The sequence below is a fragment of the Hydra vulgaris genome, chromosome 13 (genome assembly GCF_038396675.1).
Source record: "Hydra vulgaris chromosome 13, alternate assembly HydraT2T_AEP".
NCBI classification, from domain to species: Eukaryota; Metazoa; Cnidaria; class Hydrozoa; order Anthoathecata; family Hydridae; genus Hydra; species Hydra vulgaris.
In genome coordinates this window covers 27,988,483-28,132,661 of record NC_088932.1, presented here as the reverse complement: position 1 = coordinate 28,132,661, position 144,179 = coordinate 27,988,483, and the positions used below count along the sequence as shown (strand labels likewise).

Genomic DNA, 144,179 nt, shown 5'->3' with positions numbered 1-144,179 from the left:
TATCTTTGCATAAAAAGTTACTGATCTTTTAATACTAGAAATAGTTGACGTTGATAAAATTAGTGACGAAATGATGATAACATATCAGATGACGGCAATGATACTTATAAATCTATGAGAAACTATAGACATAGAAGTTAATAATAATTAAAATAAAAAAATGACAATAAACCAAAAAGTTTTATCAGAAAATTGCAAAAAAATTTAGAAACTATACATAAAAAATTATTTTATGTACTTCTTCATTAAAAACTATTTATTTGACCTTTTAAAAAGCTGAAGGGAGGGAAGGAGGGAAGGACAAATAACCTCCCTCCTAAGTTTTTTTGAGGACCTTAAAAAAACTTAGGAGGGAGTAGCTTAGCGATAATTTATCGAAACTTTAAATCAAGCTTTGATAAATTATCGTAATTTTAGGCAGTATTTTGGAGCTTGCTCCTTCACCCCATTCCTTGGAAAAATTCTATGTGCTACAAAGTCAAATCTCTCTGAAACTAAAGGTCAAAATTAGTGATCTGGTTGATATTTGACCGGGGCCGGAGCCGGGTTTGTGACCGGGGCTGCATAAACATTTATACATCCTAAAATATCTTTTTTTATTCAGATTTCATGTTATATTTTGTATATATATGTATATTTAAACATCATTATGATCAACATGATCATCATAATCATCATTATCATAATCGTCATCATCATCATGATCGAAATTATCATGATCATTATCAACAGCATAAATTTTTAAACTTTTAAAAACACATGATGATCATTATCACCATCATCATCATCATCATCATCATCATCTGATTCATCATCATCATCATCATCATCATCATCATCATCATCATCATCATCATCATCATCATCATCATCATCGTCATCAGGCTTTAGCCATCCTCTTTTATGGTGTTTCTCTAATATAAACAACCTAGAGCATTTTTTATTCCTAACTAAAGCTTATTCATACAATATGTAAAGGACTATCTTCAAATTTCTACCACTACCATTTTCTAATGAAGCTGCTACCTCTCTACATGCTGATACCTAATTTACTTGAATGTTTTTTAACAAACGTTGTTCGGTTCAACGTTTTTTCTGATTTGTCTAAGATTATGCCTCCTTTCGGCAAATACTACGCTATATAAATACTAAAGTTTATACAAAAATAAAAGGATATTGCATGCCAGCATCTAAATAAATAGTGAAAAGATATGCTTATATCCATAATATACATGCACGAAATGCATCTTTGAAGCTTCTATTCCTTCTGGAATAAAAGTTTGGAAGCTTTTATTACTTTTCTTCAAGTTTAAGTCAAACCTCATTTTACTCCACATTTTTCAACATTAATTATTTTTTTCATCTTTGTTTCAAAGACATTTCTCTTAAGAACAAATATCTTTTATTATTATAAAATACCCTTAAAAAAAATTCTGTCTGATGTTAAGCTCTGTTATTCTCACTTTACTAAATCTTGTACCTTATCTCAGATATTAGGTTCTGGAGACTTTTGGTTAGTCTTCAACAGTGTCATTAACTAAAGTAAGTTTAACATTTAATCTCTTATTCATGAGTCTGTTCTTTTTACTTCACCACAGAATAAAGCAGAGCAATTTGCAAAGAAATCTTACTTTATTTTGATTCTTGAATATAATGGCTATACTCTTCCTGACAGTTAAACAGATTAACCGATTGTTAAGAATCGAAATCACTCTGGTTGCCAATGCTAAAGTTAATTCTCAATTAAATACTTCCACATTTTGTGCTACAGAAAAAATTTTCATCATAGTCTTGAAAAAAAGTTTTCCAGAACTCTCTTCAGTTTTTGCTAAACTTTTAAAAAGTGCTAAATAAGTGGTTCCAATTTTTCAAAACTCTAGAAAACTCTTTGACCTCTCCAACTATTCTACAATTAGTCTTCACTTTGTTATTAGTTTCTTTATATAAAGTTTTTGAGGTTATTAAATTATTTCTTTGCAGTAGTAAAGTTATTCTTGAAGGCCTACCCTCGTCTTTATTTCAAGTAACTTTAAGGGTACAAAAAGGTTCTATCATTGCTCCTGTATTGTTTCCTATCTACAATAACGGTCTTCATGAAATCTAAAGTGGCTCTATTAGCAGACGACTCAACTTTATACTTTTGTCTTGACAAAAAGTCTTCGCTATTTAATTGCTTAGAACAAGCAGCCGCTTTTAAATCTGATCTCTCTTCTGTAACAGTGGCTTATGGATTTAAATTCTCAACTTAAAACCCACAATTTTTGTTAGACAACAAAACTTCATTTATATACCGTAAAAATATATTGCAATATTGTTGGCATCCTATATTGATGAATAACAACCCTCTTACTCTCAGACAATGTCTTAAAGCAAATTGTAAATGTAACTAGACCTGCTTTATCTGCCAAGCTTGAGCCACTCTCCCATTGTTGTAAGGTTGCATTTCTTTCTTTTTTCTACAATTACAATCATGGTCAATGCTCAAACAAGCTATCATCTCTATAACGATAAACCAAAACTCATTCTTGCTGGGCTCTTTATTAAACAAGCTGCATCCTTTTACTGTATATGTCCCTTCATGCTATAAAAACTTTTATTAATCCAGTTTTTTACCTTGAACATCAAAAAAACCTTATAATTCTTATCCTTTACAACTAAAAACTTTTTAAGTCCTCATTTATACGTTTCCTAGTATTTTAACTTATTCTCTATTTTAAAGTAACTCATAACTTAATGGTGGTAGCTGGCAAGCTAGTTGGAAATAAATTTTAAAAATATATAAATGTATGCCAGTATTTAACAAAAAGTAAATGTAAGCATAAAGTTATAATATATTTAGTATTACAAATTTTTTTCTATCCCCTGCTAAATCTTATAATTTTGCCGGGGCCGGATTTGCAAAAAGTCTCATTTTTAGCCAGGGCCGGGGCCCCAATCACTTACTAATAAAAGTTCTACAAAAGTTCAGACATAAATATTTTAATAACCGTAATTTTTGAAAATAATAATTGCTTTGTGCTAATTTGGAGAAAACAATTTTTGCCACCCTTTTACAGAGCAGTAGCAATGGGTGGGCAAAAGGTGCGGTCGCTCAGGTCGGAAATATTTGCATAATTTCGAAACTATTTTTATATCTATTCATATATAATATAAATTATATGTATAGCATGCATTAGTTTGAACTTTGATTATATTACTTCATTACTTATATATAAATAATTATTGTATACACATAATTTTTACTTCTGCGTCACAATAAACATTTTTAGCTTCTGCATCAACGGAAACAAGTGAATAATGTCTATGTAAAATTACAAGACTTACTTACAAAACTAAAAAATTACAAGACTTACAAAAAAAAAAAAAAAAACATCTAGAAATTGGTTTAATGCACATATTTTGTAAAATGCAATCAACACAGTACTAATTGATGTTAAGTTCATAATACATTTATAAATATTATTAAGTTTTATACAGTTTATACACTTGACTAGATAAATTACGTCACATGTGGGGAAGGGATTTTGTGACGACTTGTACGGGACTTGCCATTAAAGAGATAACGATTCAAAAGATTGAAAGTTATAATATATCTGCTACAGCCTTATTTTGAACGATTCTGTCCTTCGATATAAAATACCATTTGAAAATATTTCATTAATGATTAAAAAAATACAAAATATCATTTAAAAATACTTCATTTAATGATTTAAAAAAAAAAGTCAAAGCTAGAAGAATCAAATCAGGGAGTAAGATGAAAGATAAAGCCTTGCAGAATTTTTACCAAACGTGCTCCCTATATGTCGAAGAAAATACAATATGTCCAATATGACAAATATGTAGAAGAAACAAATATCACAGGAAATAATAGTTTTCGATAGTGTTTTCGGAATTTACCTGAAGTTAGGTATAGATATTGAAAAGTGTGTTGAGTTTATATTGACAGACATGCCCGATAATAAAATCGATGACAACGTTGAACACGTTGAAATTTGTAAAAGATGGATGAAAATATTTAATCATTTCAAAAATTAAAAAACTCCACATGAAAATGTAGCTATTCTTTTTAAATTTGTGTTAAGCTGCCCTGGTACTAATGCAGGAGCCGATAAAGTTTTTCCAATAGATAATGGTTTCTGGGCCAATGAAACATCAAAGTTAAATATTGATACTTTAATAGCAATAATCACTGTAAAATTTAGTATGAAAGAAATCTTGCTCTGAAATTTCTAACATATTGTTAGAAAACGATATATTGACAAAAAATATTCGTTCCATCGAAAAATACTTATTTAACTAGATATTTGACTTGATTAAAATAAATGAAAACGCGATTACTTTTATTTATTTGTACAAAATAATTTATTCACGTTGTACTTGTGAAATTTTTTGTCCTTCTCTTCATGTAAAAAAAACGGTCACCTTAAAACAATAATAATAAAAATAGTAATAATAATAGTTATAATAATTCATTTATGTATGTAATCTCCGTATGGAACTTAATTTTCTCTATAATGCTTCTTTATAAACACATTTCTACTGAATAAAAAGAATTCAATGGTTTCTTTATTGTGTTGCTTTTTTTTTAACGCGCGTATAAAAGGAATTTTTATCGCTTGAATAATACAATAAAAATTCGACAGATTATTTAAACCAGTTGGGAATTCATGTTTTAAAATCAAATGTTATTCTGTTATATTGATATAGAAAAACCTTGTAAAAATAAATCTAAAATTTAAATGAATGTTCCAGGTAAACATTTCGAAAAACATGACAAAAATTAGTAATTAAAAATAGTTATCTTTTAATGTTATAAAGTTTATAAAAAGTTAAAAATTTATTAATTTCTATTATTCAGTATGGTTACTTGCGATCTTGGTGTGCTTAAGTTTAATACTGATTACTGTGTGTTTTGTTGTTGGTTTCAATGTGACAAAAAATTGGCTTCATATGCAAAAGTACGAACGCATCCGTTCCAAGAGATGTAAAAATCACGCCCATCTTAAAGCGACATCTTTTTTATGTGGGTACGAGAATACTTATAAATTAAATCCTCATCAAAATTTTTCGTTCCTTCCTATAACTTCTACAAACGTCATTCAAAAAGATAACTCCGTAAAATGGTTAGAGTCTAAGCAATCTACATCCACTACTTCCACTTTACATGCCAAAATCCCTCCTTTTAACAAATTTGAAAGAAAATTGCTTTTGAGTCACGCTGAAAGTTTCGATGAGCGTTCATTTCAAAGACTTCTTCACAAACAACATGTTTTAAGATCATCAGCGACTAACTTACGTCAAATAGAAAGTCCAAGTTCATATCGCAGTTTTGATGGAAGCTCTGATAGTAGAGGAAATAGTTTAACAGTAAAGCACAATGCATTAGTTGACTTTGATACTTCGGAACAAACAGAAACAGTTTATCTTAACAACGGTTATTTAACAGAAAGCGACGAAATTATCAAAAATGAACCACTTATAAGCTATGATCAAGACAGTTCTGCTGTATTTAAACCTATAGAAAGAGGATCTCTTACATTTCTACTTGAGTACGATTCAAAGTTAGCAGAACTTTTAATTACTGTTAAAAATGCAATAGACTTACCTTCTGCAAGTGGAAAAAATCGCGTAAATAGCTATGTTAACATATGCATTGTTCCTGAAGACTTTTTATGGAAAAGAACGGAAGTTGTACCCAACAATTGTTGTCCAATATACAATAAAACCTTTCAAATTACTGATGTTCTATATCATAAACTTCGAGAATATACGTTATGCTTCTATGTCATGGATGTTGACATAACCATGGGTGAAACAGTTGTTGGAAAGGTTTTATATCCTCTCTCCGATCTTAGAATGGAGCAGATTGTTGAAGTACAGAAAGAGCTTTCATTACCTTAATTGCTACAAGACGAATTAATTACTACAAGACGAATTACAAAGAAAATTAAAAATAATTACAAATAATTACAAATAGAACTTCAAATAATTACAAAGTTAGTAAAGAGATAAAGTAAAAATATTATGAAAAAATATTTTTTTTTAGGTGCGATCTATCAGTCAATAAAGTAGGGTTGTTAAATCTAGTCAAGTGTATAAATTGTATAAAACTTATTAATATTTATAAATGTATTATGAACTTAACTGTGGATAAAAGTGTTTAAAAATTTCAGTTTTTAGTTCAAAAATATCAAACAATTGTCACATCGTTTGTTTTTTTGTTTTTTTAAATATACTTTGACGTTTGAAAATAATGGCAATAACCAGATATATTTTGCAATTTTTTATATTGGCAACGGCAGTATTTCTAAAAGATCATGAGGATTTTATCATGAAGCCCATTACAATATATGGTCAATTTTTGATAAAAATACCTGTCTGTAGTGAAATAGTAATACACTTTTATACAAAAAATTGTAAAAAATTTTATTTTATATTAAGATAAATTGTTAAACGAAACAATATACAAAAAAAAAAAAAAAAAAGAAAGATTAAAAAATAAATTAAGATATTTTTAATTAAAAATATAATTTTTTGTAAGTTTCTGTTTGAATGAAGCAAATATGAGTTTGGTTGAAAAGTCTGAATTTAGTCAGGCTTTTTTGTTCCAGAGATATATACATTAAAAATGTATGTAATGCTCAAAATGTGAATAAATCATAAAATAGATACGCAGCATACACCACCCACCAAAAAAAGAAATCGACTGATATTTTTTGCATGATTTTAAAATTATTGGTGTTGTTGTCGATGCCAACTGGTTTTTCGCTAAAAAATCTTAAATCTTTCAAAACAAATGAAACAAAAAAAATGTGCCTCTTAAATCTTTCAAAACAAACGAAACAAAAAAAATGTGCATCTTAAATCTTTCAAAACAAATGAAACAAAAAAAATGTGCCTCTTAAATCTTTCAAAACAAGAGCTTTTCGTTACGCTCGTTTAGTAACTAAATTTTGAGAACGGTCTTTTGAAAAGCTGAATAAACTAATTTAATCCCAAAAAGTTCCCCAAAATTTTTTAGTCTTAATAGTCGGTATAATATCAGATTTCTTCTTTTTCTTAGTTAATTAGTTAATGTTTTTTTATTTCAGTTATTTTTTATTTTATTATTTATTTTCAATTATTTAATTAGTGTCAGTTATTTAATTCTTAAGTAAATCGCTCAAAGTATCTTAAAATTTGGATGATAAAGGTAAACTAGGTTCTAGATCATTGTATTTTTGTTCGGTTTCTTTATAATACTTATCATTTGCCATTTTTATGATATGCTTTAAAGGAGGACTGTAATTAAATCAAAGACATTATTATTAACCGATTTTTCCATTTATATTACACCTAAATATGTCTATCGCGCAGTTTAATGTCAGAAAATATAAAAATAACATGTGATTTTTATAAAGAAAAAATTATTAATCCATATTACTATCGTTACCAGAGTCAGACTTACTAATCGTAATATTTATTACTACAGCAACTACAATTTTTCTAAACATAATTTTTAAAATTTAATAAATTGTGGAACACGATACAAACATCGCGTAATAGACAGCCCACTCAATTTAAAACACAAGTTATTTGGTAATAAATTTCAATTTTAACAAACTCGGTTGGTAAAGAAATTATATCTCGGTAAACATGGTGGTACGTATCCTTTTTCTAACCTGTTTTTGTTGCCCCGTACCGAGGAAGCCGAATCTGAACAAAACAAGGATGATGTCGACTGTGGATATTTGTACCAATTTAATTGGTCTATGTTTTTTTTAAATTTCTTCTTTCCTCCAATGTTGTTTAAGCCCATTGCTTTTAGTTTTTTATTAAATAAAATCTTTTTAAGTTTTGAAACTAACTTTGCTCTTCTTCGCACTTTCTCTAACTCATCAATATCCCGTTGTAAATAAGACTTTCATGCAGGTATAGTGAATTCAAGAAGTGTTCTCACAAATACCGTATATAGTCATTTCACCGTTTCCCCATCAAAGTATGTAAATGTACGTTTAACTAGACCCAAAGTTCTTTGCGCTTTTCTTTTTTTTTTCCGTCGCTGAAGTCACTTGATCATGCTTTTTAAGGCCGGAGGAAATAATTACTCCTAAATCTCTTTCACTTACTGTTGTATATAATGTATGCTCTTCGCCGTCATGGGTCATACTATAACTCATTGGTTGATTCTTTTTACCTACATGCATCACTTTGCGCTTTTTAACGTTCAACTTGGTAATCCAGATATCCGTCCATTTGACAAATTCATTGATGTTATTCTACAAAAACTTTAATATTTTTTATAACTTTGATTAGTTTACTAGTCACCTGCATTTAATTTTCAATTCGAATTAACAAATGATGATAGATTGTTTATAAAAATCAAGAATAACAAAACCAAGCACAAAGCCCTAAGGCACACCACTAAAAATATCAAGCCAAGGTTCAACGACTCTAATCCTTTTACAGCTATCTGTTATTAGTAAATCGAGTGTGTTTGTAGGTTCATGGTCGGATATTCGAAATGTTGGTTCAAAAACACATTGTTTAATTTAGTTTTGGTTTAATTATTAATAAGTTTCACAATTTTGTTTCAGCTTTGTTTCACCATCATCGCATAGAAATGGAATTCTATACGTTTTTTTAGTGTTTTTGTGAGGCTGGATATTAATTTTGATAAATGATATGTTAGGCTATTCGGTAAACAGATTGATTAACTATTAGACAATTTAAGTGATGCGCCCCAAAACAAATTATTCGACGTACTCCCTGATGTATCTGCTGGTATACCATTTGAGACGCCTATTGATTAGGGATTGCGGTTTCCCGAACTTTTTCCATTCCCTGGATAGCGGGAATTATTTACATTGTCCCCGCAATCCCGGGAAAATCTTCATCAGGGAAAATATAAATAACTAAATACACTTTTCTATATTTTTAATTATTATTTGTAACTGTTTACGATTTTAAAGTGACTTCTGAGAAAAACCAGTGCATCGAGAAGGCTGTCTGTCAACCTAGTTCTATAGTTGGTAAAAAAAAAATCCAGTTGAACTAAACACCCTTTCGGCCTCTACACTGGAAAGACGAATAGTTAAAAGCGCATTATAAAGCATATCTAAGTTATGCGATCTTATATTAGTAGCTTCAAACAGATTGAATTCTTGATGCATAGTTGATTAATTGCACTTGACTTTAAAAACGTCTTTTCTTATATTAATAATATTAATTTTTATTAATAATACTATTTTTAAGTTTTCTATCGCTATCTTCTTCTTTTGCTATATTTTCAATTATGAGAAAAAGTCAACCAGTTATTTCAATCGCTAAATCTACCATAACTGCTTTAGATGATATGCTAAATAAGTCATCATCCATATCACTTTTTAAAGATTGTAGATTATCTAAAACTCTTAGTAAACCAACAAGATCTTTTTTTCTTCTTTGACATATTCTTTCAATTAAAGCATTTTTAAGATCTTTTGCTTGGTAGCAATCTTGAACATCAAGTTCTTTAACCATAAATTTTAATGTGTCGTCAGCTGTTAATAAAGTTGCTTCCATTTGCAAGTCATTTCAGAACCTAAGATGATAGGTTCCAGACTTTTTGCTAAATTTTCAATTATTGTAAGCTCATTATCAGACAACATTGGGTGTTCTAAACTGAAATCCACTAGAGATTTAAAAACTGCTTTTTTAACTTTAATAAATCTTTGAATCATGGTCAACATTGAATTCCAACGAGTTTTTATATCCAAAATTAGCACTAGCTCTTGTCCAAATTCATTTTTAGAATAACGCTTTAAAGAACCCATTTTTAAAGGAGATCTTTTAAAAGTTACAACTATTTTTCGAACTTTAACCAGAATTTATGAAGCTTAGGAACAAGATCAGGAGTTTGGTCACTAATTTCATTTTGTTGATCCTCCTCCTCATCATCATCATCGCCATCATCTTCAATATCTTTATCATTAGTACTTTGATTATAATTTTTAACGTTTTTTTTATAAATTACATCAACTACTGCTAAATGTATTGCATGTGCAAAACAAAGTTGATATTCAGAAGATGAAGTATTTCCTAATTTTTCCATAACAGAAGCACCATCAGTTGTTATGCAAACTACGTTATTTGTAAGATTTACATTAAACATGTTTAATTTTTTAATGAGTTGTTAAAGGCAATCATTTGAATTGTGCAATCCTAACATTCGTTCTAATCCAAGATTAATAAAGCCTTTATTAAAGTGAAAAATTATATTCATAAATCTTCTGCCATGCTTTGAATATTCATCTAAATCTATACTAAACTTGAAGTTTTTTCCTTTTATTTCGAGTATCTTTCTTTTTTTTTCTTCGACTATTTCCATATAATATTTATATGTAAGATTCATGATATCTGTTTTCAATTTAGATAGAGTGAAGCCTTTATCACGAAGCAACTCACGAATTTGATCCGATTCAGTTATTGCATTTATATGAAACCCATCAATAGCAGCAAAACAAGCCAATCGTTCTCCCAATGAAACTTTCTTTGTCATGGAATCGATTGTTAATTGAACACAACGTTTTTAATTTGATGGTTCTTCTTCTTTATTTAAAGTAATATTATGGATTTTTTCTAAATGCCTTTTTAATCCAACAGTGGAACCACCTTTGCATAGTAATATTTTTGGACAACGTTTGCATAGTGCCTCGTCTGCTTTTTTAAGATCAAAATAACTCCAAACTTTCTGAGTTTTAAGATTTAAGGACATTTTTTAAAAATTTCTAATGCGATGCGATAAATTTTAATATGTAAATAATATAAATAAGCAAAATTTCTTATGGTCCTGTAAACAAAAAAATTCTGACTTTCGTGGGAAAAGTAAAAATATGTGTACAAAAATCCCGGGATCCCGGGATTCCGGGAAATTGGAATAAAATTTTTCCCGGGAAGAATCTTTTTTTTTTGTTCTTTTTGTTCTTTACTACATGATTTAAAATACATACGTTTAAAATACCAATATAAAAAAGAAAAATTATACTTGAAAAAGTAAAGGATAAATATAAAAAACGCGGACACTCTAAGAAGACCGTAAGGTCTTGTCACAGAGAACCGCTGTTGAAACTTAGACATTTCTTTCGTTATAGTTTTAGTTGCTTGGTTAAAGGTGCTTGCAAAAAAACTAAAAAGCCTTCCAAACGACTCATGCGACTTCCAAACGACTCATGCGACATACATACATACATACACACATACATAAATACATACATACATACATACAAACATACATACATACATACATACATACATACATACATACATACATACATACATACATACATACATACATACATACATACATACATACATACATACATACATACATACATACATACATACATACATACATACATACATACATACATACATACATACATACATACATACATACATACATACATACATACATACAAACACACAAACACACAAACATACATACATGCATACATGCATACATGCATACATGCATACATACATACATACATACATACATACATACATACATACATACATACATACATACATACATACATACATACATACATACATACATACATACATACATACATACATACATACATACATACATACTCACATGAATACATACATACATATATACATTCATGCATAAACTCACGCATGCATACATATATACACATACATACAGTTATGTATATATATCCATATACACATAAACACACATATATGTAGAATCACTACTATTGATATATCAAAACCAATCAAGGCCTCATCTATCTGTCTTTTGGTGTATCATTCGATGTATAACTTGCTTTATCAATTATTAAACCATTTGAGTTTTTATTTGCTAATTTGACTCATCTGTGTTTTGGTGAACGATTTAATGGGACATTTGAATAAAGTTTTTTTGAATTAAGTGTTTTTGATTCATTTTCAACTTTTATTTTTAGATTTTAATATTGCTTTGAAAGTATTTTTGTATTGTTGTTATTTCAAATCCCATAATGATAGTCATTTATTTTCTTAATTTCTAGTTTTTGATGAGTCGATTTCTTTTTTCAATCATTTGTTTTTTGAATTTTCGTTGTTTCATTGTTAAATCAAACTTGACATAAATATTTCTGTAATTTTTCGTGTCTCTTAGTTTTTTCTTTGATTTAATTACTGCAAGACTGTCATTCTCATCTTGTAATTCAACTAAAATGGGACTTGGATGATTGAGACTTGAGTTACATTTAAATTGGTGTAATTTGGAAGTTCTTGATATATCGAAGCCAATACTATCTAAAGTCACTTCTATAATACGTTTGTCATTCTCTTGTTTTTCAGCTACTGTTTGTTTTTTTGATGTTTCTACACCAATGACTACGACATTTTGTTCAGTTTTTTTTTTATGTCCTCTTGTTTGATATTTACAGCAGTCATAACGTCCATCTCTGGTACATTTGGTCTGTTTTTTATCTTGATTAAATTGCTAAATGTTCTCGATGGATCATTTATTGCGTTTTTTAAGATCTTCAACTTTTTGTTTTAATTGCATTTAGTTTGTTGTTTAATTTGTCTTCAAGTTCCTCCATTCTGTCAGCTTGCTGCTTTTCCTGTTTATTTTCTTATAATTATATATACTTAGATATAGCTCATCTAACTGACTTTTGTCATCCTCCTCTAGATGGTTATCAATTATTGTAACCATTATATTTGCTTATATCTTTGCAAATTACACCAGTTTTATTTGAAATATATCTTTTTGTGAAACAAAAAATGACAAAATCAAGTACTAATCTGATGCAGCAAGCAACTCTATCCAAGCAATTTTATCCAATGGTAATGGAACCTTGATCATTAAATCAACCATTTCCAAAAGGACTTGATGGGTTAATCACTGCTATGTGTAATCTTTTATTAAACAAAATCTTCAAAATTCTCCTTTTTTATGTGTTAAACTAGTTAATGGTAACGTTCTAGCTAACCGTTCGGTGGTAACGTTTCCTATCAAAATTTACCAGATTTAAATAATCTCTAAGGTCATGAGTTAACTTTTTTATTTGTTCAGCCCCGTACAAGAAAGAAACTATCCAATATATTTATTGATTGATATTGTTTTATTTGTGTTCCTTTTTCTAATAATAATTCCGATTTTTAAAGATGTATAAATGTTAGAACTTAAAAGTACTACCCTTTATTTTCTTTTATTTATATATACTTAAAGTTATGAAACAAGAATTAAAATACTTGGCTTAAGCACTCTGGAAAAAAGACGTAAAAAAGGCGACTTAATTCAAATGTTCAAATTATTTTCAAAAATAAATAATATAGAACTAGATAGTAATATTTTGCGTCATATCAGCCGAACTAAATGGGCCACAATTTCAAAATCAGAAGAGAATTTGTTAAAAGCTGCAATCTTCGTCATCAATTCTTAATCAATAGAGTCTCATATCATCTTATCAACCAATAGAGTCTCGTATGACATTTAACTTATTCAAAATTCGCATTGATAAATATCTAGAGCTATATGATTTGTAATTTGTAATTTGACACTGAGATGGATTAATCTAGAAATTTATAGAGTTTGCTCATGAGTAAAATTTATCAAGCAAAATTTCTCACATTCATTAAAAGCTTGCAATAAATTGCTGGTGACTGCGAATCCTTAAGAAAACAACTTTCAGTTTTCTGAGTGTTGTTTTCTTATAAATCTGCCGTCAAACAGTGCCACAATAAATAGAAAATTAGTGCAATGATGCGTATAAGGCTAGAGCCTATTTCAAAAGACGGACCTCAAGTTCTGAGACCAGAATCATAACCTTTACTTAACAGCTACTAAACAGTAATGGTTACACCAATCATCCCGCTAAAAAATGAGGCGTTGATTTGATGTTAATTCAATGTTTTTTCGTCAACATTGATTCCATATTGATTTTTTGTCCAAAATGTTAGCCACTTATCAACGTTGATTTGGTGTTTAGAAAAAACGTTGATCGAATGTTGCTTTTTAACGTTTAATCAACAAACATTTTTTCTGGTGATTCAACACTGATTTTTATAATAGCCGACGGCATTATAAAATATATATATATTATGTATGTATATATGTATATATATATAAAATATTTGTATATAAAATTTATACATATTGCTCAAATCTTTATTTGTTTTGTAAAAAACTGGCTGTAAATAAAGGATTAAGCAAAAAATTTATTGATAGAGCAATTCAAAGCTAACTCAAAAAATTAATGAAAGAAAGTAGGCATTGCGTTAAATAAGAAAGTTTTTTATTGAATTTAACACAAAATTTACATTTTTAAACAATTTATTTAGCGTTTGCAGCATTGTTCATTTTTAAAACTTTTCGATTGAGTCGTGTTCCTGATTGGATTAAAAATTTCGAAATGCCTGAATAACATTCGCAAACTTTTGCATCATGATGCTGTCGTGGATTTCGCATCTAAATCAAAAATTCAAATCAAATTTGAAAAAAATCAAAATGCAGAAATTATAGCAAATAGTTACATAAATGACTGACTAGGATAAACAAAATATATTTCCTGTGAAAACAAAAAATCTAAAAAAAGCATAAAACCATTCTTACCCACTATCATGATATAGGGTGTATGTTTTAAAATTTATCTTCAATGAACCACCCGAGACATTAAAACAGGCCCCAGCATCCTCGCTCATCAACAACTTTCCAAAAGCAAAAGCCGATTTATATTACCTCCACAACGACTAAGAGAACTCATCTATTATTAAATAAAAAAATTACTTAAGGGTCAGAATACATATTATATTCATTCTATATGAATGAAATTATCTTAACTTCAATACATGGATTTTAAAAATTGACTCTTGAATCACTTTTCTTTTTTATCTATTTTTGCCATCCAACTCAATGCAACTTTTTCAAAATCTTTAAAAAAAAAATGTAGTAAAATAAATAATATTATTATTTACGTATAATATTTTGTAAAAAATTAACCATGAAAAACTACCTAAATGGAAAAAATAAATAAAACTTTGATTAACACATTGAAATGTACATTCTTAAAAAATTAATTTACCCTGGCAAGACAAATGTCTTTCTTTGCTATCCTCTTTATCCAAAACACCATTTTTAGAGCCATTTTCTACCTAGCTATAGATAAATTAGACAAAAATTAAACAGAACTTTGAAACATTATATAGTGATTTTTATTTAAACTTGTCAACAAACATATATTTATAAAATATTTGTCAACAAAATTATATTCTGTAACATAAAGTTCTGATTTCTATTAATTTTTTTACTGCACACAGATTTTAATTAGAACTAAAGCAACATTAGGACTTTTTTTTACCAATATATTTGAAGACAACATCATTTTCCCTTTAGATAGATTAGTTTCTTTCGAGAAGTCAATGTTATTTTCAGCAACTAAAAAGCTTGCTATTTCACAAAATGGGGAGTTAATATTGATTTAAAAACATCTATAATTCAGTAAAAAAATAAGCATGTTTATTTTAACAAACCATTATTTTACTTTTACAAAAATAGTTAACCTGCTATATTTGGAATCAGGTTAGATGTTCTTTAGCTATTTGAACTATCAAAATAGTATCTTCTGTATAGTTCTTCATCACCAACCACAATATCTTCATCACTTTCACAAAATGTCATTGCCGCCTTTCCTCCATTAATATAAACTTTACTTTTTAAACAAAAAAAGTGCATGATTTGTGTAATTCTTTATTGCAAAATTTTTTATTTGTTAAAAACTAACTTTAGTAAAATTTACTTTTGCTTTGTCCCTTTTTTCTCTTCGGTGTCAGTTTCAATATTTGAAGTATCTGCTGCTTTCTCTAAGTGTGACTGAGCTTCTTCATAAAAATCTAAACACAAATCTATGTACGTAAAATCATTTATCAATATCTAATGAAGATGTAATTGAAATGATTGCGGCAAAAGCAGGCCCTATGAGAATGGGGTGCATTTGGTGCACCGCATAAAAATTTTTTTGAACAGGTATCATCAAGCCTTTCTTCAAAAGTTCTTTTTTTTTTCAGAAAAATTGTTTTTAGGTTGGCTAATGAATTTACATAACAAACGTCTAAATAAGATGTTTCAAAACAATCAGGGAAAAACTTTCGAACTGAATGAGGATTTAAAACCTTGCATTTTACAAGATCTACCAAAACCTCTTCTACTAAAATAAAACCTTTGTCTTGAATAAAATAAACTCTGTCTCATAGATTTGATGTGATCATTTTATTTACCACTTGGGCAGAAATTTCTTTACCATTCCTTTCTCTAAGAAAAATATCCAACTTTTTTCTCTCATCTAGTTGATTCACTATTTGGGCAACAGTCTGATGTGATTTTCGCACCATTTTTTTAATTCAACCCAAAAAGTTTTCAAAAGGAAAAGCTGATAGATAATCAAGACTCTCCCCAAAGTTAACACAATTATCAGCTAAATGAATCATGCTATGAACATTGTATGTTACCAAGATCTCCCCATACAAAATTTGTACTTCTCTGACAAACCATATAAGCAGCTGTTTAGCAAATGCCACTAACAATTCATTTTTGGCCATTTTATTAGAAAGCAGTATGTGCATAGCAATTGAAAAAGAAATAAATAAGTCATAGTTTTATTTATTTTTCCTTTTTAAAACAACAGGTCCAGCATAAAGCAGAATAATCAAAACTCTGTTGCTTTCCACTTCTCAAGTTCATTTAAAGAGCGTGGTCTACGTTGAAATTTGGATGGTGTATAACTTCGTAAATTTATGAGTTCATTTGAAATACTGTCTTTAACAGATTGACTTATTCTAATACATCGCGGACCTTTACACCAGTTTATTAGAAGTTTTTTAACTACTCCAAGACATATAAGGTGCATATAGTCTAATGGGAATCCAGTTACCATTAGGAAATTTAACTGAACAAGTGGAGAAAGACTCTTAAGTTGGTGACCTTCTTTATAAAAAGCCATGTCAGTACAAAGTAAAGTAGTCGTTTCCAATAATCTTATCCATGTTTTTGTGTGCCAACTGCCATACATCTTTCACAGCTATGATAGCCACTATGCCCTATAATGCATTTAACAAATGCTCTTGCAGGCGCATCACAAACAAAAGCTTTAATAGTCACCAGCAGCTGTTTATACCCATTAGTTTGCAATTTTTTCATTTCAAGAATAAAATCTTCAAAGTAATCATCCAAATTGTTTGGTTTTCCCTGACCATGCCAAATTGCAACAGCATACGATCCTTTTCTGTTAATTGTAACTAATATAGGCCAAATGGAAGTCTTTTTACTATTGTACATAGGTGCACCATCAATACTTACAATTAGATCAAGTTTTCCTTATTTCCAACTGTTGATATATAATAATCAATTGCACTTTTAACTCCAAGATATATATAATCGCCTCCACTGACATATAAAACATTACCTTTTTGAAGAGATTTTTGTAATGCCTGCCAGCATTTCGGTATAGATGGAGTAAATTTATTTCAGTGAAATAAAAGTGCATTTAAAGCATCATCTTTTATACAGTATTTTAATGACCACTCATATAAAAAATATTTTGTTGAAGTTAGAGTATCAATACTACTGTATAAACTATTTTTAAATGCAATGTCGTCAACATCACAATAATTAGATTCAACTTTACTTAAACAAAATTTATTTTCTGGCGAAGTGATTGAAAACATCAATATATCACTGTGCACATCTTCAGAAACTTCAAAAATCTTTTGAATGTCTAAATCTAGATGAACGCAATTCCCTCTACCAATAATGTTGCACTCTTTAAGAAGATATTTTATTCTTTTTTCAGTATTTCGTTTTTCTTTCATAAATTCTCTCGTATATAGGCTTCTGTCATATTTAGGCATTATTATCTTTATTTTATTACATCACAAAAGAAAAAAAATAAAGACATTATTATTCTTATACAGAAAAAATCAATTTAAATTGCATTTTGTACTATATGATTTAAGTTTGCAGTCAGAATTTATCAGGCAAATACTTGCAGCCATTAATAATTTGCTATGATAATAATAATGTTATTATAATAAGCATTAAAAAGCCGAATTGCTGCTAAGTTATGATTTTTTCATGTTAAATTGTTAAAATATTTATATTAAGATGTTCTATTATCCTCAAATAGTTAAAGAACTACCCTAATTTCATTAGGATAATCTTTATTCAAGAACTGAAAAAATAATTACTTAATAAAATATATGTTTTTCAATAAAGTTTATATTCATTTCATACCGTAATACAATTAAAATTTGAACAAACGTTTTATTACAACCAAAAATAACAAAAAAATCCCAGCAGAAAATGCGCAGTTTGTAATTTAGTTTTCCCGAAACTTAGTTTTTCCCATCATGTCTGTCTTGAGAAAACGTTGATTTGAAATGAACTTTTTCCCGTGAAAAAGTAAACATGAAAATTAGCAGCCAACCGCGTTGCTATAATCTTCGAGAATTAAAAACAAAAAAAGTAAGATAAGTTTCGAAGAATTTTTCCGTTTTTGTAATTTTGTCATAAACATTACTTTTGTGGTTTTGCCATAAACATTAATTTTCCTATAATTATGTTTGTAATTATATCAAAGTTATTTATGCATAAATTTTGAATTGCTTACTATGATGCCAAATGGAAAGCATTACGACATTTATTTACCTACAATTGCAATTTTATGTCAGTTTTACTGCTTTTTTAAATTGTATAAATATCCGAATAATATGTTATCATATTAAACTTTTGAGTGACCTACCCGGATCCCGACATTGACTATTGAAAATTCGATTTAATAATAAACGATTTAAACGTCGATTTTTCAAGAATACAAAGTTATTCTACAAGCAAGAGCTTGGAAGCACATTTGATTGAAGAAGTGAGAAGGTTTCCGTGTCTATGGGATACTACGACTCGCTCATATAAAGAAATACCTTTAAAAATTGAAGCATGGAGGCAGATATCTGCTTTATTAAATGTAGAAGGTAGCTATTTATTTTTTCAAGTAAATTTTAACAACAATATGTAAAACAAAACTACATCTATGTTTATAACAATAAAAAACGCAATCAATGACAATTTATTATAGAACCAAAATAATAATTGTTCATTTTATTATTATCAAGCATTTACATAAATATTTGGAATACACAGACAAAAGAGACACAGCCAAAAGACAAAATTAGGAAATAATAGCAAAACAACTTGTGTAACAGTTATAAAACTAATATAACACTAAATAATTGAAACATACTCATAACATATCAAAACGATACAAATAACAATACTTTTTTTTATCTTGTAATAAGATAACATATTATTATAATATATATATATTTTTGATTAGAAAAAATTCTGACTTCAACATGGACAAAGCTAAGAGAAAATTTTCGTAGATGCTTAAACCGCCAAAAGAAGGCTACCATGTCTGGAGCTGGTGGAGATCAACTACCCTCATGTCAAATAAAATGAAAAGAAAAATGAAACCTGATCCATTACAAGCTGCTCTTGAAAAAGCTATAATGATTGATGTGGAGCAAAATAAACTGATGAAAACTAATGATAACGATCCGGATGAGCTATTCTGTAAAAGTTTAGTAAGTTCTTTTCAAAACCTTTCAAAAAAGAAAAACAAAATAGCAAAAATTAAAGTTATGGAAATCCTCCTTGAATTGGAAAGTGACAATGATTAAAAATGTAAAATCGAATTTTGAAATAAAATATATTTTATATCCAAAGAAATTAGATATTTTTACATTTAATATACAACTCAGGTAAACTATAAAATACTTCATATATATATATATATATATATATATATATATATATATATATATATATATATATATTTAGTGAATACTAAATAATTATTAATATATATTTCAATTAAATTACTTAAAGTTTCACGCAATAGCGATCATCAGATGTAACAACAACAAAAAATAACGACAAAAATTATATACAAAAAATGCTATGGAGTGTCCGCTTTGATGACATTAAAGTTTTTAATTAGAAATTTGTTTTCATGGCGGCATTTTGACGCAAGCTCGGTTCGTTTGTTAAGCAAATTTAATGGTGATGTGATAATGTGGTATTTTTCTGTCAAGCATAAATTGCAAAATTTACCACCAGGTTTGAATGGCTCCGCTTGATCGAGAATATTCCATTTTAATATAGGTTCGAAAGTATTATTCTTGCATTCCCACACAAATTTTGAAAGTTCAGTGGAGTTGGCCTTACTTTCATAAACAAAGGAGTTTTTATGTTTATACCATCTGTCTTTGAAGGTTTTCTCAGTAAGCCCAATGTAATAATATCCTTCTTCTTCTTGGTGAGTTTTTACGTTACAAATATAAATAAGATTTTTTGTAAGGCATTTTCCGTTGAGTGGGCATAAGGTGGTTTGTCGACAATTGCACAATTGATTGGCATTTTCATGAGATTTAAATAATATCTTTTTATAATGAGAAGTAATAATACTCTTGATGTTTGGAAGGCAGCTATAAGTAACCTTTAAGTTGTTTCGATTAAAAAGTTTGTGAAATTTGTGGCCTTTAGGGAAACATTTATCAAATGTACTCAAAAAGGTTTTGGCAACGTTTGTTCTGACGTTGAGCGAATAAGGTGGGTTAAACCAGATAATGTTTTTTTTTCGAGATTTTGTATTATATTTCTGGATATTTGGAGTGAAATTGATCTTATCTTTGAATTCACAAGAATTGAGAGCGTTATTATAAAATGGTGCGGCTCTATCAAAAGCTTCTTCGCTTGAAGATATAATACTAATGCGATTAGAGATCATTTTTGGTATCGATTTAATAATGCTTGGTGGATGATTGGAATTAATGTTTATGTACAAAGGATCATCTCCTGGTTTTTTATAAGGTCTAAAAAAGTTCTCAGAAAGATTAAATGTGATATCTAGAAAGTTTACGGTTTTTAAGTTTGGTCTGATAGTGATGTTTAGATTAAAATTGTCTTTAAAAATTTTTATTAGATTTTTCTTTATTTTTTCCGATTGAGGACCACTGATATTATAGAAGCAGCAAAGACCATCATCTCTATATAGACCGGTAGAATTAAGTCCATATTCTTAGGCAATAGTGTATAAGATATAGAGGCCAACTAGTTCGCATAATTCGGCTACGTCAAAACTACCCATGGTGACATCAAAGTTAGGGTCCGCCGACTTTTTAATCCACATTTATTTTCTGAAAAAAGTAAAGATTTCCTGGTGTGGTAAATAATTTTTAGTGATTTATCAGGAATTTTGGTGAACTGTTTTGCATGGTGATGAGTAGATCGTTACTTTTAAAGATACTTGTTATATGCTTTTTAATTTTTTCCATTTGCTGACCGTTTTTGTTTTTAAATACGGCAAGGCAGTCATCACGATATAATCCGAAATCTTCCTTATTATAATGCTGTGAAATTTGAAATAGTAAAAAAATTCCCACTAGCTCGCACACTTCAGCACCATCAAATGCCCCCATTGTGACATCGAACAATCCTCCAACTAAATAGCGGGACTTAAAGTTTCCACAATATGAAGAAGCTCTTAAAAAATCAGGTCATAACCCAGAGCTTATCTACCAACCACAACAAATCCAAGCACCAAAAAAACATCGCAAACGAAATATAATTTGGTACAACCCTCTGTACAGTGTAAATGTCCAAACAAAAATAGGTAACCGTTTTCTGGCTCTTATAGATTCTCATTTTCCATCAGGCCACAAGCTTCATAAAATATTTAATCGAAATTCTATCAAGATTAGTTACAGCTGCATGCCTAACCTGAAATCAATAATCAACTCACACAATCATAAAATATTGCACAACAACAAGCAAATAGAAACCAAGCAATGTAACTGTGTAAATAAATCAATTTGTCCATTAAACAAACAGTGTTTGCTCAACAATATTGTTTACCAAGCTACTATTAATAATGAAGGTAACAAAAAAGTATATTTTAGTATTAGTCACACATCATTTAAATTAAGATATGCTAATCATCTAAAAACCTTTGCTTAAGTTAAATACAGAAATGACACTGAACTTTCAAAGGAAGTATGGAGCTTGAAAGATCAAAACATTCAACCTATCTTAACGTGGAGAATAATTAAACGTTGCAGACCCTATAATCTTACAACAAAAATATGCCACCTCTGTCTCTATGAAAAATATGTAATTTTATCACATAGTGGAACAAATTTATTAAACAAAAAGAATGAAATTGTATCTCAGTGTCGACATTCAAAGAAATTCTTGCTCTCTTTATTTGACACAGGAGACTAGTAAACTATAACGGCTTCTTGTTTTGTTTTTATTCAGATTTGTTTATCACGTCTGTGATACGGTATTTAATTTTAAGTTTTTTTAAACGGTTTTTTGACGTTTTTTGTTTGTATTCACGGCTGATGATTGCCTTCGGGCATGAAACTTTAAGTCCCGCTATTTAGTTGTTTTTATTCATTTAATTACATAATATATATATATATATATATATATATATATATATATATATATATATATATATATATATATATATATATATATATTTAAACAACTTTAAAAAGTATTCTACACAATAGAGTGCTCAATGTTCTTAAAAGAACAGAGCAATTATATATTAGTAGAAAATCACTTAACTAAATTTTTTTCCATTTGACACTGTGTTTCATCAACAAAGATTCATCAGAAACGCCTTCTGAAAATGCATTGTAGATTTTTTTCATGTTTTTGTCAAAAAAAATTTTCAAGGTATTTTTAACAAAAAAATGATAACTATTTTTGAAATTTTTATAAAGTTTCGCTTCTTTTGAGACCCAACATGACATACTTTTGAAAAACTTTTTTTCCTTCTGTTTAGGGTCTTGTTGCAAGTTTCAGACTTGAGGTGGCCCCCCTAAATCTCATTCAATTTTGAAAAAATTTAACAGGGTGTTTTGTGAGAACCAATAGAAAGTTTTAAGAATAGGGACAGATCAATTTTTGAATGTATGGGGCGTTGGATGCACCCTAATATATATATATATATATATATATATATATATATATATATATATATATATATATATATATATATATATATATATATATATATATATATATATATATATATATATATATATATAGTATATATATATATATATATATATATATATATATATATATATATATATATATATATATGTATATATATATATATGTATATATATATATATATATATATATGTATATATATGTATATATATATATATATATATATGTATATATATATATATATATATATATATATATATATATATATATATATTTATATATGGCATAGCTTATAAGCTTATAAGTTAAAATTTATATAAATGTGTCATGTAAAGTATATGTTAAATGGCAAAGCTTATACATTCTCTTACTTTATTTTATATAATAGATTAAGAGATTAGATAAGCTATGCGATTTAACATATATTGCTTATATATTCATATATATATATATATATATATATATATATATATATATATATACATATATATATATATATATATATATATATATATATATATATATATATATATATGTGTGTGTATATATATATGTGTGTATATATATATGTGTGTATATATATATATATATTTATATATATATATGTATATATATATGTATATTTATATGTATATATATATATGTATATATATATATATATATATATATATATATATATATATATATATATATATATATATATATATATATATATAATTAGTAAAAAACACTTATCTAACTTTTATCTTCGACTTGTTGATCCAGCAATGGTGAAACTTGAAAGTTTCACCATTGCTGGATCATCAGGAAGAGTCATATACATATATATATATATATATATATATATATATATATATATATATATATATATATATATATGTATATATATATATATGTATATATATATATATATATATGTATATATCTATGTATATGTATATATATATATATATATATATATATTTATATATATATATATATATATATGTATGTATATATATATATATATATATATATATATATATATATATATATATATATATATATATATATATATATATATATATATATATATATATATATACTCTATGTATATATATGTGTGTGTGTTTGTGTGTGTGTGTGTGTGCATTATATAAAAAGGAAAGACAAGTTTATCCTTGATCATATGTATTTTGAGTACGGGAAACCATGTCATATTGCCATGGAACCTGACCTTGAGGAATTAAAGAAGTCTCGAAATAATTCTCTTACTGCTTTTGCATCACGAGAATAATTATTTGAGCCTAATTGTTTTTGTAAAGTTGTTATCCCTTGGTAATCTGAAACATTGCTTCGCCATTCTCCAGCTAGCAAACCAGAGGATGTTTCACAATCCACAAATCCTAAAGGGCAATATTGATTTAAAGGTTCAAACTGACGACCATGCATAAGGTAGTTATGCAGAGCAGTTGCAGCTTTAGTAACATTAATTACAGTTTTTTCGTTTGCAATAATTGGTTTGCGAAAAATTCTGCATCTTGCTGCCAGAATCCCAAAAGTATTTTCTATTATTCTACGAGCACGTGACAATCTATAATTATATATTCTTTTTTTTAAAGACAATATTTCCTTAGGATATAGTTTCATTAAATAGAGAGGAAATGCCTCATCTCCAATAAGAACGTAGGGCAGTTTTACATTTGAACCATTTGGTTTTTTAGGTTCTGGGATATGCAATAAGTTTGATTCAAAAGCAATTCCTATTTTACTATTTTTGAATACAACACTATCACTGTTTCTACCAGTATCACCAATGTCAATAAGTGTGAATTCATAGTTTACATTGCAAATAGCCATCAAAACAATTGAGTGAGATTTTTTGTAATTAAAGTAGAATGACCCTGATCTTGAAGGGGTTTGCATAACAATATGTTTCCCATCAATAGCCCCTATGCAATTGAAGAAGTTCCATTTCTTCTCAAACTCGTTTGCTATAGCTTTCCATTCATCTTCGCTTCTTGGATAGCTAATATATTCTTTAGCCAGCAAAATAGTCCATATAGCAATACAGGTTTCGTTTATTATTCTTCCGACGGAAGTCGGACTTATTCGAAACATACCAGCTAAATCTATTTGTGAAGTGCCTCCAAAAATGTATCTCAAAGTGACCTTTAATCTTTCACTAGCTCCAATTGTTTCACGTCTGAGAGAAGATTTTGTAATCGCTGGTGCAATTAAGCTTAACAAATGTTCATACTTTGTAGGTGTCATTCTAAAAAACTTAAAAAAGTATTCGTGATCAAAAAGCTGCATATCTGTTATAAATAAACTGAATGCTCCTTTTGTTTTTCTTCCTCTAAACAATTTTCTGACCCACATACTTTTTTTATACTTTTGCCTTCTTTTGATTTTTAAATAATACAGTAATAACAAATATAAAATTTTCCTGCTAAGAATCGATAACGCCGCCATTTTTATTATTTAACTATCATTATTTAAAAACGAAAGTTAAAGTGATACTTATAAGTGGAAATCAATAAATCCTAACCGTCCTGAACAGATACTGTTTTTTTCCCATCCTTTTCCCTTTCCCGTGATAAAACGGATGAGTGGAAACTCACCCTAATGTCAACGCAAAATCAACGTTGATCAACATCAAATCAACGCTTCATTTTTTAGAGGGATGGTGATAACCATCCAGAGATAATATAAACTAAATAATTAATAATTATAATTAATATAATAATTTTAATAATATTAAATAAATAATTTATTACATAATTTATAATTTACATAATGCTTACATAAATAATTTATACACATAATTTATACACATATTAGCTCATGAGATGCATAGTAGTATAAGTCACTTTTTTCAATATTTTGAGTTATTGCCACCAATGGTTAGCATTTTGTTTATTCTATTACATGGCAGAGTGGTATAAGTCTAATGATTTCAATAATGATGCTGAAACTGTTTTTTGTTATGCTCCTCACCAAACAGCTGTTTTTGTTTACAGCCATAGTGATATTTGTCAGACTTATACCAAACTAGATATGAGTGACTTATACCACTATGCATCTCAGGGGCTCATATATTATACACATAATTTATAATGTACATAATATTTACATAAATAATTTATACACGTTATTTGTATATTTTTTGACATTGACCGAAACGGCTTCTTTACGCGGAAAAAAATTTAACCATTATTGTCCGGTTATTGGGACCGTAAAAATATGGGAACTTTCGGGATTAAATCAGTTTATTCAGCTCTCAAAATACTGTTCTCAAAATTTAGCTGTTAATTTTGTATAACAATTTTTTTTCAATTATTGCAACAGACGCAACGCGGTAAAACAAGACTTAGGAAATTAAGACTTTAAAATCCTGGAAAATTAAACCTTTTGAGTTTAATTTACCAGGAATTTAGGGGTAAAAGGGTAAATAAAGACTCCAATAATCTCTTGAAATTAAAATCTTGGAATTTAATGGTCATAACGCTATTAAAATCTTGGAACTTAATGGTCATAACAAGTCATAATATCTCAGGGAGTTAAGACTTCTCTAGAAAACACAAAATAGCGAAACTTTGCAATGAGATATTATTTCAAATAGTTAATCAAGAATTTGCAAAACATTTAATAATTAGTTTATTATAGAAATGAATAATACAATTGAATGAAATAGAATGGTACCTCTTTTTTTTACATGTGTTGTTTTTCTTTAACGAAGATAAATAAAAGTATAAAGTATTTTTTATATTTTACATTTAACGCCAATACTTTACTTTATAAACATTTAAAATATAATTTCTAAAAAACTTAAGTAATTTTTTAAGAATATCGTTCTTAAAAAAATATTTAACGTTCCATAAAAGCGAAAAGTTTAACTTATAAAAGTAAAAAAAGCCATTACAAACAATTGCGAAATATATATATATATATAACATTGTGAAACAAGTAATTGAAAGTAAACGCTAAATCACATTAGACAAATGAAAACTTTTTATATTAAAACATAAAAAAGTTAGACTTGCTGCATGAAACATTTACGGGTTTTTCTAGTTGGAAAAGAATATAAGTGAGCGTCTGTCGAATAATAACCTAAGGCAACCACCATCGTGTAATATCTGAAGATGGTGGCCAAAAACTGAGAAAAATGTAGATTGCTTTTTCTGGCAGTTTAATATCGATTGGTTCAAGGCTACCAAGAGCTTTACAAATCAGCTTTTGTCTTGCGTCTATATGGTTATTGTTCAACAAACAATCTTTTCTTTCAAAAATTTTCCTATCTGTCTCTGTGAGCTCATGCAGCTAATTCTTGAGCCCTAAAGTATAGTTTCAGATTCCAATAGATTCGATCTATGATATACTAAGAATGTTTTCAAAATGTCAAGGTAAGCCAAGAGAACAGCTAATTTTTATCACCAATGCAAATAGATAAATGACTAGTAAGTCCACTGGATTTTCCATTAGTTTTTGCAAACATTCGCGTTCTTACTATATTTATATAGTATGATTCGAAAAATTCGAAAAATTTGCAAACTCTTTATTTGATGATGATTTCAGCTTGCTTTTTGCTTTTTAAAATTATTGGATTAAACTTAAAATTTTTTTGTATTCTTAAGAGTTAAAAGTTGTTTGTATTCTTAAGAGTCAAACCTGGAGCATATTATAAAGTTGCAACTTCTTTTTCAGAGATTTTTTTAAAAGTGTAAAAACCAAGTCATTTTTGTAAAAACTTCCGACACTTCCAATTAAATATTTTGTTGTTTTTCAATTACACTTTAACTTTAAATTATTTTTAGTTTAAAGCTAAAGTGTTATTGAAAAAAGCACATTCACTTTAATTTTCGTTTTCTACATATCTCGTTTTTGTTTTTTTTGCGCAGCTTTAATTTCAGCTGTTTCATCCGCGACTGTTACTCTGTTTTTGATCAAATCGTTGATGAAAAGATGACATCAAAAAGTTGGGATCGAATGACTGCTCTTCATTTCGTCTCCTTTGTGCTCTTTGTTTATTGCTTTCATCAATATCCAGCTTATGCTTCTCATCAGTTGTCAAAACTGAATCGTAGTTTTACAACAGCAAGAATGTAAAACTACGATCCAGTTTTGACAACTGATGAGAAGCATAAGCTGGATACAAAAGTATTTTGTAGAAGAATGCCGACTAACGCGATGAGCAAAAGAATACCCTCGACAATATGCGGCCACAAACTAGGATTATCATGCAAAATCTTTATTAAAAAGTTCTTTATTGCTCTGGTTTTTTTTCATACACTTTTTTACGTGAATGACTTCGATTTAATATTTAATGTATAGATTGAAATTTGTATGTAATACTTTTTAGAGTCCTAATTTACCGCTCCTATAATAGTTTACCGGAAAAATATGACTCAGAATTACGAATTCACCAGTGATTTTGGTTATAAACTCAGTGATTCTGAGTGAACCAGAATCGCTGAGTATGAACTCAGTGGTTCTGAGTGAACCAGATTCGCTAAGTTCGCCAGTATTATATATATAAACAAACATAACACTTAATTTATTATTTTTAACAGTTTCTTGTATCACTTTTTGTTGTTTTTCTCTTTCGTTTTGTGCGCCTCCTTTAAAGTTTTTTGATTATAAACGTAAATAATTCAATAGTAAAATATAAATGCTTCTTTAAATAATTATATGTACTTAACGTTTTTACTTAACTATTAGCGTTTAATCAAAAACTAATTAATAAAAAATAACAATTTGTTCCTTTAATTGATGTTAACACACTTTAAAAAAAAAATTAAAAATTATAATAAGTTTCAGTCAAACTTCTCTGAAGTTTGTTTTAATTGAGGAATTATTCAATTTCAGATAAAATTTTTCTATAAAATGCTTTTGAGTTCATAATGAAATAAATACTTATCGTCATACAATAAATTGTAGTCATTGATGAATGCAACCCTCTCATTGAGTCCTCTACTTGATGTCTTCTTGGATTATCATTCACTTCTGATTTTTCATGGAAAACATATATACAATTCATTACAAAGTTAGCATCTGTAAAGGTTGCTTCTCTTTATTGTGTTCACCATTCTCTTACTCCCAATTCTGTTCTCTATCCCCAACAAGTATCTTATTCATCTCTGTCCGTAATGCTGTTGCCATAATTAGGCTGGTTCTTCTAATGACGTTCTTTCTCTTTTAGACCAAAAGTCCAAAACGCAACGTAAACGTATTTGGACCTTCTTTATCTGCCTAATTTGAGCCACTCTTCCATCGTTTTAAGGTTTCATCTCTATTTATTATTTACAAAGACTATCATGGTCGCTGCACAAACGTCTCTAGTTCTATCAACTTAAAACAATTCTCATTTAATTTTTTATTCAGCAAAGACGCATTCTTTTACTGTAGCTGTCCCTTCATGCTCTAAAGACTTTATTTAGTTTTTTTCTTTGCACAATTAACAGATTTTACTTGTCAATTTTTTACTTAAATTTAATGTTACTTATTGAATTTGGTTTAAACTGGTTGAAGCTAGTTAAATTTAATGTTAGTGGTTGAAAAAATATCTGTTTGGGATCAAGCTCTAAATTAATGGTTCTAGTGACGAGAACTTTTTTTTATTCCGATTTAATTCCAGAGGTAAAAAGTATTCGCTACTTTGCGAACTGAGTTTTTTTTTCATTAACATTAGAAGAACTTTTAATTTTGAACTTTTCTATAGCTTAAAATTGTAAATCATTTTAATTCACTGACACAGAATTTATTTTTATGTCATTCAACTGTTAAATGACATTTTCATGCCCTGCAACTATTAGTGACATTTTTATGTCCTACAACTGTTAGTGACATTTTTATGTCCTGCAACTGTTAGATGATATTTTTTAGGATTAAGTTTTAGATAGTTGTACTTGAATCACTTTTCAATTAACATAATCTTATTCTCAAGTTTTTAAAGTCCAACATGTATGTCTATCTATTACAGGCATGCCCAACCCGTGACCCATGGGCTGAGTGCGGTCCATTTATAATCTTTTTGCGGCCCTATTAAAGTTCAACTTAATAAAGTTAATAAAGTTTTAGTCATTTTGACTATGTACAGTTAAAAATAGATTTTTTAAAAATATTTTTATATATTTTAGAAAGTTATAAGTTATATTTATTGTTATTGTGAATTTATTATTAATTGTAAAGGAATAATCAAGGTATTGTTTATTTAGAAAACTCAAGCTAACCAAGCGTTTAAAATTCTAACCTCCAAAATGTTTAATTTGATGTATAAAACAGTATATTTGTGTTGCAACTCAAATTATGCGTTTTTGTTGCTTTCAAAAGTATCAGCTCACATTTGTTAAGAAAACACAGGAAAAAGCATTTTATTTCCTTAAATCAACGGTCAAACTTTAGGAGATTTTGTTCGCTAGTCGCATCATTAGTTTATAATATCGTTTTTTTCATCGTGTAATTATCGTATTTATTTTTATTAGATACTTTATTTATTCATCTGGCTGAAAGAAATGTTAAAAAAAGAAAAGAAAACTTGAAGATGAAAATAGAAGAGTAAATAGGAAAATTCGTCCTTTTTGACAATGTATGTTTGATTTGTCGTCATACAATTACAATTTTAAAATTATACAACTTAAAAAGACACTGTGAAATTGACAAACTTATTGCAATCTTTGAAGAACAATTTAAAGTCTCAACAAAATATATTTTATAAACAAACTGCACAATCAAACAGCATTGTCAATGCCAGATTTCTAGTATCTTGAAAAATAATGCAATCAGAAAAGATATTAAAGATGCTAAGCAAGGGATATTAAATTGCGTGCAAAGTCGTCAAATAAATTGAAAAAATCTTGTCGGTATCGTAACAGATAGAGCCCCTTCAATTGTTGGAAAAAATGTTGGTACTTTTAAATTAATTTTCGATCACATAAAAACTTTGGGAACAATTTCAAATAATTTTGAAATATTTTTTACGTTGTTTTTTGCACCTCGAGAATCCTTGTGCATAAGTGAAAACAATTAATTGAAGCATCGTCAATTTCAAGAATATTTTACTCGAATCTGAATACGGCGATCTCATTTATTATATAAAATTCGGTGGTTAAGTCTGAGGAATTCGATTTTGAAAACTAAGAGAAAAAATTAATACTTTCATGAGCAATAATGATTATAATATAAGTTAACTTTCGGATGATTAATGGCTTCTAGATTTATGTTTTCAATAGATGTTTTTTTATTTTTATTTTTATTTTTTTTTGCCCCAAGAAGTTTCTGTGGTATTATCACAGAGCACCGCGGATAAACATTTGAAAAGACGTTCACGCATCCTTCCTTACCGATGTTATTCTTGCCCTGATTTAGCGTTGAACCACGGATCTCTAGCTTCTGATTTAGCGTTGAACCACGGATCTCTAGCTTCTGATTTAGCGTTGAACCACGGATCTTTAGCTTCTGATTTAGCGTTGAACCACGGATCTCTAGTTTCTGATTTAGCGTTGAACCACGGATCTCTAGCTTCTGATTTAGCGTTGAACCACGGATCTCTAGCTTCTGATTTAGCGTTGAACCACGGATCTCTAGCTTCTGATTTAGCGTTGAACCACGGATCTCTAGCTTCTGATTTAGCGTTGAACCACGGATCTCTAGCTTCTGATTTAGCGTTGAACCACGGATCTCTAGCTTCTGATTTAGCGTTGAACCACGGATCTCTAGCTTCTGATTTAGCGTTGAACCACGGATCTCTAGCTTCTGAGGCAAGCGCGCTAACCACTGCGCTATGGCTGCTCATAACTAAATCAGAAGTTACAAGATGAAAAAAAAAGTTGATTACTGATTGTTATCAAGATATAAATCCTTTGTAACAAAGATTCATCTTTATGAAAATTAATTACTGTAAAATAGTTTGAATCATTTCTCATTATTATTCTAATATTCTACTGAAATCGCAAAACTACTTAAAGAATTCAATACTAGATTCTCATACATCCAAAAGTCTGAGGAAATCTTTCAAATATTCTTTTAATGTAGAGGTGGAATCAGCACCTTCAAATTTAATGTAGAGGTGGAATCAACACCTTCAAATTTAAAAATAGCGCTAATAGAACTGCAATCAAACTTAGAGCTAAAATGCCCCTACGAAGGAAATAATATTGAGCATTATAAAAATATATCGCCGAAGATATATTTTTGATAATGCTATATTTAAATATATATTTTTGATAAAGATATATTTAAATAATTAAGATTTCTTAATTTAAGACGAATGGCAATGTGCATAATATCAGCATTTCGTACTACTTACTGCTACAAATCATTTTTTCCCAAATTAAACCAGGCAAAAGTGTCGCAGCAGGTTGCTTGATAAAAACATGACCAATCAGCTACGATTGTCAACTACATTGTTGATATTACCAAAATCTCTAATAAAGTTCAAAAACAAAACAAATTTTAAAATAATACATGTAGTAGTGCTTGTTAATAAACCACATTAATTTTAAAATAATACATGTGGTAGTGCTTGTAAATAAACCATATTTATAGTATAACTATAATAATATTTTAACCCTCATGATTAGGTAAGAGGTAAGGTGTTGGGTGTGATTATCAATACAGTATAGTTATCGTTTATTGTTGTAGTAGTTATAATATATGTAAAACATGAACAGTCGCATATGGCACTGTAAAAATGCATATTTTGAATACTGCACGATAATAAAAATATTTTGAATAACTTATTGTTTTATTTTTATATGTGCGCCCATCTCAGTTTAGTAAAATGTTTTTTAACCCACTAACCAATTTGGGTTCGACTTCCCTCATGTAATACAAAAAGAGTAATCATCTGCAAAATTACAAACTTGGCAACTTCTTAATAGGAAGAAAATATTGTAAACATATATGTTTACTAACTAAGAACTTTTTGGCTATTTAATGATTTAAATAGCCAAAAAGTTGCATAGCATTAGATCGTTTTTTAAAACAAATCAACATGTCTTTTTTATTTTGTTGGGTAAATGTTCTTTTTTGCCACATCATTATTATAAATGTTTCAAAAGTATTTTGAAAATACATCTTTAATGTGGTTCATTGCCATTACATGAAATTACAATGTTACTTTGAATTGAATCGAAATTAATTGATTTCATTTTTTTTAAAGATTTATCTCTTTTTTCTTTTATAGCAAAAGTTATTGATTTTGCAACTTTTATCATAAAAATACTTTTTTTTTTTATTTCTATTATGTTTTCAATTGTTTTAAGATTTTTTTTTAGTTTCTTTAGGTATATCATTTTCTTTAAAATTGTTACTAAACATTTAGAAGACTAAGAATGTGGAACTCATTTCTCACAAGTAAAATAAAAACAATTAACTCAATTCAACATTTTAAATGCGTGATAAACTTGATGTTACTTGATGTCAACATTGGTGAAACCATAAATATTAGGTTATTTTGGTTATAATGTAAAAACTTATATTGATAGTGACAAATAAATAAATATGTGCTTTATGAACTTACTCTATATTTTAAAAGATATTTTTCTTGAAGTTACAAAAAAACTACAGTTGCGCGGCTTTGTTTTATTTAATCAAGGAAGTTTTAAAAACAATTTGTTTTTAGTATTTCTTTTAGTGTCGGACCCACCACGAGTGGATCGACGAGCTTTTTTTTGTGGTTATTAAGGTGCTCCCAGAAGTCCTTACGGTCTCATCACAGAGCTCCGCGGAAGAGCATTTAACCGCGAAGGTCTCGCCAGGAAGGAAGCCTTAACCAAAAAAGAAACCAGGAAAGAATTCCATACCGATGTTGCATATTGAGCTAAAGCCTTGAGTCATTATTTTTAGTAGCAAAATACCCTGTTCATACTGACGAAAAACATGACGAACTGGCGGGTACCCAGGTACTCGTTGAAAAAATAATAATTTTTTTTATAAAAGTTGTTCTTATAAACAGGCAATAAAAATTATGCAAGAAAAGAGGCTGCGTGATAAAACCGTTAGGACTTCTGGGAGCACCTTAATAACCACAGAAGAAAAAAAAACAACATACAAACCCTCTCATCGACATTTAAAGGTCGCAAATGTAAAGATCTTTAATGCCTATGGAAGCCAATATCAGATTTTTTATAATATGAATAATAGAAAAATCTGAAATACGTTTCTCACCTGTTGCAAAATGAATGCAACGAAAAATATGCTTTTGAAAGTTAAAAAGTATATGCATAATGTACCAACCCATTATTTGATTTTTTTTTTTAGATTTCATTATTAGTTAAGATTATTATTGTTAAAGAGCTATCTAATAAATAGTTTTTTATATTCTAAGTGTTTAATATGTTTTATATGTTAACTTTAATTGAATTAATTCTAAATTTAGAGTTAAAAAGCAATTTAACAATGAGTTACTTTTATAAATCTCCTCAAGGTTAAAATACATTCCAGATATTGAATTGGGAAATGTCATTTTGTTCAAAAATACTAAAATTTGCAAAAGGTTTGAAAGACTATGCTTTTGCTTTTTAAGTGAGATTCACATTTATTTAGGATAATAGTTATAAAACTTTATTTGAACAATTATCGTGTAATACTAATTTCAAGAAAATTGCTACTGAAATCAACTTTTAAAACTGAAAATAGTTTTATATTTTATTTATTATTTTTTCTTAGAGTACCATTGAAGTTTTGGCAAAATACAATTCTTTTTTGGTCAACACATGATCACTTATGGTACAAAATGAAGGGAAGTCCCTCCTACCTATCTAAAACATTTGTGAAGAATTCATCTACTTTATAGCCACCAAAGCATTTACAAATAATATGACCATATCTAGAATAAAATGTTATAGATATATTTTTTATTTACTTCAAACATAATTTCTTAGTTTGCAAAATCAAGTTCGCAAAATATTTCTCAATCATTGTTGAGTTTATTCATGATATGTCGATTATCAACCAATTCTAATACATTCAGTGATACCTTTTACCATATAGAAAACCATTTAAGCGGTTATTTTCATTTCTATGCACACTTATGCTGCAGTTTCTGTGCTTGGAATCATTTTGAAAATTTGAGTGTGCATGTACTATCTTTTATATAGGCCACTCACCATTGAGCTTAACGGTGATTTAAAAAGCGAAAATAAAAGCTTTCAAACTTTTTGCAAATTTTAATATCTTTGAACAAAATAACATTTTTCAATTCAATATCTGGAATGTATTACAACCCTGAGGAGATTTATAAAAAGTAACTCATTAATTTTTAAATTGCTTTCTAACTCTATTTGGGATGACTTCAATTCAATTGAGGTACATATAAAACATATTAAACACTTAGAATCAGTGCTCGAAGTGAGGCGGGATGCCATCCCGTCACCTTTTTATAATTCTCTATATATAACAATGATTCGGCGGGATAGTATTTTTAATTTACAGAATACCATGCCGTTACTTTTTTTTGTCCACTTCAAGCACTGCTTAGAAAAACTATTTATTAGAGCACCACGGATGAGCATTTAATTGAAAGTTCACGCCTCCTTCGTTACCGATGTCGCAAAATTTTCCCAAAGGTGGGGTTTGAACCGAGGATCCTTTATTTCTAAGGGAAATTCGCTACTACTGCGCCAAGGCTGCTCAACTTAATAATGAACTCTAAAAAAACACCACGGCTTAATTAATAATGAACTCTAAAAAAAAAAAAAAATTAAATAATAGGTTGATATGCATAACCTTTTAACTTTCAAAGCATATTCTTCGTTTTATTCTTTTTTTTTTAATGAATGAAACTTTCTATTATTCAAATAAAAAATTGTTTTTCATAAATATTAAAGATCTTTGCATTTGCAACCTTAAAATGCCGATGAGAGGTTTTTTTTTGTTTTGTTTTTCCTGTGGCTATTAAGGTACTCCCAGAAGTCCAAACAATTTTATTACAGAATTCACGCCTCTTTCTTTACCAATATCGCTTATTGGGCTAGAGCCGGCGTCGAACTAGGATCTCTCGGTTCTGAGCCAGAACTCTAACCACAGCGCGTTTTTTAACCTGTTATAGGCCAGCGTCTGTTGCGTAAAACTATCTGCAACAGACGCTAGCCTATATATCGTTTGTATTAAGTTAATAGAAACAAATATATATTTGCGTATCATCTTAAAATTAGAGACACTTAAAAAAATATTTCTCCATATAACATGCTGATAGCCCATAATTTAACGTAATGTTTTAACTTTCTAAAATTGTAGACTATGATAATTTTTTTTTAAACTTTACACTTTTTGTTTTTAAACTTAACGCAACATTTTTACGTTTATACTGAGTTATACCATAAACTACTTTTTTTCAATTCTTTTTTATGCTTATTAAGGTGCTCCCAGAAGTCCTTACAATCTTATCACAGAGCACCGCGGAAGAATATCGAACTAGGAAGTTTACGTCTCCTTCCTTACCAACGTCGCTTGTTGGGCTAGAACCACGGACCTCTTGGTTCTTATTCAGTACTCTAATTACTGCGCCACGGCTGTATACTAATTTTAACAAATTTATCAAAATAGTAACTTTTTTTAACAAAATACTAATTTTTCAACATATTGAGATTTCGATCAACTGAATTTTTAACCTACTATATTTTTGATCGACTAAATATAGAAAGTTTCACTTCTTAGGGCACCTAAAATATTATGTTTTAGGTGCCCCAAGGGTGACTTAAAATTATCAAAAAAACAAACTACAATTTATAAATAGGGGTTCTATTGAAGCATTTAAAGATCAGAAAGAAAGTGTAATTAATAACTTTCTCAGTACACCATGTTAGATTATGATAGATCGAATATTTTCATACATAGACAAATTTTATCTTTATATATTTTGCTCTTTATAAATAAAATAAAATACAAATGGATTTCACATAGGAAAATTAGTAGACATTAACAAACAAATTTTCCGTTAGCATTCTCCATATTTGTATGCTTTACATTAGTTTCATAACTTAGGCCTCCAATATTCTATACATCTAATATTAATCAATATTCTATACAATATTTAATACATCTATTCAATTTTAAAGGCAATTCTAAAGTTGGATCGATCTGTTTTAAGAATGTGACAGAAAGGCGATAGTTAATATTTGTTGTGGAGTAAGTCAGTCAATCTAGTTACAAAACTCTCCACCATTACGCCATTAAGCAAAAATATGAAACTTACCAAAGAACTTTTTACAGATTTTTCAAATAGATTTTTTTTTCTCAAAAAAAAAAAGAAAAAAAGAATTGAGTGGAGTTCGAATTCCACTATTTGTTACGGACTTTAAGTTAGAATTCCTCTATGGGTTATGGACGTTAGTTTTCGGATTTTTAGGACTATTTTTGAGGAAAATTTCTTTTTGTCAATTATCAATAAAGTTTAAAAAAAATTATAAGGAAACTTTTATTTAATATGAAAGAAAAACTTTTATTCAATATTTGATATTCTGAATCAACAAAATACGGTTGCAACTAAATTTCACAAAAATAATTCAATCGTTTGGATTTGTCTTTATAACAGGTTGAGTCTTTAGTTGTAATTCCCATATCTAAAACAAATTTTTTTAAATTAGTAAAAATACACTTAAGATGCAAACATAATTTAATTTTACACTTTATATCATTATATTTTCTTTGACAAATTTTTTTAGTCACTTTATAGGTCAAGCTTATAAGTACGAACTTGTTAGTTATTCAGTGAATTCAAGTTCTTATATTAGAGAGGAAATACTTCGCAAATAAGTTGAAAAAAAAGTTAAAAAATTTCATTATTTTCAATAATATTGATAAAATTGTTTGTTAAAAAAATATAATGCATATAAAATAAAAAATGAAGAAACTAATACTAACAAAAAATTCATTGATAAAAAAACAACAAAAAAAAAACAGAATCCTTTAAATTTAATAAATAAAAGCAATGATAATTATGTACTGCTGCCTTACAAAACTCGCTTCTTATGAAAAAGGCTAAAAATTAAACACCGACCTAAAATACTCACGCTCCTTAAAGCTTCGCTCAACCAAGAGCTCAATCAATTCACAATAGTGTGTCAATACAAAAATTAATACGTTTAATAAACACTTGCGTATTAATAAAGAACTAATAGGTAAGCGTATGCCCAGACTATGCTCCTTGATTTTGTTCTCTCGATTGGGCTCAGTTTCTTCTTGTTTCTCTTTTTGTTTCAGATCATGCTATAGCTTCACTTAAACTTTTATCTCGTACTTTTTTCGCAACAAACTCACCACATCATATCTTACTACTACCTTAAACACATTTCTTACTACTACCTTAAAGCTAACTGGAATTCATTTTGTTTGACATTTATCATCTCTCTAGTAAAAATTGCGCCTTTTTTGTAATCTCCTAGATTCAGCGAACTTTTATTCCTACTCGTTGGTCTCGAGTTTTCCTTCATCCCAGGTAGAAAAAGAAATCATCAGGTTTTCTTAGCATTTTTATTATTGCATGAAATCTATGCAGAGTTTTGTTAAATTTTTAACTGTGTAACAATTGTGCAAAAGCCTAACATTCCTACACTTTCCTGATATCCCAGAGAAACAGGTTGAACCATTATTAAACATCCAAAAAATAATCATCCATATTTTGAAAATTTTAAAAACATTTAGCAAAGAATAAATCCGGAATTTAAATTCCTTATATTTGTCTAAATTTTTTCAATTTTTAGAAACAAATATTTTTGTAATATTTGATGCAGGTAATCTGCGGTGTTTGAACTGACCTGAGCAATAGAGAAAACAAATATACATATGCATAGATATATCAATATTTAAAATTAATAAATATAAATATATTATAAAAACAAATATATTGCAAAATCAAATATATAGCAAAATCAAATATATTGCAAAAACAAGTAAATTGCAAAAACAAACATTTTACAAAAAACAAATATATTGCAAAAATATATATTTAAATTTGTATTTACGGAAAACGATTTGGAAACCCGGAAAAACTAAAAATTAAAAAAAAAATAACCGGCATTCCGGATATATATCTGGAAAAAGATAATACATCCAAATCACTTCAGCTTCTATTGCTATGATTACTTTTTACTTAAACTTTTCAACAGCTTGTGCTTCTAACAACATTCCCGTAGTAAATATATACCATGATATAAACTGGAAATATGCAACGATGGATCAGCCATTTTTTAATTAAACAATTTGATTTCAATATGTAGTTACCAATTTTGTGTTTTTAGGTAAATTATTAAAATGTCTGTGCTGTATTTTAAAGGGATTCTTTTTACTTATAAAAAATTCAAGAGTGAAAAAATAACTTTGAAACCCATTTTTTATCTCTATCAAATTTCAATCTGTCCTTGTATGGAATACAAAAAAAATATTTGATATAGTCATACTTTAAGTAGTTCTTTCAATGAATTCTTCTATTGAGTTCTTCTATTGATCTCTTATAGGTTCAAAATGGCTAGACTGTTGCTAAACCTGCTCTTGTTGCCAAGCTTGAACTTTTGTGCCATTATTAAAAGACTGCACATCTTTCTTTTTTTCTACAAATCCTACCATCGTTGCTACCATCGAAAACTGGGTATTAAATTTTTGAACATATTATTATTTTGTTCATACTTTGAACAACTTCAAAGTATGAACAAAACATATTTTTATTGCTAAAGTTGTTATCTTAGGAAAATTCCGAAATTTCAAATGACCATGTCTAATGAACCGCAAAAGATTTTATGCTGAAATTTAATATAAACCAATCCATTAAGTTTCATCAAAATCAAAAAGAGGCAGTTCATGTTGGATCTCGGTCCACCTGAATAATATATATAACTGGATATATATATATATATATATATATATATATATATATATATATATATATATATATATATATATATACATATTATTAGACTGGAATCACGCGGTGCATAGATGCTTGGACTAACTTCTTGTAGACAAACTCAAAAACCTAAATTAACACCAACTATGGTTAAAAAACGCTTGAAATGGGCAAACAAATACAAAAAGTTTGGCAAGGATGACTGGAAAAAAGGAATTATAAAAATTATACCATAAAATCCATTACACTTCATGCATTTACTCACATATTTTGAAGTTTGATTCTATTATTTATTACTCTATGGGGTTTTTTCGGTTTGCTTTTCAACTTTACAAGTGGTTCCCCAATGACGAAGAATAAAATCTTTATGCACGATGGAGCCCCGCGCCACAAGACCAAGTCTGAAACTAGTTATTCAAAAGTTTAGTTATAGCAAGCAGGATAATTCTCTTGACCAGCCTAATACCCCTTCTTCATCTATTAGGCTGGTGCATATGTAAACCAGTGTTACATTGTTTCCTGAGGATAATGAATACTGGATCTTCTTGACTCTACTCATACCTTGGCTTCCTTGATAGTGGCTATGGACCTCTTCCTGTTATCTTCTAATAAGGGTACAGCTCTAAAACCCAGTATAATGGTTCTGAAGCTAGCTGATAGCGAGGTTTCTCTAATTCTGTGGCAGCTTTCAGAGAAACCATTTCCATCAACTGCTGTAAAATATCTAAGCAGTAACAGTACTCAGATATTTTAATATAACAATGTAATGGTGTTTCTGTTAGTACTTTTGGTATGCATTGCTGAGGTCACATAAGATGCCCCAGGCTAAGATTTTAGGTTAATTAGTAGGATTGAGGCAACTGCATTGTTCATTACTTAGGGTACCATGCTCTATATAAGTTTTTTCTTTAACTAAAGAAAAACCATGACCAAAGTACCCTAATATATTAAATTTAAAAAAACATAATAATAAAAACATAAAAAATATTTTAATATATCTAATACTCGTGGTCTTTGAAGAAACTTTTCCTCAGTTGAATTTTACCTCAATATTTACCAGACTTACTTGCTCTTTGTGAGAATAATTTGAATTTAGCTGTTTCTTCTTCCAATCTTAGCATTGATGGCTATTATCCTTTAATTTGCAAAGATCCAAATAGTCACATGCTTGGCTTGGGCATACAGTTACGCATCAATTCACCTAATTGTCAAAAAAAAAAAAAAAGGCTGGAATTCTCTGGCCACTCTTTTATGTGCTTCTGCTTCGGTCTTACTCAATCACCTCTCTTTATTCTTTATCATTCTCCCTCTTTTAAACACTGCACTTTTTAAGATATAATTTCTGACCAAATTGATTAAGCCCTTTCTCTTTACCCCTCAGTCAATACTGTTATAATTGGTAAATTTATATTTTGTTTGGTAACAGTTTTTGGTTTTATTTGGTTAACTTTGTTATTCATTTTCCTAACAACTTTAACCCCTTACCTTCACTCTTTTATTTGTGTCTTGTCTCTGAAACTAGTTTGCAATTTTTCCTTGTTCTCCTTTAGGTAGTTGCAATGAAATCAATAAATCTTTTATTTCGTATATCTTCTTTGGACTCTATCCTAGCACTATCTTTCGAACCCTATCATTGCACTATTTACTTACCCTAAAGCTGACTGGGATTCTTGTCCTGAATTTCTTTTTGACAGTCCTTAGGCTAACATCTTTTGTCTCTCTACTGATAAATGCACATCCTGAATAATCTTATGGTTTCCTGTAGGTATAGAAGCTTTAAGTCCTTCTCACCAGTTTTAAGTCAAACCTCATTCTGATGGTTTTCACCTTCTTGTGCAGCTGCTTTATCTAATCGTAATTAATTTTTTTATCTTTTCCACAAGAACAACTCTCTTGGAGAATCAATATCTTTTTATTATTGCAAGAAACTAATGTAAAAAAGTGCTGTTTGATGCTAATCTCTATTATTCCCAGTTTACTAAATTTCGCATCTCATCTCAGAAGTTAGGTTATAGACACTTTTGGAAATTCTCCAACAGTGTCATTAACAAAGGTAAGTTAAACATTCCATATCTAATTTATGGGTTAAGCTTAACACTCCATAACTAATTTGTTGAGTTAAGCCATAGTCTTCCTGCCATTCTAGTTTACCTATTGTTAGACATCCCAATCACTCCAGTTTCCGCTACTAAAGTCATTTCTCAATTAAACTCTTCTGCGACTTGTGATTCAGACAACACTCCTGTCATAGTCTACTGTCAAAAGCGTTCTTCAGAACTCTCTTCAATTCAACTCTCTTAACTATTAAACAAGTGCTTGACTGAATCTTATTTTTCTGTCTGTTGGAAATTACAACTGTGGTTGCAATTAAAATTTGGACAACATTCTAACCCTCTATCTATCCTCTGATTAATTTTCTCTCTTTTATTAGCAAGGTCTTTAAGTCTTTAATCAACAAGTTTCTAAAATCTTATCTCGAGTCTAATACTCTCTGACTATCAATACAGATTTTGATCTTCTCTTTAGACTTGCAGTTATTGCAATAACTAACTGTAAGATGTATCATGCATTCGATGGAAGCGGCAAGGCAAGAGCTATTGCTCTTGACACCTCAGAAACTTTCGAAAAAGTTTGGCATGCTGATCTTGTCCATATGCTTGCTTTATATGGTGTATCTGGAAAGTTTTTGAGATTATTAAGTCATTTCTTCTGACCACAGTATTAAAATCATCTTTGAAGGCCAACACTCTTCTTCATTTCCAGTAAAATCTAGGGTAACACATAGTTTTATTCTTGACTATGTATTGTTTCTCATCTATATTAATGAACTTCCTGACAATCTTACATCTAAAATGGCTCTATTTGCTGGCGACTTAACTTTATATTCCAGTCTTGAAATAAAGTCTTCTCTTTTTGATTGCTTAGAACAGTCAGCAGATCTTGAATCTGATCTTTCTTCTGTGACATCATGGGGCTTGCAGTGACTTGTAAACTTTAACTTCAACAAAACTTATTTATTTACTGCAAACAACTATCACAATATTGTTGATTTTACTTTATTGATGAATGGCAACTCTCTCACTACCACTACTTTACTTGTATTCCACACAGGGATAAATAAGAGAATTGTAGATATAAAGAATGGAATCAGGAGAAAAAAAATGGCTTGCGCACTATAGAGAATTATCCTTTGCAGATGCTAAATTTGAAATTATTTGTATATATAGTTTCCATGAGAGGTTAGTGGCAAATAATAATCAAAGATGTAAAGTAGTGGTAGTGAGAAGGTTGCCATTCATCATTAAAGGAATATCAACAATATTGTCATAGTTGTTTGCAGTAAATAACTGTTTTCATATTTGAAAAAAATTGTTTTCATATTTGGACTGGTACTTCTAATGATGCTTTTTCTTTTCTAGTCAAAAAAACAAATTGTTAATGTAGTTGGACCTACTCAATTTGCCAAGCTTGAGCTACTCTTCCATTATTGTAAAGTTGCATCTCTTTCTCTTTTCTACAAATAGTAATCATGGTTGCTGCATCAAACAAGCTATCATCTCTAGCTCCATCAACAAAACTCACTTTACCTTGAATCATCATTCAGCCAAGACGCTTCTATAAAAAAACTTTTATTTATCTAGTTTTTTTACATGCACATTTCTCTCCCATTTTCATGTTTTCCTGACTACAAGTTTACAACTTTACAAGTCTTCTGTTGTCTTGCTCTTTAACTCTATTATTTTTTTCTAGTAACTCCAAACGTAATAATGTTTGCTTGCAGCCTTGTTGGGAGTGAGTTAGTTGGAAGTCCTGTGAAAACTAGAAAGAACTTTTACACATCTAGCTAAGTTTGCAATTAATATAAATAATTCAATAAAAATCCATACCTATACCAGGTCAATAAATCACTGTGTATAACACAGTAACATTTGCAGCATTTAACTTTTAGTTTTAAAACTAACAATAACAATTACCTGAATATAACTTTCTGATAAAGTAATCATAGGTGGTAAAATATCTTTTACATGAAGATCTTGCAGCTCATACCACTCTTTATTGCCCTTTAACATAAACAAAATATTTTAACTCTTAAGTAAATTTTATTTTATCAATTTTTGTTAACTTTTATTTGATTTCTATAAGTTACATTTGATTTAAAAAAATATAACACTACTTCAATAAAGATGTCAATTCTGAAAAAAACTGATGACATTATCATGATGCAATATACAATGTACAATATACATGCAAGATGCCATCTTTACAATATAAAGCAAAAAAAAAAAAAAAAATTGATGGCAACTTTGCAATATAAAGCAAAATAAAAATAAATGATTTAAAATGAATTAACAAAATGCTTTAATAAATAACCACAACTTATGCAATTTTAATATTTGTTAACTTTGAAACCTTAAAAACTATAAACTTCGGGAAACAAATAAAAAATTAAAAAACCACATCTAGAGCAAAATTACCATCGAAAGCTTACAAGCTCCTCCTTTCATTTCAACTAAATTTGAGAATTTGAACTAGAATTTTTTCTTAGATAAAATATCTTCACAATGGCTAAGAAGCCTTACCTACCTCAGTCTGCAAAAAATTTTGATGAGACTACTGTTAAGAATCAATTTTCACCAATCATAAAGTACTATTGTTTATTTTTTAATTATTTTTAAATACTTAATAGTATTTACAACAGTCCTAACAACAGTTTCAGATAATTTAGTTTCACAATACTCACCTTCAATCAATAAATAATTATTTTAGATAAGTTATAAAAAATACACACTAAATAGTTTTCACTTTTTTTTTTTGGTGCATATTCAATGGATTTAAAAAAAAAATAATTATTTTTTGATATTTTAAAACATGAAGCCTAAGTGTATATATATATATATATATATATATATATATATATATATATATATATATATATATATATATATATATATATATATATATGTAATGACTTCTTTATATTTTAAGTGCATACACTTAAAATATAAAGAAGTCATAACTATCATGCAAGGATACATAGTGTGCTATCAGCATGAAAAAATATTTCCTATTATAAGCACGCAATTTGTCAGGGAATTTAACTTATTTATATATTTTTTATTATATATATTTTTTTACTCAGGACTTGACAAATTTTTTTTTTTGGACCAATGTTGACATAAGGCTCAATATTTATTGGCGCATGACTAAAGTCTTCTCTGTTTGTAATTTTTATATTGTGATTTACCAAAATTATATTGTAAAAATATATCACATGTTTATATACAGTGGCGAGCAAAATAATAGGTGTGAATAATAAATTTCACTTAAATTGACATTTTACAGTATATTTTATAAAGTGACATCTAGGAACTGATTGCTACACAAATTATGCTTATTTTATTATTACAGAGAGCAGTATATTTCCAATTTCTTACAAATTTATGAGGGGAATACCCTATTTGTTTATTTAACCTACAAATTTGGTGGAGCAAAATAATAGGTGTGTGTTTATTTTAACCTGTTTGCTGTAGGATTATAAACATTTTATTATTTTTGTTTGTTGTTGATATAAAGGTAAGGTCAATATTTATGCAACTTATATAAAATAATATTAGAAATATTATTTTATATAAGTTATTATATTTTATATAATATTTCTAATCGCTAAAGCTATCTTTAAAGCTGATCTTCAATATTTCTCTAAATTATCATTATCATAAACAATATAATCATAGAATATACATTTGTTTATAAATAGTATGTAACTTTTGTACTTTTTTAAATCTGTTTTCAGAATTACTGTAGTTTATATTTTCAAAATGCTAGGTAATGAAACATTTTCTATTTTGTAGAAGATGTATTACAATTGTAATCATACTAAACTAACATTTTTTTTTAACTTTAAATATCATTACTTTGTCAAGAGTTTTTTTTAACTTTAAATATCATTACTTTGTCAATTCTTATCAAAATTCTCAAGACTTGGTATCAATAGACAGGTCTTAAAAAGTAGAATAAAGATACATAAAGTATGCAAGGCGTTAGAAGGGCGTCTATAACACCCTCTAATATATTCAAAATCGAGGTTTTTTTTAAAGAAAATTTCTCAGAATTCCTTTAATACATACCTGATGCACGAACAACCTTTTAAACAACACTAAATTCATTATAAACAAAATTTTACAAAATAGATATGCAGAATTAAAGTTAAACTATTCATTCAAAAAAAATCTATGTTGATAAAAAATTTCTAAAAAAATAACGCAGCAAAACATTTTCATGCTATGCCACTTTGAAAAATACTGAACAAAGTGTGACACAAAATTTGGTTGAAGAAGTTCCGTTAAGATCGGATTTACGCGTACCTATTAAAGGATTACAGGTTTTATAAAGTTTATTTTACTAACAAACTTTTAAAAAACTTTAAATGAGCTTCTTTTTTTGTTTTGTTTCAATTTAAACATTTTTTTTAAATTCAAAATGTTTAAAATCAAATAGCAATATTATAATTTGTTTTTATGTCACAGCTTATATGTTTTAAAAGGTTTAAATTTATAATTTATCTTTATTTTTAGTTTAATAATTTGTGTTTATCTATACTATATCTATATCATCTTGATACTATGAAGTTATACGGTTACCTAAGCAGTGTTTTAAAACAAAACTTGTTTAATTAGTTACTAAGGTGTTGTAAAGTTGCAGTTTGTATTTTTCTATTTAGATATGAAGATAATGAAAATATTAAGCTGCATGTTACATTTTAAATGCATTATAGTTTTTGTAATCAATATTTTTAATCAAATTACAAATTTTTTTGAATTAATATTTCAATGAAAAAGTTTCATTTGATGGTATAAAAATTTTATGTGATTTTGTTATTTATTATAAAAGATTTGTCACTCATTTTAAGTTGGGTTTTATAATTATAGTTAATTGAAACAAATGGCACCACTAGTAAAGTCATCAGTAAGTTGATTTTTCTTTTTATTACCTATTATATTGGTGAATTTTTAAATTTTACTTCTTTATTTCCAAAATTTTTAATTTAAATTTAAAAATTTTGGTTGGTAAATTAAAAAACTTGGTTAAATTTTCTTTACTTCTTTATTTCCATTATATCTAGGTTGAATCATGATTCTAATGTCTTACAGTAACTAACTTTTACAGTTAAGATTCATATCTTAGATCTTTAAGTTAAAATAGTTAAACTATTTTCTATATTTTTTTATTATATCTAATATATGATAATTTGACCTAATCAGAAAACCAGTCCATGCAATTTATTAATGGATAAATTTTATTATGTTTTTTTTTTTTTTAAAACTAAAATGATTAATGTAATTAATTAATCTCAGTCTTTTTATAGATGTTTTTTATATGATTTATAGATATTTTTTATAGATATAGAATATAGAATTTTTTAATAACACATTATCTACACAAAATTACCAATAATATATGATTTTATATTATTGATAATTTTGTGTAGATAATGTGTTAAACCATGGTGGAAATGATCACTAATTACTAATGGTATTAGTAGCGATTTAAGTAATAAGATTTTTTTTTCTTATTTTCTTTTTGAACATCTTTATTTCCAATAAGGCTGCAAGCAATTACTATTAGAGCTGAAAGTAACTGGAAGAAAAAAAAAGAAGTATATAGAGCAAGCTAAAAATTGACAGACGACTTAAAAGATTACAAATTATATGAATCTAGAACACAAATTAAAGGAAGCAAATTCCAAAGAACTGATTTTTGAAGAAAAAAACTAGACAAATAAGAATTTTTGGAGAATTTAGGAACATTCACAGTAAAAGGATGAGACTTAATAGAATGACAGGTTACAGGAGACTGAATTTTAGTAGATGGCATGCTAGCTCTTTAAAGCAGTGCCCATTATAGTATTTATAAAAAAGAGAAAGAGAAGCAACATTATGATGATGTGATAATGATTGGAGGTTGGCTGCAAAAGCAGGTCCAACTATGTTTACCATGCATTTTTGCACCTTGTCTAAAAAAGAAAGGAAACCATTGAAAAATCCACCCCAGATATGGCAACAGTATTCCATACAAGAACAAATTTAAGATTTAAAAAGATAAAGAATAGAATCCTGAGTAAGATAAAGACAAGCACCATAAAGAGATGCAACCTTGGTGGATACTAATTTTGTAATTGATTTGATATATTGATATAAGAAAGACCAGAAGTAAGAGTTAATCATAGAAGATGAAGGGTAGATAACTTATCAATCACATTACCGTTCATAAATATAGAAAGATCTACAATATTACGATAATGATATACGGAAAAAAATGAGATTTATCTGAGTTAAAGTTCACCAGCCATAAGAGTCCCATGCTGTAGCAGAAGTGAGATCCTTTTCAAGCTCAAATGCCCCCTCCAAGAAATCAGAGAGTGCTGGCTTCTTATCAAGACAAGAACAAATGGTAATATCATCAGCGAACAATGCCACCATAGATGTGAGAATTTCAGGAATATCAATAATGTCAACTAAAAAGAGTATAGGCCAAAAAACCTTTTAGGAAACCCTTGAAGTTACAGGATATAAAGAACAGTAAGTGACACGGGAGCCTCTTTCTACTCCACATTTTTCACTATCTTGAGCAGTTGCTTTATTAAACATTAATCATATTTTTCATCTTTTTTACAAGAACATCTCTCTTAAGAACAAATGTTAATTTATTATTGCAAGAAACCAATGCATAAAAGTCCTGTGTGATGTTCAGCTCTGTTATTCTCATTTTACTAAATCTTGTTTTTTATCTCAGATGTTAGGTTCTAGAGACTTTTGGTTAGTCTTCAATAACATTATTAACTAAAGTAAGTTTAACATTTAATCTCTAATTCATGGGTCTGATCTTTATACTTCTCCACAGAATGAAGCAGTTATTTGCAAAGAAATCATACTCTAGTTTGACTATTGAATATAGGCCATACTCTATTGAACTATTGAATATAGGCCATACTCTATTGTAACTTTATTATTATTAACTTATTGAATATAGGCCATACTCTATTGAACTATTGAACTCTATGACTATTGAATATAGACCATACTCTATTGAACTATTGAATATAGGCCATACTCTATTGTAACTTTATTATTATTAACTTATTGAATATAGGCCATACTCTATTGAACTATTGAACTCTATGACTATTGAATATAGGCCATACTCTTCCTGACAGTTAAACAGATTAACTGATTGTTAAACATCGAAATCACTCTGGCTTTCAATGTTAAAGTTAATTTTCAATTAAACACTTCTACAGTTTGTGCTCCAGAATAGATTTCCATCATAGTCTTAAAAAAGTGTTCTCCAGAACTCTTTTCAATTTTTGCTAAACTTTTAATTAACTTCTAAATAAGCGGTTCCATATTGTTGGCATTCCTATATTGATGAATAACAACCCTCTTACTCTTAGACAATGTCTAAAAACAAATTGTAAATGTAACCAGACCTGCTTTATCTGCCAAGCTTGAGCCATTCTCCCATTGTTGTAAGGTTGCATTTCTTTCTTTTTTCTACAATTACAATCATGGTCAATGCCCAAACAAGCTATTATCTCTATAAGGATAAACCAAAACTCATTCTTGCTTGGTTATTTACTCAACAAGTTGCATACTTTTACTGTATCTGTCCCTTCATGCTATAAAAACTTTTATTAATCCAGTTTTTTACCTTGCACAGCAAAAAAACCTTACAACTCTTGGCCATGTTTTTCTTTTTTATACAACTTACAACTTTTTAAGTCTTCAGTTATATGTTTCCTTGTTTTTAAACTTATTCTCTATTTTAAAGTGACTCATAACTTAATAGTGGTTAATTACAAAAGTAAATTGGAGTTTAAAAATATATAAATGTATGCCAGTATTTAATAAATAGTATAAAATTATAATACATTGTTATTTAGCAGGGAGTTGTTAGCCCCGGCTATCAAACCCTGCTAAATCTTATAATATACTCATTTTTAGCCAAGGACAGGGCCCCAAAGGAAGAGAGCTTATGGAGAAGAGCAGCATGCCAAACTTTATCAAAAACTTTAGAAATGTCAAGAGCAATGGCCTTAGCCTCTACACATCTATCTAATGCCCAATAAAATCTATCAGTTATTACCATAAACAAATCAGCAGTAAAACGAGAAGATCAAAATCCATATTGATGATCAGAAAGTAAGTTATTAGATTTAAGATGAGAGATTAGGTGTTTGTTAATTAAAGACTCAAAATCTATCTTGCTCAATCAATACTATCTTGCTCATGATAGTAAGAAGACTAATGAGACCGTAGTTAGACTAGTCAGATTGCTCTCTAAATTTTTTGAAAATAGGGATAACAGATGCCGCTTTCCAGCAGGCTGGAAAACAAGATTCTGATGAGCACCTGTTAAATAGTTTTGGAAGTACAGATGACAGCTCCGGAGAACACTTCTGCAAGACTATAACAGGTATGTTGTCCAGACCACAAGCTGTAGAAGAGTCTAAACAGGAAATTACTTTGGATACAGAAGCTAGAGTGATAAGAAAGTCAAGCAATGGACTAATGGTGAGGTGGAATAACAGATTTGCCTGTAAGATTGATGAAAAGAATAATAGAGAGATTCTGATGATGAAAAGGAATGAGATAATAGAGAGATCAAACCCTGATCAGACGCACCTAAGGGTAAATGTGAAGAAACTGAGCACTGACTAGGATCAGAAACAAGACATAAGTCGAGTAGAGAAGGTAAATGATTCGAGTTGTCTGGAAAGCAAGTTGGAAAGTTGACTATTTGAGTCAGAAATTGAGAAAGACAAAAGTTGTGGGCCTTAACGCCTGCAGAGTCACTGACACTAGAGCCAAGCCATTCAGTGTGATGAGCATTAAAGTCACCAACAACAATGATATTGGCTGATGGATAAAGAGAGAGGACTTGGTCAATTTGATCAGAAATAACATCGAGTGCAATCTTGAGATGAAGGAGAGTGATATAGAACAAAGAGTGATAGAGTGAAGTGATACTTAACGAAAGCATATAAAAGCACATAAAAGAATAGTCATCGCTATTAATAAACCTAAGCGGTAACAAAGGACTCCAAATATGACCTCGACAATGCACATGCAAGTAAATTGAATTCCATCTTTTAAAAATTTAAGTGTTATTTTAGATTAATCAATTTTGCAGTAGCAATGGCAGTAACAGTATTAACAACAGCAACAGATAAATTGATTTGTAGTGTTATGTCATTACTTCTTTTATCATATCATGATTGCTTTTTTCACTTATAATTTATTTTTAGATTTATTCTTCAATGGTTATTAAGCATATTGCAGAATGAAAAGAGGGCCCGCATCCTATAAATGGGCCCAATTTTGTCGCAAATTCCACCTCCTTTTAATAGGTGAGTAACCCACTTAGAAAGCAAAATATGGAGAGAGGAGAGAGAAACATTACATTACAACTATAATTTAAATGTTTTTTGTAAATATATATTTTTCTTTTTATATTTTGTTTTCTTATTTTGTGTACATATAATATTTTGCATATATATATATATATATATATATATATATATATATATATATATATATATATATATATATATATATATATATATATATATATATATATATATATATATATATATGTATATATATATATATATATATACATATATATATATATGTAAATTATGTTAGTGTATTTTACAAATAGAGTGTTCAATGTTATTAAAGAACAGAGCAATAATAAATTAGTAAAAAACACTTATCAAACTGTTATCTTCTACTTTAAGTTTCACCATTGCTGGATCATTGACTCTTCCTGATGATCCAACAATGGTGAAACTTAAATATATATATATATATATATATATATATATATATATATATACATATATATATATATATATATATATATATATATATATATACAAATATATATATATATATACACACATATATATATACAAATATATATATATATATATATATATATATATATATATATATATATATATATATATATATATATATATATATATATATATATTCAAATATATATATATATACATATATATATACAAATATATATATATATATATATATATATATATATATATATATATATATATATATATATATATATATGTATTGTATATGTATTGTATATATATAATTATAAATAATAAAATTTAATTTTGTTAAATGTTTTATTAAAAAAAAAATTTTTTTCTTCTTTTTTATTGATAAGAATTTGTATTGCATTGTTTTTAAACAAATTTTGTTGAAAAGATATAATTGCTCCTTTTTCTGAACAATATGTTTTTTTATTTGTTAAAAAGTTACATATTTTGTTTCTTTTTCCTAATACTTGAGATTTTGTTAATTGTATATATGTATATATGTATATATATATATATATATATATATATATATATATATATATATATATATATATATATATATATATATACACACACATATACATAAACACTAATTGAAAATAAATAAAATAAATATATATATACACAAGCTGAAAAAAAAGTCTCCTTTGATTTGGTTTTGACTTATTTATCATGATCCTTTTTTGACTTCTGTTTAACACTGACCACATTTTTTATTGCAGCCATTTTAGCAGGAGGCTCTTTTATAGCAGCCTTTTTAGCAGGAAGCTTTTTTAGCAGCCTTTTTAGCAGGAGGCTCCTTTATAAACTGAAATAATAATAATAAAAAAGTTTACATTCATGGTTCTTTACTAATAATATGAATACTAATCTAAGGTAAACACCAATTAAATAATAATAGCAATCATATAATAATAATAAAGTAAATTAAACGACGAGGATTATAATAATATCAACAATACTATTTAATACACAAATAACAATAATAACAAAAAGTAATAACAATCTATTATAAGCCTAATATTTTAATTAGATTATTTTTTTATCAAATAGTCAAAAAGACGGCTTTTAAATTGTGAAATAGAGTTGAGTGATTGAAAATGAAAAGGTACATTATTCTACGATTTTACGCATTGGTTTGTAATTATCATCATATTTTACCAAACAGCGGATTGGGATAGATAATTTAAAGTTACTAAAAGGTCGAAGGTAATAATAAGAACTTCTTTTAGTGGTAAAAAAATTAGACAATGACAAAGGGAGGTTTACTTGTTTATGATTCCAGACAAATGGACAATTTAATAGATGAACAAGATTAAATAATTTGAGTATTTTTGATAGAAAGTAAAGGATGCCATCACCAGATTATTAACATTATCTGGTGATGTAATAAGAGCAATGTGGCGTTTTGAATGAGTAGGTTTGCTTTTTTTTCCAGAGAAGATACAACAGTCTTTGAAATAGATAAATTTGGGTCTCTCTGGTGAATTGTTGCTTTATTAAAAACCTCTGTTTTTTTTATATTCGAAGTCTTTCACTGGGTTTCTTAGGGGATGCGAACCGCAATGGTAAAATGCATTAACAATCAATCCTCTTTTTGTAAGTATGTTAGGCCATATTTTGTTAAAAATAATGTGAAAGTTACAACAAGGCAAAGAAATAGCATCATTTTCAGCTAAGTAATTAGACAAGGCCTCATACCACATGTTTAACTGCTTTATTAACACATGTGTCAAGTGGTTGAAGGCGATGTGTACTATGAAGTGGAATCCATATTATTTCAATATCCTCTATTGCTAATTCAATTGCTTCAATAGTCACATGACTTTTGTGGCCATCCGAAAATAACAATACTTTTTCCCATTCACTTTTGTACAAAACTCATGACAACAAAACACACCAAATGATGTAAATAGTCAATAAAAATCTCTTGATTAATATATTTACGCTTTTACTGCAATGTACTTTTGTACCCAAAGAAAATTTAGATGCATCTGGAACTTTTGTTCTCTTAAATATGAAAAATGGCGGTAAGCTGTCTCATGCTGCATTGACAGTGGCCAGTTATGTTGTTATTGTGCCATGTTCACCAATATTAAATTTTGTACCTCACGAGAGCCCTTTAATGTTTGAACATGATTATCATTAAATGCTTCTGCTCTTGCTCAATAAAGCCCTTCAGGAATTCTCAGTGTCATCTGAGTATGCCTTTTTTGGAATGAGAGAAACCAATCATGTGATGCAAAACATTTATTATGCCAACTTTTTGGAAAGGACTTGTGTAATAAATGACATCTACACAAGCTTTTGGCATGAAAATAAGCAGCAGATCTTAACCGCATTATTGTGAGAGGAAACCCTCTATCGGCCATATAAAGCAGTTTTTGAACAAGAGTTTCTTCTGGTTTAAAAAAAAAATTGTTTTACCACTTATAGAATGTGTTTGATGTTTTCTCGGTAATCAATCATCATTGTACGTGGAATATTAAATAGTTTTGCTGCAGTTGATATAGTTTATCCATCTGTAATGGTTTGCAGAGCAGCCTGAATAATTTCTGCATTATAATTTTTTTGTTGCTTTGGTTTATAATTACGTACCATCTATAAATTTTAAAATGAAAATTAATGTCATTAAAATCCACTGTTATTTAAAATTAAGTACATCATTATAAAATTTTATTTAAAAAAATATATATATATATAAAATAGTCAAAAAATTTAACATACATACTTATGTATATCTACAATACATACATATGCATATTTGTTATTTTATTATTATATATAAAAACATATTATTCTTATATTTTTTATATTGGTATGTATATATATATATATATATATATATGTATATAATAAGTGCTCTATATTTTTCTATGAATAATACATATATCTATAATAAATACTATAACAAATACTTATGATGTATATTTTATACTAAACACACATTTTATACTATATACTTACTATTTACTATGTATAATATTTGTAGTAAAAAGTACTATACACATTTTTTAAATATTAACTATTCTAATAATATTTAATAAAATTTCAATAGTATTTTAACAATATTTAATATTAATACATATAATAAATATGTATAAAAAGTATATAATATGTATATTTTATATATTTATTATATATACCTTTCAGACTATACATTAAAATAAGATTCTTTACATGTTTACATCAAAGTCGCTTTTATAATTAAAACTTCAAAAAGTTAAAAAGCGAACTGTAAATTAATATACTCTGAAAAGCCTTTCTCTTATAAATAAAATCTAAAGCTTTAAAGTGCATTTTAAGCACCATTTGATTTACTTTCAAACAGCGCTTGGTAGTTTAAAAATTTATGTGATGAAACAACCTAATTTAATTTCAGTATTATCTTTTTTTTATTGACAAAGTTAATTTTGCTAATAAACATAGTAACTTAAATTGCTATTTTAAAAATACTGACATCGATCAATCAAAAAATATATACTTTGTTTTCAAAACATTGCGTATTTTGATTATTTTTCAATGATTGGCATTTAAGCAGAAAAATATTTTTTCAACTTCAATGTTTACTTGCAATATTTAGAGGATAATCGAAGCTAAATATATAAAACATTTATCTAATAATATTCTACAAATATTAGTTGAAAAAGTTTTGACAAAACCTAGTAAATAGATTTCTTAGGTTTTAGTCATTATTATTTAAAAGCTGAGTTGCATAGTGAATTTGTATAAGCTGAGTTGCAGGGTGAATTTGTCACGGATTTGCTCTGTGACAAATTCACCCTGCCTTACCCTATATATATATATATGAATATATATATATATATGAATATATATATATATATATATATATATATATATATATATAAATTAGTAGAAAATCACTTTTTTTTCATTTAACACTGTGTTTCATCAAAAAACACTCATCAGAAATGAATGATCAAATTAATAAAACTTCAATTTATACCAAAAGTTAAATTACAGGAAGTGGCAAATGACTTAACTACTGTAAATTTTCACACATTTGTGGAATTTGCTGACACTATTATAAAATAAATTGTTTAGAAATGATTACTTATGCTTTTTAAAAAATATATTTTTTTAAAGGGGATTTAATGTAACTATTGTTTGAGCTCATTTATTTTTATAGTTTTTTAGGAAAAACTTATTTTTCTGCCTGTATTTAAAAATTAATTCTGACTTTTTGTTCAATAAACTTTCTTGGTTTGCATGTGTAATTATTTCAAATTTTTCTTGTAGGCATAGTATACATTTTTTGGAAATATTGCTATATGCAGGCGCTGTTTTAAGGATGGACCGATTCAGTATAAAATCATCAATATTTTTATCCTTTAATACCCATATATATTTTGAAAGCGTGGTGTCTTTTGAATACTTTTTATTTTTAAAAGCTTGCTTATGATTGGCAAAACATTTTTTCCATTCACCCAAGAATGTACCTGATAAACAACATATTGTTATGCCAATATGTTGTTTATCAGGTACATTCTTAGAAGAAACAACATTTTTTTCAAAAATAAAAAGTAATTTTAAAAACGCTTTTCCAATATTTGTTGAAACATTTTCGCTGTACGGAGCGTACTGTACTGTTCAACCAAATCATATTTCTATTTCTATTTCGCTTTTTTGCAGTTTTCGTTTCAAATTTAAGCTTGAAATTTTTAAATCCGCTTTTTTAAAGAGCATCTTCATACACGCGTTTGGAAGAGTTAAAAATATTTGGTTTGGTCTATTGTTAATTGAAATAAAAATTTGTTTTAAAATTAGTGGGGGATTATTTGAATTTATATTAATATAGGATAATTCATCAATAGGTTTTTTATAAGGCCTATAAGAATTTTCCAGGAGGTTAAACGTGACATCAAGAAAATTCACAATTTTTAAATCAAAGTTTATTTCAATTTGGAAGCCAAAGTTTTTGAAAATTTTTAAAATATTTTTTCTGGTTCTGTCAAGTTGGCCCTGATTTTATTGCATTATTATTAAACCATCATCGTGATACAAGTCTAATTTATTAAAATGAACTATTTTAGCTAGGGAATTTAAAATATACAAGCCTACAAATTCACAAATTTCTGCTCCGTTGTAACTTCCCATTGTTACATCAAAGCATTCCTGCGTGGTTTTTTCTTCCAGATCTTGTTATTAATATAGAGTAAAGTTTTTCTGCAATGTTTAATTAGACGAAGATGTTTAGACATTCTTCCTGATGAACCTACTGATGGTTAAACATGCTGTTGAAGACAACTAAAAATTAGATAAGTGTTTTTACTAAATTATTATTGCTCTGTTTTTTAAGAACATTGAGCACTCTATTTGTAGAATACGCTAACATAATTTATATATATATTTTTTTTCTTCAGGACTCTAGATTTGAAAGTCAAAAAAAATATTTCTTCCTAGTTTTTGGTATCCAGAAGCTCTAAAAATATAAAAAAGCTTATGGACTACTACTGGGAAAAAGAAAAGAAAGATTTTCATGTAAGAGGAACAATCAATTTTTATACTGGAGTCCTTAGGTATAATGGCGGCAAGGACTACAGGACTTCGAGCTTAAAAACAATAAGTTCCAAATGATTAAATCTCACGAATTTTCAAAAATTCTTGATACCAGAGACCACAAAAAAAAAATAGAAATATATAAGTGGGAGTCTTTTTGGGACTCTGCATTCCTGATGCAGAGTTTCAAAAAGTCACTTTATTACTGTAAAAATTTTATATAACAAGCAAATGACTTTCAATACTTTCAACTTGATAGTATGACTATAAGAGTGTCATTTTATTTCTTTCAATACTTAAAAACCTAAATTACTAGACAAACTGGAGTGTTCATGTGGAAAATTTTATGTAGGTGAAACAAAGTTCATGGATTTGACACACATTTGCCGAAATTAAAGACATATTTTTGAAGAAAAATAGAAAAATTTGCCCATGGCAGGGCACTTAGTTTGATTTTATATTAACCAATTTTAAATATTTGACAATTTAATTTGATACTGTCAAATGATTTTGAACATACCAATGGTAAATTAAAAAAAAATATTAAGTGTATTTTGGTACTTTTTTTCTGTTTATACATCTTAAGTGATAGTTAAGTTTGAATTATAGAAAATGATTAAATAAATAAAACCTTATGATGGACATGAACACGATATGTTCCCTTTCCAGATCCTAACAAAATAAAAAAGATTTTAAAGATAAACTGAAATACTAAAAAAAAAACAATTACAAAAATACATTTGTGCAACATTAAAATTGAAAAAAAAAAAAAAAAAATCTAAACAGTTTCCTGACCTGGTTCCCCGTCATGAGAAATATTAGCTATAAGATCGTAACAGGTATCCTTGTTATTTTCAAGGACCACTTTGTCATCTAACAAAAATTCTTTCATATCCAATCCTCTAAAATTTTTTATTAATTAAAAAAATATATATACTAATAAAATAAAAAATTGTTACTTTCAAGGTTTTTTTAATCTTTCGTACCCATTAACCAAATTGAATACTCACTAAGAAAATATACAACAGTTGAATTTTTCATTTCTATATGATTTGGAGAAAAAAATTTAAAAACTCACTTAACCGGAAAATTTACAACAGTTGGATTTTTTTCCACAAAGAACGTGTTGTTATTGAATCTCTAAATTAAAAAAAACATAAGAAAAAAAGAAAAAAACTTTTAATAAGCAATAGAGTAAAATAGAGTAAATTGATTGTAGAATGAAATAGTTATGTTTATTTTTTTGCTCTTAATTATTGGATAATCTTTTTGCAAATATTTTTAAATCACGTTGTAGAGAATACTTTTTCTGAGTTAGATGATATCAAATTTTATTTTTGAAGAAAAAAAATTTGTTATAATTTTTTGTATGCGTAATAAGATTTTTTTTTATTATTTTGAAATTTGAACTTAAAACTCTTGGAAGTTAAATTTGATATCATTGATCTTAAAAAGTTTACTGGTATAACTTATTACGCTGATCAAGAATCGTTTTTCAAAATTAAATTTGCTATTTAGAAAAAAAAGTTATGATTAAAAATGGAAAAGGAAAATTGTGGGTTTGAATGAAAAAATAAAAAGTGAGGCAATAGCTCACTTCTTAAATGCTGCTCTTTTTATTATATCTCAAGTAACCAATAAATTTCCAACTATAAATTTTTTGTGATAAAAAAATTTTTTCGATGAAGTTTTTCTGAATTTAAATGAATGACTTTTACTGACTGCTTTTATAAAATGATTCTAATGAATAAATGAAATACGCTAGTTACTTTCTTGTTAAATGTGGTTAAATGAATTAATGAATTAAGTCTCAAGTCACCAAGCTATCTCTATAAATTTTGTGCATAAATTTCAAATGGATTATTGTTAAATATATTTATAGATTTAACAATAATCCATTTAAAATTTATATTTAGTTGGTTCAAGACATATAAAATATGCCTTGAACCAACTTGCATGCAAAGAAAAAAGAAAAACTATACACCAAAGAGCAAGTCGTGCTTGCGGTGGTTAAAGTACAAAGCGGTGAATTTTAGCTTAACAAATCTGCTAAATCATTCAGCATACCAGTAGCAACTCTTCACAGACGTGTCCAAGGCATAGGTGAAACAATTGGTAGTGGTTCAAGGGCAAGATTGTTAAAACAACTCGAATCAGTTTTGGTAGATATGCTCATCAAATTATCTGATCGGTGCTTTGGTAAAACTTTCAATAACATCATCACACTAGTTATCGATTATTTGCAACACCAAGGTCAATCTCATTTCTTTCCTAATGGTGCACCAGGAAGAGATTGGTATAACCTTTTCATAAACCGGTGGAGTCATAGGTTGAGCATCAGAGCCATAGGCAATATTTCATCACTCAGAGCCGCTTATTGCACGCAAGAAATAGTAGCAAAGCATTTCAACACACTGCAAAGAGAATTCAACTTAGCAGGTATCAATGAAAACACTCTGTGTCATTTGTGGAATTTTGATGAAATTAGCTTCTCTGGTGATCAAGTTGAGCAAAATATAGTTTGCTGGCATGGTGCAAAACAACCATTGAAACTGGTTGGCAACAATGAAAAAATCCATTATACAGTTGGAAATTGCATTAATGCTGCTGGTAATCGTTTTGCTCCATACATTATCTTTAAATCAAAAAAACGTCTGTAAAGAGATTGGTGTTTAAGTGGTCTAAATGATACCATATATGTTATATCTCCATCCGGACGGATGGAAGATAAGCAATTTGTGCAGTGGCTCACTAACATATATGTTCCTGCCATTAAGAAAACTCCAGGCAATTAGTTCAATCTAACTTTAGTTATCTAATTATTTTTATCTAATTTTACATTCACAAAAGATTACATCAATCTAATTATAGTTATCTAATTTTAGGTATTCATATTTTAGTCGAAGATTGACAAGTGACACGTGTCACTTATTGAGTCATACTTAGTTGCATCGAATACAATATCGTTAATTTGCTTGCTAGCTAACTCGTCACATATTCTGCAGCCACTAGATGTCAGTGTTTATTCCCTTGCCAAAAGGGTTTGGCGCAAATTACTTCAACAGTTTTATGCAGAGACAAAGTTCAGCAACTTATCAAAAAAATGTTTTAGTCACCTGCGAAAAAAACTTTTCAGCTCTGGTGAAGTTTTACACATACCCAAATAGTCACTAAGTTTCAGAATACTGGCTTGTTTCCACTCAACATCAATAAAATCAATCAGTCAAAGATGCAAATTGCTAATACGTTTGAAACGCCATCATCTGAACCTGAGCCTTCATCATCTCAACAACCAGAATCTATGATAGTACCATCACCAATACTAGCACCAAGAACTACACTACCTCAGCCACTGCCCTCTGAATCTACACCAACATCTAGCATCAGCATATGTCACATAGCTTCAGCTCCAAAGCCACCTCAAAGGTCACATTGTCTGCAAACAACCTTCAATGTTGTAGTAACTCCGGCTAATCAAAAGGAAATTCAAAAAGAGGTTGAAAAACAACTGCAATCAACCCAATCACTTGCAGCAGCTTTTCAACAAATATTTCGTATCCAACACATTGACACACAAAAAAGAAAAAATGTAGATGCGCCAAGATTCAAAGGGGAGTGTATCAACAAACCTGAAATACTTGAAAGGTTAAAAGATGCTGAGAGCAAAAAAGAAGCAAAGCAAGCTAAAAAACAAAAATAAGCTCAGCTTTAATGACAAACAGCAAATAAACCAAGCAACAAACAGCAGCAAGTCCAACGAAAATATTAACTGCAAACAAATTTAAGTGTAAAAAGTGCCGAAAATTTTTTGGCAAAGCTTCAGCAAGTCAAAATATGGAATGGTACCAGTGTGAAAATTGTATACCAAAGCGATACATTAAAGGTGCAAAGTTTTATTGCACCAAAAAGTGCCGCCCAACTGAAAACTTAACTTAACCTCTAGCACCTCTAGTACCTCTAAACTTAACATCATCACAAGAATAAATAAAAAAATTTATTTGATTAATTTTTTAATTGTTATTGTTTCTTTAATTGTTTTTATTGATTGCTTTTTATTTTTTTAATTAAGTGTTGATTTAATTACACATATATATGCGTATTTCATTCTACCCCGAATGTCAGTGTAAAATGAAATAAACTTTTTTTTTAATCAAATAAAGTTTCATAAAAAACTTAAAAAAAAAATAATTTGATTTTTATGTATTTAAATAAAACTCAATATTCTCTACAAATTAAAAAAAAAAAAAAATTGAATCTTTTTTCCGTAAAAAAACAAGTAAATAAAATCCTTAACTATTCCATTTGACCTCATTTTAATCTATTTAGTTTAAATAAACCAAAATTTTGAGAATTTAAAACAGAATTGAGAAAAAAAGCTGATATTACATAAAAGGTATAAAACCTTAATAAAAAGGATCAAGTATTTAGGAAGCTTGGTGAGTATAAACTTCTTTACAGATATTTCATTATATGTTTTGTATTCCTAAAAAAAAATTAATATTAAATAACGAGATCAAATTATTAAACCAATGATGTGTCTTCTTTTTTAAAAATATTGTTCAATACATTAAAATTTGAATAGAATTAAAAATTTATTATTTCCTTATATGATTCTTTTTTCCTTAAATGAATCAATTACTTTTTCTTGGTGTCCATTAAACTTTTGCAAAAGATTAATTAGAGGAACTTGGGGGATAGCATTTTGTTCTAGTTCATCCTAAATGAAAAAAAAAAATTATCTAACTTTTAAAATTAATAGAATTAAAATGTTGAATAACTCCTTAAAAATTATTAAAAATGTTTAATAACTCCTTAAAAATTATTTAAAATGTTTAACAACTCCCTTAAAATAAATTAAAATGTTTAACAAACCTTGAATGAAAAAGAAACAGAGACATTCAATTTTAAATATACAATTTTTTAATAAGTTTTAAATAAAGGAAAAGCTGAAACATTTAATGTTAATATAAAAACGTTTAATAAACCTTGAATAAAGGAGACGCAGGGACATCCAATGTCAAATATAAAAATGGTGATACTGATTCCTTTTCTAGAAAAACAAAAATTATAAAAAAAGAGAAAAAGAAAAGTAAATGAAAATTACTCCTTAAAATTAATGATATTTTAAAAATACCTTTATATTCTTCACTTTCTAAAAGTTTTCTTTCAATTTCTTTATCCTGACAATTTAGATATTGTTAACAAGGTAAATAGAAGTTTTTAAAAGTGTATAGTATATTCTTATAGAAAGAAAAAATATTTATCAACTAAATTCTTCAAAAGATTATCTCCACTATCCCTTTAAATAATTTTAATTAAAATAAACAAATTAAACAAACGTCAGTAGCTGGAAGTTTTCTATAAAATTGCTTCATTTCACCACGAAAAGCTTTATAAATCACACCTAAAGGACAAATTCATACATATATAAAAAAGGGTTTAATTAAAAACTGAAATAAAAAGCTAACAACTCACTACTCTTTGATTTTTTTGTTCCATTTAATGTAAAATGCAACGCATTTATAAACCATGAAAGAAACTCAATTGGATCTCCTATAACAAGTTTTTAACTAATTATATATAAGTAATGAATTTCATTATTTTCTTCTTAAAAAGTTACCAAAATCAATTACTATAAAGATCCAATATATAAGTAAATAAACAAACAATAAAAAAATATTGTTTTAAAATATCAATAACTGCATTAAAAAAAAGTTTTCCTGCAATAAATCATTTTTATTTAAATTTTAAAGAATTCAATTTTTTAATACAGCAAGACCGTATTTTTTAATACAACACAGCAACAAATAAAAGAGTCATAACAATAACACAAATGGTGATTTTTGTGTAAAATAGTATAATACCCTAATATATTGCAAGTGTCCTTGTATTATAACAATTATTGTATACTTTTTCCATATGTAACATAATTGGAATAAATTAGAAATAATGGAACAACTTTGCCAGTAAGTTAATGGTTTTTAAAATTATTAATATATTTAACAATTTATGCAACTGCTAACCAAACAAAAAAATATATATCAAAAATATAACCTGCTTCCAAAAATGTTGACCAAACAAGAAAATGTAGAATTATTATATAAAATGTAGAACAGTCTTAAAAAAACTTAAACAAAGTTTGATATCAAAGTGTGAGACTTAAATCAACAATTAGATATGCTCTTTTATGATAGTAACATTTCAAGTTAATTGTTGCTATTGAAAACTGAAGTTGAAGCTAAATTATTCAAACAGTTTGAACTTCTTTTTGATTATTATTATTTTTTTTTTACATAAACTTTTATAAAAATTCAAAAAAATAAAAAATAAAAAATTAACAAAATTGTACAAAAATTTCAAACAATTATATTTTAACTGATAAACAAGTTGGAATTCCAGATAGAGATAGTATCCAGTTCAAATTCAAAAGAAAATCAAAAGGATCAAAATCTTTAACACCCTTAGTAAGTGAAAAATATTAAGAATATCTAATTTTCAATTTTTATCTTAAAGGTTATCCTTCAGTAGTTAATTCCAACTGCAGAAGAAACGTATCTACTACAGTGTATATAAATAAGAAATTGTTACTAGTTTTTCCTATCTTTATAGCATATGACGTTTCCAGAAATAGAATAAAAAAACAAAGAACAATAAAAACAAAGATTGCTGCCCCTGCCAAAACCATAAAAACAAAAACAAAAAACGTTATTGTGTATAAATTTGTGTTTTTGTGGTTTTTTAAAAACCAATAAAATTTAATTAGTTTCTTCAATCAAATTTAATGGTTTTCACATAAAGCAAACTTGATTTTGTCACTTTAAAAGACAAAGAGTTGTCAAGAGCTGTTTTTACCACAAACATTAAATTTAGACATCAAACTATAGGAATATTTGGAGTTTTATGTATTGTTATTGTTATTATTTTGTATTATTTCTAATAAAATTTCAAGTTAATTTTAAATAATTATAAAAAAATTTTTTCTTATAATTTTAGGTAGAGGAATTTCTCATGATTTTCTTGCAAAGTAAAGCTGTTCACAATACTATATATAAGTGAGTTAAAATATATAGAAATATAAAAATGCAGAACAAGTAACATCTGGATTGTTAAAAGGTAATATGGAACATAAAAATATTTTAAATGGAGAGCAGTTCATGTTGTCTACTAGCAGAAATCCTCTCGCTGCACAGTGGGACAAAATAGAGTTTTTTGTGCTAAAATTATTTTTTTATTTTATTTTTATTAGAATAGCTATATTTATATATAAAATGCATAAATAAAGTAATAAACATGTAATTATATAATATAAAAAAAAATTAAAAAAATATTAAATTTTGGTGAAAAATACAAAATATTTTTAATTGACAAGACAACTTTTATCAGAGTAAACATCAAAAATATTACTTTTTTTACTTTTTAATACATGTATTTGTCATAAAATAACTTTTTTAGATTTATATTTACAGAACTTACATATTATAACAGCATTGAAATATTTTGTAGGTATTCTTTGTGTACAAAACATTTTTTTTACATGTTCAGTATTTCTCATCAACTGACAATAAACTGAAGACCAATGTTTTGTTATAATTATTTTATTGCAAAAAGTAGTTAATTAAAATAATATATTTTTTTAATGAAAGTCAATAAAGTTAATTTAAAACAATAGTACCGTAAGAAAGTTGATAAATTAAAAATGCAAAATGGCATTTTGGAACACATGTTGAACTAACGTGTAAATAACCGCATAAAATAACGCTTAAATTAATATTTAATGTTTTTTTAACTAGATATTTCCTCTAATGAACATGTGTTCACCATTATGACAAATTGTCACCATGCAATGCCGACATTGATCTTTTAGTATTTTGGCACAGTCTGTTCCACTGTGCGCTGTTGCAGTTTGAGAAAATAAAATTAAGTTTAAAATAAAGAAAGTAAATCATATCTCATTCTAAACTATTATGGAGCTATCAAATGTATTAGAATTCTCTAAAAATAAAAATTACGTTCTACTTTGCGCAGGAATCTTACTTGTATAGAATCAAACATAAGTATCAAAATGACTGAATTGCAAGAAACTATTAGATACTTTATATAAATGTAAAACAGAATTTTTTGATGGTAATCAGATTATTGTGGAGATATAGTTTATGTAAAGAATACAACAGAAGTTATCAAATTTATTATTGAGGATGAGGTATTGATATTCTTAAAGCAATGGTAAGAATATCAATACCTCATATATATCTATAGAGGTGGTCAAAACTTATTAAATGTTAGAATTAATGTTTATGATCCAAAAAATCATTATTCTTCATCCAAAATATGAAGATTCTGGTGTGAAAGGCTCTATACTTTTGTGATTGTGGCGATGGTTTCAGAGGATAACAACAGTCTCAAAATATTATTTAATATTAAATTAAAATTAACTTGAAGAAGTTAATTTTAGTCTAGCATTTGGTCTAAAGTGTGCTAACAGTGCTTTTGGAATTTCAAGCCATTCTGACAAATATGCTTGTAAATACTATGAACGTTGGCTCCATGGAATCATGTTATAATCAAAATGTATGTAATGTAAAAAAAAAAAAAGATTAAAAATGCAGTAATACAAAAATTTTATAAATCCTCATTTACTATACTTAGAAGAAGATCCAAAAACTTTTCTTGAACACATTGTTCATCCACCTGAGCTCCATATTATGATATGAGTTGTGGACAAACTTTATACTTTGCTTTTATGTGATTAACCAGCTTTCTAAAACTGATTGCAAACAATACATACTATATATATATATATATATATATATATATATATATATTATATATATATATATATATATATATATATATATATATATATGTATATATATATATATATTTATATATATTTATATATATATGTACATACATAGCCTGCTGCCGGGGGCTTCAGTATACACAATAACTACCTTATTGCCTGCTGCCGCAAAGGAGTGTCGCTACATTGACTGAGGATTTAGGATGGGGAAGCAATCTTTTCTTTCATTACTCTTTTTTTTCTTCTTTTTCTGAAAAAACCGTATGCTATAAAGATAAGCAAAACTAGTAAACTTTTATCAATCTGATTATTTGATGATACGCTATAGTAGATAAAACTATATGCATAACTTATTATGTTATAACTTTGATCACAAAAATTTGATACTTTATTCTACAATTTTTATTTCAATAACAAACTTATTGGTGTTACTCATTTGTGCATGTTTGACACAGAACTCACGGCACCTGTTTAAGCTTAGAGTTAATGGAGAGAAAAAGTTTCCTACAAAACACTCGTTTTATAGGAAAATATATCAAACTAATGTAAACTTAAAATTATGTAAATGGTAAAGGTTGTTTATGGTTTAGAGTTTTACTTTTCAAACTTTTTTACAACTAAGTTGAGTTTGTGTAAAGAAAAAGGATATATGTATATATAATATCTATAGTATCTAATATCTATAATATGTATATATAATATCAATAGATAGTCTAGTTTAGAATTGTTTTGTATTGAATTAAAAAAAAAAAAAGAATTAAAAAAAGAAAGCTGACGATTTAAACCTTCAATGTGCCAACATTACCTATTTTAAAAGTAGAAAGGGGGTCTTTTTAAGACCATCTTTCTGCTTTTAATAATAATTATTTTTTTAAGAAATGTAAAAATTTTTCAACAAGAACAATATTAAAAAAAAAAAAAAAAAAGAATATGATTAATAAAATATAGCAAAAACATTTGCTCAAAAATATAATCTTTTTTGTACTAAAAAGTAAAAAATAAACTTATTAATTTAAATTTAATAGTTCAGTAACTAAAGATTGACAGGCGTGCACAAGATTTATACAGAAACATGCCTGTCAATCTTTAGTTTACTGAACTATTATATTTAAATTAAAAAGTTTATTTTTTACTTTTTAGAACAAAAAAGATTATATTTTTGAGCAAATTTTTTTGCTATTTTCATTTTCTACTTTTTAGTCTTCACTTTGTACAACATATTAATATTAAACAAAATTTTTCAAAGATTTAAAAAAAAAATACAAACCCACAAGCAACCTTAGCCAACTTTAAAAATGAAAAATGTATTTATAAAAAGGAAAAAAAGTATATTATTAAAAAAAGAATAACAAACCTACAAGCAATATTAGCCGATTTTAAAAATAAAAAAGATTTATTTATCAAAGAGAAAATTTTTATTAATAAAAAAAATTACAAACCCCCAAGCAATATTAGCCAATTTTTAAAATTTAAAGATTTATCAATGAAAAGATTACTTTTAAAAGCAAACCCACAAGCAATTTAGAAGCATATTTTTAAATAAAATGTTAGTTTTGAAGTGCACTATGGACAACAAAGTTACTTATAGAAGAGCTCAGATTAAAAATTACAATTGAGATGGTGAAACCTAAAAATGCATGAGGTATTGCAGATGTGCACATGTTTTCAAATCTGGATTTCGAAATAAATCTTTATAAACCCTCTAAACTATCATCACCATAAAAAATATAATTATGGAATAAACTTTTATTTATAAATAGTAACCCTCTGATGTAATTTGTTTTTATTTGTTTTCAGAATTACTGAAGTTTATTTTGTCATGCTGTCAAGTAATGAAATATGTTTTATTTTGTAAATGATGTGTATCTTAACAGGGTGTTTAAATTTAAAAAAGGTGATGACCTTATTTTAACTACAGACTTAACATGACCTTACTTTAAATACAGGTGAGTGGTTTTTTATTTTTATTGGTTTTTATATAACTTTATGTTAGATGTTTGATTATGTTTTAAATAAATTTAAATATTTAGAGTTATTGTCTGGTGGTAATAACTTAGAGGATTACAGGTTAGACTTTATAAGGTTTATTTTACTTTTTAAAACTTTATATAAACTTTAAAAACGCATTTTTTTTTTGGCTAATTAAAATTTTTTTTTTGTTTGAAATTTAATAACAACGATAATTTTTATTTTTAGTGCCACTGCTAATCATAAGTTGTAGGGTTTAATTAATTTATAGTTCTTAACTTTTAATTTAATAGTTTGCATTTATCTTAATGAATTTATACAGTTACTAATACTAATAGTGCAGAATTTAAAAAAAAATTTGTTTAATTAGTTGTTAGGTTGTTGTTAAGTTGCAGCTTGTACTTTTCTGTTTAGATATGAAGATAATAATGAAGCATTAAGCTGTCAATGTTACATATAAATGCATTATAATTTTTTTAATCAATATTTTAAATGAAATTACAAATAAAAAATTTCATTTCATTTGATAATATGGGAATTTTAAATAATTTTATTATTTATTATAAAAGATTTGTTGCTCATTATAAGTTTATTAAAAGATTGTTTCGGCAACAAACTAGCTCTTTTTTCATCAAAAATGTTACCTGCCTCTGTCTGAGAAAAGTCTCATTTTAAATGTTACCTGCCTCTGAGAATAGTCTCATTCAAATGTTACTTAAATTTTAATTAATTAATAAGTATAAGATACCTAATAAAAATATTAAGACCTAAATAGAAAAATTGAAAACAAAGAAAAAGTTTTAAACATAAGAATTATGCAAGTTAAAACTTTTAATAAATAAAATAATAAAAAACAAATAAAAACAACATATTAGATTTAAATGAAACAAGAATCAATTAATGAAATATATATATATACATAATCTAAATTTTATTATTTTCCTATTTTATTATTTTTGTATTTTCAGTTTGAATATGAAGACAATAACTGGAATAACTGGATAGAACTGGTGCCAGCAAATTTTTGGGCACAATTAGCTTATGCTATCAATATCCAAGAATTGGCAAGACAAAACCTGAGTTTGTTAACAACTGTATTATGAGCGACAAGGCCCACTTCCACCTAAACAGTTATGTTAGTAAACAAAGTGTACAGCAAATTCAACAGTAATCCACCAACATTGTCTACATCTTATAAAAGTAATGGTTCGGTGTGATGCACAAGCAAAATAAGTTCTTGGACCTTTTTTCTTTGAAGATGATGCAGAAAATAAGCTCTTGTAAGAAGCTGTTCAGAGGAGTAGCTGGCCATGTTCATTTTCGAAGAGCTTTTTATTAAAAATACTGATTATATATACATATATATATATGTATGTATATATATATATATATATATATATATTATTAAAAACACTGATTATATATATACATATATATATATATGTGTGTGTATATATATATATATATATATATATATATATATATATATATATATATATATATATATATATATATATATATATATATATATATATATGTATATATATATACATACACACACATGTATATATATAAACTTTTTTATTTTTGCTGACTTTAATCTTTACGGATTTAAGTCAGAAAAAATAAAAATAAAAAGTTTTTTGAAAAAGAAAAAAACGTTTGTTGTTCCAATCCAAACCCTTAGTTGATGACATAGCACTCCTTGCATGTTCTACCTATTTCAGTATGGCATCATATTGCTTAGCTAAATACGCGTTAATATATATATATATATGCTTCATAAGCGAGAGGTTCTGAGTTTGATCCCCACCACGTCCCTGGTAGTACCGCACTCAACTTCTTTCACCGCACAGTGGCCTTTTTCATCAAGGTTTGTGTTTCGGAGTTATAGAGTTGAGAGAGGGTTATAAACACTATTAAGTAGCCTCCTCATCTGTAGTGGCCTTCTCGGCCTTGAGGAGGTGAATTACAAAAAAATATATATATTTATATATATATATATATATATATATATATATATATATATATATATATATATATATATATATATATATATATATATATATATATATATATATATATATATATATATATATATATATATATATATATATGTATATATATATATATATTTATATGTATATACACATAATTATAACAATATGTATAAAAGTTTATATAAAAGTATATAATAAATGCTCTAATAGTCTTAATAATTAAATCTATCTTTATGAACAACATCAACATCAAAGAAGAATACACTGCCAACAATAAAAATTTTAAAATTACCTTGCTTTGTAAACTGAAAACGCCTATTACTACACAACACAACAGCCTAAAATTTAACTCATCTGTTAAATTAAACACATAAGATTAATTTTTTTTTAAAAAAGAAAAAATTTAATCCTAAAATTTTAAACAAAATTTCATTAAAAATTTTGAAAAAAAGAATAATTAAACAAAAATATTGGTGTAATAAAAATGTCGGTGCAATAAAAATATTGGTGTAATAAAAATGTCGGTGTAATAAAAATATCAGTGTAGTATTCATATCGATTAGGGAGGGGGATGGAGGATTGCATAAAGTCACAAAACTTACAAAATGACTTAAATTATTGGCATGAAAATAGTTAAAATATTTTTACTGAATGAAATAATACAATAAATAATAATAAAATAAATAAATAATAGTCTTATTTGCCAATCTTATACAAGAATAAAAAAATGATAATGGTAAATAATTTGATAAAAGAAGTGAAGTGAGTCTATAAGCACTTGAACAGCTATTTATACAACTTTTTTTATGCATTGACTGTAAAGAAATGATTTTTTACACATAAGAATATTAACTTTATAAGTAAAACAACATTTGCATAAAGAACTGGATTTGATCATTTTTATTTTTAGCTTAAACTATGTTTAAAACAAGATTTAATAGGAAAAAGATAAAAAATTTTAAAAAAAGCTTTTTTTTATCTATAACAAGTACTTATTATAAACTATAACTTTTATTTAAATGACTATTCAATTTTTTCATCCTATAAAAGAATGTTGTTAAAGCAATTGTTTTTTGTGTTGTACCAAATCAGCAAATAATTCTTATTAAAATTGTAGAAAATTTATTTTTAATTTTTAACCACATATGAAACTTTGTTATGATAGGAAATATTATTTTAATCTATATTTGTTTTTATGTTTATGGTGAATTTTTAACTTTTTAATCAATTTTTAAGTATACATTTGTATTTGAGGCTGATCAGAAAATAACTCAACTGCATCTTTGTTTTATGTAAAAATTTGCTCAAATAATGAGTAGTTTCGCTCCATTCCAAAGATTTTTTAAATATTATTATAAAATAATAACCTAGACCTTTGTATCAATATAAAAATAATTTTCTAATTATTTCTTTTAATTAATAGATGAGTTTACTGCAATTGATATAAAGTATTTTTGTAAAAAATTTTTTGTAAATTTTCAGTTTATTTTGTAAATATTATGAAATTCAGTTTTGAAATTGCTATTTCAAAACTGAATATAATAATATTTACTAAAGGCCCTCACCAAATACCTTACTGCACATCTTTTTTATACTATGTAGAACAACATAGTATAATTTCTTTTGCTTGTTTTGCATAAATGGATCAGATACATATAAGAAAAAAAAAAAAAAAAAAAAAAAAAAAAATATATATATAAATACACACACACACACACACACACACACACACACACACCCACACACACACACACACACACACACACACACATATATATATATATATACACACACACACACACATATATATATATGTGTAATATATATATGTGTACACATATATATATATGTGTATATATATATGTGTACACATATGTGTGTGTGTGTGTGTGTGTGTGTGTGTGTGTGTGTGTGTGTGTGTGTGTGTGTGTGTGTGTGTGTATATATATATATGTCTGGAGCTATACATACAGTATTTATATACTATGTCTATGGCTATACATATACTATAAACTATAGCTATATACATATATACATATATTATAGCATATATATTAGCCTGTGTCAAAAAAAATATATATATACTCTCTGATATTGGTCATTTGATCCCAAAAAACTACATAAAAAGTTTAGAACTGTAGGACAAGTCTAACAAAATTATGTTGATGTTTTTTTACAATTTGAAAAAACAAGAAATTTTTTAATTTTTATTATAAAAAAATTTTTTTTGTAAATTTTGGAATAAAATTTATAAAGTATTCCCAATAAATTGTAGTCATCAATTTGATATACATTTCTTTATTGAACGTATCACACAATTAGTCACTGTCTAATTTGCGTCTAAATTTAATTCTAACTTGCTATGCAAATTCACTGCCCAATTCAATTCTAAATTGTATAAATATAAACTAGTTTAATATTTCTAAATAAAATCTTCTAGGTTCAAAAAAAATTATAGCAAGTCTTTCAATCTAAGGACAATGTGTTACCTCCTGAAATAAACCATCAATGGTCTACCAGATAGAGAGCTTCCTACCATTGAAAACAGTTTAAGGTTCTAATACTTTTTAATATTACACTTGAAACTACATAAATTTGTTCTCTTTAATTTTTATATTATAAACCTAGGTCTTCATATAAACAGTAGCCTTCTGGGATTAGTCTGTATCTTTCACTTTTCTCCCATATTTGTGGCTATCTTGTGAAGATTTTAGAAAATATTATGAAATATTAAATTGTATAACATACATTTATTTATTCTTTTTATCATCTCAAAAGTTTCAAAAACATGTGACAAAAAACCCAAAAATTTAACTAAAAAAACTAAGTTTACCAAAAATAAACTAAATTTACCTTTTTAATTGAACATTAGCAACATAAGTTGGCTCTAAGTTAGCAACTTAAGCTTTTTTTAATAAGTTCATTACAAACATAATATAATTATGTTTTTGCGACACCTTACTCCAAATGCTCTGGATTTTGAAGACATTCTATATGTGTTCAAATAATTGAAAACAAGAGAGATTGTTAACATTCTTCAATACTTGTTATTTATAATATTGTGTAGATCAGGTGTTGGCAGTTATTTCAGACCAAGTTGCAATTTATAAATACTATGGAGCAATAGCAGCCATTACTGATTACATAATTTTTGGGTTCTGTGTAGGCATCAAATTTGTCAAGTCAACATTTCACATTTCAAGTTTTGTTTGGAGTGGAGAACTAAGAGTCCACAAAAATCACTTCAATTTAAAAAGATCAGGCCAGAGATATTTAATGAAGTAAACAAGTTTGAGAATGTGTCAATCTTTAATTGGAGCACCCTTACTTTTAGTTCAATATTTTATATAAGCGACAAAGATGCCCTAACCTACTTTACTTTTGTACTTCATAATAAAACCTTTGCTGAGATCACTACTGTAATTTAGTCAAGTTATGTACATTTTTTTTTGGCAGTGTTTTTAACTTTAGATTCCCACAGCCCGGTGCAATTCATAATGCAAAATTCATGGCTGATGCACTATATATTTTGACGATGCAGATGACTAAAGTTACACAAAAAATACTAACAGTGAGGCGGAAAATATTAACAATGAAGAGAAAAAGTTTAATGATGCTTCTTCATAAGTGTTATGTATAAAAAGCATGTTATATACAACCCCCGGAATTAGGAAAAATGTGGTCAGCAATAATTTACAGACCTCAATCTTTTAGAGGTCAGCATCAGGTCAGTAAAAAAAATTTGATACAAAGGTCTTACCATAAAACATAGAAACGAAGTCAGCAATACTTTGCAGACCTCATTTCACTTTAAGGTCGGCAGTTAGGTTGGCATTGCCGACCCTAATTTTGAGGGTTGTTTATATTGCCGACCCTAATTTTGAGGGTTGTAATAAAAAGGATAAATCACTACACATGGTATTTGGGCAAACAACAAGTTGTTCTTGCATTAGCAGACAAAGATCTGCCTGATATGACAGAGGTAGAAATGATAAAATATTTGCTAGTAAATTTTAAACCAAAGGTGCTTAGGTCCACAAAATTTTATGATTAAAAAAATAACTTGACTTTTCCTAAGCTTGTTGGATCAGAAAGCTGGATCCTTTTTGACATTGTTGGTGTTTCTGAGGAAGATATAATTAAAGATATAAAGATTCTGACTGTTAGAGTCATTTTAAGAGCTACAGAAACTTTGTCAAGTTTGTGAAAAACATGCAACTAACAAATAACTGCATCAAGAAATATTCACCTTGTTCAAGATTACATCTATGCAAGTAAATCTGAAGATCAAAGGCAAAATATGATGCTAGGGTGACTCTTAAAACAGCATTTTTAAAAAAACCCCTCTTATTTGTTCTATATAATACTAAAACACTAGGTTTAAAATTATTTTGAACAAAAAATATTTTTAGGGGTAACTCAAGACCCTTAAAAATTTGACGTGTCCCTAATATATTGAAAAAAAGTTCTTCCAAAGTATGTCAACCTGGTACTCAAAATAAGCAAAATTATATAAAAAATTCAAAAATTTAAATCATTTTTTATAAAAATTATTTTTTTCAGACATAAATGCATAAAAACTATTGTTTTTAGGCTGAAAATAAAAAAAGTCATTATTTTCAAGTTTAAAAAGAATAATTTTTTTAAACATGTTTTTTACGGAAATCGATTATTCTTTTTGAAGTTTTTATATAATATCGCTTCTTTTGAGTACCAGGTTGACTTACTTTAAAAGAACCTTTCTTTTTCAAAATATTAAAGGCCCGTCAAATTTTTAAGTCTTGAGCTACCCCTTAAATAATGTTTTGCTCAAAAAAATTTTAAATCTAGTGTTTTAGTATTATATAGAATAAAGTAGAGGGGTAGAAGCAGGGTTTTTATGAAAATGTTGTTTTAAGAGTCACCCTAATGTGATGCTTGTAGCGAGAGGGAGATGTCTGCTAATGTTATTGAAAAAATTATAGTTGCAATGAGAAAATCTGAATAAAATTAAAAAAAAAAAATCTACAAAAATCCAATAAAAAAAGTATAAAATAAAAATTGGAAAAACTGATATTGTATATCTCCACAACAATGCTTAGTAATTGTTATTATTTAAACAAATTAATTTTTTGGTAAATAAATATTATAAAGATAATAAGGATTTCAATATTTTTTTGCTACTAATATAAAACTTATTTTAAAAGTAATATTTTCAATACTTTTTATATTAACATAAAGTTTATTTTATAAGTAATATTTTCCATAAAAAAAAGTGAAAAATTAAAAAATTGAGTTAAAGCTTATAAGGTTGAGTTCAGCTTATAAGGTCATGTGTTGCAACATATTGCTGCAACACATGACCTTATAAGCTGAAACTTTAAACATGATCATTTTGAAGTAAATGACAAATATTGCAAAGTATAGTGCCCAGGGATTTTGACTTTTGTTACAATATAAAGCAGGCTAATATATGGATGGTTAAGTGCCAAACCAGCCTATACAACTTGAAAAAAAATTAGTTTATATTAAAAAATGATTATGTAGTGTTTCTTTGCAAATAACTAAATAAAAACTATACTATTCTTAAAATAAATATGTTATACTTAAAATTTTTAAGTCATCTGAACTGTAATTACTTTTAATTTTTTTGGTTTAGTGGCTTTTGTTAAAAACTTTTAAACTTTGCATTTAATTTTCTTATTTCAACATATTTGTTGTATAGGCTGGTTTGGTGCAGAGTCATCCATATATGCATATGCATATTTTGTTACAATATGACACAGGCTAATATATATGTATATACATTAAGGGATTGCGGTAGTGAGAAAAGTTGGTATTATATTCTGGTCGGTATTAATAACCGGTCACTACCGAAGTTGAGATATTGAAATTAAAGTAAATTTTGAAAAAAAGTAAGTTTTTTAAATATCAACACTTTCAAAAGTTCGGTATTGAACAATATCTTTTGAAAGTGTTTGATAGTGTTAACTTAAAAAGCCACTATCAAAAGAACCAAACACCTTTTTTGGTTAGCTTAAATGATTGTTCAAATTTTTAACACTCCACTATTTTGAAATTTTTTTAAACTGGTTTTTATTTCCCCAGAGACAAAATATGTATCAAGGCTTGATCAAAATTACATTGTTTTTTTTTTAAACATTTTATTAACAAAAATAAATATAGTTCAAACGTAAGTCTCCAACACTTGTGAGAAATACAAACAATGAATTTTAAAAAATTCATACAATATTATAAAAACTCGTTTTATTTATTATAAAAACTTTTTTTTTTGTGAAGAATTATAACCGATACTTAAAATAAACAATTAAAAGAACTTGCTATTTACAGTATTTAAAACCATTAACTTTACAAATGCTCCACTTAATCGGCAAAATATCAGTGCCATACATAAATAAACGATTTTAATGACAGAAAAAAATGATTTATTAAGCCCCAATTTATTAAAGAATCAGAAAAAGTATTTTCAAATGGTGTTTTTATTTAAACCAGAAAACTTTAATGAAAGTACAAATCAAAGTCTTCATCAATGTTCTGCTCAACTTCTTCAACTGACTACTTCTTAATAACAGCTTTTGAAATGTTTTGTTTAATGTAAACAAATTTTCAATTGTGTCTGATTTTAACAATGTTCTTTTGCACGTAACAATGTTTCCTGCTTGTGAAAACACTCAGATGACGCTGATGATGCTGGAATACACAAAACTTTTCTGGCTACTCCTGCCAAGAGGTAGTTGAGAATAATGAATCTTCTACCAATTTAAAATTTTTTTGGTGGAAAGCCGAGTCGCTTGTATGCTTCTATTTCAGTTTCAAATGGTGATGTTTTAGACATGCAAAAGTGAGGTAACTCCTGGCAGTTGTGGCTCATCATCTCTTGAAGGAGTGCCTCAGCTGGGGAAAGGTCTTGTTGCTCTTGAGGTGTGCTTGCTGCTGGAAAATGTTGCATCTCTTAGGCTTGCTCATCTCCTAAAGCACATCTTTTTAACTGTGAAATAGTATAAAAATAGTAAAAAAAATCTTGGCAGTGAGTAACTTTTAAATATGGGGTCAAGGAAATGAGCTAATGCATTATTGCTCAAACCTGAGGCCCACTCTGGAAACATTTTGCTGAGATTTGATAGTAGTTTACCAAGCGTACCATTACAACTTAATTAGTTGTGATGGTATCGCTTGGTAAAACTAATAGTTTCATTTTTTCTTGAATATCAAACAAGTCAGGAATAATTAGATGAGCTGAAGGATACTTTTATGAAGACACAACATCTGTGAAGTTACTGAACACTTGTAAAATTGGAACAATTTTTTGAATCACTTCAAAATCCTCTTGGATAGGGATAAGCAATCTTAAAATTTCATCAGTTTTAAGTTGCTATTTGTAATAGCTTTCAATGCTGGTTTGAGATGTAAAATAGAGATCATGCACATAAACCCGTGTGTGTTTGAAGCAAGCTTCTTGCAAGCTTGGAACGTCTCATTAACTTCCTCTACAGAACTGACACCTTGTGTTATTACCAAGTGGAGAATATGTGCAGTACAAGTAGTATTTTCAGTGATCATTGATGATTTCTTCATTGTTGACAACATGTTAGCAGCACTATCAGAGACACACGTCATTTTGCAGTCTGGCTTAAAAGGTATTTCACTGATGATTGTGTCTGTTTTGAGAGCAATGTTATCTCCTGTGTGTTGCTCGGGGAATGCAACACGTCCAAGCAAAAAGTACTTAAGCTCACAGTTGGAGTTATGTAGTGCAAAGTTAAAGCAGCATATGCATCATTACTTCTACATGACCACAGATCCGTTGTGAAACCAACAGCATCAATATTTGCTAAATCCTTTTTCTTAACAATCAAAATTGCCTCTCTGATATTTTGGTATAAGATCTGTAACTTGCTCCTTGAATATGTGGAAGGTGCTTTAAGATTAAAATTGTGATCAGGCATTGTGAAACCCATAAGATCTTTGAACCCATCAGAAGCAACATGTGTAAATGGTACACGCACAAATATTTCATGGTTTCTAAGTCTGCTATGAGCTGTCGCTTATCATTTGAGGAGAATTTTGTTTTTACTTTGCAATAAGAAGAAATGTCCATTTTCATTTTTTTACCTTTTTCAACAACCTGGGCTTGACTTACATTTTTATCTGCAGCTACACCAATTGTCTTCACTGCCAATGCTTCAAATGATCGTTTTTTTCTGTCATTTTCAATACTGTTAAAAATATCTTTGTGGCAGCCTCTAAGATGAAGCTTTAATCCTATGGTGCTGCCTAGCTTGGTGCTTATTTTTGATGGGCACTGTTTACATTGGGCAACATCCTTGCCATGAAAATCTTTTTGAAAGAATTCCCAATAAGGACTTGCTCTTGGCATTATCAACTCTTAAGATGTTAATTTCTTCAAAACATTAAAACAATGTTATTTTCAGATTTAATTTTTTTAGACAGTCCTGTAAATTTTATTTTTAAAAGAAATAACCTCTGCAAAAAAAAATTAAACCATAAAAATAATTGAAAATTAATTATTTTATGAAATTTACTTAATAATGTAGAATCTCTCTAATTCGAATTTTATGGGGAAAAATAAAAGTTTGAATTAGAGAGATTTTCGAATTATAGAAAGTTGATTTTTCTTAAACGCATTTCATAGTGACGTTGCATTTAATCGAATTATGGAGGTTTTCGAATTAAGGAAATTCGAATTAGAGAGATTGTACTGTATAATTGAATTTTAATATCTTTAATTAAATATATTTCAAAAAATTCGTATTATTATTACATATATATTAAATATAAAATCTACTTCAATGAATTCTTGAAAATGTTATCAACCAAGCAATAGTGGCTTTTTTTGTTTTGTTTTGTTAGATTTTAACAGTATTTAAATTAATTTTTAATAGAACTGGTTTCCTCTGATTCTCATATTTTGAGCCCTCAACCCAATACAATTTGACTTTTATGTTAAACCAGTTTGAAACCTAAACACCTACAATAAATTTAACAATCTAGTTAAGGTTTTGAAGGTTTGAAGGTTGATACCAGATGCACTAAGATTTTGCATAATATGGATTTTTCAGCCCATGCTGAGAAATCCATATTCTGATAATTTTAAAAAATATCAGTAAACATTTTATTTTTAAAGTAAGAATATACATTCACTTAAATTAATTCACATTCTAATAAACATACTCTATAATTACTTTGTTAATCTAATCTAGGCTTAGATTAACAAAGTAATTTATAACCATTTTTTTGTTGTTGATTTTTTTATGTTGATGTCACTAATATGGAATTATGCAAAACTTACAACTTTATCACTCTGCAACTTAATGAAGCTCAATTCTAACATAGATTTTTTTAAAATTTCCTAATCTAATTTCAACTGTTTTACTAATTTTCCCAAAGATATTTTAGTTTAATGTTTTACTAATTTTCCAAAAGATACTTTAGTTTAGCTTTAATTTAGATTGAAATTGAAACTTTTTGAATTATTAATGAAGGTAAAAACTTTTGAATTATTACTGAAAGTACAAACTTTTAAATCATTACAGAAGGTACAAACTTGCAAATAGCTTTTTTCCACTGAAAAAATAAGACTGGAATCATATCAGTAACAAGCTAGCTGTGTAGCAGTTAACTGGAATCATATCAGTAACAAATTAACTGTGTAATTTTTTACTTCTGATCACTTGAATCTCTCAGAAAAAACTAATCAATCCTAAAATATCCGTTGTGATAGGTAGCTTTGATGGGAAAAGTTGTTTTCCTCATTTTTATTTTGTTGAACAAAACATTTTAGTTAGTTAGAAAAATAAGATGCTCTTCCTGATTAAGCATGCTAAGAAGATAAAATTAAAACTTATCTTAAAATTTGCTTAAAGTGTGAAATGTAAAAAGAACAAATTTTAAGAATTTTTGATCAGATTTTTGCTTTAATTGTTTTATTTTTTTATTCTAGTTTAGTTTGCTTTTCAAAATACATACCCAGTCAAAACTTTAAATAAAAAAATATTTAGATAAAAAATATCTTTGCATAACAAGATTCATGAATGCTTTATGATAGCAACAAATTAATTTATTGATTCAAATGAAAATTTTATAAATTTATAAAAAACCATTATTATAAAACAGATTTAGTTAAATATAAAACCTATATTTTATATTAAACCTTATTATATATAAAACCTTATTATATATAAAATTTTAAGTCTCTTTTGAAGCCATTTTATTGAATTAATTGATATCATCTGATCAAGGATTTAAAATTTTATATTTTTTGATTATAAACAAATTTTAGAAATAAAGTGCTAAAAACAATCTTCAAATCAAAAAAAAATCTCCAAATAAGTCTGCAAATAACTTTATATTACTTAATTTGTTTTTAAGACAGAAGTACGAAACAATGCCATCATTTTTAATACATCATAACTTTTAATATATCATACTTAAAACATTAAAACAAATAAGAACAAAAAGTGTAGCTGCTGCTCAACTAAAAACTCAAAACTCAACTAAAATTTATTGATCCATTTACAAGATTCTACCACTATTATTTCATATATAATCATATATTGATTATGAACAAATTTTAGAAAAATAGCACTAAAAACTTATATGTAATCTAATATTATTATTATATATTGTTACATATAAGGAGATTACATTAAAAAAATGTAATTTCCTTATATGTAACAATATATAATGATAATATTTGATTGTATTACTTAAACCAACATATACATACGTATATGGAAATAATTTTTCAAGGTAATCAATAAAAATATATATTTTTAATACGATGCGGAAGTTATTGGACAAATCTGAATTTAATTATTTGAGCATAACAGTTTATTTTTGTGGTTTTATGCATAGGTATAAATGTTCTATAAAATGTAAACTTTAAAACAATTAAAGGCAAAGAAAAGATGTTGGAAACTAGTTAACCAACTCTATAACACAAAATTGCTTCTGATCATCGATGACAAAAAATACTTTTGTTTTGCAGGGGACAACATGCCTGGAAATTCTGGATACTACTCAAACAACAAAAAAACATGTCTAGAAAGTGTTAGTTTTATAGGAAATAAGAAATTTCAAAAAAAATATTCATGTGGATAGCCTCATTTGACTGTGGCATGTCCAATGTTTCGCACTTCCAAGGCTGTAGCATTAATTCATCTATTTAGTGAATGTTTAGAAAAACGACTTCTTCCATTCATTTACAAGAATTATAGAGACTTTAACTATTTATTATGGACAGATTTAGCAAGGTCTCATTATTCTAAAGATTCTCTAAATTTGATGGACCAATATGTCTATTACAATGATAAAGAATTCAATCCCCCAAATGTGCCTCAAGCATGACCAATTGAAAACTTTTGAGGACGTTTGGCACAAAAGGTTTACGAGGGAGATCGGCAAGCTTTAACAGACCATGTTTTGATTAACCAAGTTAAATTAAAACTACAAGAAATCGATTTAAATTTTTTACAGTCACTTATGAAAGGTGTCAGCAAAACTGAGATCAATTGCGGATGGTGGTGTTTTTTCATTTAAAAAATAACTTATTTTTATTAAAAGATAAATACTTTAATTAAAAAGAATATATATATATATATATATATATATATATATATATATATATATATATATATATATATATATATATATATATATATATATATATAGTTTTATATATAAATAAGTTATTGAAGTTTTTATTTTGTCTGATAACTTACACATCACCCATTAATTCATTCAAAAATAAATTGCAAGTAACCACTATCTAAATTTGGAAGTTACCAGAAAACAAAGAATAATGTTAAAAAGGAATTTTTAAATATAAAATTGTTTTTCAATATTAGTATTACTGAAAATTTTCTATATGTAGTCTATTATTTAAAATATTATTTGTGGCATTATAAATAAAAAACTTGATTATATCGCTTGCTGATACTAACATTGACCATTAAGAAGAATTTTATATAAGAATTTGATTATATATAATCATTGCATTATATATTAATCAAATGAATATTCTAAAAACTTCAAGAACATATTTGAAAATAACAATTTTTTTGCGAATATTATTAAAGTTAAAGAAGTTACTTGGATAATAATAATTTATTTGCTAACATTACTAAAAACTTGTTGCAAAAAAAAAAAAAAAGTTCTTTATTTAGTGTAGTAATAGGCAAATTAGAAATAAAAAAATAAAAAATTACTATTTATAATGGATTGTTCTTCAAACTTAGCTTATTGTCTGTAAAATTAATTTAATGGACTGACTCCATTAAATTTACAGACAACTCGCTCAGCTAAAGAATAAGAGACTACTCTGTTGAAAGTTTTGTCATTTTTTGATTGTATAAAAACTTTTTTTTAAACATAACTTATATTCTCTTTTTATTTTAAATGAGATTTTGCTAAATGACGAGTCAAGCGAGAATGAGTTTTATTTGATGGAATTAGAGATGATAGCTCCTTTGAGCAGCGACCATGTTAGTATTTGTAAAAAAGAGAAAGAGATTTTATGACAATGGGAAAAAGGCTCAACCTTAGCAGATAGAGCAGGTCTAGCTATGTTTACATTGCATTTTTGGACTTTATCTAGAAGAGAAAGAGCATCATGAGAATAACCAGCCCAAATATGACAACAGTATTCCCTAAAGGGACGAATAAGAGATTTGTAGAGGTAGAGAATGGAATCAGGAGAAAATGGCAAGCACAGCAAAGCAAAGCAACCTTAGTGAATGCTAATTTAGCAATCGATTGTATATATGGTTTCCTTGAAGGGTCAGCTATAAACGATAATCCAAGAAGACATAAAGAAGAAAACTCAGTGTGAGGGTTATCATTCGTTAAAATAGGAATGTTGACAGTATTGCAATAGTTGTTTGCAGTAAATAACTGAGTTTTGTTGGAGTTACAATTTACAAGCTACTGCATGCCCCAATCTGTAACAGAATTGAGATCAGATTCAAGATTAGCTGCCTGTGCTAAGCAATCAAAAAGAGAAGGCTTTTGTCAAAACAGGACTCAATAACCTTGCTAATAAAGACTGATCGGACAACAATTGGAGGGGTTAGAATGATAAGAAACTCTTAATGTGTCAAAACTTTGTTCTCTGAAACAAAAGTTTTTGCTGACTAAATAAATTTTCTTTGAATGAATTTTCAGTTAAATTGATTATTCCTCAATAAATATTGGCGTAAATTGATTCAATGGTGTCAGGAACAGCAGCTATGACTTTTAAGTTGTAGCTGCTGTTCTTGACATAATTAATTTTTAAGTTGTAAGACACAATTAAATCATTATTTTAAAATATTTTTTCAAAATGCAATTTGTTCTATTTTTTTTTTTTCCCCTCTCTGCAATTGAATATTTATTTGCTTCTTTCAAAATGTATTTTGTTATAAGATCCTAATAGGTAATTTATATAACAGATATATAAAACTATAATATATAACAGGTAATAAAACTACAAGGGGTATCCTAATGCTCCAACCTCATATTGTTACTAATTTTTAATAATTCTGATAATTTGCAACATTAGTTGAACTTAAAAAAATAAACAAAATTGAACTTGACAAAATTGAACTTAAATAAAAAAAATTATCAAAGTTATGATGATTTGTTTATATACATTATATTATGTATATAAACAATATACGTCATATACATAAGCACAATGAAAAATACCTGTAGCATTTCATGAGGACTAACATGTGATTTAAAATTTCTAGGATTCCATATTTTTCGAGTTAACTCACCAAATCTTTGCACTATAAAAAATCATAACTTTAAAATTAAAACTATTTAAAAAAATTCTTTTAAAATTTTTAAAAGATTTTTCTTGGTTTTATTATAACACAGTATAAAACTAATAGCAACAAAAATTTTAAAATATATTAATATTAAAAAATTTTTTTTTACAAATTATGTCTTTATGTCTAATTTACCTAAAGGAAACATTATATCACCAGGAGGTCTTTTGATATTATTGTAATGTTCAACTCTTAGGAAGTAGTTGCGAATAGGTGGAACAAAAACAAGAGCCTAAAAAATAAAAAATATATTAGCAGTATTTATTTAGTTTAATCTCAAACTATAACCTGTTGGACATGTTAGTACAAAAAATGTGTTGCGTGTTAGTACAAAAAATAGTATAAGAAGCAAAACACAAGGTTATACAAACATTAAACACAGTTAGACTTAAAATATTTTTCTTTATTTTTAATACTTTAGTCTAATTGTTATAATGATTTTGTGTAAACAGTGACAATCCATTTTTTGTAGTGTAAACAGTGACAATCTATTTTTGCAAAAGAATATATGAATAAATGTTTTACTACCAGTAAAAAAAGTTTTAAAAAGGTGATATAATTGTAACTGGTGAAACTGTTGTTTTTATTGATACAGCTGATGGTGTTAGATGCATTGATGCTGTTTTGATATTGCTAGTAATGATATAAAAATATGAATAAAAAGGAGGCTGCCATTGAAAAATGTTGTTGCTGCTAACTATATTTGTTACTGAGTAAGGCATTTAGGTTATATGGACTGTGCTCAGTAATACTATTGTATATGTTAGGTGCTAGCAATAGACTAGTAAAAAATAATGACTTATAAAAAGTATTTACTGTTAACTAGTATATTGATTGCACTCGGCAATAATATGCCGACCTCAAAAATATTTAGTTGGGAATATTTTTGCCGACCTCATTTTTCCTAATTCCGAGAGTTGTTTTTATATATATATATATATATATATATATATATATATATATATATATATATATATATATATATATATATATATATATATATATATCAGGGATTATCCAGGTCTTATTATAAAAATCCATAAAAATTTTTCCTAAAAATATCATGAAAAAATCTGGAAAATATTTTTAAGAAATATCTGGAAAAAATCCGAAAATATAAATGCATTTTGTGTAACTAAGAATATCTCATGTGTTTGAAAAGAAATTCATTATTTGTATGTGCATACAAATAAGTTGTACATAATATAAACATTTGCATGAAAAAAAAATTTAAATAGTAGTCACAGTGGAGTGTGCATTCATTGACTGACTAAAATAGGAATAGGCACAGTGGAGTTTACATAAATCGACTGAGAGTTTAGGTTTCGGCAGGCATTCTTTTATATAAAAGAAAAGTATTTACTTATTTAAATAGGGGGTTTATAAACTAATTTAATTTATATAAAAAAAAATTATTAAATAAAATTACCCTAGATTTTTCAAAGAAATGGTCAAAATAATTAATAATAAATACAATACAAATAAAAAAAACAATTGTTGTACACATGTAATAATGTCTAACATATTTAAATACAGCATAGAGTAATTGATGAATGATACCTTAACTGTTTTAATTATTTTTTAGAGCTATAATATAGTAGAAAATAAAACTACTTAATTTTCACAACTATAAGTTTCATGTTATTGCAATCATCATGGGAAATACAAATACAGTTTTTTCGTAAAAATAACGTATTCACATAACGGCTTTTGAAAGATTTAAAACAACCCTTCTCCAACAACTCTATTTTGGGACCGAAGAGATAACAAGGCATCCATTTCATAAAAAAATCAAATTGGTTTCCCCTTATGACAAATAACAAAACTATTATAAGTTATCTTAACTTAGTAGAAAGTTATATAACCGCACTTGTTTTTTCACAACAACCGAAAGATGAAAAAAATTCAACTCCTGAACTTATTCACGCACTAAACTCCCTTATGCTTAATCCACACAATTACCATAAAAAAGGCCGACAAGGGAGAGGGTATTTGTATTTTAGACAAAACGGACTATAAAGAGAAGATCTCACTACTTTTATCAGATAAAACACATATAAAATACTCTCAGAAGATCCAACAAAAAGTATAGCAAGAGATGTTAACAATCTTATTGAATATATATTTCTATATATCATATGATTGATAAAAAAACATCGGAGTTCCTTCGTCCAAAAATACCTCTTCGTACACCCCTGTTTTTTGGCCTTCCCAAAATTAATAAAATAGGCATTTTATTGACATTATATTAGAAACCATCCTAACCCACAACAACTTTCAATTTTCAACTGATCACTTTTTACAATTAACAGGTACTACCATGGGAACACATATGGCCCCACCCTATGCTAATTTATTTATGGGAAGAATTGATGAGAAAATAATTGACCAATTTTCAATGTGGATTTTTTTTATAAAAGATTTATAGATGATATATTTTTTATTTTTCATGGGCTTCCAGAGAAACTAACACAAGTTTTGGAATTTATGAATGCCATCCATTCTACGATCAAATTTACTTTCAATAATTCTAACAATTCTATTAATTTTATGGATCTAACAATTATCAAAAAGTTAGATGGAAAGTTAGAAAAAACAATATTCAAAAAGGCAACAGATACAACAGCACTATTACATTATAATTCATTCCATCCCCCTCATCAAAAAAGCAACTTAGTATATAGCCAAGCGTTAAGATTCAATCTATTAACAAAGGTTTTAAAAAAGCACTACGACATACACAACACCAACTTGTCTACAACAAATATAAGGAAGAAAGAGAAAAAGAGAGAATTTTATCGATAGTGACAACATTTGGAAAAATTGGAAAACTTATCAATAAAATAATAAAAAAGCACTGGAATATTGTGGAACAGGATACTGATCTTAAAAATATATGACCAACTTCACCTATTGCGAGTCACAAAAATATTAAATCAATCAAGAAATTTCTAATCCAAACCGCACATAAAAAAACATAAATGAAAAATCTATATATATATATATATATATATATATATATATATATATATATTTTTTACCAAGTTACAGTTCCTAGGTGTTACTATTTAGGTGTTATAATATTATTGGTTTACCTTACATCATTTTTCTAGTTTTATCCATATTTGATTGTTTAGAATTAAACTTTATTCGTGCGTTTGTTATGGTCTCAAATATACGTTAATTCGGACCGTAGAGAAAGCCTTATTTTAAAATATGTTTTCCCGCTCTTTACATTAATTTTGTATTTGGTATATTTCTCATGTTATTCTATTTAATTAAATACCAATTTAACTGAAAATTGTCTGTTTTTCTTTTATTGTATTTTATACTAAAATATTATTTCACATAAGTTTTACTCTTTGTTAACCTTGATTTAGTTATGTTCTTACTTATTTGTTGATGAAGTTTTTTGTATCGCTTTTGTTAAGAGCGATTCTTTTTGACTAGCGGTTTTCGACATATTTTGTTGATGGACGCCTTGTTGTTGTTTTGTTATGGTCTCAAAATTACGTTTAATTCGAACATATAGAAAACTTTACTTTTTCGGAAACTTCGATTTAGATATGGTCTAAAACTTACCTTTAATTCGGACTGTTGAGAAGACTTTACTTCTAAACAATATTTTTCCCACTTCATACATCGTTTTTATATCACGACTAATATTATTGCTTTATTACCCAAAATATTTTTTTAACCACTTATTTGGCTAAAATTTATCTGGTCTTATTTTAGTATATAGTTAATCTTATTACACTATTTTTTAATATATTATTTATCCGCTGATTTTCATATTTTTACCATTATCAAGGAACTTTTATGCTATATTATATTACATTCATTACTCAGCTTTGTTTTAATTTTCACATGCACAATTTTCGTTTTTTATTATTATTCAGAGAATTTCTTATATCCTTCACTACATTTTTAAATCTTTACATTTTTGTAGGCGATATATATATATTCTACTTTTTCATATATTACTTGATTTTTAGTTATGATTTTAAGCTGCACGGGTTGTTTCATTTTCTAACACTTCAGATTGGTTAACAAAATTCAAATGAATCTATGACAGCGTTAGAATTTTTTGAAGACTCTATTGTGTTTTATTTAATTTTAAAAGGGTTTTTAATAGGGTATATTGCCATTTGTTTGTTTTTAGTTTATTTGTGCTGGAAGTACCTATATGGTTTAAATGGTCTTAGGGGAAAATTTATTATTATTTTCTGTTTACACACTTTAGTTGTTTTAGTTTTGTTTCTGGCGCTTTTATTTGAATTTTAATAGTTTATATATAATACTATTGACTTTTTATAAAGTAAAAAAACTTAAAAATAAGTAACAATAATAATTGTAACAACAATAATAATAATATTAATTAAAAAGTAAGTAATAAAAATATGTTATATAAAGGTTATATAGGGAATAGAAGATAACAATTTTTTTCTAATTCTTACATTTGAACAAATATTTTCAAAAGAATCTTTAGAATGATCACTTAAGGCTTTAACTGGATCAATTGATCCCTAATCAAATTTTAGGTAAGGTGCTGCTCCATCTAAGAACTCTTCAGGAGTATAAAACTGAATGCCAATATTTTTAGCAAATTTTCGATCAGAATGTAAAAATTTTCCTTGTAATTGCAAACAAAAAGAAATCTGCCCGCTGAATAAATATTTAGAGCAACAAATATAATTTACAAATGCATAACATCTTCCCCAAACACACCCAGCAAAGCATACATTGGTTTATCAGAGAGTGTGTGGAAAAAAAGAAATATGCAAACCACAAGCAATTATTTACAAATAAAAAACTTTACAATGTAACCACTCTCTCCAAAATATATATGGCAAAGACTCAAAGAAACACCTGAATTAATTTGGTCTATCATAAAAAGAACCCCTGCTTACAACAACACAACAAAAAAATATTTACTTTGTTCATATAAAAAATCATTTTATTTTATAAAAATGCTGAAGAGCTACTTAATAAAAAAACAAAGTTGATTTTCAAATGTCATCACGAAAATTAATTTCTATTAAGCAACCACAAACCTGAAGATTAGATACAAGTATAGTTTTATATAACTAGTTCCAATTGTATATAATTTTTTTAACAAAAAAAATAAATTTGTATTTCACCTAATGATTGCAATAGCATGAAACTTAAAGTTGTGGAAATCACATAGTCACGTTTTTTTTCTACTATATATATTTATTTATATACATATATATAAATAAAATTAATACCTGTAGAACAACATTTAAATAATCATTTGCTTTGATATTATTTAGGCCAACAACACCTATAAAAAACATATTAGCTTAAATAAATACTAAATATTTATTTTAACTTAAACAAACCAAATTAACTAAATAATAAAAATTTACTAGATTTTTATTATTTAGTTAATCTGAAAACAAGTAATAAAAATCTAAAATAGAATATACTGTAATATACTGCATATATATTTTTTGTAATAGTTTAATCAAACATATTGCATGAATAACCTTAAATATTTTAATTGCAATTTTTGACAAGAAAGACCCTCTCTTCTCACCAAAAACTTATCCTTTTATTTATAAAATTTGAAGGAACCTCATTATAACATTAAACCATCCCCAATTCCTAAACCAAAACAAACTTTATTTGCTACAACCCACAACTTGCCCAAAACAAAACCCAGTTCTGGTTTATGACTAAAATATTGAAAATTAAATCAAGAAATTAAATAAGGTAAATAAAAATAAAGAGAAAAAATGTTAATGATCATTGAATGTGCAATGTATTTGCAATATGGTTATTTGGAGAGATCAGCAAAATATATTCCATGAAGAGGCAAAGTAGAAAAATAAAAAAATTTGTCATTTATAAATATAAAATATCAAGTTTATTGTACAATGCTTGGGTGAAAACAAGTTTCAAGTTAAAAGTCACAGGTCACATAACACTGTAAGTGGTTACGAAAGTTTTTACGTTCAAGAGCTTGTAATTATTTAGAACAGAAAGCTAAAGAAATCAATAATAACAGTAAGCTAAAGAAATCAATAATAACAGAAAGCTAAAGAGATCAATAATAACAGAAAGCTAAAGAAATAAAAAATCTAAAATTTCTACTGCAGCTAAAAAAAAAGTAACCTTTTTAACAAAAGTAAAACTATTTAATCATTTTACCACATAAAATTACAAATATCTAAAATGTAAATAGAACCTGGAATATACACTGTTCCATTAAGAGCACGAGATACTTTGGTAGAGCTATCAAGAAGACGAATATGCTCTTTACTAAATGTAGGTTGTAACAAATACTAAAAAAAGAAAAAAATTTGTTCAACTGATCAAAATCAGAAAATGTTTCAGTAAATACCAGTTTTAAATTTTCAAAAATAGTTCTTACTTTAATATCTTCTAGGGATGGATCAATAATTTCATAATTATCTGGGAGACAGTAAAACTATAAAATAAAAATGTTTCTTAAAACTACAATATCACACAATAAAAATAACAGTTAAGCCCTCAAAAAATATAACTTTTTTAAAAAAAATAAATTAATTAATGTCTATTAGTTTAGGTTGCATTTTAAATAAGCAAACAAAAAAACAAACAAAAAAAATGCATTTAAAATAAAAATTTACAAACTATTATATAATCATTAAAATGTTTTTTTATTGTTAGTTTATATATATAATATACAACTCAACCAAAACAAAAATAATAAACACGCGTATTTAATTATTTAAGTAAAATTTGTTCATTATAAGGGTCATCCCATATAGTCGCAGTTGTGTGACATTTCTATTGCAAAAGATGAAACTATAAGCAAGGAACCCAATAAATCTTTTTTTTTTGTTAAGTTAGCTTTGTTCAGGTACTACTACCTGGAGAATTTATAGTACATTATGTACTAAAGTTGCATTGCTATTTCAAAATGAAATCAGTTACAGTCGTGATAGCCACAAAAAATGAAACAGAACTTATGTTTTATCAGATAACCTTATATTTTAGGTATTTTCAAGGTATATTTTAGCAATTCCTAAGTTTTTAAAAATATATGAACATTTTACATAAAGTTTTACGTTATCCTTTGGACCTCTTTAACTACCCTACAATTAGTCTTCACTCTGTTATTCGTTTCTTTATATAAAGTTTTTGAGGTTAATAAATTATTTCTTTGTAACTGCAGTAGTAAAGCTATTCTTAAAGTGAGTTATAAAATAGTGAGTTTGGTAAATTCAATTGAACACGGTTTACGCATAAACTTCTTCTAAAAGGAGAACAAGGAATATCAATTTTTGAAGACCTCCTTGTTATACTGTTGCATTTAGCAAGCTCCTTTTCAATTCTTGCTCTGGCGTTGATTGTTGATGGCGAACAATACTTTGTTCTTTTTCTATTTTTTTAAAATTCGGTTAACTTTCTTTATAATATCTACAAAATTGTAAGTGCAATTTTTTGTATACTTATATGCTGCCTGTATTATAATGTAGAATATGTCAAAGAAATGATACTTTAAATTAGTTTGTAACTATTACTGTTGACCTTTAAATACACAGTTATGTAATTATTTAAATTACTCTTTTTAACACATATTTTATTTAAATTTTATTTAAATATGCTTTAAATATGTTTAAATTCAATGTTTAAATGGTTCAATTTTGTTGAACCATTTAAACATTGAAACAACGCATTTAAACATTGAAACAATTATTGTCGTGGTCATGACACAAAGAAATGCCATTTTACTTTTTTCCTGGCAATGATTTTATAAAAAAATTTGATGTGGATATTCATTTTAACTAAACTATTTTTGCTAAATATTTTTTAATTAGAAAAAATTAAAATTTAGTTTGTATAAAAAAAACTATCAAGAGTATGCATTGAAAATGAGCATTTTGTATTGAGACTCATAATTTCCCAGTAACAGAAGTTACTAGAAATAAAGAAGAGTGTCATCTCAAAATCTTCCCCAAATAATATAATCAGATAATATATTCTTTCCTAGATAATTTCCCAGTAACAGAAGTTACTAGAAATAAAGAAGAGTGTCATCTCAAAATCTTCCCCAAATAATATAATCAGATAATATATTCTTTCCTAGATAATAATCTCAAAAACTTTTCTAGATACGCCATATGAAACAAGCTTATGGAGAAGACCAGCATGCCAAACAAAGTTGAAAGCCTTAGATATGTCAAGAGCATAATAATCAATTTTGAAAAAACGCCAAGAACTAAATTTCATTGTTCAAAAACTTAAACCACATCTCTTTATCTTACTAAAACTTTACTAACAAATTGCCAATCAAAATTACATAAATCATGTAAGATGTAGCAATATTTGCACATATATCGTTAAAATCACGATTGGTTAGCTTTGATACAATTAATCGTTGTGAGATTCAAACAACAAATTCTAAGCTACTAATAACAACATAGATCTCCAAATAAAAATGAGGAAAATGATATAAATCAACTATATAACAACATAAATATATAAATCAACACATAACTAATCTTTTTGAAAAATGCAAACATCCTTATTGTAAGAGATTTTAACTACCCAGATATAACTAGATATAACAGATCTAACCCAGATATAACTACCCAGATATAACAGATCTAACCCAGATATAACTACCCAGATATAACTAGATATAACAGATCTAACAAAAAAGAAAACCCTACATCTCGCTCACCAAAATCCTTAAAATTCATTGATTCAATCTGCAATTGCTTCCTCATGCAACATATATCTAAACCAACCTACTTTAGAAAGAATCAAAGTCCAACTACTATCGATCCAATAACAACATCCATGGAAAATATGATTTCACCAATAATCCATCTGCTCCAATTGAAAAAAGTCATCACCACCTTTTATAATTTACCTCAATAATTGAATCAATTGATAAACCAACTTATACTTCTAATAAACACTTATTCTCCAAAGGAAACTATAATAACATAAATATCGTCAACCTTAGTGTTAAATCAAAATTATAACTCAACAAAATCCTCAACAAAAACTATGGATAACTGCAGCTTGCTAAAGCAGCTTGCAAAAATGCTATAATTAATTTTGAAAAAGAAATGGCTAAAAACATCAATTAAAATCCTAAAGCTTTTTTCTCTGATAATGATACATTTATTGTTCCAAGTTTAAATTATCTTCTGTTTGTCACAGTCAACTCTCTAATGACCTTGATCTACCTCCTGAAAACATTGAATCTCAACTTCTTTCTATAAAGTCATTTAAATCACTGGGCCTAGATGAGATACATTACAGAATGTTAAAAGAAATCGCCAAATCTCCAAACATCTTTCTATTATTTATACTAAGGTACTTCAAACTAGTACATTGCCACAATTCTGGAACGATGCAAGTATTATACCAATTTTCAAAAAAGGAGACAAGAAACTAGTTACAAACTATAGACCGATTAGTTTAACAAGCACCATAATCAAAATATTTATAAATATAATACAAAAACATATTTTTATTCATCTGTTGAAAAAAAATCTGATAACTCCTAGTCAACACGGTTTTTATCGGGGGCCCTCTTAAGACCAAATCTTCTTACAATAATCAATGCATGGACACTTAATTTAGATAAAGGTCTCCCTGTAGATAATGTCTACCTTGACTTTGAAAAAGCATTTGATACAGTTTTACATAAGCATCTCCTTTTGAAACTAAAAGCATTTGGAATTAATGATCGGATTCTCTACTACTTACAAAATGAAGACAAAGAGAAATGATAAATGGTATTTACTCTGATTGGGTACCGGTAAAAAGAGCTCCCCAAGATTCTGTTCTCTCAGCTCCATTATTCATTATATACATAAATGATATTTTCAATATAATTGCTTCTAATGCAGCAATTTTTGCCGACAATACAAAAATATTTTACCCTCTTACTAATAAGCATTCACAGACCGTACTTCAAAATTAATTTGTTACCTTGGTTGACTCGGCAACTAAATGGGGATGAAGTTTAATGTAAAAAAATGTTCAGTTCTACACCTAGGCTATAAAAACAAACATCATGTCTATTCTATGCATGATCCAGTGATGAAATCAAAAATTGACATCAAATCTACTAAACTGAACTCGGAATACATATCAATAATAACTTAATATTCTCTAAACATACCTCCATAAAAGTGAATAAAGCAATGCGAATGATATTTCTAATAAAAAGATCCTTCTCTTATCGAAATTTATTTTGTTTTAAAGGACTATTTTCAGCACTAGTTTGACCATATTTAAAATATTGTGGATTTGTATATAACCCTCCTCTACTTAAAGACAAATGACAAGTTGAAACAATAATCAGAAGAGTATCTAAATTAGTTCATGGATTAAAAAGTCTTATATATCAACAAAGACTATTAAAAATTAATATGACAACCATGAAGTAACAAACGCCTATAAATGGCTAAACAACTGCTACAACTGTCAATCGATCTTTCCAAAAACAATTATAAATTCTATTACAAAAAAAAACTAGAAAAGCCTTATGAGTAGTCAACAAATGGAACTCCTTCCCAGATGACATTGTTAATGCGCCATCCTTGAGCAATTTAAAAAAAAACTAGACAATTATCTAAAAGAAGAAATAATAATTTATGATAAAAGATTAGAAAATATATCACACTTAAAATATTTGTATGGCAGGCTGACAGGCTTATTCAAATCCAATTTGTAAACTTTATAGAATAATAAGAGCAATAGCTCTAGCCTCCATCTAATGCACAATAAAATCTTTTAGTAACAGCAGTAAGCAAGTCAGGTGTAGAGCAAAAGGATTGAAAACCATATTGGTTGTCTGACAGTAAATTATTTGACTCAAGATGAGATGTTAGAAACATGTTTATCAAAGACTCAAAGACCTTGCTAATAACAGAAAGAAGACTGATCGGATGATCATTGGAGGGGTCAAAATGTTTACCTGAATTTTTGAAAATTTGAACAACAGATGCTATTTCCAGCAGACAGGAAAACAAGACTCATTCAAGCATTTAATAAATAGTTTAGACAGAATTGAAGAGTGTTTTGGAGAACAGTTTTGTAAGACTATGACAAGAATGTTGTCTGGACCACAAGCCGTAGAAGAATTTAATCGAGATATGACTTTAGCAATGGAAGCTGGAGTGATTTGAATGTCTAACAATAGGTTAACCTGCTTAATTGGAACAGAAGAAAGAGAATGCTCATATGATTTGAAAGTCAAATTAAAAGAAAAGTCCTTTGGAAATAATTCTGCCTAATCCTTAGGAGAGGTAATAAGATCAGCCCCATGAATGAGAGATGTAATGTTACACCTTCCTTTGTTAACGACACAAGCTAGGATCAGAGACCAGGCAATAAAACAGTTAAGTGGTGGGGATGGTTTTTTATATTTAATATTTTTGGTAACTTTTGGCATAATTTAAGTTTAAAGAGAACTTGACTCATTTATAGATAGAGTATAGCCTTCTAAGGAATGAGCTATGCAATTTTTTCAGTCCTGTTAATTAACCCTAAGTAACAACATAGAGCTCCTAATATGGCCTCGACAATGCGCACCAAAAGCATTAACAGGGACACCATCCATGTACAATATGACACTGTTAATACTCTAATATTTTGCAGCTTTTGATGGAATCAGCCTCTTTGAGAGCTACCACAGAGTTCAGGAAACCTTACTACCAGCCAGCCTCAGAACCATTAAACTGAGTTTTAGAGTTGTACTCTCATTAGGAGATAACAAAAAGAGTTGCATAGCCACTATCAAGGAGGCACAAGTAAAACCCTATGAGTAAAGTCAAGAAGGTCCAGCATTCATCAATCTAGGCAGGACACAATGTAACACAGGTTTACATCTATGGCAGCCTAATAGATGAAGAAGGGGTTCGTGGCTGAGTAGCAGAACTATTCTACTTACTCCTAAAGTCTTTGCCATGGAGGCCTCCTACAAGACAGTAGCTGGATGCAGTTAACATCTGTCAAAAAAAATGAGTATTTTTATCGAGACACTATATTTATTCATCTATCAATATTAATTACTTAGGTAAAAAAACGTAAGGATTTGAATAAATAAAATAACAACCGTCAAATCGAAGAAAATCTACAACTTATGCCCTTAGCAACATGAAAAACTTAAAAGAATATATTACAAAAAATTTACAACTCTAGCCCTTTGCAATATTTGTTCAACATATTTTTACCACTTTTAGTCAAACTAATTTACTACCTGAATAGCAATATATCACAACTACCATTACAGATTTATTAGCAAACCACCTTAACATTTTTCTATAGAAGGGTGAAGCAATTTAATAGCAAAAAAAAAAAGTTTTAAACTTTCCTGAGACATGAATGGTGTTTATTAATAATAACAGGAAAGTAAAAAAATATTTTTGGATCTAGATGAGTTAAGTCTTCTCAGACACAAAAATTTTGATGAGCTTTAGTAAAAATTTATTCTAGAACTATGTTAATTGAGTACTCAAAAGATGCAGAACTTTATGCTGATTTTGAATATATGATTTAGTTTCATTCAAAATATATTTATAAAAAAATTTATAATTATAATATATGTAATTATAAAATATTTTTTTTCATTAAAAACTATTTTCTACATAATTTGCAAAAAAACAACATAACATTTTTGCAATTTTTTTTTCCAAAAAATTTTCATAAAATAAAATTAATATTTTCAAAACTAAGATTTGATTTTGCGTCTTATGAGTACCAGGTTGACATGTAGTTGTTTTTTTTATTCTTATATAAGGATTCCAAAAAAACCTTAATTCTTAGAGGAGCCTTAAGAATTCATTTAAAAAAGAAAAGAAAAAAATAAGATTATTTTTTTACTAAGAGATAACGATTAGAAACACAGGTAAACCTTATTTCAAATATTTTTTAAATCATTCCAACCCATTAGCAACACTGTTTACAAGCTACCATTTTAATGCATTCTTATATTTGATACTTTTCTCTTTCCCAGGAAAAAGATTATAGATACCTTAGCCAATTTAAAATCTTAATAAAAATTATTTCTTTCCTAAAAGAAATAATTTTTATTAAGATTTTAAATTGGCTAAGGTATCTATAATCTAAAAGGATTTCATAAAGAAACAATACATATATTTATATAAAAGCAGAAAAAAGCCAAGATGTTTAAGTGAAATCAAGTATGAGGTATTTAAAATACATTTTCCATTTTGTTTGAATATTTACTGATTTCTTGTTTTTAGTTGCTGTTGTTCTAATTCAAATCAAATTTTAGAAAAGAAAAAAAAAAAAGATTAAAGATTGCCAAGTATAAAAAAAAACAGAGTAAAATAAAAGAGCGGCTAGAATGAATTGTTATGTTCTTTTGCTCTTAATTAATTATTGGATAAACTTTTTGCAAATATTTTTAAATCACAAGGTAGAGAATACTTTACTGAGTAAGAAATAAATCAAAACGTTATTTTTGATGAAAAACAATTTGTTATAAACTTTTAGACTATTTGCAACACCAAGGTCAATCTCCTTTCATTCCTAATGGTGCATCAGGAAGAGATTGATATAACCTTTTCATAAACCGGTGGAGTCATAGGTTGAGCATCAGAGCCATAGGCAATATTTCATAACTCAGAGCCGCTTATTGCACGCAAGAAATAGTAGCAAAGCATTTCAACACATTGCAAAGAGAATTCAACTTAGCAGGTATCAATGAAAACACTCCGTGTCATTTGTGGACTTTTGATGAAATTAGCTTCTCTGGTGATCAAGTTAAGCAAAAAATAGTTTGAAGTAGGGTTAGGACTATTGTAATTGTAATGAAAACAATAACAGTAACAATAATTATTGTTATTGTATTAACTTAATTTAGAAACAATAACAATACTTGTGATTTACAACTATTGTAATTCTGTAATACAATAACAATAAATATTGTATTGCAATTCATCTTTATAAAACAATAACAATATCTGAAAAAAAAATGTATTGTAATGACCCACTACAATAACAATAAATATTGTATTGTAACTCGTCTTTGTAATACAATAACAATATATTGTTATTGTAATAAAAGACATTACCATTATTATTTAAGAAGAATTATTATATTTAACTGTTTGTGTTACTAAAGTTAATTTTCATATATATTTTAAGTTCTTTAGCAGCATTAAAATCAAGAGGAAAAAATAAAAGGGCTGAATAAAATAATTTATGAATGTTATTTTTCATAATAGTAAGGCTATCATCAGACAAGCAATATTTTGCGGCCATTTAGAGCTTAGAAATACATAACAAGATAGGTGATGCGAAATCTAAATATGTAAAAAATAAAATTTGCAATATATTGCAAATCCGTAAATAAAAAAAAGCAAAAATAATAGTAAGTGCGTCAGAGATGAATATAAATACGTTAAAATACGTTAGCTTTTCTACTTTAAAGCAAAGTAATACACTACAATAGTTATTGTAATTGTTTTCATCAAAACAATACAATAGTTATTGTAATTTTATTTCATTAAAACAATACAATACAATAGTTCTCGAATTTTATTGTATTGTTAGAAAACAATACAATACTTATTGTAATTGTTTTTTGTCACAGCAATACAATACCAAAATAAAATTTTTTTATTGTTTCTGTAATATTACAATACAATATTATTGTATTGTTATGTGTAATTGTATTTAATTTTTACAATTGCAATTACAATAGTCCTAACCCTAGTTTGAAGGTATGGTGCAAAACAACCATTGAAACTGGTTGGCAACAATGAAAAAATCCATTATACAGTTGGAAATTGCATTAATGCTGCTAGTAATCGTTTTGCTTCATACATTATCTTTAAATCAAAAAAACGTCTGTACAGAGATTGGTGTTTAAGTGGTCAAAATAATACCATATATGTTATATCTCCATCCGGACGGATAGAAGATAAGCAATTTGTGCAGTGGCTCACTAACATATATGTTCCTGCCATTAAGAAAACTCCAGGCAATTAGTTCAATCTAACTTTAGTTATCTAATTATTTTTATCTAATTTTACATTCACAAAAGATTACATCAATCTAATTATAGTTATCTAATTTTAGGTATTCATATTTTAGTCGAAGATTGACAAGTGACACGTGTCACTTATTGAGTCATACTTAGTTGCATCGAATACAATATCGTTAATTTGCTTGCTAGCTAACTCGTCACATATTCTGCAGCCACTAGATGTCAGTGTTTATTCCCTTGCCAAAAGGGTTTGGCGCAAATTACTTCAACAGTTTTATGCAGAGACAAAGTTCAGCAACTTATCAAAAAAACGTTTTAGTCACCTGCGAAAAAAACTTTTCAGCTCTGGTGAAGTTTTACACATACCCAAATAGTCACTAAGTTTCAGAATACTGGCTTGTTTCCACTCAACATCAATAAAATCAATCAGTCAAAGATGCAAATTGCTAATACGTTTGAAACGCCATCATCTGAACCTGAGCCTTCATCATCTCAACAACCAGAATCTATGATAGTACCATCACCAATACTAGCACCAAGAACTACACTACCTCAGCCACTGCCCTCTGAATCTACACCAACATCTAGCATCAGCATATGTCACATAGCTTCAGCTCCAAAGCCACCTCAAAGGTCACATTGTCTGCAAACAACCTTCAATGTTGTAGTAACTCCGGCTAATCAAAAGGAAATTCAAAAAGAGGTTGAAAAACAACTGCAATCAACCCAATCACTTGCAGCAGCTTTTCAACAAATATTTCGTATCCAACACATTGACACACAAAAAAGAAAAAATGTAGATGCGCCAAGATTCAAAGGGGAGTGTCTCAAAAAACCTGAAATACTTGAAAGGTTGAAAGATGCTGAGATCAAAAAAACAAATAAATTCAGATAAAATAAAAAACAAAAATAAATTTATTAAGCTTTAAAGCTAAATAAAGTGTTTTTGCATTAAACTTTATTAAAGTTTTGTTAAGCTTTTTATTAAAATATATAACAGAAAATACTTTTATTTAAATTTCGTTTTTTTTACAAAGTTATTCAACTAAACTTAAAAGATACCCATAAAAGAAATATTTCTAATAAAAAACAACTATTTATTATTTTCTAAGTACAAGAATATTTATTTACAAGATTTTATAGTAATAAAAAATTTACTTAAATTTTTGTTTAATAATAAAAATAAGTTAATAACAAAATGACATTATTTGATAAAAAAATATATATAATAAAGTTTATTTAAAATTTATAAAATCTAATTCATAAAACTAATGAAATTTAAGTTTATACTTGAGTTGAACTTAACTAACGAGTTCAACATTTAAATTTTACTTTTTCTTGCAAAAAAAAAAAGCTCATTTTTATCGCAATTTTTTTTGCGATTCTGCCTTATACATTTTATTTTTTTTACTAAAAATTAAATCCCATGTAAACGTGTCCTGAGACTGCATCAAAAATTTGCACAAAACAAATATTGAACGTACAAAACTTTTTCTCTTAAGGCAAGTGAAACCACAACAATATTCATTTTTCAATAAATAGCACTTATAACTTAAAATCTTTCACAACAAAACTATTAGCAAACTAAATTTTTATTTTTACAATAAGTCATACATTTTTTACTCTCTTTTAAAAATCAAAAAATTTAAAAATCAAAAATTATTCTTTTAAAAATCAAAAAATCTTTTTTTTAAAAAAATCATTTTTAGTAGTAAATTGGAAATTCAAAACTTAAGATATAATTATAAAAAAAAAATTATATTTTAATATATATTAAACTATAAACTAATATTTTAACTATAAATAACTTTTAAAAGATAAAAAATCATTTTTAGTAGTAAATCAGAAATTCAAAATTTAAGATATAAATATATAAAAAAAAAAATTTTATTTTAATATATCTTAAACTATAAATTAATATTTTAATTCATATATACTAATGTTGAGAAAAAGAAAAAATTAGTTTATATTAAACATTTAAAAAAATGTAATATTAAATTTAATTATTAAATATTAAGAAAATTAACATTCCGTTATAATGATTCTGCATTGTTCTGGATGATTGAGTTTATTTTTTAATTGATCTCGTTTTGCAAAAAATTTATTACATTATGGTAGTTTTAAAAAATAAAAAACTTATTACATTATGGTAGTTTTAAAAAATAAAAAATTTATTACATTATGGTAGTTTTAAAAAATAAAAAATTTATTACATTATGGTAGTATTAAAAAATTTATTACATTATGGTAGTTTAAAAAAAATTTATTACATTATGGTATTTTTAAAAAATAAAAAATTTATTACATTATTGTAGTTTTTAAAAATAAAAAATTTATTACATTATGGTAGTTTTAAAAAATAAAAAATTTATTACATTATGGTAGTTTTAAAAAATAAAAAATTTATTACATTATGGTAGTATTAAAAAAATTATTACATTATGGTAGTTTTTAAAAATAAAAAATTTATTACATTATGGTAGTTTTAAAAAATAAAAAATTTATTACATTATGGTAGTATTAAAAAATTTATTACATTATGGTAGTTTAAAAAAAATTTATTACATTATGGTAGTTTTAAAAAATAAAAAATTTATTACATTATGGTAGTTTTAAAAAATAAAAAATTTATTACATTATGGTAGTTTTAAAAAAATTTATTACATTATGGTAGTTTTAAAAAATAAAAAAATAAAGAGGATTTTATGACATTAAATTCACATTAAGCTAACACGTTAAGCATTTTTTATTTAAAACAAGACCTGCAATTATGCTTTTTTTTTTTTTTTTTTTTTAAATTAAATTATTACAAAGTTATGTATAAAAAACCAGAATTATTAAAAGAAAATCTAATTTCTTAGAAACCCCTAGAATATTTAAATCTAACATACACTCTACATTTATTTAAATAACACATTTCAAACCTATTAAAAAATCTTTTTTTTTTCCCTAAATATTTATTTTGTCATATATACAATTTGTTTTATCTCAATTTGATTTTTTGTCTTTAGCGCTGTTCATTACATGATTTTGCTACAAATAATTTGGAATCACGATGTACCAGCATAAATTATTTTCTAAAAGCTAACATGAAATAATAATATTTAACAACTAATACTCGGGTAAATCACAACAGCTTTTCTCTATAAGGTACATTAATTTTCATTTTTTGTATGTAATGTTTTTCTTATTTATTTACTTATTCGTTACATTTTTTAGATTTATCATATGATGGATTTATGTGGTATGGAAGAACAAAATATTGTAAAGTTTTGTGAATTTATAAAAAACCTTTACTAATAACTTTTTTAAAGAAATAATATTGAAGTTTTCAAAAAAGGGTTTACAACATTTTTTTTTTAATTTTTCTGTGTTAGTAGTATGTTTATTATTAGAATTGCAGGTTTTTAATAATTGTTTTTATTACTATTTGCTAAGTCAATTTTTTTCAAACATCTCCTAGCTGATATATATATTTTTTTAAAGTTATAAGATTATTGCATAATTTATTTTAAATGACAGTTTGTTATATATAAAAATTATTTGTGTGTGCTATTTAGAGTGGAAAAAAATATAAATAGGAAAGATCGCAATCTTAGAGATTTGTTTAGGATTTTTTGTTACTACTTTCAATTAAAAGTGAAGTTTAAATGGATGATATTAGGCTAGAAGCAGATATTAGTTTAAAAAATAGTTATGTTAATAGGCAAGTTAATCGCAAGAAGTAATACTATTCCAAATTATAATTATTTAGGAGAAATGAATTATATTTGTCAGCATTGTGGTGCTAAGAAATTTCCTGATAAAACACATTTTTTATGTTGCCATAATAGAAAGGTAGTTTTGTCGCAACCTTCACCATTTCCACAAGATTTAGTTAAAGGAAACTATGCAGATGGAAATGCCAATCTGAATTTTTAAAAATATATTAGAAATTATAATGCCTGTCTTTCTTTTGCTTCATTTAAAGCAAATGTAGTTCAACCCATGAATCATGGGCTGCCATGTTTTAGAATATGTGGTCAAGTTTTTCATTGTATAAGTAATTTTAGGCCAAATCAAGATGTTCCGCTGACATATTGTCAACTCTACATCTATGATCCACTTGCAGCAGTAAATTTTAGAATGCAACAATGTGGTAATGATCTTTGCTTAAATGATTTAATGTTTCGATTACAAACTATTATTAGTGAAGAGAACCCATTTGCTTTTGCATTTAAAAACATGGCTGAAGTGAAAGATGAAGAAATTTATCGAGCAGCTATAGAAGGTTGCACAGTGTCAGTTGTAAAAATGTCTTTACTTGAAGAGCGAGATAGACTCACTATAATCTCCCTTCATATAATGAAGTCGCAGTTGTATTTGTTGGTGAAGATGATGCTCCACCTGCTTCCAGGGAAGTTGTTATTTACCCAAGGGGTCATCCTCTTAAAACTATATAAAGTATGTTTGCCAACTTAGATCCTATGGCTTATCTTCTATGTTTTCCAAGGGGTGATGCTGGTTGGCATAATCAGTTGGTTCACAACCACTACATGCTACATTAGTTAGAAATCATGTAACATCTCAGTATTGCAATTATAAACTTTCAGTTGGACAATTTTTTTCTTTACTATTTTATGACAAAAAACTGTTTTAGCAATATGCTGTTGATGCTTATGTTAAAACTGAAGGCCAGCGCCTTGTTTTTATCAGAAATAACCAAAACAAACTGAGAAGCGAGCAGTATGATACCTTACACAAGTAAACAACCTTAGAAATGACCATAATGTTAGACTAGGGCCTGTTGTAGTTTTGCCATCAACTGGACAACCGACCTTTGTCTTCTGAGGTACAGATATTAGGATTTAAAGTTTATTTTAGTTTATAATTTTAGTTTAGTTTATAGTTATTTTTAGTTTACTTTTAGTTAGTTTTAGCTTCAATTATCTTTTTTCTTACTTTAGACAACTTTTAGTTAGTTTTAGCTTCAATTATCTTTTTTCTTACTTAAGACAACTTTATGGAGGAAATGAATGAAATAGGTAAAAAAAATTGTAATTTTATATTTATTTATATGCAAATATCATTTTATCGATTATTCTGAGGTATATTTTTTGTCTTTAATGTCTGGTAGAAGCATATCTGGTAGGGCTGTGTTTTAAATTTTATATATTTTGTATGGAGAAATATGTGCAATAGGTGAAAGAATTATTTAATATAAGTATGACATTTTTAAACTCTTCGCATTTTACTTATACTTTTATTAAAATAAAATTTTTCACATGTTTAACCCTTTATAATTTACTCTCTTTTTTTTTTTTTACCATCCTCTCCATCCTGTGAAAATGGTGAGGTTATGCTTTATATTTTGATTAAATAAAATTGAAAATATTTATAATTTTTATATTTTTCTATTTGTAATTTTAGAGTCATTAAAATTTGAGAGCTTTTGTGATTTTAGATTCATTAACATTTGAGCTCTACAAAAACTATAGCTCCTAACACACAGGGCCTTGCTCGGAGAAGCCCTTCAACAAGTGGTGTAGTAATGACAGTATGGATAAGCTCTCCTTCAAATGGAGGGCTCATCCATACCGAGTTGTTGGGAGACACAGAAGAAAAAACAGCAACCAAAAGGTTGTTAATGTCCTCTATCAGTGAAGATATTTATAACATTTTTGTTGCCACATTTTTTTTGGTGATTCATTTTTATTTTTTTTAATTTTTAATTTTTTTTTAATAATATACTATGTTGTATATTTGATTTGTTTTGGTCATTTTTAATTAAAATTTTCTTTGTTTTTTATCAATAAAACTTAAATATAGTAAAATTGATTCATAACCCAATTACCATAATATAATATATATCATTCTATTTTTAAAAATAATTAATTAGTAGTTTAATTTACTATTTTAAATCTATTGTGAAGTCTTTTAAATTAAACTAAAGTTTACTAAAAGCCAACATGAAATAATGTCATAAAACAACACCGACAAGCTGCATCATGACAGTAATTTAAGTATGACAACAGGTTACCAAAAAGCAGGTAAATTGTTTTCCAGTTTTGTTTTGTTTTTTTTCTTTGATGTCTACTTATCTGTTACAATTTTTATTTTAGGTTTGTCATATGACGCATTAATGCAATATAAAAGATCAAAGTTTACATACCTTTTAAAATTTGTTATGCACATGTTTGATTGTAAATTAAATTTTTTTTTGTTTGAAATTATTTGTACTCAATTGCTTAGTTATTTTTAATAAATTTATTTAGTTGTGTGCATTTAACGTTTTAAAGACAATTTTCTTTTTTAAAGAAAAATGTATCAAGGGGATACCAAAAAAATTAATAACTCCTGTATAACATATGTTCACTTCATATTAATCCTAATAATTAAAGTTCATGTTATAAAAAATATTACAAAAATTTAGCTTTAGTTTTTCGTCAATTTAAAGCATGATGAAGTGTTGTTATTTTGATGTCATGATAAAGCATGATGAAGTGTTATTATTTTGATGTCATGATAAAGCATGATGAAGTGTTATTATTTTGATGTCATGATAAAGCATGATGAAGTGTTATTATTTTGATGTCATGATAAAGCATGATGAAGTGTTATTATTTTGATGTCATGATAAAGCATGATGAAGTGTTATTATTTTGATGTCATGATAAAGCATGATGAAGTGTTATTATTTTGATGTCATGATAAAGCATGATGAAGTGTTATTATTTTGTATCAACTAAAAACATATTGTGTTAAAGTTAGGAATGTCGAGGAAGATGGTTCTGTCTTACAGAGATATGACCTATGTCAGTTGTAAATCGAATAATGTTAAATAATTGGTAAATTATTTTACCTCATACCTTTTATGTTAATTTTACAGATAGTTTAATATTTTTAATTTGAAGGCGTTTTTCTAAAAGTTAAGGTTTCGCAACTTTAAATTGTAGAAAACAGCCACTATAAATTATTTATGTAACAGACCAACCATAACCCGGATTACAGGCTGCTTTCTGCTAGTTAAATATAATTGTCAAAACACAACATTTGTATCAATTTTTGCAAAATTATTAGAGTTTTGACCAAGAAAGAGCTTATAATTATGAAAAATTGCCAATAAACAATCAGAACAGATCATATTATTAAACTATGATGTAGATTTTACCAAAAAAACATACTTTTTAAAAATCTTATTCAAATTTGGACAAGCAATCCTGATTTTAAGAGGTATTTAAAAAAAAAAAAATCTTTAGTCTGAGTTTTTTTGCTCCAAACATTTTTATTTTATGTTACAGCAAAACTTGTCATTTAAATTTTTTTTGTCTTTTCAAAACTCAGACCTGATCACTTAACCAAAATATGTCATAGTAAAATATTATACAGATGCTATAGTATTTAGAAATCACTTTAACTACACCGAGTACATGTTGACAATAAAACACCATTTATTTTTAAAGAGTATTAAATTGTTATTGTAAAAAGCTATAAAACCACAGTAAAACAATAGTGCAAAGTTGTTTTGTCAATATGCTTACGTTAATATAAAATGGGTATAAAATAAAACAAAGTAAATAAATAGAACATGGTGCATAGGAACATTCTCTAAGAACTTGCAACACATCCCCAGAAATTTCTTTTTTTGATTATTATTACAAAACATTTCCTCATTCAAAAGATGTAAACAACAACTTTTTTTAGTGGGGGTCTGGGGAGAAATCACATATTCTAGGGGAGTGCCCAGGAATTTTGTTGTTCAAGATAGGTAACTAAGAGGCATGGGGCATACTCAAATTTCTAGTATGTTGATACTGGTGTTGAATGAGGATGGCTTGCAAAAAATTAGGGTAATTGGAGCTAAACCAACCCTGCCCTGACCCCTAACTGCTACCTTCCTAGAACCGCGTCACCTTTAATCGTAAAAATTCTTTTTTTATTCTATCATAAATTAGATCAAAATTCATTGACAGATTTTAAATTTCATCAACAAATCTCTTCTCGTTTAAGATTTATAACCATGCAAAGCCTAAAATTACCCCCTGAAATAACTTTAAATGGTCTCAACTTTTAAACAAAAATTTTTTTTTGATGCAATTTGAAATCTGTCGATGAATAAAATTTAGTTTTGCTATTTTAGTTATTATAGTTGTATAAAAAATTATATAAAATTGTTATATAAAATTTAGACTTGAATGCCAGAGTTATAAGAGGGAGAAAATGTGAATGTTTTATTTGTGAAAATAGGCGCAAATCAAAAATGGAAAAATATTGACTTCTATGGTTGAATGTGTGTCGGGAAAACTTGTTTATCAAGGCGCTGAAGATGTTTCAAATAAACCTGCAGAAAGACTAATTTGTCAAGATTGCTATGCCCAAGTGGGACAAGAAATTCCACATCACTGTATGAAATTAGAAAGACAAAAGATTTTGACTGCCATTGTAAAATCAACATACCCAACAATGCAAGGAAAAGACTCAGGGAATACCTTAACTTTGAAAACTTTTGGTCTGAAGCAACTCACTGTCTCTTTCGGAAAGACTGAGGTTAAGAAACCTTTCCCAGAAAAGTATGGAATCTGGTTTCAATATTAAACTGATTGAAAACAATGAAATGATTGGAAAATTATTCAATTGTGAAAAACTCCCATTGCTATTAGAATTAAATGAAAGCGAGTAAGTGAACTATTACTAAAATAAAAATATTTTTATGGTTAGATTGCAACTTGTATCATCATTTTGATTTTTTATGAATGTATAGTTGGAGGAAAAAGACACTCCTATTGTGTATTGCAATGACATTGAAGAGTTTGTAGCAATAGTACTTCATCACAGAAGTCAAGGAACAAATGATGTTGATATCAAATTAGGTGTAGATGGAGGGCAGGGATTCCTTAAAGTTACACTGTCAATAACCTTAAAACCGGAGTTAAAAAATAATAAAATTCCAGAGAAACTGAGCAAGTGTGACGGATATGCATGCAAAGATTTTAAAGATTCAACTGTCCACAAAACTATTATATTGCCCATTTTGCCTTCATTGAACAAAAAATAACATAATATGCAGTTAATTTTGGATAAGTTAAACATTTCATCCTTAGATTACACAGTATCTGAAGATCTAAAGATTTTGCTTCAAATGGTTGGAAAACAAACAGCAACATCAAAGCACCCCTGTCCATATTGCATGACGTCATCTCCTGACTTTCAAAAAGATGATCATTATACTCTAGAGTCTTTGTATATATTGTACGACCAATGGATGGCTGATAGTGCAAATTTAAAAAAAGCGAAAAAGTACACAAATGTTGTTAATCCCTCTTTATTAACAGGCGACAAAAACAAAAAAATACTAGAACTTGTAAATATTCCTGGTCTACATATTCTGCTGGGTGTTGTAGACAAAATTTTAAAAAAGATTGAAAAAATTTATTTGAAAACAAGTGTAGGTTACAGTTTGTTAACCAATATTTGTCTAAGATAAACATCTGCAGAGTGTCCTACCAAGGGCAGCATCGTTTGAAAGGCAATGCTTGTAATAAATTGCTCAAAAACATAGACAGCATTAAACTGTTTTTTCAAGAGTCTAGTCTTGGAGTTTCGCTGCCAAATATATTAAGGTACTTATAGATTTTGAATAAATAGTTCATGGTTGTTTTGGAAAATCATTAAGCTCCACATATGTTAAAGATTTAGAGGAGTTCTCTACAAGCTATAGAAATCTAAGGGCTACAATTCCTTTGAAGGTACACATAGTTGAGCAATATGTTATCGAATTTATTGACATAAAAGGTGGAATCTTCGGTATGATAAATAACTTTTAAATTTGATAAAAAATACTTCTACTATTCTATTGGCTTAGGTTATTGGATCGAACAAGCTCTCAAATTTATCAGGATTTCAATTAGTTTTGGCAAATGAGAAAAGTTGGAGAGCACAGTCCAAACTATATAGAGCCGCTAAAAAATGGGGTTGTTGCTTACAACTACTTTTAAAGTAGTTTTCTATTTGCAGGAATGTAGTTTGTAAAAAGTAAATTATTAAACCTCATACGAACAAACGTTTAGTATGACTTTGAAATGTAAAATATCAATCATAATCTAACCATAAAGACCAGAATTTTTTTACTGTAATAAATAATTGTAGCAAACCTTTCTTGTAATAAATAATTGTAGCAAACCCTTCAATAGCTCTCCCTAGGGTATGGTTCCTAAAACACTTTTCAATTTTTTATATTAAACTAGATCAAAATTCATCAACAGATTTCAAATTACATCAAAAAAAAAATTTTAGTTTGAGACCATTTAAAGTTATTTCAGGGGGTAATTTTAAGCTTTGCATGGTTATAAATCTTAAACGAAAAGAGATTTTTTGATGAAATTTAAAATCTGTCAATGAATTTTGATCTAGTTTATGAGAGAATAAAAAAAGAATTTTTACGATTAAAGGTTCTAGGATGGTGGCAGTTAGGGGTCGGGACGGGGTTGGTTTAGCTCCAATTACCCTAATTTTTTGCAAGTCATCCTCATTCGACACCAGTATCAACATACTAGAAATTGGAGTATGCCCCATGTCTATTAGTTACCTATCTTGAACAACAAAATTCCGGGCACTCCCCTAAAATATGTGATTTCTCCCCAGGCCCCCACTAAAAAAAGTTGTTGTTTACATTTTTTGAATGAGGAAATGTTTTCTAATGATATCCAAAAAAAGACTCTTTTTTTTGGTTTTAACCTTTTCGCTGTGCAATAAGTTTTGAAATTTTGGAATGTTGGAAAATGTCTAGCTGATAAACGTAATGGCGAATTGGTAGCTTCTGCAGATCGTCTACCAGGTTGATTGTGTTGTTGGGGAGTATGATATTTAGCTAGTAGTTGCTTGATCAAACTTAGTTGAAATTGTCCTATTGGATGCTTTTTTTGAGTCAGCTGAGCATAGAGTATAGATGAATTCAAAACTGTCATGTCAAATAAATGGAAAAAAGTTTTCTTATAACATTTTATAGTTTTCCTTACGGTTTCAGTTGTACTCAGTATCATATCACTTTTATTCACAGCTCCCATATTTTTATTGTAGTCTAAAATAGAGATTGGCTTGAGAATGTTTTCACCAGAACTTTTATTTTGCATATACCCGGATCAAGCTGCGGTTCATCTATCAGTGTTTCTCTTGAAACAACGTCATTAATATTTGGAATACAGTCTCTCGTTTTCAAAGAACTACAAATATGTTCTTTACTTATATATGAATCGTCCAGAATGGAAACAACTTTGTTCTTAAAATCATCAAAAACAAAAGTTTCTTCAAAGTTTTTAAATAAGTTCTCACTTGAAAAAGTTTTATTTTCACAATGACTAATGAATGAATCTTCAAGTATTTTTCCTTTCAATTCTTTTATTGGTAAATTATCAATCTCATGTTCAACGTAAAAAGGTTGCATACAAATAGGTTCATCCAATGGATCATGTAAATCAGCAAAAAACGGGTGGCATAAAGCTTGTTCAGCTGATATTCGACGATCTGGATCGATACAGATCATTTTACTTAACAAATCAATGGCTATAAAATAAATATATTTATGATTACTTAAATATTATCAAAAAAAGTTGCATTAAATATCAAGTTAAAAAAGCACAAAACATAAACATATTTGATTTTGAATTAAAAAAATCCTTATTATTTAAATTATTTTGGCTTAGGCGCCAAATTCGCAGCTTGTTTTCAACACCTTCGTCTGTTTTAACGCCAACTTGAAGTAATAGAAAAATATTGTTTAAACATTTAATTTATTTATTATTATGTATACATCATCATTATTATTTATATAATAACTGTGACCAAAAAAGATACGGAGCCAAGCTAAGCTAGGATTTTTTTATGAATATATTAATTGTGAAATCAATATATATATTTATAAAAAAATATAAATATTGATTCCTCAATTCATTTATCTAAATTAATAAATATATATATATATATATATATATATATATATATATATATATATATATATATATATATATATATATATATATATATATATATATATATATATTATTTTATAGATAATTATTATTTTATAATTTAAATTTAGTTACTTATTAATAATTAACTTTAACTATTTACATGTTTAAACTAATTAAAATTTTTAACTTAATTATGATTTTATAATACATAGAATAAACTTTTTGTTTATTATGCTTTCGTTAGTGCATTAAAGCTTATTTGATTATATTTAAGTATGTTTCAAATCTAAAATTAGAAAATTTAATTTTTCAAAAAATAATTAAAAACAATAGAAGAATTTTCAATAGTGCTAAAACTATCAGTATAACAACTATTTAAATAAAACCTCAGGCAAAATAATAATGTCAAGCGAATATAAATTCTATGGAATTAAGATTTCACTATTTACTCTTAAGCTATATAGAATTTCTATTTACTTCAGTAAGCTTGAAAAAATACATCAAAAACTAATTACTTAAGGAAGCGTCCATAATTTACAATAGAGATTTAAGGAGGTAATACATAAATGTATACATAGATACATATATACATAGTTACAAAATCAAAGCTGATTATATTTTACATATATATATATATATATATATATATATATATATATATATATATATATATATATATATATATAAATATATAAAAACTAATTATATATATATTTATATATAATTTATATATATATTTATATATAAATATACATATATATGTATATATAAAAATATATAAAAATTACTTATCATTTTATATAGAGATTATTGTTTTAGATTTTATTGTATAAGATAAAATTTTTTTAAGATAAAATAAAAAAAGTAACTTTTGTATGTGTGCATGTATGCATGCATGTATGCACCTATGTATACATTTATTTTTTATATATATTTATATATATATATATATATATATATATATATATAAATATATATATATATATATATATATTATGTATTATATATATATATATATTATGCCTTATATATATATATATATATATATATATATATATATATATATATATATATAACAAACATTTTTGTCAAAATACATTATATATATATATATATATATATATATATATATATATATATATATATAATACATAATATATATATATATATATATATATATATATATATATATATATATTACATAATATATATATATAATACATAGTATATATATATATATTACATAATATATATATATAATACATAATATATATATATATATATATATATATATATATATATATATATATATATATATATATATATATATATATATATATATATATATATATATATATATATATGAAGAAAAATATTTTTTTCTTTGGATGAAGTTTCGTTGAAATTAATTTTAAAATAAGTATTAAAAATGCTATTTTATTTCTGTCTTAAGGAAAACCACATCCAGCTGCAAGGTGTAATAAAAATCCGATATAAATTACAAAGTATGAGTCAATGTTAGTTTCCTAAGCAACCGGGAAAACACAACAATGTTATTTGAATGAATATTACTAAATTTTAATAAAATGTTTTCTTATGGTATGAATGAGTATTTAAGTTTTTGTAATACTTATAAAATATTTATAAAATGTTGAAAAAAAAAAAAAAAAAATGCAAGTATAAATCCAAGTGTATATATATATATATATATATATATATATATATATATATATATATATATATATATATATATATATATATATATATATATATATATATATATATATATATATATATATATGTATATAATAATGATAATAATAATATCAATATTGATAATAATAATCTACTACTAATATATTTTTAAATGTTAAATGCTATTTAAAAAAAAGAAAAAAAAAACCGCTAAATCCTAATTAAGAAAAATACTCAAGGTTTGTGGTTATTATTTAAAAAGTTGTAAAAAATAAACTACTTTCTAATCCTTTATATTATGATCCCTTGTGTTTACTTTAAGTGTTTTAAGTCGAAAAACAAAAACCTTAAAATAATTAAAACAAAGATTAAGCGGTGTATTTAAATTTCTATTTGTTTAAGACAAATAAAATGTCAAGTGAAAATTTAGATGTAAAAAACTTACCATCAGATGAAATTCCTCTAAAAAGATGCTCTGGAAACATAGAAATATGATCGAAAATGTTCTCTACTTTTAATCCAAACACTCGACAGATGCAGTCTATTTGATCTAGGTCATTTTCTCCAGGAAACAATACCTTTCCTAGTAACATTTCTCCGAACACGCAGCCAGCACTCCAAATGTCTATTGGATAAGAGTAATCCCCTGTTTTAAGAATAACTTCAGGGGCGCGGTAATATCTTGTTGAAACTAGAGCAGTAAGATACCCCTTATGGGTATACCTGTAGTCAAAAACTCGTGCTAAACCATAGTCGCCAACTTTTAAAGTTAAATCATCCGTTTTAACAAATAAGTTTCCTGGTTTGATATCCCTATGAACAACGTTTGCAGAGTGAATATATTTTAAACCACGCAATAGTTGATACAAAAATATTTTACATGTTTCAAGCGATAGTTTTCCATTTCTTTCAATGATTCTTTGCAAGTCTGAGTCTAAAAGCTCTTCAACTACATAAACATTGTCTATTCCATTAAAAGATTCCGTGTTAGGATCAATAGTGTTTCCACTTGAGTCAATTATTTTCATAGTTTTTATTATATTCTCGTGAGATAATCGTTTTAAAACACGCAGTTCTCTTAAAGCAACACGACAATGACCTTTTCCTACAAGTGGTAGTCTTTTGAGAGCCACTGCCGCATTAACACTATTAGTTCCATTAAGCAATGAATTGTCTACTCCTGATAAAACAAAACTATTTCCACTTCCTGAAATTACTTTTAAACTTGAAAAATTTGAACTTAAATCACACAAAAAACTTGTACTCTTACAATTTGAAGGCATTTTTAAATAAATTATCGCAACCGTAAATTTATATCCTTTTATAGTGTACTTTCGACCCGTCTGAAGTTTTTTTACTTTTACTGCAATCTATAAATAAATTTCGTTTAAAATAGTTATCATTTTTCCTTGTAAATTTGTTCGAACTGATTGGCTAATAATCTTCGACTTTTAAGCGAGAATTTTTCGGCTGATTTTATTGGTTGAAATTTATCCAATGCATTATTTAACAAGAACTTATCTTAAAGTTACAAAACTTTAAAGTATTTCGTAACTTTTAAGTTAAGAATGATAAAAAGGGCGCTGTACAAACTTCTTTGTTTATAAATAAAGTAAATATCTGAACGGCATAATGTAAAGAAATTTTTTTTGAATGTAAAAAATTTTTTTAAATAGTTATGTATTTTATTATTTAACATTTGTTGTAAAATTAAAATATATGACTTTTTTTTCTAAAAACTAAACAAATGATTGAAATCCCCCTTTAATGCGCACGTTTACAGAACATGTATCGCGTCAGGAATTTATTTATTTGTTTCATTTAAGTAAAAAAGAAATTTCAGTTATGCGCGAAATGCGCTATTTTCTTGTTTAGTTTTCCTGTTTCTTACTAATTAGTTTATACGCTGTTTTTTTTTAAATGTAATGTAGTAAAAACTTTGAGTTTAGTTAAACATTATTTAGGACGTATAACGTCATCAGCTTTAAAAAAAAAATGCGGTTGTATTTTTATGAATTTTGCTTGATATTTTTTGTAATTTTTATTTTGCTTATCAATTTAAGAATGAAATATATTAAAAATCAACGTCAGCTATAAAACTAATTGCGACAGCATTTTTAGTTGTTTTAAGTTGAAAGCGGTTATTTTTTTATAAATCTCTACAATTTTTATTTTTTGGTCTTTGATAAAATTTCTCTAAATTTGTAATAAGTTTCTAATTTCTGTACGTAGAAGTCGAACGTCTTTCGGTTTTTATAATTATCTTTACGTAATATTCGAAAAAACTTTAAGGAAATTTAAAAGAAGAATTATTATCAAAAAGATTGGTGTCACAGAGCGCCGTCATTGGAATAGCATTGAATGAGCAAGTTTCTTATTGTCGTACTCAGTGGACAACGGTTTACTAGTCTAGAGCAAGATTTGAATGCTGACACAATTCTAACTTATTTTTATGTTTTATTAGAGGAGGCTGAATAAATGCGAATTTCATAACTGCGAATCTGCATAAGTGCGAAGCAGTTGCAAAGACTGGCATAAGTGCAAACTGGCACAAGCGCGAACTGGCATAAGTGCGCCGAAAGAATTTGCAAACATTGGCATAAGTGCGAACTGGCATATGTGCGAATAAATTGCAAAAACTGGCATAAGTGCGAACTGGCACAAGCGCGAACTGGCATAAGTGCGCCGAAAGAATTTGCAAACATTGGCATAAGTGCGAACTGGCATAAGTGCGAATTGGCATAAGTGCGAACTTGCCATATCGCCACTTATGCCAATTTGCACTTATGCCAATGTTTGCAAATTCTTTCGGCGCATTTATGCTAATTCGCGCTTGTGCCAGTTCGCACTTATGCCAGTTTTTGCAATTGTTTCGCACTTATGCCAGTTCGCACTTATTCCAGTTCGCACTTATGCCAATGTTTGCAAATTCTTTTGGCGCACTTATGCCAGTTCGCGCTTGTGCTAGTTCGCACTTATGCCAGTTTTTGCAAGTGATTCGCACTTATGCCAGTTCGCGCTTATGCCAGTTCGCACTTATGCCAGTTCGCACTTATGCCAGTCGCAATTATGCAGATTCGCAGTTATGAAATTCGCACTTATTCAGTCGCCCCTTTTATTATTCTTAAGGTAGTGACTACTAAAAAAATAATTTTCGTATTCAATATTCGTATTCAATATCCAATATTCAGATTGGTTTTTTTACTTCAAACACAATAAAGGCATTAAAAAAAAATTTTTTTATTTTTTTAAAATAATTTTTGGGTAAAAACAGGTGGATTTCGGTCAAAAACATGCAATGTTCTTGGCCAAGATATCTCAATAAGTTAAATAAAATTTGTTCTAATTTTTTGCAGTTTTATTCCTTTTATGTAGATTAATGTCCCGAGATAAAAAAAAAAAAGGACCAAAAATTCAGTTTTTCAAAAATTTACATTCCTAATTTTTTTATCTCAGAACATAAAGCTCATTATCATTTGTTCAAAATTTCAAGTCAATTGGACAAACACAACTCTTGCAATCTTTACCAGAAAATGCAAAACTTTAAAACAGAGAAAAATGCAAATAAAATTTTAAATATTAAATTTACAAAGTGATTACGTAAATGAAAATAAGTAAAGACATATAAAAACAGGTTAAAATCTCCCTTTTTTTATATACTGTTCCCTTTTCATCGTTGTATTTATTATCAAAGCCTTTCCTAGTTAGCTTTTTTCTTTGGTTTTTAAATTTTTCAGATGATTTTTTGTCCATTAACTTTACACGCAGACGATCAGTCTTTTGAAAACCATACTTGGTAAAATGTCCTGGATTATTTCCTAAACTGCGCAGAACATCCATCATACCAGTTTCCCACCATTAAACTGTAAGACAGCAGATGCAACACTAATTTCAAGTTACTTTATTTTCAAGTTACTAATATAAAATTACTTTACATTTATGTTAGTAATAAACCTAATCAATAACTTTGTTCTTTCATATATGTCATTTACAACATAGAAAAACTAATTACAAAGTAGCAGCTACTGGTTTGAGTGTTAAGAATTTGTATGCGTTGCTAGGGGAACTAAACTAACATGCTAAAATAAATATGTTTTCAGGTCAGAAAAATTTTGCTTATATGAAGATCTATATATTTTTAGATTCTACAATAGTTACTTTTTAAAATGTTGCAACTTTTGAAAAATCGATTTTTTCAAATTTTTTTAGTTGTCTTCACCTTAATGTTAAACAAACATTTGTGTACACCTTATGCTAAACAATGCATTTCAAACGCTTGAAATTCTCTATTCGAACTATCATCTAACCTAGAACTTCACTGATTTTTAGCAATGTTTAGTTTTAGCGATTATAAACAATTGACTTTTATTCGTCAAAAGCATTGGTGTTCTTATCTCCAAGATGGCAAAAGTATTAAATCAACGAAATTTTTTTTTTTTTATATTTAATATAAAATAGTTATTTGCATGTTTTAAAAGCCGTCAAAAGCACGACAAAAGCACATAAAAGCAAGTCATTAAAAGCCGTCAAAAGCACGACAAAAGCACATAAAAGCAAGTCATTAAAAGCAAGCACATAAAAGCAAGTCATTAAAAGAGTTAAAATGATAGTTAGTTATCGCTTTGATTTGAAAAAATGACTCGTTTATTAAGTTTATTATTAAGTCATCGAAAGTTAAATTATTCGTTTTTAGTACGGAGAAGCATTAAAATGAAAAGAACAACGACTTGTTATAAGTAAAAGGACAACGATTTATTTAGTTTGATTAAATTATAAGTTTTTATAATTTTATTACTTAAACTAAAATTAAAAGTACATATAAAATGATTAAAAAATAAATATTGTTGATATATATACTTTTAGATGTTCTTGTAAATTAAATACACAACATTTGTTGTTATCCTTTAAAAGATCGTATTAATCTTTATTATCAGAACCTTTTACACTCCATTGATCTCTTTTAGATGTTTTCAGTAGAATTTATTTTTTCTTCAAGTTTTTATAGACTACTTTTTCTAGTTGGTTTACACAAATTAGAAATCGTTAAACTCGCATCTTTTTAAATACGTTAACTCTTTTTCTTTTTAAAATTCATACAGCTGCATTTGAACGCCAAAATATATTTTAATGAATTTAATTAATTAATTTAATCTAATTATCAAGATTCTATTTAAAGTTTTTATATTTTTCTTAATCTTACTCAAAGTTACTCGACGCGTTTTTTGAGGATATTATTCCTTTTAATGAGGATATTATTCCTTTTAATGCGGTTTTGAGGAAAAATCTGGCCATGATTTGTTCTACGTTGATTGCAACAGGTCCAATATGAACACTTTACTATTTTCTGTAGATACTGGAATAGTTAATAACAATTTGCTTTTTCCTAACTGCGTTAGTAAAACTTCGGGTTTTTGTTTTGTTCAAGATAGTCAGACCAAGTCTGTTTATCTGATCTGCGATCTGGACGCAGTAGACTAAGGAAAGAATTTATTTTATTAAGGTTATATAAGATTTCATTAAAAAAAATTGATTTTGTTAAAATTAGATTATAAAATATAATACAAGAATATAAAAGATTACAAGTTATAATTTGATTATAAAGATTATAATATATAAATTATATAAACATATTAAAAAAAGATTATAAAAAGGTTATATAAGATTTTATTAAAAGGAAAAAGTTGGTTGTAATGTTTCATCATCAAGTCTGATTGTCCAGATAGGAATAAGACTATGAGTGGGAGATTTGAGAATGTTTTAAAATTTATTTTTCTTAAGTGTTTTTACTTTATATTTTAGAGTATATAACTCTGGTTCAAGGTTATTGTTAGTTACTTTCTAAAATGTTGAATATTTGTAATTCCCTTTTACGTTACGAACAACAAATACTAGCATTATAGCCAACAATTAAGTAAGTATAACTCTTATTATAATAAAAAGAATTATAAAAGGAACATGGTATAGAAATATATATTAGTGTTTAATAAATTCGTGAATAAATCCATTGTCATCGGTAACTTAGTAAACCATTAGTGGCTGCTTATGACTAGTCACTTTATCACATGTTGAAAATTTATCGGCTGACGACTCAAAGCGGATGCTACTAATGGTCCACTAAGTAACCGATGAGTAAAACTCCAATGACTCGCTCTAAAATATTATTGGTATAAGTCTATTGCAAATCCACCACAAAAATGTTTGCTGTATTTTAAATTTTTAAACTTTTAAAAACACATACTTGATAAAAAACATCTTTTTAGATGGATTTGTAGTGCTTGGTACATGTTGCATTGATATGCATCAATGCAACATGCACCAAGCGCATCTTGTATAGTGCATAGTTGTTTAGTACTTGTTGCACTGCTACCTGATGCAAACGAAACCATCGAGATATCTTAAAACTGTCTAAAAAAGCTTGCTGGTTTTGTGAGACTTCTTCTCGTTCATCACTTTTTGCTAGTAAAAGAAAAACAAGCGGTGGTTTAACAGTTCACAGAGCAACGTTTCATAGAACAACGTTTAACAGTTCACAGAGCAACGTTTAACAGTTCACAGAACAACGTTTAACAGTTCACAGTTCAACGTTTAACAGCTCATAGAACAACGTTTACAGAACAATGTTTAACAGTTTACGATAAAACTGGTAAGAAAGAAGACGGTGAACTTCCTGGTTAAATGCTCTTCCGCAGTAATAGTAAATCATACAAAATTAAAATTTCGGTTTTTGGTGTTCAATTAAAGTTTTGTTTTTTACCGAATTTGTAAAACATACAGAAACAAAAATTTCTTTATTGGTTCAAATTGAAATTTCAGCCAAAATCAAAACCGAAACAGTATTTCAGTCAATCACTAGTAATGGGGGTTACAAAGAAAATGAGTATGAGGCAATAGGGATTTGAATGATCCCCAGAAACATTTTGAAAGTTACACATTTGATTATCATATTTTATTGATGCTTTAATAGCTTTTTGAGGGTTGTACATTTTTTATTAAACCGATGCTAGTTTTGCCGTTACTAAACTTATTTTAGCTAAATAAATTTAATAGAATAAGAAACATTATCAACATTTAATTTACTACATCGGTTTGGTTATAACGGGTTATAACTAAAAAAACAGAAATGACTTTGAAGACAAAGTTATGTAATATACTTTATATCAATTATGGTTGCAATCTTACCTAGTTTGTAGCATTTTCAATTATCTACAAAACTTGTTTTATTTTAAATTGTAATAATTTATTCTTACGGAGAAAAATGAAAGAAAAGCAAGAAGCCCGTTGAGAACGTACAGCTTCTATTTGAAAAATCTATCTAAAGAGGAAAAGTTTACAGTTTATCACTTCTATGCTAAAAAATTCCTATTAACACCATTTATACCAATATTCGACGCGCTGAAAATAATTCTAGGCACCATAGAGTCACTTGAATTCGTAGGATTGCTTAGAGTAATAAAAAAAAGGAACATCGAAAGAATTTAAACAATGTTTGACCACAAAGACGATATATTGCAAACACAAGGAGCTCGGAAATTTAAGTGCACCCAAGTATATGTTAGCAAAATATTAAAAAGAAAGTCCTTAATCAGGCCAAAGAAGAAGAAGAAGATTCCATTAAGATTTGTAAACAAATAGAGGTAGTTTAAACGATGTGCGGTCGGCTGTACCAAATTTCCGCCAATAAATTGTTAGTCCTTGACGACGAGTCGTACTTCACATATAACCACTCTTCGATTAATGGAAATGATATTTATTATTCAAGTGATGTTTCTCTAACATCAAAAAGTGTCAAACCCAACCCCACTGCAAAATATGAAAAAAAATTACTTGTTTGGATTTGCTTTTCCGATAAAGGAATATCTTCGCCAATATTCAGAGAAAGTGGCTTTGAAATCAACAAAGAAGTCTTCAAAAATAATTGTGTCAAGAACAAACAAATTCTGTTTATCGAATAGCGAATACATATTTTGGCCTGATCTTTATGTTGTTAGTGAATGAATCTGTATTTTTCTCAAATATTTTTGACAGATTAAGACAACCAAAATATGTAAATGACTTACAAAAATCATGAAATTGTTCATCTTTTTGGGTTATAAGTGTATTCAAATCATGAAAGTAAGTTTCACAATTAAAGTGTACAGTGGGTGTGGGTTATCAACCCTCTACAAATTTCTTCTGTCATGTGATTTTTTTCAACCCGCTTGCCTTTAAATTCAATTTTGTCATTTTATTACTTTCAATAATTTTCAGATTTCTTTTGTTAGTAGATTTGCTACTTCTTTGATTTAGGCATAAAGAAAGTGTTTGTGACGTTTATACATTGTTCAAATGAATAAATAAACCCTCACCAGTAATAACTGGTGAGGGTTTATTTAGGGTTTTATTAAATAGTAATTCTATTATTTAGTGTGGATATTAGGAATTGTAGAGGAAAATCTTATAATGATACATGAGCAATGGCTGGACACGCTAAAGGGTAAAAATAAAGCTAATACAGCTAATACAGCTAATACAGCTATTAACTTTATTATTTGTGCTTCATGCAATATGCAGTCTGTAAGGAACCATGTAAAAGATCATACTTTTTTTAATTTTTCACCAACTAGGAAACAAGAGTAAGAAAAGCGAGTTGTCAGGATAAATAAAAAGAATTGATATCGTTACACGTCCAATGAACTTATCATTATAATTTCACTTTAAGTTTAAGATCTAAAACTGAAACTTATCTTTGCATAAAAAGTTACTGATCTTTTAATACTAGAAATAGTTGACGTTGATAAAATTAGTGACGAAATGATGATAACATATCAGATGACGGCAATGATACTTATAAATCTATGAGAAACTATAGACATAGAAGTTAATAATAATTAAAATAAAAAAATGACAATAAACCAAAAAGTTTTATCAGAAAATTGCAAAAAAATTTAGAAACTATACATAAAAAATTATTTTATGTACTTCTTCATTAAAAACTATTTATTTGACCTTTTAAAAAGCTGAAGGGAGGGAAGGAGGGAAGGACAAATAACCTCCCTCCTAAGTTTTTTTGAGGACCTTAAAAAAACTTAGGAGGGAGTAGCTTAGCGATAATTTATCGAAACTTTAAATCAAGCTTTGATAAATTATCGTAATTTTAGGCAGTATTTTGGAGCTTGCTCCTTCACCCCATTCCTTGGAAAAATTCTATGTGCTACAAAGTCAAATCTCTCTGAAACTAAAGGTCAAAATTAGTGATCTGGTTGATATTTGACCGGGGCCGGAGCCGGGTTTGTGACCGGGGCTGCATAAACATTTATACATCCTAAAATATCTTTTTTTATTCAGATTTCATGTTATATTTTGTATATATATGTATATTTAAACATCATTATGATCAACATGATCATCATAATCATCATTATCATAATCGTCATCATCATCATGATCGAAATTATCATGATCATTATCAACAGCATAAATTTTTAAACTTTTAAAAACACATGATGATCATTATCACCATCATCATCATCATCATCATCATCATCTGATTCATCATCATCATCATCATCATCATCATCATCATCATCATCATCATCATCATCATCATCATCATCATCGTCATCAGGCTTTAGCCATCCTCTTTTATGGTGTTTCTCTAATATAAACAACCTAGAGCATTTTTTATTCCTAACTAAAGCTTATTCATACAATATGTAAAGGACTATCTTCAAATTTCTACCACTACCATTTTCTAATGAAGCTGCTACCTCTCTACATGCTGATACCTAATTTACTTGAATGTTTTTTAACAAACGTTGTTCGGTTCAACGTTTTTTCTGATTTGTCTAAGATTATGCCTCCTTTCGGCAAATACTACGCTATATAAATACTAAAGTTTATACAAAAATAAAAGGATATTGCATGCCAGCATCTAAATAAATAGTGAAAAGATATGCTTATATCCATAATATACATGCACGAAATGCATCTTTGAAGCTTCTATTCCTTCTGGAATAAAAGTTTGGAAGCTTTTATTACTTTTCTTCAAGTTTAAGTCAAACCTCATTTTACTCCACATTTTTCAACATTAATTATTTTTTTCATCTTTGTTTCAAAGACATTTCTCTTAAGAACAAATATCTTTTATTATTATAAAATACCCTTAAAAAAAATTCTGTCTGATGTTAAGCTCTGTTATTCTCACTTTACTAAATCTTGTACCTTATCTCAGATATTAGGTTCTGGAGACTTTTGGTTAGTCTTCAACAGTGTCATTAACTAAAGTAAGTTTAACATTTAATCTCTTATTCATGAGTCTGTTCTTTTTACTTCACCACAGAATAAAGCAGAGCAATTTGCAAAGAAATCTTACTTTATTTTGATTCTTGAATATAATGGCTATACTCTTCCTGACAGTTAAACAGATTAACCGATTGTTAAGAATCGAAATCACTCTGGTTGCCAATGCTAAAGTTAATTCTCAATTAAATACTTCCACATTTTGTGCTACAGAAAAAATTTTCATCATAGTCTTGAAAAAAAGTTTTCCAGAACTCTCTTCAGTTTTTGCTAAACTTTTAAAAAGTGCTAAATAAGTGGTTCCAATTTTTCAAAACTCTAGAAAACTCTTTGACCTCTCCAACTATTCTACAATTAGTCTTCACTTTGTTATTAGTTTCTTTATATAAAGTTTTTGAGGTTATTAAATTATTTCTTTGCAGTAGTAAAGTTATTCTTGAAGGCCTACCCTCGTCTTTATTTCAAGTAACTTTAAGGGTACAAAAAGGTTCTATCATTGCTCCTGTATTGTTTCCTATCTACAATAACGGTCTTCATGAAATCTAAAGTGGCTCTATTAGCAGACGACTCAACTTTATACTTTTGTCTTGACAAAAAGTCTTCGCTATTTAATTGCTTAGAACAAGCAGCCGCTTTTAAATCTGATCTCTCTTCTGTAACAGTGGCTTATGGATTTAAATTCTCAACTTAAAACCCACAATTTTTGTTAGACAACAAAACTTCATTTATATACCGTAAAAATATATTGCAATATTGTTGGCATCCTATATTGATGAATAACAACCCTCTTACTCTCAGACAATGTCTTAAAGCAAATTGTAAATGTAACTAGACCTGCTTTATCTGCCAAGCTTGAGCCACTCTCCCATTGTTGTAAGGTTGCATTTCTTTCTTTTTTCTACAATTACAATCATGGTCAATGCTCAAACAAGCTATCATCTCTATAACGATAAACCAAAACTCATTCTTGCTGGGCTCTTTATTAAACAAGCTGCATCCTTTTACTGTATATGTCCCTTCATGCTATAAAAACTTTTATTAATCCAGTTTTTTACCTTGAACATCAAAAAAACCTTATAATTCTTATCCTTTACAACTAAAAACTTTTTAAGTCCTCATTTATACGTTTCCTAGTATTTTAACTTATTCTCTATTTTAAAGTAACTCATAACTTAATGGTGGTAGCTGGCAAGCTAGTTGGAAATAAATTTTAAAAATATATAAATGTATGCCAGTATTTAACAAAAAGTAAATGTAAGCATAAAGTTATAATATATTTAGTATTACAAATTTTTTTCTATCCCCTGCTAAATCTTATAATTTTGCCGGGGCCGGATTTGCAAAAAGTCTCATTTTTAGCCAGGGCCGGGGCCCCAATCACTTACTAATAAAAGTTCTACAAAAGTTCAGACATAAATATTTTAATAACCGTAATTTTTGAAAATAATAATTGCTTTGTGCTAATTTGGAGAAAACAATTTTTGCCACCCTTTTACAGAGCAGTAGCAATGGGTGGGCAAAAGGTGCGGTCGCTCAGGTCGGAAATATTTGCATAATTTCGAAACTATTTTTATATCTATTCATATATAATATAAATTATATGTATAGCATGCATTAGTTTGAACTTTGATTATATTACTTCATTACTTATATATAAATAATTATTGTATACACATAATTTTTACTTCTGCGTCACAATAAACATTTTTAGCTTCTGCATCAACGGAAACAAGTGAATAATGTCTATGTAAAATTACAAGACTTACTTACAAAACTAAAAAATTACAAGACTTACAAAAAAAAAAAAAAAAACATCTAGAAATTGGTTTAATGCACATATTTTGTAAAATGCAATCAACACAGTACTAATTGATGTTAAGTTCATAATACATTTATAAATATTATTAAGTTTTATACAGTTTATACACTTGACTAGATAAATTACGTCACATGTGGGGAAGGGATTTTGTGACGACTTGTACGGGACTTGCCATTAAAGAGATAACGATTCAAAAGATTGAAAGTTATAATATATCTGCTACAGCCTTATTTTGAACGATTCTGTCCTTCGATATAAAATACCATTTGAAAATATTTCATTAATGATTAAAAAAATACAAAATATCATTTAAAAATACTTCATTTAATGATTTAAAAAAAAAAGTCAAAGCTAGAAGAATCAAATCAGGGAGTAAGATGAAAGATAAAGCCTTGCAGAATTTTTACCAAACGTGCTCCCTATATGTCGAAGAAAATACAATATGTCCAATATGACAAATATGTAGAAGAAACAAATATCACAGGAAATAATAGTTTTCGATAGTGTTTTCGGAATTTACCTGAAGTTAGGTATAGATATTGAAAAGTGTGTTGAGTTTATATTGACAGACATGCCCGATAATAAAATCGATGACAACGTTGAACACGTTGAAATTTGTAAAAGATGGATGAAAATATTTAATCATTTCAAAAATTAAAAAACTCCACATGAAAATGTAGCTATTCTTTTTAAATTTGTGTTAAGCTGCCCTGGTACTAATGCAGGAGCCGATAAAGTTTTTCCAATAGATAATGGTTTCTGGGCCAATGAAACATCAAAGTTAAATATTGATACTTTAATAGCAATAATCACTGTAAAATTTAGTATGAAAGAAATCTTGCTCTGAAATTTCTAACATATTGTTAGAAAACGATATATTGACAAAAAATATTCGTTCCATCGAAAAATACTTATTTAACTAGATATTTGACTTGATTAAAATAAATGAAAACGCGATTACTTTTATTTATTTGTACAAAATAATTTATTCACGTTGTACTTGTGAAATTTTTTGTCCTTCTCTTCATGTAAAAAAAACGGTCACCTTAAAACAATAATAATAAAAATAGTAATAATAATAGTTATAATAATTCATTTATGTATGTAATCTCCGTATGGAACTTAATTTTCTCTATAATGCTTCTTTATAAACACATTTCTACTGAATAAAAAGAATTCAATGGTTTCTTTATTGTGTTGCTTTTTTTTTAACGCGCGTATAAAAGGAATTTTTATCGCTTGAATAATACAATAAAAATTCGACAGATTATTTAAACCAGTTGGGAATTCATGTTTTAAAATCAAATGTTATTCTGTTATATTGATATAGAAAAACCTTGTAAAAATAAATCTAAAATTTAAATGAATGTTCCAGGTAAACATTTCGAAAAACATGACAAAAATTAGTAATTAAAAATAGTTATCTTTTAATGTTATAAAGTTTATAAAAAGTTAAAAATTTATTAATTTCTATTATTCAGTATGGTTACTTGCGATCTTGGTGTGCTTAAGTTTAATACTGATTACTGTGTGTTTTGTTGTTGGTTTCAATGTGACAAAAAATTGGCTTCATATGCAAAAGTACGAACGCATCCGTTCCAAGAGATGTAAAAATCACGCCCATCTTAAAGCGACATCTTTTTTATGTGGGTACGAGAATACTTATAAATTAAATCCTCATCAAAATTTTTCGTTCCTTCCTATAACTTCTACAAACGTCATTCAAAAAGATAACTCCGTAAAATGGTTAGAGTCTAAGCAATCTACATCCACTACTTCCACTTTACATGCCAAAATCCCTCCTTTTAACAAATTTGAAAGAAAATTGCTTTTGAGTCACGCTGAAAGTTTCGATGAGCGTTCATTTCAAAGACTTCTTCACAAACAACATGTTTTAAGATCATCAGCGACTAACTTACGTCAAATAGAAAGTCCAAGTTCATATCGCAGTTTTGATGGAAGCTCTGATAGTAGAGGAAATAGTTTAACAGTAAAGCACAATGCATTAGTTGACTTTGATACTTCGGAACAAACAGAAACAGTTTATCTTAACAACGGTTATTTAACAGAAAGCGACGAAATTATCAAAAATGAACCACTTATAAGCTATGATCAAGACAGTTCTGCTGTATTTAAACCTATAGAAAGAGGATCTCTTACATTTCTACTTGAGTACGATTCAAAGTTAGCAGAACTTTTAATTACTGTTAAAAATGCAATAGACTTACCTTCTGCAAGTGGAAAAAATCGCGTAAATAGCTATGTTAACATATGCATTGTTCCTGAAGACTTTTTATGGAAAAGAACGGAAGTTGTACCCAACAATTGTTGTCCAATATACAATAAAACCTTTCAAATTACTGATGTTCTATATCATAAACTTCGAGAATATACGTTATGCTTCTATGTCATGGATGTTGACATAACCATGGGTGAAACAGTTGTTGGAAAGGTTTTATATCCTCTCTCCGATCTTAGAATGGAGCAGATTGTTGAAGTACAGAAAGAGCTTTCATTACCTTAATTGCTACAAGACGAATTAATTACTACAAGACGAATTACAAAGAAAATTAAAAATAATTACAAATAATTACAAATAGAACTTCAAATAATTACAAAGTTAGTAAAGAGATAAAGTAAAAATATTATGAAAAAATATTTTTTTTTAGGTGCGATCTATCAGTCAATAAAGTAGGGTTGTTAAATCTAGTCAAGTGTATAAATTGTATAAAACTTATTAATATTTATAAATGTATTATGAACTTAACTGTGGATAAAAGTGTTTAAAAATTTCAGTTTTTAGTTCAAAAATATCAAACAATTGTCACATCGTTTGTTTTTTTGTTTTTTTAAATATACTTTGACGTTTGAAAATAATGGCAATAACCAGATATATTTTGCAATTTTTTATATTGGCAACGGCAGTATTTCTAAAAGATCATGAGGATTTTATCATGAAGCCCATTACAATATATGGTCAATTTTTGATAAAAATACCTGTCTGTAGTGAAATAGTAATACACTTTTATACAAAAAATTGTAAAAAATTTTATTTTATATTAAGATAAATTGTTAAACGAAACAATATACAAAAAAAAAAAAAAAAAGAAAGATTAAAAAATAAATTAAGATATTTTTAATTAAAAATATAATTTTTTGTAAGTTTCTGTTTGAATGAAGCAAATATGAGTTTGGTTGAAAAGTCTGAATTTAGTCAGGCTTTTTTGTTCCAGAGATATATACATTAAAAATGTATGTAATGCTCAAAATGTGAATAAATCATAAAATAGATACGCAGCATACACCACCCACCAAAAAAAGAAATCGACTGATATTTTTTGCATGATTTTAAAATTATTGGTGTTGTTGTCGATGCCAACTGGTTTTTCGCTAAAAAATCTTAAATCTTTCAAAACAAATGAAACAAAAAAAATGTGCCTCTTAAATCTTTCAAAACAAACGAAACAAAAAAAATGTGCATCTTAAATCTTTCAAAACAAATGAAACAAAAAAAATGTGCCTCTTAAATCTTTCAAAACAAGAGCTTTTCGTTACGCTCGTTTAGTAACTAAATTTTGAGAACGGTCTTTTGAAAAGCTGAATAAACTAATTTAATCCCAAAAAGTTCCCCAAAATTTTTTAGTCTTAATAGTCGGTATAATATCAGATTTCTTCTTTTTCTTAGTTAATTAGTTAATGTTTTTTTATTTCAGTTATTTTTTATTTTATTATTTATTTTCAATTATTTAATTAGTGTCAGTTATTTAATTCTTAAGTAAATCGCTCAAAGTATCTTAAAATTTGGATGATAAAGGTAAACTAGGTTCTAGATCATTGTATTTTTGTTCGGTTTCTTTATAATACTTATCATTTGCCATTTTTATGATATGCTTTAAAGGAGGACTGTAATTAAATCAAAGACATTATTATTAACCGATTTTTCCATTTATATTACACCTAAATATGTCTATCGCGCAGTTTAATGTCAGAAAATATAAAAATAACATGTGATTTTTATAAAGAAAAAATTATTAATCCATATTACTATCGTTACCAGAGTCAGACTTACTAATCGTAATATTTATTACTACAGCAACTACAATTTTTCTAAACATAATTTTTAAAATTTAATAAATTGTGGAACACGATACAAACATCGCGTAATAGACAGCCCACTCAATTTAAAACACAAGTTATTTGGTAATAAATTTCAATTTTAACAAACTCGGTTGGTAAAGAAATTATATCTCGGTAAACATGGTGGTACGTATCCTTTTTCTAACCTGTTTTTGTTGCCCCGTACCGAGGAAGCCGAATCTGAACAAAACAAGGATGATGTCGACTGTGGATATTTGTACCAATTTAATTGGTCTATGTTTTTTTTAAATTTCTTCTTTCCTCCAATGTTGTTTAAGCCCATTGCTTTTAGTTTTTTATTAAATAAAATCTTTTTAAGTTTTGAAACTAACTTTGCTCTTCTTCGCACTTTCTCTAACTCATCAATATCCCGTTGTAAATAAGACTTTCATGCAGGTATAGTGAATTCAAGAAGTGTTCTCACAAATACCGTATATAGTCATTTCACCGTTTCCCCATCAAAGTATGTAAATGTACGTTTAACTAGACCCAAAGTTCTTTGCGCTTTTCTTTTTTTTTTCCGTCGCTGAAGTCACTTGATCATGCTTTTTAAGGCCGGAGGAAATAATTACTCCTAAATCTCTTTCACTTACTGTTGTATATAATGTATGCTCTTCGCCGTCATGGGTCATACTATAACTCATTGGTTGATTCTTTTTACCTACATGCATCACTTTGCGCTTTTTAACGTTCAACTTGGTAATCCAGATATCCGTCCATTTGACAAATTCATTGATGTTATTCTACAAAAACTTTAATATTTTTTATAACTTTGATTAGTTTACTAGTCACCTGCATTTAATTTTCAATTCGAATTAACAAATGATGATAGATTGTTTATAAAAATCAAGAATAACAAAACCAAGCACAAAGCCCTAAGGCACACCACTAAAAATATCAAGCCAAGGTTCAACGACTCTAATCCTTTTACAGCTATCTGTTATTAGTAAATCGAGTGTGTTTGTAGGTTCATGGTCGGATATTCGAAATGTTGGTTCAAAAACACATTGTTTAATTTAGTTTTGGTTTAATTATTAATAAGTTTCACAATTTTGTTTCAGCTTTGTTTCACCATCATCGCATAGAAATGGAATTCTATACGTTTTTTTAGTGTTTTTGTGAGGCTGGATATTAATTTTGATAAATGATATGTTAGGCTATTCGGTAAACAGATTGATTAACTATTAGACAATTTAAGTGATGCGCCCCAAAACAAATTATTCGACGTACTCCCTGATGTATCTGCTGGTATACCATTTGAGACGCCTATTGATTAGGGATTGCGGTTTCCCGAACTTTTTCCATTCCCTGGATAGCGGGAATTATTTACATTGTCCCCGCAATCCCGGGAAAATCTTCATCAGGGAAAATATAAATAACTAAATACACTTTTCTATATTTTTAATTATTATTTGTAACTGTTTACGATTTTAAAGTGACTTCTGAGAAAAACCAGTGCATCGAGAAGGCTGTCTGTCAACCTAGTTCTATAGTTGGTAAAAAAAAAATCCAGTTGAACTAAACACCCTTTCGGCCTCTACACTGGAAAGACGAATAGTTAAAAGCGCATTATAAAGCATATCTAAGTTATGCGATCTTATATTAGTAGCTTCAAACAGATTGAATTCTTGATGCATAGTTGATTAATTGCACTTGACTTTAAAAACGTCTTTTCTTATATTAATAATATTAATTTTTATTAATAATACTATTTTTAAGTTTTCTATCGCTATCTTCTTCTTTTGCTATATTTTCAATTATGAGAAAAAGTCAACCAGTTATTTCAATCGCTAAATCTACCATAACTGCTTTAGATGATATGCTAAATAAGTCATCATCCATATCACTTTTTAAAGATTGTAGATTATCTAAAACTCTTAGTAAACCAACAAGATCTTTTTTTCTTCTTTGACATATTCTTTCAATTAAAGCATTTTTAAGATCTTTTGCTTGGTAGCAATCTTGAACATCAAGTTCTTTAACCATAAATTTTAATGTGTCGTCAGCTGTTAATAAAGTTGCTTCCATTTGCAAGTCATTTCAGAACCTAAGATGATAGGTTCCAGACTTTTTGCTAAATTTTCAATTATTGTAAGCTCATTATCAGACAACATTGGGTGTTCTAAACTGAAATCCACTAGAGATTTAAAAACTGCTTTTTTAACTTTAATAAATCTTTGAATCATGGTCAACATTGAATTCCAACGAGTTTTTATATCCAAAATTAGCACTAGCTCTTGTCCAAATTCATTTTTAGAATAACGCTTTAAAGAACCCATTTTTAAAGGAGATCTTTTAAAAGTTACAACTATTTTTCGAACTTTAACCAGAATTTATGAAGCTTAGGAACAAGATCAGGAGTTTGGTCACTAATTTCATTTTGTTGATCCTCCTCCTCATCATCATCATCGCCATCATCTTCAATATCTTTATCATTAGTACTTTGATTATAATTTTTAACGTTTTTTTTATAAATTACATCAACTACTGCTAAATGTATTGCATGTGCAAAACAAAGTTGATATTCAGAAGATGAAGTATTTCCTAATTTTTCCATAACAGAAGCACCATCAGTTGTTATGCAAACTACGTTATTTGTAAGATTTACATTAAACATGTTTAATTTTTTAATGAGTTGTTAAAGGCAATCATTTGAATTGTGCAATCCTAACATTCGTTCTAATCCAAGATTAATAAAGCCTTTATTAAAGTGAAAAATTATATTCATAAATCTTCTGCCATGCTTTGAATATTCATCTAAATCTATACTAAACTTGAAGTTTTTTCCTTTTATTTCGAGTATCTTTCTTTTTTTTTCTTCGACTATTTCCATATAATATTTATATGTAAGATTCATGATATCTGTTTTCAATTTAGATAGAGTGAAGCCTTTATCACGAAGCAACTCACGAATTTGATCCGATTCAGTTATTGCATTTATATGAAACCCATCAATAGCAGCAAAACAAGCCAATCGTTCTCCCAATGAAACTTTCTTTGTCATGGAATCGATTGTTAATTGAACACAACGTTTTTAATTTGATGGTTCTTCTTCTTTATTTAAAGTAATATTATGGATTTTTTCTAAATGCCTTTTTAATCCAACAGTGGAACCACCTTTGCATAGTAATATTTTTGGACAACGTTTGCATAGTGCCTCGTCTGCTTTTTTAAGATCAAAATAACTCCAAACTTTCTGAGTTTTAAGATTTAAGGACATTTTTTAAAAATTTCTAATGCGATGCGATAAATTTTAATATGTAAATAATATAAATAAGCAAAATTTCTTATGGTCCTGTAAACAAAAAAATTCTGACTTTCGTGGGAAAAGTAAAAATATGTGTACAAAAATCCCGGGATCCCGGGATTCCGGGAAATTGGAATAAAATTTTTCCCGGGAAGAATCTTTTTTTTTTGTTCTTTTTGTTCTTTACTACATGATTTAAAATACATACGTTTAAAATACCAATATAAAAAAGAAAAATTATACTTGAAAAAGTAAAGGATAAATATAAAAAACGCGGACACTCTAAGAAGACCGTAAGGTCTTGTCACAGAGAACCGCTGTTGAAACTTAGACATTTCTTTCGTTATAGTTTTAGTTGCTTGGTTAAAGGTGCTTGCAAAAAAACTAAAAAGCCTTCCAAACGACTCATGCGACTTCCAAACGACTCATGCGACATACATACATACATACACACATACATACATACATACATACATACATACACACATACATACATACATACATACATACATACATACATACATACATACATACATACATACATACATACATACATACATACATACATAAATACATACATACATACATACATACATACATACATACATACATACATACATACATACATACATACATACATACATACATACATACATACATACATACATACATACAAACACACAAACACACAAACATACATACATGCATACATGCATACATGCATACATGCATACATACATACATACATACATACATACATACATACATACATACATACATACATACATACATACATACATACATACATACATACATACATACATACATACATACATACATACATACATACATACTCACATGAATACATACATACATATATACATTCATGCATAAACTCACGCATGCATACATATATACACATACATACAGTTATGTATATATATCCATATACACATAAACACACATATATGTAGAATCACTACTATTGATATATCAAAACCAATCAAGGCCTCATCTATCTGTCTTTTGGTGTATCATTCGATGTATAACTTGCTTTATCAATTATTAAACCATTTGAGTTTTTATTTGCTAATTTGACTCATCTGTGTTTTGGTGAACGATTTAATGGGACATTTGAATAAAGTTTTTTTGAATTAAGTGTTTTTGATTCATTTTCAACTTTTATTTTTAGATTTTAATATTGCTTTGAAAGTATTTTTGTATTGTTGTTATTTCAAATCCCATAATGATAGTCATTTATTTTCTTAATTTCTAGTTTTTGATGAGTCGATTTCTTTTTTCAATCATTTGTTTTTTGAATTTTCGTTGTTTCATTGTTAAATCAAACTTGACATAAATATTTCTGTAATTTTTCGTGTCTCTTAGTTTTTTCTTTGATTTAATTACTGCAAGACTGTCATTCTCATCTTGTAATTCAACTAAAATGGGACTTGGATGATTGAGACTTGAGTTACATTTAAATTGGTGTAATTTGGAAGTTCTTGATATATCGAAGCCAATACTATCTAAAGTCACTTCTATAATACGTTTGTCATTCTCTTGTTTTTCAGCTACTGTTTGTTTTTTTGATGTTTCTACACCAATGACTACGACATTTTGTTCAGTTTTTTTTTTATGTCCTCTTGTTTGATATTTACAGCAGTCATAACGTCCATCTCTGGTACATTTGGTCTGTTTTTTATCTTGATTAAATTGCTAAATGTTCTCGATGGATCATTTATTGCGTTTTTTAAGATCTTCAACTTTTTGTTTTAATTGCATTTAGTTTGTTGTTTAATTTGTCTTCAAGTTCCTCCATTCTGTCAGCTTGCTGCTTTTCCTGTTTATTTTCTTATAATTATATATACTTAGATATAGCTCATCTAACTGACTTTTGTCATCCTCCTCTAGATGGTTATCAATTATTGTAACCATTATATTTGCTTATATCTTTGCAAATTACACCAGTTTTATTTGAAATATATCTTTTTGTGAAACAAAAAATGACAAAATCAAGTACTAATCTGATGCAGCAAGCAACTCTATCCAAGCAATTTTATCCAATGGTAATGGAACCTTGATCATTAAATCAACCATTTCCAAAAGGACTTGATGGGTTAATCACTGCTATGTGTAATCTTTTATTAAACAAAATCTTCAAAATTCTCCTTTTTTATGTGTTAAACTAGTTAATGGTAACGTTCTAGCTAACCGTTCGGTGGTAACGTTTCCTATCAAAATTTACCAGATTTAAATAATCTCTAAGGTCATGAGTTAACTTTTTTATTTGTTCAGCCCCGTACAAGAAAGAAACTATCCAATATATTTATTGATTGATATTGTTTTATTTGTGTTCCTTTTTCTAATAATAATTCCGATTTTTAAAGATGTATAAATGTTAGAACTTAAAAGTACTACCCTTTATTTTCTTTTATTTATATATACTTAAAGTTATGAAACAAGAATTAAAATACTTGGCTTAAGCACTCTGGAAAAAAGACGTAAAAAAGGCGACTTAATTCAAATGTTCAAATTATTTTCAAAAATAAATAATATAGAACTAGATAGTAATATTTTGCGTCATATCAGCCGAACTAAATGGGCCACAATTTCAAAATCAGAAGAGAATTTGTTAAAAGCTGCAATCTTCGTCATCAATTCTTAATCAATAGAGTCTCATATCATCTTATCAACCAATAGAGTCTCGTATGACATTTAACTTATTCAAAATTCGCATTGATAAATATCTAGAGCTATATGATTTGTAATTTGTAATTTGACACTGAGATGGATTAATCTAGAAATTTATAGAGTTTGCTCATGAGTAAAATTTATCAAGCAAAATTTCTCACATTCATTAAAAGCTTGCAATAAATTGCTGGTGACTGCGAATCCTTAAGAAAACAACTTTCAGTTTTCTGAGTGTTGTTTTCTTATAAATCTGCCGTCAAACAGTGCCACAATAAATAGAAAATTAGTGCAATGATGCGTATAAGGCTAGAGCCTATTTCAAAAGACGGACCTCAAGTTCTGAGACCAGAATCATAACCTTTACTTAACAGCTACTAAACAGTAATGGTTACACCAATCATCCCGCTAAAAAATGAGGCGTTGATTTGATGTTAATTCAATGTTTTTTCGTCAACATTGATTCCATATTGATTTTTTGTCCAAAATGTTAGCCACTTATCAACGTTGATTTGGTGTTTAGAAAAAACGTTGATCGAATGTTGCTTTTTAACGTTTAATCAACAAACATTTTTTCTGGTGATTCAACACTGATTTTTATAATAGCCGACGGCATTATAAAATATATATATATTATGTATGTATATATGTATATATATATAAAATATTTGTATATAAAATTTATACATATTGCTCAAATCTTTATTTGTTTTGTAAAAAACTGGCTGTAAATAAAGGATTAAGCAAAAAATTTATTGATAGAGCAATTCAAAGCTAACTCAAAAAATTAATGAAAGAAAGTAGGCATTGCGTTAAATAAGAAAGTTTTTTATTGAATTTAACACAAAATTTACATTTTTAAACAATTTATTTAGCGTTTGCAGCATTGTTCATTTTTAAAACTTTTCGATTGAGTCGTGTTCCTGATTGGATTAAAAATTTCGAAATGCCTGAATAACATTCGCAAACTTTTGCATCATGATGCTGTCGTGGATTTCGCATCTAAATCAAAAATTCAAATCAAATTTGAAAAAAATCAAAATGCAGAAATTATAGCAAATAGTTACATAAATGACTGACTAGGATAAACAAAATATATTTCCTGTGAAAACAAAAAATCTAAAAAAAGCATAAAACCATTCTTACCCACTATCATGATATAGGGTGTATGTTTTAAAATTTATCTTCAATGAACCACCCGAGACATTAAAACAGGCCCCAGCATCCTCGCTCATCAACAACTTTCCAAAAGCAAAAGCCGATTTATATTACCTCCACAACGACTAAGAGAACTCATCTATTATTAAATAAAAAAATTACTTAAGGGTCAGAATACATATTATATTCATTCTATATGAATGAAATTATCTTAACTTCAATACATGGATTTTAAAAATTGACTCTTGAATCACTTTTCTTTTTTATCTATTTTTGCCATCCAACTCAATGCAACTTTTTCAAAATCTTTAAAAAAAAAATGTAGTAAAATAAATAATATTATTATTTACGTATAATATTTTGTAAAAAATTAACCATGAAAAACTACCTAAATGGAAAAAATAAATAAAACTTTGATTAACACATTGAAATGTACATTCTTAAAAAATTAATTTACCCTGGCAAGACAAATGTCTTTCTTTGCTATCCTCTTTATCCAAAACACCATTTTTAGAGCCATTTTCTACCTAGCTATAGATAAATTAGACAAAAATTAAACAGAACTTTGAAACATTATATAGTGATTTTTATTTAAACTTGTCAACAAACATATATTTATAAAATATTTGTCAACAAAATTATATTCTGTAACATAAAGTTCTGATTTCTATTAATTTTTTTACTGCACACAGATTTTAATTAGAACTAAAGCAACATTAGGACTTTTTTTTACCAATATATTTGAAGACAACATCATTTTCCCTTTAGATAGATTAGTTTCTTTCGAGAAGTCAATGTTATTTTCAGCAACTAAAAAGCTTGCTATTTCACAAAATGGGGAGTTAATATTGATTTAAAAACATCTATAATTCAGTAAAAAAATAAGCATGTTTATTTTAACAAACCATTATTTTACTTTTACAAAAATAGTTAACCTGCTATATTTGGAATCAGGTTAGATGTTCTTTAGCTATTTGAACTATCAAAATAGTATCTTCTGTATAGTTCTTCATCACCAACCACAATATCTTCATCACTTTCACAAAATGTCATTGCCGCCTTTCCTCCATTAATATAAACTTTACTTTTTAAACAAAAAAAGTGCATGATTTGTGTAATTCTTTATTGCAAAATTTTTTATTTGTTAAAAACTAACTTTAGTAAAATTTACTTTTGCTTTGTCCCTTTTTTCTCTTCGGTGTCAGTTTCAATATTTGAAGTATCTGCTGCTTTCTCTAAGTGTGACTGAGCTTCTTCATAAAAATCTAAACACAAATCTATGTACGTAAAATCATTTATCAATATCTAATGAAGATGTAATTGAAATGATTGCGGCAAAAGCAGGCCCTATGAGAATGGGGTGCATTTGGTGCACCGCATAAAAATTTTTTTGAACAGGTATCATCAAGCCTTTCTTCAAAAGTTCTTTTTTTTTTCAGAAAAATTGTTTTTAGGTTGGCTAATGAATTTACATAACAAACGTCTAAATAAGATGTTTCAAAACAATCAGGGAAAAACTTTCGAACTGAATGAGGATTTAAAACCTTGCATTTTACAAGATCTACCAAAACCTCTTCTACTAAAATAAAACCTTTGTCTTGAATAAAATAAACTCTGTCTCATAGATTTGATGTGATCATTTTATTTACCACTTGGGCAGAAATTTCTTTACCATTCCTTTCTCTAAGAAAAATATCCAACTTTTTTCTCTCATCTAGTTGATTCACTATTTGGGCAACAGTCTGATGTGATTTTCGCACCATTTTTTTAATTCAACCCAAAAAGTTTTCAAAAGGAAAAGCTGATAGATAATCAAGACTCTCCCCAAAGTTAACACAATTATCAGCTAAATGAATCATGCTATGAACATTGTATGTTACCAAGATCTCCCCATACAAAATTTGTACTTCTCTGACAAACCATATAAGCAGCTGTTTAGCAAATGCCACTAACAATTCATTTTTGGCCATTTTATTAGAAAGCAGTATGTGCATAGCAATTGAAAAAGAAATAAATAAGTCATAGTTTTATTTATTTTTCCTTTTTAAAACAACAGGTCCAGCATAAAGCAGAATAATCAAAACTCTGTTGCTTTCCACTTCTCAAGTTCATTTAAAGAGCGTGGTCTACGTTGAAATTTGGATGGTGTATAACTTCGTAAATTTATGAGTTCATTTGAAATACTGTCTTTAACAGATTGACTTATTCTAATACATCGCGGACCTTTACACCAGTTTATTAGAAGTTTTTTAACTACTCCAAGACATATAAGGTGCATATAGTCTAATGGGAATCCAGTTACCATTAGGAAATTTAACTGAACAAGTGGAGAAAGACTCTTAAGTTGGTGACCTTCTTTATAAAAAGCCATGTCAGTACAAAGTAAAGTAGTCGTTTCCAATAATCTTATCCATGTTTTTGTGTGCCAACTGCCATACATCTTTCACAGCTATGATAGCCACTATGCCCTATAATGCATTTAACAAATGCTCTTGCAGGCGCATCACAAACAAAAGCTTTAATAGTCACCAGCAGCTGTTTATACCCATTAGTTTGCAATTTTTTCATTTCAAGAATAAAATCTTCAAAGTAATCATCCAAATTGTTTGGTTTTCCCTGACCATGCCAAATTGCAACAGCATACGATCCTTTTCTGTTAATTGTAACTAATATAGGCCAAATGGAAGTCTTTTTACTATTGTACATAGGTGCACCATCAATACTTACAATTAGATCAAGTTTTCCTTATTTCCAACTGTTGATATATAATAATCAATTGCACTTTTAACTCCAAGATATATATAATCGCCTCCACTGACATATAAAACATTACCTTTTTGAAGAGATTTTTGTAATGCCTGCCAGCATTTCGGTATAGATGGAGTAAATTTATTTCAGTGAAATAAAAGTGCATTTAAAGCATCATCTTTTATACAGTATTTTAATGACCACTCATATAAAAAATATTTTGTTGAAGTTAGAGTATCAATACTACTGTATAAACTATTTTTAAATGCAATGTCGTCAACATCACAATAATTAGATTCAACTTTACTTAAACAAAATTTATTTTCTGGCGAAGTGATTGAAAACATCAATATATCACTGTGCACATCTTCAGAAACTTCAAAAATCTTTTGAATGTCTAAATCTAGATGAACGCAATTCCCTCTACCAATAATGTTGCACTCTTTAAGAAGATATTTTATTCTTTTTTCAGTATTTCGTTTTTCTTTCATAAATTCTCTCGTATATAGGCTTCTGTCATATTTAGGCATTATTATCTTTATTTTATTACATCACAAAAGAAAAAAAATAAAGACATTATTATTCTTATACAGAAAAAATCAATTTAAATTGCATTTTGTACTATATGATTTAAGTTTGCAGTCAGAATTTATCAGGCAAATACTTGCAGCCATTAATAATTTGCTATGATAATAATAATGTTATTATAATAAGCATTAAAAAGCCGAATTGCTGCTAAGTTATGATTTTTTCATGTTAAATTGTTAAAATATTTATATTAAGATGTTCTATTATCCTCAAATAGTTAAAGAACTACCCTAATTTCATTAGGATAATCTTTATTCAAGAACTGAAAAAATAATTACTTAATAAAATATATGTTTTTCAATAAAGTTTATATTCATTTCATACCGTAATACAATTAAAATTTGAACAAACGTTTTATTACAACCAAAAATAACAAAAAAATCCCAGCAGAAAATGCGCAGTTTGTAATTTAGTTTTCCCGAAACTTAGTTTTTCCCATCATGTCTGTCTTGAGAAAACGTTGATTTGAAATGAACTTTTTCCCGTGAAAAAGTAAACATGAAAATTAGCAGCCAACCGCGTTGCTATAATCTTCGAGAATTAAAAACAAAAAAAGTAAGATAAGTTTCGAAGAATTTTTCCGTTTTTGTAATTTTGTCATAAACATTACTTTTGTGGTTTTGCCATAAACATTAATTTTCCTATAATTATGTTTGTAATTATATCAAAGTTATTTATGCATAAATTTTGAATTGCTTACTATGATGCCAAATGGAAAGCATTACGACATTTATTTACCTACAATTGCAATTTTATGTCAGTTTTACTGCTTTTTTAAATTGTATAAATATCCGAATAATATGTTATCATATTAAACTTTTGAGTGACCTACCCGGATCCCGACATTGACTATTGAAAATTCGATTTAATAATAAACGATTTAAACGTCGATTTTTCAAGAATACAAAGTTATTCTACAAGCAAGAGCTTGGAAGCACATTTGATTGAAGAAGTGAGAAGGTTTCCGTGTCTATGGGATACTACGACTCGCTCATATAAAGAAATACCTTTAAAAATTGAAGCATGGAGGCAGATATCTGCTTTATTAAATGTAGAAGGTAGCTATTTATTTTTTCAAGTAAATTTTAACAACAATATGTAAAACAAAACTACATCTATGTTTATAACAATAAAAAACGCAATCAATGACAATTTATTATAGAACCAAAATAATAATTGTTCATTTTATTATTATCAAGCATTTACATAAATATTTGGAATACACAGACAAAAGAGACACAGCCAAAAGACAAAATTAGGAAATAATAGCAAAACAACTTGTGTAACAGTTATAAAACTAATATAACACTAAATAATTGAAACATACTCATAACATATCAAAACGATACAAATAACAATACTTTTTTTTATCTTGTAATAAGATAACATATTATTATAATATATATATATTTTTGATTAGAAAAAATTCTGACTTCAACATGGACAAAGCTAAGAGAAAATTTTCGTAGATGCTTAAACCGCCAAAAGAAGGCTACCATGTCTGGAGCTGGTGGAGATCAACTACCCTCATGTCAAATAAAATGAAAAGAAAAATGAAACCTGATCCATTACAAGCTGCTCTTGAAAAAGCTATAATGATTGATGTGGAGCAAAATAAACTGATGAAAACTAATGATAACGATCCGGATGAGCTATTCTGTAAAAGTTTAGTAAGTTCTTTTCAAAACCTTTCAAAAAAGAAAAACAAAATAGCAAAAATTAAAGTTATGGAAATCCTCCTTGAATTGGAAAGTGACAATGATTAAAAATGTAAAATCGAATTTTGAAATAAAATATATTTTATATCCAAAGAAATTAGATATTTTTACATTTAATATACAACTCAGGTAAACTATAAAATACTTCATATATATATATATATATATATATATATATATATATATATATATATATATATATATTTAGTGAATACTAAATAATTATTAATATATATTTCAATTAAATTACTTAAAGTTTCACGCAATAGCGATCATCAGATGTAACAACAACAAAAAATAACGACAAAAATTATATACAAAAAATGCTATGGAGTGTCCGCTTTGATGACATTAAAGTTTTTAATTAGAAATTTGTTTTCATGGCGGCATTTTGACGCAAGCTCGGTTCGTTTGTTAAGCAAATTTAATGGTGATGTGATAATGTGGTATTTTTCTGTCAAGCATAAATTGCAAAATTTACCACCAGGTTTGAATGGCTCCGCTTGATCGAGAATATTCCATTTTAATATAGGTTCGAAAGTATTATTCTTGCATTCCCACACAAATTTTGAAAGTTCAGTGGAGTTGGCCTTACTTTCATAAACAAAGGAGTTTTTATGTTTATACCATCTGTCTTTGAAGGTTTTCTCAGTAAGCCCAATGTAATAATATCCTTCTTCTTCTTGGTGAGTTTTTACGTTACAAATATAAATAAGATTTTTTGTAAGGCATTTTCCGTTGAGTGGGCATAAGGTGGTTTGTCGACAATTGCACAATTGATTGGCATTTTCATGAGATTTAAATAATATCTTTTTATAATGAGAAGTAATAATACTCTTGATGTTTGGAAGGCAGCTATAAGTAACCTTTAAGTTGTTTCGATTAAAAAGTTTGTGAAATTTGTGGCCTTTAGGGAAACATTTATCAAATGTACTCAAAAAGGTTTTGGCAACGTTTGTTCTGACGTTGAGCGAATAAGGTGGGTTAAACCAGATAATGTTTTTTTTTCGAGATTTTGTATTATATTTCTGGATATTTGGAGTGAAATTGATCTTATCTTTGAATTCACAAGAATTGAGAGCGTTATTATAAAATGGTGCGGCTCTATCAAAAGCTTCTTCGCTTGAAGATATAATACTAATGCGATTAGAGATCATTTTTGGTATCGATTTAATAATGCTTGGTGGATGATTGGAATTAATGTTTATGTACAAAGGATCATCTCCTGGTTTTTTATAAGGTCTAAAAAAGTTCTCAGAAAGATTAAATGTGATATCTAGAAAGTTTACGGTTTTTAAGTTTGGTCTGATAGTGATGTTTAGATTAAAATTGTCTTTAAAAATTTTTATTAGATTTTTCTTTATTTTTTCCGATTGAGGACCACTGATATTATAGAAGCAGCAAAGACCATCATCTCTATATAGACCGGTAGAATTAAGTCCATATTCTTAGGCAATAGTGTATAAGATATAGAGGCCAACTAGTTCGCATAATTCGGCTACGTCAAAACTACCCATGGTGACATCAAAGTTAGGGTCCGCCGACTTTTTAATCCACATTTATTTTCTGAAAAAAGTAAAGATTTCCTGGTGTGGTAAATAATTTTTAGTGATTTATCAGGAATTTTGGTGAACTGTTTTGCATGGTGATGAGTAGATCGTTACTTTTAAAGATACTTGTTATATGCTTTTTAATTTTTTCCATTTGCTGACCGTTTTTGTTTTTAAATACGGCAAGGCAGTCATCACGATATAATCCGAAATCTTCCTTATTATAATGCTGTGAAATTTGAAATAGTAAAAAAATTCCCACTAGCTCGCACACTTCAGCACCATCAAATGCCCCCATTGTGACATCGAACAATCCTCCAACTAAATAGCGGGACTTAAAGTTTCCACAATATGAAGAAGCTCTTAAAAAATCAGGTCATAACCCAGAGCTTATCTACCAACCACAACAAATCCAAGCACCAAAAAAACATCGCAAACGAAATATAATTTGGTACAACCCTCTGTACAGTGTAAATGTCCAAACAAAAATAGGTAACCGTTTTCTGGCTCTTATAGATTCTCATTTTCCATCAGGCCACAAGCTTCATAAAATATTTAATCGAAATTCTATCAAGATTAGTTACAGCTGCATGCCTAACCTGAAATCAATAATCAACTCACACAATCATAAAATATTGCACAACAACAAGCAAATAGAAACCAAGCAATGTAACTGTGTAAATAAATCAATTTGTCCATTAAACAAACAGTGTTTGCTCAACAATATTGTTTACCAAGCTACTATTAATAATGAAGGTAACAAAAAAGTATATTTTGGTATTAGTCACACATCATTTAAATTAAGATATGCTAATCATCTAAAATCCTTTGCTTCAGTTAAATACAGAAACGACACTGAACTTTCAAAGGAAGTATGGAGCTTGAAAGATCAAAACATTCAACCTATCTTAACGTGGAGAATAATTAAACGTTGCAGACCCTATAATCTTACAACAAAAATATGCCACCTCTGTCTCTATGAAAAATATGTAATTTTATCACATAGTGGAACAAATTTATTAAACAAAAAGAATGAAATTGTATCTCAGTGTCGACATTCAAAGAAATTCTTGCTCTCTTTATTTGACACAGGAGACTAGTAAACTATAACGGCTTCTTGTTTTGTTTTTATTCAGATTTGTTTATCACGTCTGTGATACGGTATTTAATTTTAAGTTTTTTTAAACGGTTTTTTGACGTTTTTTGTTTGTATTCACGGCTGATGATTGCCTTCGGGCATGAAACTTTAAGTCCCGCTATTTAGTTGTTTTTATTCATTTAATTACATAATATATATATATATATATATATATATATATATATATATATATATATATATATATATATATATATATATATATATTTAAACAACTTTAAAAAGTATTCTACACAATAGAGTGCTCAATGTTCTTAAAAGAACAGAGCAATTATATATTAGTAGAAAATCACTTAACTAAATTTTTTTCCATTTGACACTGTGTTTCATCAACAAAGATTCATCAGAAACGCCTTCTGAAAATGCATTGTAGATTTTTTTCATGTTTTTGTCAAAAAAAATTTTCAAGGTATTTTTAACAAAAAAATGATAACTATTTTTGAAATTTTTATAAAGTTTCGCTTCTTTTGAGACCCAACATGACATACTTTTGAAAAACTTTTTTTCCTTCTGTTTAGGGTCTTGTTGCAAGTTTCAGACTTGAGGTGGCC

General features: G+C 27.5%; 6 protein-coding genes across 6 annotated transcripts; 2 read left to right on the top strand and 4 right to left on the bottom strand.

The window, feature by feature from the left end:
• The first annotated feature begins 4,578 nt into the window (after window positions 1-4,578).
• LOC136089193 (synaptotagmin-10-like) lies at window positions 4,579-6,204 on the top strand. The gene is made up of 2 exons (XM_065814908.1): window positions 4,579-4,752; window positions 4,859-6,204. The coding sequence occupies exons 1-2, from the start codon at window positions 4,740-4,742 to the stop codon at window positions 5,899-5,901; spliced, it is 1,056 nt and encodes a 351-aa protein (XP_065670980.1). The 5' UTR covers window positions 4,579-4,739; the 3' UTR covers window positions 5,902-6,204.
• An 18,049-nt stretch (window positions 6,205-24,253) lies between these two features.
• On the bottom strand, window positions 24,254-25,312 carry LOC136089777 (putative nuclease HARBI1). The gene has a single exon (XM_065815864.1). The coding sequence runs from the start codon at window positions 25,310-25,312 to the stop codon at window positions 24,254-24,256; it is 1,059 nt and encodes a 352-aa protein (XP_065671936.1).
• A 6,073-nt stretch (window positions 25,313-31,385) lies between these two features.
• Window positions 31,386-31,832, bottom strand: LOC136089776 (uncharacterized). Its single transcript, XM_065815863.1, has one exon. It carries the CDS (start codon window positions 31,830-31,832, stop codon window positions 31,386-31,388), a length of 447 nt encoding a protein of 148 aa, XP_065671935.1.
• A 5,647-nt stretch (window positions 31,833-37,479) lies between these two features.
• On the bottom strand, window positions 37,480-90,382 carry LOC136090318 (ubiquitin carboxyl-terminal hydrolase 39-like). The gene is made up of 17 exons (XM_065816778.1): window positions 90,307-90,382; window positions 90,121-90,217; window positions 89,159-89,214; window positions 84,045-84,141; window positions 83,785-83,867; window positions 70,373-70,418; window positions 62,788-62,865; window positions 62,652-62,716; window positions 62,447-62,492; window positions 62,298-62,362; window positions 61,952-62,029; window positions 61,715-61,795; window positions 58,391-58,452; window positions 58,108-58,214; window positions 57,944-57,984; window positions 43,856-43,942; window positions 37,480-37,602 (listed from the first exon to the last, which is right to left on the bottom strand). Exons 4-17 carry the CDS (start codon window positions 84,055-84,057, stop codon window positions 37,546-37,548), a joined length of 909 nt encoding a protein of 302 aa, XP_065672850.1. The 5' UTR covers window positions 84,058-84,141; window positions 89,159-89,214; window positions 90,121-90,217; window positions 90,307-90,382; the 3' UTR covers window positions 37,480-37,545.
• A 19,575-nt stretch (window positions 90,383-109,957) lies between these two features.
• LOC136089775 (mitogen-activated protein kinase 4-like) lies at window positions 109,958-113,955 on the bottom strand. Its single transcript, XM_065815862.1, has 2 exons — window positions 112,987-113,955; window positions 109,958-110,439 (listed from the first exon to the last, which is right to left on the bottom strand). Exons 1-2 carry the CDS (start codon window positions 113,822-113,824, stop codon window positions 109,958-109,960), a joined length of 1,320 nt encoding a protein of 439 aa, XP_065671934.1. The 5' UTR covers window positions 113,825-113,955.
• An 11,884-nt stretch (window positions 113,956-125,839) lies between these two features.
• LOC101235195 (synaptotagmin-10) lies at window positions 125,840-127,465 on the top strand. Its single transcript, XM_065814909.1, has 2 exons — window positions 125,840-126,013; window positions 126,120-127,465. The coding sequence occupies exons 1-2, from the start codon at window positions 126,001-126,003 to the stop codon at window positions 127,160-127,162; spliced, it is 1,056 nt and encodes a 351-aa protein (XP_065670981.1). The 5' UTR covers window positions 125,840-126,000; the 3' UTR covers window positions 127,163-127,465.
• The last annotated feature ends 16,714 nt before the right edge of the window (window positions 127,466-144,179 follow it).

Bases quoted from the DNA above. Each gene is read 5' to 3' on its own strand.
- LOC136089776 (XM_065815863.1), bottom strand. From the start codon at position 31,832: ATGAGCAGCCATAGCGCAGTGGTTAGCGCGCTTGCCTCAGAAGCTAGA.
- LOC136089777 (XM_065815864.1), bottom strand. From the start codon at position 25,312: ATGACACCTACAAAGTATGAACATTTGTTAAGCTTAATTGCACCAGCG.
- LOC136090318 (XM_065816778.1), bottom strand. The intron at 62,030-62,297 runs GTTTATTAAACG...TTTTTCATTTAG, and splicing joins CTGCGTCTCCTTTATTCAAG to GATGAACTAGAACAAAATGC. The intron at 58,215-58,390 runs GTGAGTTTTTAA...AAAAAATTTTAG, and splicing joins GTTGTAAATTTTCCGGTTAA to AGGATTGGATATGAAAGAAT.
- LOC136089775 (XM_065815862.1), bottom strand. From the start codon at position 113,824: ATGCCTTCAAATTGTAAGAGTACAAGTTTTTTGTGTGATTTAAGTTCA. The intron at 110,440-112,986 runs GTAAGTTTTTTA...TTTATTTTATAG, and splicing joins TAGAGGAATTTCATCTGATG to CCATTGATTTGTTAAGTAAA.